Here is a 144179-nt window from a genome sequence, read left to right as displayed (position 1 = left end):
AATATGCGGGCATGATGCGCAGCCGGTGATACGGTGGATCTCGCCGACGGAGTATCTAGCAACAGCTGTGCAAAGAAGAAACACGCGTTAAAACATTCAGCCGTTACACGGAATTAGTTGCTTAACGTGAGATGTGGAAAGCGAGCTTCTACCTCGTCCATGAGATTTTATAAGTTTGGAATAAAATTATGGAATTAACATTTGTAAATCGATCGGTCATAGCCTGAATTACTTAAGAATATTAGTTCATTGAAATTGTTCTCTTATATTTAGTACACTAATCACTTTCACCAACTGATTCTGTATGTAACCTTTTGTAACTCTTATAATATTGTACATTTTTTAAAGCTATTCTATATTTTTCCTTGCCTTTCAGTGACAAATACAACAAAACAAACTACAGCAAAACATTCTTCTCAACAACAAAAAACTACACATTTCTAAGCAACTGTTTTCATGAAGTATCTCAAATACAGCACACATTGAAACCATTCTCTCTTATATCTGTACATACCCGATATAAATTCTATGACAAAGAAAGTACTCTACTTTATTGTTCTTTAAGATTATCAGAAACTCTATCATTCAATCGTTTGTTTTAAAAAAAAATTCCAGGCAACCACAGAGAGACAAAATAACACCTAACATTTTGCCTTTTAACTAGTGACGAATAGGTCTCTGATTTACTAATATGTGGGCGATATCAGAATTCAATGCATCACTATTTCGTTTTATACAGCATGGCTGCATGTTTTCCATATCCTAAACAAATGGTTAAGGAAGGCATCACAAAACAGTCTTAATCTGAAAAGTGAAACAAACACGAATGAGAGGGCTGGTCCCAGAAGTAATTAACATCATAGAGGGTCAGTTGGGGCAATGCAAATTATATAAATAGATGACTGTCACCTTGGATAATACCAACAGTGTTCGCGGTTTTCGGTTGCTTGTGGGTAAGACATATCAAGCAGCCATTTTCACTGGCCACGGCGCAAAGCATGTTTCAAACTGACGTTCACAAAGACTACTGTGCACAGGGAAGCAGGAATAAGGGGGAGAGAACAGCGACAAAAGACATAACGGTGCCCAAGCCTGAACTGGGAAGCAAGAGCCAGAATATGCTGCATAAAACTTGCCCTGTTTTGATAAGTAGTTATCTACAATTTATTAAACGTTGCTGAGCTACTTCACCAAACCTCAACATTTTGCCTGTATCATTAAGCTCGGAAATGAACACAACTGGAAGTTACGTTTACCAACTTCTTTTAACATAAAAATTTGAGCACTTGCAACTTCTGAAACCCTCATATCAGCCACGAACTTATCGAATCTTCGGGGTTCCACCAATTGCTGGGATAGTATGTTCTCTACACGAACGACATTTTGAGCGAACAAATTTCTCTTCAGGTCAGCCTGACATTGGAGAATGTGCACTTTCAATTCTTATCGTTCTAAATCCCCTGACGATTGGAAAGATACTCTCCGAGCCCTCCCCGTCAAATTCCTTGAATTCCTACATGCTTCAAGGTGATTATGGCTCAATCTCCCATACTGTAGCTAGTATATATCTCGAAACGGCACTCTTATCCCTCGTAAGACTACTCTGCATTTCAGCAATACACAAATGCACCAACATTTATTGGCATTAAGTGACAAAACCGTAAAATGCATCCGATGTCTAATCAATAAGATGCAGAGTTGTCGGAAGACGTCTCCAATTTAGCCTCAAACCCTTCTGGAATAGAGTTCAAACTTACGTTTATCTTTCGCCTCCCTTCCTACCGGCCTGCTGACTTTATTGTTTTTGTGCACAAGGAAAGCTTCCTCCATTTGTACCGAAGCATACTACAATCAATTTGATTTATATCATCTTCTGCGTTTCTGCTGAAGTGAACAATCTTACATCTTCCAATTTTAGTCTCCTTCTGTCAATTATCGCCCGCTAGCTTAAATTATTAATATTAATTTGCAGATCATGTGTACCCTTCTCTTAACATGTTTCCAAATCTACCTTCGTACCATGAACACATTTGGCCGCAGTTCCGTCGGTCAATTCACCAGTCACGAGAACTGAGGCCGACAGTGACACTGTGGTTAGCACCTCTGCTGCATGTATCCACGGACCTGAATTCCGGCCGTAGCAGACTGTCTGCCTGCGGTTTTTAGTTCTCCCTGTGTCTGCGTAGTTTTCTACCACAGTTCAACGATGTGCAGATTAGGTGGATGGGCCATGCTAAATTTACTGTCCCAAACGTTGGGTGAGGTTACGGGTATCGGACAGTGGAGTGGACCTAGGGACAGGGAGGCAGACTCTATGTGATGAATGGTCTTCATCTGCACTGTATGGATTGTATGATTGCATGACATAGATCGTAGGTTGTTTAGATGGAAATGCTGATTCATTACGTTTTGTCATTCTTGAAATGACCAATTTATATCGATTCTCTATGTCGTGTTAGTTGGACACTATGTTTGCCAACAAATCACTGCAAATTGATTTATCCACAATAGAATACAGTTCTCAGTCTCCCTGTCATTCTCTCAGGAATTTAACATTTCGATAACGAACATCGAAGACTTCTTAACTTTGATATTTATTATTAACCCGATAAAACGTGCAGTAATTTGGATATTCTGAATTATCCCCCTCTGTACTCGAACAGGCGCCGGAATGTGCGAGTCGGGGGTTTCACTGTAACTTCATTTCAGTGTTGATGTAAGCCGACTTGTGACGAAAAAGATTATTTAAAAGTGCTTAACCATGTTGAATTTTGGAATGTTGTTTCACAGAAGTAGAAACAGAACGCGGGGCTCCATATGGGTACTGTTAATTCAACAGCAGGTCGGAGTTTGCGATTCCTGCAACGGCGAACTCACTTCTTGCTTCCCGAAAGCCTGCCCACCATCAACAAGTCATACGTGAGGAGTATGATGAAACACGCTCCACTTGCCTGGACAGGTGCATTTCGATTAACCAAGAAGCTCAACAATAATTAATTGTTAGTGCGTCCTTTCTAACTAATTTAAGTGAGTTTCTTGAAAAGGTAACGAAATATATTGATGAGAGTAGATCAGTTGATGAGGTTTACATAGACTTCAGGAAGAAAGTCTCTCACAGAAGGCTGTTCCAAAAGTTAGAGCCCATTAGATCCAAGGGACGTTGGCAATTGGGTCTAAAATCGTCTTGTCAATATGAGGTAAAGGTTGCATGGTTTGGTTTTTCATTAGAAGCCTGTGACAAGCGGTATTCCACAGGTATAAATGTTGGGACCCTATCTGTATGTTATGTACATTAACGACTGGGATGTGAATGCAGATGGTGCAATTAGTAAGTTTGCAGATGCCACAAAATTGCTTCGTGTTGATAGTCAGGAGGATAGACTTAGTCTTCAGACAAATGTTTATCAGTTGGCAAATTGGACAGAGAAATGGCAGATGGAATTTATTCCTGATAAGTGTGAGGTTATGTATTTTCGGAGTGCGAAGAAGAAGAGTAGGATATACGCAATGAATGGTATGTCGCTTGGGAGTATGGAAGAACAAAGGGACTTTAGTTTTCAAGTCCATTAATCTCTGAAACCAAAAGAGAAAATGCTGGAAAATCTCAACAGGTCTGGCAGCATCTGCAGAGAGAGAAAAGAGCTGACGTTTCGAGTCCAGATGACCCTTCATCAAAACTGATAGATCTCTGAATGTGGCTGCACAGGTAGATAGTGTGTTGAAAAGGAATGCTTGGCATTACCCGGGGCGTAGAAGATAAGAACAAAGATGTCTTATGAAACAACTTTATGAAACATTTGTTAGGCCACGTAAGTAATATTCAGTACAGTTATGATCACCATCGGAAGAATATGATTGTAGTGCATGGCATGCAGTACAACGTCCTTCACCGGGTTTCACTAGAGTGTTGCCTGGGAAGAAAAGCTGCATCTATAAGTAGTAATTGGATAGGTGAGTTTTGTTTTCGTTTGAGCAGAGGAGGCTGAGGGGGTATCTGATAGAGACACTATGAGGTATAGATATGGCAGATCGTGAGAATATTTTCCTTATTGCAGAGGTGACATGTTCAAGGACCGAGAGCATTGGTTTAAGGTGAGTAGTATATGGTTTAGAAGGGCCCCGAGGGAACATTGTTTCACCCAGAGGGTGGTGGAGATTGTGGGACGAGGTGCCTGCGAGGGTGGTGCAGGCAGTTACTCTCGCAACATTTATGAAGTATCTTGACGAGCCCTTGAATCACCAAGGCAGACTACGCTATGGACTAAGTCCTGATAAGTGGAATTAGTATAGATTGGCGTTTAATGGTCGGCAAAGACATGATGGGCCAAGATGTTGGTTTCTGTGATGTATTACTCTATGACTGTGACTCTATAACATTCAAGGATAATGCACCCTGTTTGATTGGCACCCGTTTCCCGAACGTTCAGCCACTCCACCACGAACACACGCATGTACCGTCCACAATATGCACTTCAGAAAGTCATGGAGGCTCCTTCGGTGGCACCTTCCCAACATTGACCGCTGTAGATGGACAACAACGCCAGGTGCATTAGCAAAATACTTTCTGGAAGTTCTCCTCGAACTTTCTTACCATTGTTATTTGAAACAAACTCGTTTTTTCGTCACAGTCATTGGATCAGCACCCTGACAGGCCTTCTCTCTATCAGAACCGTAGATAAGCCCATCACAAAGAGATTCAAGTGGACCAAAGAGGCTGCTCACCAGCAAGGAAAATTGGTGTAAATCTTAGTCTAGCCAATGACGTAACAATGAATGGGAATACACCCTGAGCTCATCCTTTAGCAAATGGTTTGCCTACCATGTTTTGCTTCTTTGCTGTTGTTTGCTTGAATAATCAGGTCCCTCACGTGCACACCTTGCATCCATAGCTCTGCAATGACTATATTGTTACAGTTGTTGCTATGAACAAAACAGGAGAAGGAGTCTTCTGAAAACTAGAACACTTATGTTCGACGGCAACAACAAATGAGTCTTATTCTTTTCAGCTAAATTCGAACGAATTTTGATCCTTGCATGTTTTCAGAGGAGATTTACCAGAATTCTTCCAATGAGGCAAGGGCTTTAGCTACAAGATGAGGTTGGCGAAATTTGGATTTCATTGGTTTCAAGGCGATGGAGTAGAGTTGTGATCCAGGTGACCGGGAATATTACTGTTTTGGAAGAGGCAGATAATCCCAATTTGTTTTCCCGTATTGTTGCTCGACGTCCAGTCTTGAGGCTTAAGGATTTTGGTAATAAGAAGACGTGAGGAAGAATTTTGTTTTACACACATTGTTCAAGATCTGTCCCCATGCGAGTGTCGAGAGCACACAATTGCTGGCTTCAAAATAGAATTGGATGTTCACTTGACAGATGAGCGGGATGCATGTTTGATTGGATTACTGCACAGATATCCTGCAAGGAAGAATAGGCTGCACGACCCTTTTCTATGCGGTGAATGCATATATGGTTCTAAATACATCGAGTTTAAAATATTCCGAAAAATCATGCAATTTACATTTAATTCTGTAATTTTTCGGCTTTGTTGGCTTTGTTCTTATTTTCCCCGTTCGCATATATTTTGGCAGTCTGTTCCTTTTAATGCCATCACGTTATTAGTGTCCTACCATACTGGTTGGGTCACCTCTCGAAGTGAGTTCCAACTCACAGCGCTTCGTCCTCGAACAAGTCGGGAAGGTGGTAGATCCAATTGCACACCATCCGGAAAGGGAATCAAACTCTGTCCTATTGATACTGTTCGGATCCACTGTGGCCGTGGGGATAGCGTGACTCCTATTCAGTCATTGTTCTGCGGCAGCATACACCTTTTCAGGCTTGTCTCGGCCTTGGGCTATGGATAGTAATACTCCACGTCTGAAATAAAACAAAGAACAAAGAACAAAGAAATGTACAGCACAGGAACAGGCCCTTCGGCCCTCCAAGCCCGTGCCGACCATGCTGCCCGACTAAACTACAATCTTCTACACTTCCTGGGTCCGTATCTCTCTATTCCCATCCTATTTATGTATTTGTCAAGATGCGCCTTAAATGTCACTATCGTCCCTGCTTCCACCACCTCCTCCGGTAGCGAGTTCCAGGCACCCACTACACTCTGCGTAAAAAACTTTCCTAGTACATCTACTCTAAACCTTGCCCCTCTCACCTTAAACCTATGGCCCCTCGTAATTGACCCCTCTACCCTGGGGAAAAGCCTCTGACTATCCACTCTGTCTATGCCCCTCATAATTTTGTAGACCTCTATCAGATCACCCCTCAACCTCCTTCGTTCCAGTGAGAACAAACCGAGTTTATTCAACCGCTCCTCAAAGCTAATGCCCTCCTAAATCCTTCATACCATTCGGCTGAATAGCTCTTACCACTTCCCACTGACTTTTTTTGCAAAGATATGTACATTGACAGCTAACCGGTTTTCCGGCGTGCTATCAAGTACAGAAGTGGGGTCGGAAAATATTGCTCAGAGGCAGGGACGATACCCTTTGCACCTCAAAACCTCGTCTGTTTTATTAAATCTGAACAATGCTCAGATTTCCAATCTTCCAAATTTCCAGTGCTCAACTGACGTAGAAGACTACTATCCTACGTTCCATTTACCCGTCACCCGTCGTCAAACAATACCAGAAGGCAGTTCAGCATTGGTCAATTGAAGACGGTAGCAATGTCCAGCTCATTGGGACTAGAGTTATATTGTTACTGGCACCTGCATCATTATCCATTTCTTACGGGAGCAATAATTGAGCCACACGTTCAACTCTATAACGCAACGCCATTACCGATTGGAGATGTGGACCTGCACTGGTGAAAAACATGAATATTAATTTGTACTTGCGCTTTGTAATTTCTCCCCTATCTGCTCATAGAACAGTAGTCCTTCGTCCTGTCAATGTCGTTAGCACCTTCGCCGACGATCGGTGGATAACTTCCTTGCACGTTAATTCGCTCCCTAGCAAAAATAACTTAATATTGGCATCGCATAAACAACTTTCATTCGAGATTCACTTGTCCGCCAGCAGCAGGACTTTCCGTCCCAGCACCGGCCAATGGCGTTTCCCATTGTGGCCACCCCATGCCTTCAGGAAATCCACGGGCTTGACTGCACTTCTGGCGACGCGGATGATCCCGCCGACGGAAATGCCCGTGATTGCTCTGCCTCAACCGTCTTACCTGACTTCTTTTAGAACAAACTTCCTTCTAAGTGCTTACCACTGAAATGCTAACTCGACTCCGCGGTCCGTTTGTTCTTCTACGAGGGGTCCATGCTCTTCTTCCCGTAAACAGCATCACGTTCGAAGTTGTTGAACAAATCAACTGGGTAAATTGCCTCTAGTCATATCTTTTGGACTGCCGAAACTGTTTCTTCCGCAGGCACATACTCTGCCCATGCACGTGGTTCAAATTCGAAATGCCAAGCCTGGAACATGTGCCCACCTAAAGTTTCGCTTCCCCGGAGCGTCATGGTGTTTGAAGCTCCGATTAGAGATCTCATCTCTGAGGCGATGTTCCACAAGCAGAATGCACCGACTGCAGCTATGGTTGCTACAGATCACACAGTTCTTTTCTGTCTTCCAAAGTTTGCAGGAGCAATACATCCCTGCTCTGCCATTTTCAATATTTGATTTATTGAAGAAGTTGTATTTATATATGCCAATGTCTTATGCTAGTCATATTTAAAAAGTGGAGTAGGTATAACTGTACTGCAAGACGCCCGCTGGCGGCAATGGTATGAATGGTCGCACATTCGGTAGCTCCCGATCGTGCTGGACATTTTGGACTTTTTCCCCAGCTAACGGCGAGGCTGAGCGATTGTAAAAAGTGCAGGATAGGTGGAAGGAGTGAATGTCCCACCGGTTTATGAATTCGTGGACCAGTATTGGTCGAAAAAGGAGGGAACGATATTCGAAAGCTGGTTTGGCGCCTGCGACATAGGGGAAGATGGCAAAGGGTGAAGGTCCGATCCTGCCCGGCCAGTGGCCGACGGAGCACCTGGTGGGCTTCCTCCATGGGTAATGAGCCCAGCAGAGGAAGCAGAACTTGGAGGACATGGCCAGAGTGGTGGACGCGATAAAGGCGGGTATCGACCGCAGGGAGAAAAGGTTAGCGGCCCAGGGCCAGGCCAGCCAGCAGATGGAGGAGGCGGTGGGGGAAAACGAAGAGCAAATTACCTCGATGGCACCGGAGATGGGGTTGATGCCGTATCAACAGTGTTGGCTGCAGGAAGAAGTGGAGGACCTGGAGAATCGGTCACGCAGGCATAACCTAAGGATTGCTGACCTGCAAGAGGGCAGTGAGGGAGCGGATGCTGGCGCATATGTGGAATGGATGTTTGAGAAGCTGCTGGGAGAAGGGGCATTTGCTCTTCCCCTGGAAGTGGACTGGGCGCACAGGACGCGAATGAGGAAGCCCACAGGGGAATGAGCCACCGAGGGCGAAGGTGATGTGCCTGCATGGGTTCTTGGATAAATTACGTATTTTGAGGTAGGGCAGGCAGACGAGGCTGCACCTGGGAAGGTATTGAGCTGCATGTTGGTCCTGACCTCGGTGCGGAGCTGGCCAAAAGGAGTTTGAGCTTCAACAAGCTGATGAAGGCCTCCATTAAGAAGAGGATGAAGTTTGGCATGCTACATCCAGCGAGTCTGTGGGTGACATGCCAGGTTCGGAAACTCTACTTTGGGACGCCAGAGGAGGCGATGGACTTTGTCAGAGACAATTAACTGACAGGAGAAGGAAGGCATTGAACTCTTGAGGAGATGTTCCAGTTCTGGATTTTCGTGGTTGGTGTTGATCACTTTTGCACTGTGGTTGGGCCGGTGGTTGTTTTATTGTGGTTTTTCATTTTCTTGATGGGAGATGCTCATTTCTGGTTGTTTGGTGGGAATTTTTAAGTTTGCACTGGGAGGATGGTTCAGTGGGGGAGGGGGGGAGGAGTGAAAACAGTGGGGAGTAGGATGCCTTGGGCGTGGGCTGTCAGGCTAGCTGGGCGGGATATCACCGAAGATCAGTTGTGGGCGAGCAGGTGGTTAGTGATTAGATGCTCGTTGGAGTTGCCATTCTGTGGTGGGGGAGAGGGGAAGACTGCTGACAGGGGAGGGGTTTTTAAAAGGTGATGTGGGGAGGGTCGATGACAGTGGGCACACGAAGGCGGGCATGAGGAGGTGCGGGAAGCGGGCTGAAGGCTGGCCTAGGAGGTGTTATTGTTCATTGACAGGGGTGTATGTGTGAGGGTGGGGGGGGGGGGGGGAAAGGGGGGGTTCACCCCGACCAGGCTCATCACATGGAACATGAGAGGGTTGAATTGGCTGGTGAAGAGGGCCCCCGTGATCGTGCATTTAAGAAGCTTAAAGGCTTAAGTGGCAATGATACAGGAGACACACCTGCGGGTGAGAGATCAGACATGGCTGTGGAAATGGTGGGTAGGGCAGGTATTCCATTCGGCGCTAGATTCCGAAACAAGGGGAGTGGCGATTTTGATCAACAAGCGGTCGGCGTTTGAAATAGGACGTATAGTGGCGATCTCGGGGGTAGATATGTTATGGTGAGGGGAAAGTTGGAGGGGATGCCGGTTGTATTTTTCATGCTCTGAACTAGGATGATGTAGAGTTCATGAGGCGAATACTGGGGAAGATCCATAATCTGGACTCGCATCGGCTGATTCTGAGGGGTAGCGGGTTTAATAGAGTTACAGATCAAGGCAGGATCGGTCGATCACGAGGTCGGGGAGGGTGTCGGCGGCAGCGAAGGAGCTAAACGGGTTTATGGAAAAAATCGGGGGTCGGTGGATATACGGAGGTTTGGGTGGCCGAGAGAGAAAGGGCACCCATTCTTCCCCCATGTGCACAAAGTGTACTCCCGAATTGACTTCTTTAGTATGGTTAGGATATTGCTGGTGGGGATGGTGGACGTTGAGTGCTCGACTATTGTGGTGTCTGTTCGTGCCCCGCACTGGGTCGACGTGCGGGTGAGTAACGAGGGGATGGGCAGCCCCGCAATGGAGATTAGATATTGGGCTATTGGTGGAAGAAGAGGTATGTGAGCTGGTGAGGGAGGCCATTCGGAGGTATGTGGGGTTGACGGTACGCGGGGGATTTCGACAGCTACGGTATGAGTTTATTTCGATATGGGCAGGCAGGGAGAAGGCGGAATGGGTAGAGGTGGATAGGTCAGTGCAGGATATTGTCCAGATGGACCGCAGGAATTCGGAAGCCACAGAGGCGGGGCTGTTGAAGGAGCGACATAAGCTGCAGATGGTGTTTGGGTTGCTATCTACGGGGAAGGCGGTGGGGCAGCTGAGAAGTGCGATGTACGAATATGGGGAGAAGGCAAGCAGGACTCTGGCACACCAGCTGAGGAAGCGGGAGGTGGCGAGGGTGATTGTAAAAGTAAAGGAAAAAGTGGGGAATACGGTATTGGACCCGGTGGGGGTGAATGGGGTGTTGAGGGACTTTTGTAGAAGGTTGTACGAGTCAGAACCCCCAGCCAGGATCGAGGGGATGAGGCGGTTTGTAGATGGATTAGCTTCCGAGGTTGGCAGAAGAGCTGGTGGAGGGGCTAGGGGCCCTAATTGGTCTGGTTGAAGTGATGGAGGGGTTGGAGACGATGGAGTCGGGCAAGGCATCGGGGCCTGGTATCCAGTGGAATTTTAAAAAATGTTCACGGGTGTGCTGGCGTCCCTGTTGGTAAGGACATTTAATGGGGCTTGGGGAGAGGCGTGCTGCCCCACGACTTCTCGATGTTACTCATCCTGAAAATGGAAAAAGGATCCGGAACAACGTGGGTCAGACAGGCCAATCTCTCTCCTAAATCTAGATTGACAGCTATTGGCCAAGATCCTGGTCTCGGGAATAGAGGGTGATAGGGGAGAATCAGACAGAGTTTGTGAAACGGATACATTTGGCCAAGCATATTGCAAGGCTGTTAAATGTGTTTATGATGCCCTCCGAGGGACTAGCGGTTGGTCACCATGGATGCGGAGAACGCCTTTCATCTGATGGAGTAGGACTACGTATGGGGGGTGGTTTGTATTTGGGCAGGTTTTTGCGGACTGGGTCTGGTTGCTATACCAGGCACCCGTGGCGAGTGTGAAGATGAACCGAGTGAGCTCGGATTATTTTAGGCTGCACCGGGTGACGACGCTTTGCGGGGGGAGTCCACTCTCCCCAATGCTGTTTGCCTTGGATATAGAGCCAATGGCGATGGAGCTGGGAGCATCGAAGGACTAGCAGGCCTTAGTATTGGGGAGGGTGGAGCAGAGAATTGTTATACGCGGACGACATGCTTTTGTATTTTTCTGACATGCTGGGAACAGCGGGGGGGGGGGGGGGGGGGTGGTTGGAGGGATTATGGGGATCACATAGGAATTCGGCCAGTTTTTGGGGTATAAATTGAATATGGATAAATGGGAGGTCCTTCGCATTCAAGCAAGGGGACAGTGGAGGAGATCGGGATGATGGTGTTCAAGGTGGTGGGAGGGAGTTTTCAGTATCTGGCCATCCAGGTGACGTGGGAGTGAGAGCAGCTGCACAAGCTGAATCTGACTCAGTTGGAAGAGCAGATTAAGGGGGACTTCAGAAGGTTGGATATATTTCCGTTGTCACTGGCGGGGAGGATGCAGATGGTGAAGTTGACGGTTCTCCCAAGATTTTTGTTTATATTTCTGAGCCTTGCTATTTTTTATCACCAAGACTTTCTTCAAGTGGGTGAATGCGGTGATTTATGAGTTTGCGTGGGCGGCTGAAACCCCCTGGGTAAAGAAGGTTCTGCTGGAGCGGGGGTCGAGGGTGGGGCGAGGGGTGCGGTGTTGGTCCTAAAGAATTTTAGAAGCTACTATTGGGCGGCGAACATAGCAATCGTAAGAAGTGGGTAGTAGGAGAGGGGTCGGTGTGGGAACGGGTAGACGCGGCCTCATCTAGGGGCACAAGTTTAGGGATTGGATTGAATTTGGATTGGATTTGTTTCTTTTCACGTGTGCCGAAGTACAGTGAAAAGTATTTTTCTGCGAGCAGCTGATACAGATCATTAAATACATGAAAATAAAATAGGATCAAAAGAAAATACATAAAAGGGCAACACAAGATACATAATGTAAAACCGGCATCGGGTGAAGCATACAGGACTGTAGTATTAATCAGGTCAGTTCATAAGTGGGTGGTTTAGGAGTGTGGTAACAGCGGGGAAGAAGCAGTTTTAGAACCTGTTTGTGCATGTTTTCAGACTCATGTTTCTGCTGCCCGATGGAAGAAGTTGGAAGAGTGAGTAAGCCGAGTGAGAGGGGTCTTTCATTATACTTCCCGCTTTCGCAGGCCGCCGGAGGTGTAGATGGACCCAATGGATCCAAGGCAGGTTCGGCTGACGGACTGGGCGGTGTTCACGATGCTCTAAAATTTCAATGGTCCTGGGCCGAGCAGTTGCCACACCAATCTGTGATGCAGCCAGATAGGATGTTTTCTATTGCGCATCTGTAAAACTTGGTAAGATTTAGTGTGGAGATGCCTAAGGATCCAGTGCGGACCTGTCGCTTTCCGAGGGTTCAACTTCAGGAAGGCCGTTCCGAATTTCGAAGCTTATACGGTGGGTATGGGTGTGTTACGGTCTGCAGAAGCATTCGACAGCGGATCAATGGTTTCCTGCTCGACCCGACGACAGAAGACACTGCGTTCATCGGGGAGGGGTGCGTTGCTGCTTGAGATACTGCTCCTCTTCCCTTTGTAGCCAGTTATGTTGCTTAGTCATTGCCACAACCGCCGAGAGTCTGTAACGCTAGTCTGTGACTCTAGCTTAGTCTGTTATTCTCTCTTGCCACCCCGGATGGCTTTGTGGAGGTTGTAGCTGGATTTATTGGATAGGTCTGGGTCGCCTGACTCGAATACCTCAGACCTGTCCTTCAATAGGGAGTCAATCTCGTGATTGAGCCATGGTTTCTGCTTCGGCAATGTATGTATTGCATTCTTTGGCAGTCAGTCGTCCACACGTTTGCTGATGAAGTCTGTGATGGTGGTGGCATTCTCACTTACGTTGGTCGCTGAGTTCTTAAATATGTACCAGTCCACTGTCTCCAAACAATCACGTAGGACTAGTCCTGTTTCCTCGGACCAGCACTGCAGGGCAGGGCAGCACGCTAGCATTGTGGATAGCACAATTGCTTCACAGCTCCAGGGTCCCTAATTCGATTCCCGGCTTGGGTCACTGTCTGTGCGGAGTCTGCACATCCTCCCCGTGTGTGCGTGGGTTTCCTCCGGGTGCTCCGGTTTCCTCCCACAGTCCAAAGATGTGCATGTTAGGTGGATTGGCCATGATAAATTGCCCTTAGTGTTCAAAATTGCCCTTAGTGTTGGGTGGGGTTACTGGGTTATGGGATTAGGGTGGAAGTGTTGACCTTGGGTAGGGTGCTCTTTCCAAGAGCCAGTTCAGACTCGATGGGCCGAATCGCCTCCTTCTGTACTGTAAATTCTATGATAATTCTATGACCTTCTGATCTGGATTCTCCCGCTTGCTTTTCTACTTGTAAGCCGGGAGAAGGAGCACCACCTCATGGTCTGATTTTCCAAAGTGCTGTCGGGTGATGGAACGGTAGGCGGCCTTGATTTTTCAGTAGCAGTGGTCAACAGTGTTGTCGCCCCTGGTTGGACAGGAGATGTGCTGGTGGACATTTGGCAGCTCACTCTTGAGCTTGGCCTTGTTGAAGACCACAGCCATGATGAACAGGCCGATGTTCTGTTTCGTTGTTTTTCATAACTGTGTACAGTTCGTCCAGCGCCTTCTTCACCTCTGCATGGGCTGGGATGCAGACCACTGTGATAATGGCTGAAGTGAACTAACGTGGAACATAGTATGGGTGGTACTTCATGGTCAGGTACTCCAGGTCCATGGAGCAGTCGGTCGCCAGGGTCGCCCCATCCATGAACCAGGAGGAGTTGATAAGCAGGCAAACCCTTACACCCTCCGCTTTGCCTTATGATGCGGTGTGGTCTGCCCGATGAATTGTGATGCCTTCAGGTTGTATGGTACAGTCCGGTGAGGCGGGGGTGAACCATGACTCTCAAACAAAGCACACAGCAGTCTCATAATTCCCTTTAAGTGCAACGTCTGGCGTTAACTTCATCCAGCTTGTTTTCAATTGCTTGGATATTTGTCTGGAATATGCAGGGAGAGAAGTCTTGAAACTGCGTTGCTTCAGTCTCACCTGCAGACCGCTGCATTGCCCTCATTTCCTCGGTCAGCGACTGCAGCTGAATAACCCCGAGATCCAATGGGAGAAGTCTGACGTTGTGGAAGGTAGGTGATTGCGGCTGGCGTTGGGCAGACTGCTGGGGGGCGTCAGGGCGCTAGTTGCATTTACGGGATCGCGTCTGGCAGGGTCCCGGTCGCTGGTTAAGGTAGTGGGGTTACCGCGGGGACATGTTTGCGATTCGGCCGGGTCCCGAAGTTCTACGAGTATGGGAATACTTTGCAATGTGTTTGTGTCCTTGCGCGGAGTCTCCGCCATTTTGGGGGTCTTGGGTTGCAGGCAGGGCTTCCTGAGGCAGGTTGGGCTCAATTCCGTCTTCTGTTCCCTCCTTGTGCGTTACTGGGGTCGGACTTTGGAGCAGGCCCGGTCGGGCCTCCACGTGAATTCTTATTTCCTCCATCCTCAGGTAGGTCAGGTCGCTGGGCGGGCCTCTCGGCTCGGTCCGCTGGGAGGGCCTCTCCCGGTCCAGTCGGGCCGGGTCTCGTGGTCGGGGGTAGGGTTGTGTGCTCCGGCGACTGGATCGGGCGGTCCGGGATCTTGGGTCGGTAGTTAGGCTGGGTCGGGTACTCCGACGTCTGGGTCGGGTCCAAATTAAGGTCGCGGCCGCACTTCCGGTTTGGGCCTCATCAGCTTACAGGTCGGGTCGAGCCGTCTGGAGTGCAGCCAGGTCAGGTCGAGTCGGATCAAAACGTGTCCTCCACTGTCCTCGGAGGATCTTCAAACCTGCAAGGGAAGATACAAGAGAAAGGTTAGTAATAATGTTCGTCTTAGAATTAAATTTTAAAAGATGAGTATGATAGGGGCAGCACGGTGGCATACTGGTTAGCATTGCTGCCTCACGGTGTTCAGCTTCCAGGTTTGATCCCGTCTCCTGGGTCACTGTCCTTGTGGAGTTTGCACCATTCTCCCCGTGCTTGCGAAGGTTTGGGCCCCATAACCCAAAGATATGCAAGGTAGGTGGATTGGCCACGCTAAATTGCACCTGAATTTGGAAAAAATGGCTATTCTCAATTTTAGAAAAAAGATTAGTCCGATTATAAGAGATGTAAAAAGATGATCTGTTTGGGAGAACTCGCAGAGAATCGCCGCTCTCCGACGCCATTTGGCATCATTCACAAATGCGTGGCCTCCTTCCGCTTCCCCCAACTTTATTGATTGCTGGCTACCAACACGTCTTGAAACAGGTTGGTGGACGGCTTCTAAGATCTGTGAAAGCCTTCGTTTGACCCACAGGTGCCAAACGTAATTTGCTCTAGCTTAAGAAATTACCCAGATCAGACAGGCAGACTGCAGCATTGGGGAATGTGACAAAACGCCAGCCGTTTCTGGTGGGCGATCAGGAAGGCAAAGGCCAGTGTGTCAGTCCCCCTGCCTTTGAAGAGATCTGGCAGCATTGACAGCTCCACCTCACTCACACAACCCGAGACATGGCCTCAAACGGGGAAGTCTAGTGCTCACCAAGTCTGGGACCAGATTACGACATGTGGGTGTGGTTGTTCGGGACTTCCTGGCACCATTCATATTGATCCTCTAGATCTGGGAAGAACCTGCCCATGCGGGCTCTGGATAGCCATGTCCTGTTCACCATGCATAACTTGGTCCTGCGCAGATGGAGATGAACATTGTCCTGTGTAGTGCCTCCATTCAGGCTCCTTCCCCTTATCTGTATCTAATTCTTCCTCCCACTTTTTCTTTGACTCATCCAGGGGTAAGAATACATCTTATGTTTTTTTATTTATTAAGAGACAATTTAGCATGGGTAATCCACCTAACCTAAATATCTTTTTGGGATGTGTGGATGAGACCCATACAGACTCGTGAAGAATGTGCAAACTCTACGTGGACTGTGGCCTGGCTCCGGGGTGGAACACGGTTGCTTTGTGCCGTGAGAGTGGAACTCTTTTAGAATTTGTCCACGCATATCCACGCAGTTCCCCTCCCCCATCTCACCCGCCTTCATTGTCCACACATGTCCACGCAGTTCCCCTCGCCTATCTCATCCGCATTCAGTCGGCTTTCGAGCAGTGACTGTCCTGGTATCTGGGGATACATTATGGCCTCCTTGTGGAGTACATTTCTGCCTTACATATGCCTTAGTTCGTTCTCTCAAGAGCTGGAAGTACTCCAGGAGTCCCTACCATCCGTGTATCTGACCATAACCGTCAGTGTTCCCTCATCTTTTCTCCACCACTTAAAGAAGGTGTCCATTATTGCGAGAGTGAACCTCTGATTATTGCAGATGGTGGACGTTTCGGTAAGTCTGAAGTTCTGTCTGATTTGATTACGTGTTCGGAGCGTGACTATTACTACTGGGCTTTTCGAGTATCTGGCTGGGGAGAGGGAGGTGGGGGAGGGGGCGGTTGGGACTACGGTTGAGGACATAGAACATAGAACATAGAAAATACAGCACAGAACAGGCCCTTCGGCCCACGATGTTGTGCCGAAACTTTGTCCTAGATTACTCCTAGATTATCATTGAATTTACAGTGCAGAAGGAGGCCATTCGGCCCCTCGAGTCTGCACTGGCTCTTGGAAAGAGCACCCTACCCAAACTCAACACCTCCACCCAACACCAAGGGCAATTTTGGACATTAAGGGCAATTTATCATTGGCCAATTTACCTAACCTACACATTTTTGGACTGTGGGAGGAAACCGGAGCACCCGGAGGAAACCCACGCAGACACGGGGAAGACGTGCAGACTCCGCACAGACAGTGACCCAAGCAGGAATCAAACATGGGACCCTGGAGCTGTGAAGCAATTGTGCTATCCACAATGCTACCGTTCTGCCCTTAAGAACAAATAAATCTACACTATCTCATTTTACCGTAATCCATGTACCTATCCAAAAACTGCTTGAAGGTCCCTAATGTTTCCGACTCAACTACTTCCACAGGCAGTGCATTCCATGCCCCCACTACTCTCTGTGTAAAGAACCTACCTCTGATATCCCTCCTATATCTTCCACCTTTCACCTTAAATTTATGTCCCCTTGTAATGGTTTGTTCCACCTGGGGAAAAAGTCTCTGACTGTCTACTCTATCTATTCCCCTGATCATCTTATAAACCTCTATCAAGTCGCCCCTCATCCTTCTCCGTTCTAATGAGAAAAGGCCTAGCACCCTCAACCTTTCCTCGAAAGACCTACTGTCCATTCCAGGCAACATTCTGGTAAATCTTCTTTGCACCTTTTCCAAAGCTTCCACATCCTTCCTAAAATGAGGCGACCAGAACTGTACATGGTACTCCAAATGTGGCCTTACCAAAGTTTTGTACAGCTGCATCATCACCTCACGGCTCTTAAATTCAATCCCTCTGTTAATGAACGCCAGCACACCATAGGCCTTCTTCACAGCTCTATCCACTTGAGTGGCAACTTTCAAAGATGTATGAACATAGACCCCAAGATCTCTCTGCTCCTCCACATTGCCAAGAACTCTACCATTAACCCTGTATTCCGCATTCATATTTATCCTTCCAAAATGGACAAACTCACACTTTTCAGGGTTAAACTCCATCTGCCACTTCTCAGCCCAGCTCTGCATCCTATCTATGTCTCTTTGCAGCCGACAACAGCCCTCCTTACTATCCACAGCTCCACCAATCTTCGTATCATCTGCAAATTTACTGACCCACCCTTCAACTCCCTCATCCAAGTCATTAATGAAAATCACAAACAGCAGAGGACCCAGAACTGATCCCTGCGGTATGCCACTGGTAACTGGGATCCAGGCTGAAGATTTGCCATCCACCACCACTCTCTGACTTCTATCGGTTAGCCAGTTCGTTATCCAACTGGACAAATTTCCCACTATCCCATGCCTCCTTACTTTCTGCATAAGCCTACCATGGGGAACTTTATCAAATGCATTACTAAAATCCATGTACACTACATTCACTGCTTTACCTTCATCCACATGCTTGGTCACCTCCTCAAAGAATTCAATAAGACTTGTAAGGCAAGACCTACCCCTCACAAATCCGTGCTGACTATCCCTAATCAAGCAGTGTCTTTCCAGATGCTCAGAAATCCTATCCTTCAGTACACTTTCCATTACTTTGCCTACCACCGAAGTAAGACTAACTGGCCTGTAATTCCCAGGGTTATCCCTAGTCCCTTTTTTGAACAGGGGCACGACATTCGCCACTCTCCAATCCCCTGGTACCACCCCTGTTGACAGTGAGGACGAAAAGATCATTGCCAACGGCTCTGCAATTTCATCTCTTGCTTCCCATAGAATCCTTGGATATAGCCCGTCAGGCCCGGGGGACTTGTCTATCCTCAAGTTTTTCAAAATGCCCAACACATCTTCCTTCCTAAAAAGTACTTCCTCGAGCTTACCAATCTGTTTCACACTGTCCTCTCCAACAATATCGCCCCTCTCATTTGTAAATACAGAAGAAAAGTACTCGTGCAAGACCTCTCCTCTCTCTTCAGACTCAATACACAATCTCCCGCTACTGTTCTTGATCGGACCTACCCTCGCTCTAGTCATTCTCATATTTCTCACATATGTGCAAAAGGCCTTGGGGTTTTCCTTGATCCTACCCGCCAAAAATGGTGCTCGTAGAGGTGCCCCTGTACAGGAGCTCTCCTCCATCCTCGCCCATTCTGCACCCTGTTCTTTGACACATCCCCGTACTCTTTCTGTGATGAGACTGGTGGTTCGGGAGGGCCAGGCCTCCTACATTTTTCCTCCTTTGTAGGACATTCTTGATAAATCTCGGGTTCTTTCATCCAAAGAGCTGTCATGATTAGCTCATCCACTGTGTTGAAAAAAGGCCTTCTGGATGTAGAACAAGAGGGATGGGAATCGGACGAGGAATCTGGGCAGCACGATCCTCTTGATCGTCTGCTCTCGCCATGCAAGAGAGAATGGGAGTGAGCCCCACCTCTGCATGCCCCGTGTTTCTTCCTCCACCAGATGCGTCAGCTTCCACTTGTGAATCCGTGTGCAGTCGTGGGCTATTTGGATCCCCTAGTGACGAAATTTGGTCTGGGCTAGGTTCGAACGGTACTAAGCCCCCACCCCCCACCTGTGCTCTTCTCCCGTGGGCGCACAGGGACGATTTTGCTCTTAATGATGATGAGGTTGTAACCTGAGAAGGTTCCAAACTCCTACAGAAATTTCATTATTCGTTCCATGTTTTCCAGGATGTTAGAGATGTAAAGGAGCAGGTTACCTGGATAGAGTGACGTTCTATGTTCTCTCTCCCCTTTGGATATTGCCCCACCCCGTCACCGCTCTGAGGGCGATCGCCAGTGCCTCTATTTCCAGGGCAAACAGCAGTAGCGGGCTGCCTCCGTCCGTGCCCCATGACCCTGTTCAACTGGAAGTATTCAGAGCTGGTGGTCATTGTTCGTAGTCTCGCCATAGGTGGTGAAAACTGACCCAAACCCAAACCGCTCCAGCCCCGCTATAAGGTATCCCCATTCGACCTTGTCAAAGGCATTTTCTCTATTCAGGGAGACGATCAATTCTGGTGTTCTCTCACTTGATCTAGTCATGATCATGTTCAGCAGGTGCCTTATGTCTGCTCTTAGCTGCGTGCCCTTGAGAACGCCCGTCTGATCTTCGCAACACATTCAGGCAAAGCAGTTTTACAGTCACTTTGACAGGGCCTTCGCCAGGAGCTTTGCATTACTTCTAAGGGCTGCGATGAGACTGTACAGGGAGAAGGAGGAGAACTCTTTCCCCCTTGTTTGCGTGAACGTCCAGGGGTCCACTGCCGCCCATCTGTTCCATGAAAGCATTCAACCCTCTCGCCACATTTGAAAGTTTCCCCGATTTGAGGTTGGACCTGTCAGTCCATTTGTCCTGCTCGCAGTAAAGGTGTTCACCCCCCACCCCATAACGTGTCGGTGTGAGTCGATGCCGGGAATTTCTGCCATTGTTTCCTTTATCAATTTAGCGCCATTTCAGTTGGGAGCATACACGTTTACAGGACATCTAGTGGCCTTTCCAGGACACCACTAACGTGACATGCAATCCCCATGGGCGCGTAACCATCTTTTGCATCGTGAAAGCCGTCCTCTTGTTGAGCCATATGGCCAACCCCTAGCCCTCGTCCCATAACAATATTGGAAAGTATATCTTACGCAGTTCTTTCTTAATGTCTCTGTCAGGTGCATCTCTTGGAGGAACGTAACATTGGTCCTGAGACTTTTTAGGTGGGCGAAGATTCTGGATATTTCAAATGGGTCGTTAACTCCCCTGACGTTCCAGCTGGCTAGCCTCATCGGGGGTTTTTACCCTCCCCGCCAGTGGAGTCTACCATACTTCCCTTCTGGATGTGTCACAGCACTCCGGGTTCTCCTTTGTTCGGGGACCTTCCAAGATGGCCGTTGTCGCCATACTCACCATGTGAATCTGCTGCTGTACTTCGGGGTTTCCTTTTGTCCAAGGGCCTGGCAAGATGGCCTAAGGTGCCATATTCAGGAATTCCTCTTTGTTTGGGGGGCATTGAAGACGGTCGTTCTTTGTATTTTTATTTCTGCTTTCGCCAGGCATGATTTGCTCGATCATTGGGCTGTCGATTGGTAGTCCTGCACGTGTCGCGGCGACCCAGCCTATTTGGCTGTGACCAGCTCTATCTCATTCGGCGTGTTCATCATCATCCGTTCTTCCTTTCCAGACTCTTGGTGATCCTGCCGCCTTTTCGGCCTTAAGAATCATTTGCGGGAACGTCTCGGTAGCTGTGGCGATCCGGAGGAGGACGGAATGGGAGAAGGTGGGGTTTAGAGGTTTAATGCCCCATATGGGCTAAAAGTGCCACATTTTCTCCCAGAGAGCCTCCTTTCCTGCTCATCCCCCTCACCGGAAGTAACGCTCTCCGCATATTAAGGCCACATTCCATTCTATTCGGGGACATCCTATCGGACTGAATGATACACTGTCTGCAAGACACTCCAATTTCAAATCGTGAAAAAAAAATCACAAATCCAACTACACTGGGGCACTACTTTAACCCGATGAAGAGTGAAATAAGATTTACAGTAAAATGCTGTTAAATTCTAAATCTGTACCTGACTGCGTTTTCAAATCATATATTAGCCTTAGCAATGCAGTCCTTCGAATTCGAATTTTAAAGAATGGATCGTTTTCTTTACTTAGTATCGAACTGCAATTAATTACGAATTGCTAAGAGGGTGGGGAAATTAAATGTGTTTGGATTACTTTATTTCCACTGGCCTCTTTTTAATTCTTGGTGATAGACTTCGCAAAATTGCAAAGAGCTGTAAAAGTAGCGTTGCTGAATTGCTGCAGTGGATCTTGCCTATCGGAGACGCTGCTTTCTATGTGTGTTAATGGTGGGGCTTCTGAATGTTAAAGTTAGCGGCAGAAGCTCCGTTAGGGCGGCATGGTAGCACGGTCTCTAGCACTGTTGTGTCACAGCACCAGGGGCCCAGGTTCGATTACCTGCTTGAGTCACTCACTGTCTGTACGGAGTTTGCACGTTCTCCCAGTGTCTGCGTGAATGTCCTCTGTGCGTTCCCATTTCCTCCCACAAGTCCTCAAAGACATGCTGATTAGGTGAACTGGACATTCTGAATTCTCCCTCAAATATCAGAACAGGCGGCAGGGTGTGGCAACAGGGGGATTTTCACAATGACTTCATTACAGTGTTCATATTAGCCTGAGAACAGAGGGATTTCTAACCCGTAAAGGTTTCCTCCGGGCTCTGTCATTTTATTCCCTCAAACATGTAGCCAATTGTATCAATTAGTTTCCCCCACAGTCCCGTCTAAAACATTCTTCTCTGGAGTGTAGTTCTCTTCCTTCTTGTGAACTGGTTTGACTGTTATTTATTTTTTCCATCTGAAAAATCAAATGAACAGGTCAAGGATGGAGAGGGCCCTATTCTTTCATTTGTACTTTCTATTTTCGTTTGGATTCCCCAGAAGTGCCCTCTCCAGGACTTCCGGATTTCTTTTGCCACCATTTCTTTCCTTTTTTTTGTGGTTTATTTTCCTTATCCTTTATGTCCTTCATACAATTAAAGCCTGTTAAGCCTCCTCCTTCTGCCATTGCACCCCAGTGTGAGATTCGAAGCATCTCAAACTCCTCCTCTTTTGCGCACACAGTGATCCAATCATTGAAACCTTACGCTGATACATTCCTGATATTGCTACTGCATTTACTTTAATTACTTTATTTTGATTACTGCCGAATTGTTATGCAGGTAAGTTCCAAACATAACATTGTAACTTCATCATCTGTCCAATCAATGCTGCTCACGGGTTTTAACTCACTGGCTTCCCAGCAATTGGGTCATGTGTTTCAATTGTGATACAATTTGTTTTGCTCCAGACACCATGCTTCTCTAAGTCTGTTTACCCAGATTCTGAACAATCTTGTCTTTACATTTTACAGCTTCACTGATTATTTTTCCTGCAGTTTTAGTTGGTAGCCTCACCCAAACTTCCTCTGTGTTATCAATTGTTTTACTATCTTAATTTTACCTGCATCTATTTTCCTTAAATCTTGTCCTGCCATCATATTCTCATTTCCTGATAGTGCTTCTTCAATGTATTTAACATTCTAAACATCATAATCTTTTTTGCTAGTGATCTTTTTGCACCCGGCGGGCACTCGGACCCTGCGGAGCTATGCACTGTAAATTTCAACACATCAGTTTCAAAGTGATTTCCTGCAAGCAGCTGGCTGCTGCCCAGGACAAACTCCTCATCTGTTTATTCTGAGACCAATTTAGCTCTGAACATACGGACTTACCGCCTCAGAATACTGATCACAATTCTACCTGCATTTATAACTTCCAATTTATGTGAAACTCGGTTTTACAAAATACAACATTTTTTAAAAATACAAACACCAAAGGAAATTCACAACTCCCTATTAAATATACACACACTCATTCATCCACTCTGATCTTGGATCTCTACTTTGTAGGGTTTCAGAAATCCTCATTAAACACACACACATTTATCCACTGAGATCTTGGACCTCTATTCAGTAGGGTTACTCTTAACAAAAATCGAGACCCCTCCATGCTGATAAAGTTTCATTTATGCAGGAGTTCTTTGCCTCTGTTAATCTTTTCCACTCTGTTTCATTTCTTCAACTGTCTTGACCGTGTTTCAGAGCAAGAGGATTATTCTAATTGCCATTTCTCGGAATTCTAAGTTCTGTTCCTGGTTGTCCCTTTCAGTTGCAATCTGAAATTAAGGATACACACCCTTTCTAGGCCCCATCCAAGGCTAACTAAGGCAAGATCTTCCTGTTTTAGTTAAGGGTCGATTGGTTATTGGTCTCTAAAGATTCTAGGCGTCCCCTAATTCTCTAGGCTTTCTCCTCACAATCTGCCTTACTCTAAGGATGAATTATTTTTGGCCTCTTTTTTTTTACCAGTAATGGATGCAAGATGTTTAGTGTTGTCACCAAATGTCTTGCAGACTTTTTCTCAGGGTAAGCATCTTCTAGTCTGCTGATTTTCACACCCAACCTGAGTTTTATGTCCCTTCGATCCACAGGATATCCTTGCAAAAGTCAATCACACATGACTTTCCAGACCAAACTCGGCAGGTTAAGTCTGACTCACACATAGACGAGAAACTTCTAATATTCCAACCGTTTCTTGGGAACTAGAAACTTCTAATATTCTAGCCCCCACTCGAGCCCCATTCTGCTCAGCTAGAAACTTCTAATATTTTAGCCTCACTTTACCTAGAAACTTCTAATATTCCAGGTCTCCACGCTGGATGCCATGGAGAAAGCAAAACAACTGGCTGGGCGTAATTAACACGGTGTTAACACATAGGGTGCCATGTAGAAAATAAAGCAACCCGCTAGGCGTAATTAACAGGGTTTTAATTAAAAAGTTGGGCGCCATATTTTTGAAAACTCACCACTATTCTTAGAAGTCCCCCTGTATCAAAAAGGGCCGACATTGTAAATGTTGATCAGGGATTCTCACTCCCCGACTCCGATGCACGCTTCAGTGGGTGTTATTCAGGTCAAACTATGTTTTCAAGTTATCCCCTGGTATAACCCATACCTTTACGGAAGATTTCATCTACTTACCACTTAGTAGCCTCGATCCTGGGTCACGTATTGCTAAGTAAGTAAAGTAGACTTTGGAATAACCACTATTTCAGATTAAATTAAGATATTTTATTAATATATTTTTTCTTTTAAAAGTTGCAATTACTGTCTTTACAGAAAGGTAACAAGATCTTGCTTCTGGATCCTTCTGGTTGGTTGAAGGGACCTTCAGGCCCACCTTGACAATCAATCTTCTTTTTAAAGTCTGGTCTTCTTTAGATGTATTCGCTGATGAGCTCGGTTGCTGTGTCCTCTCTTTCCCATGTACCGAGCTGTGAGAGTTGATTCTGCTGGCTGACTCTGAGCTGACTCTGCCTACTCTTTAAATTCTAATCTTCCTTAGATGTATTAGCTATTTTAGCTCGGCTGCTTTGTCCTGTCCCTTTCCCATGGCCGAACTGACTGTAAACTGACTCTGAGCTGCTTCTCCGCCTTACTCTGAGTTCTTGTTCTCGTTCTCGTAGTTCCTGACCTGGTCTCTGGGGTTATATGTTTTTCTAACTGTTATCTAGTTTTTATGACTTTATTGTAAAGTAACTTATTTCACTTTGATTGTAAAAAGCATCTTTGATCTAAACCTTCTAATCCAACTAAGTATTCATTTTGACATGGCTTCATCTCATAGATCTGATTACATTGTTTCCTTTGTGATGTTCAAAATGCTTTGACTTCAAGAGGTGTTACTTTTATCCCTGTCTTTTCCATAGTTTTATTTTCCAATTGTGTCCTCAGCTCATAATTTTGACTTTGATTTTGGCTTTGAATTATGTTTCTCGGAGACTGATAGTCTCCAGTTTTCTTTAATTTACGTGGCATTAGCAAATTTGAACACCTAGAATTGTCCTAAATTGAACTGAACCTTAACTTTTCCTTTCCAGCTGCTCACTAAGATAGTTACTTTCAATGAAGGTGTGGGCCATTGTTTTTGGCTTCAAACAAAAATCCTGTTTATCTTGTTTGCTAAGCCTGCTTGACCAAGGATACTGCATTTTACAATCCTACTCTTTGCAGCTGCTGTTAACTCTTTGTGGGATCGTTCCCTGTATCCTCTCATGTTTTTCTCAGACCAGATATTGCCAGACTTCTATGTTTGAAATGACTCATCTTTCCATATTTTCAAGAACAGTTGTTGGAAGAGGGACAGGATTGGCAACTAAACATCCCAGGATTTAGATGTTTTAGGGAGTAAAGAGGGCGGTGCACAACGGGTTGGGGGAGTTGCATTATTGCTTAAGGAGAATATTGCAGCTGTGCTGAGGGAGGACACCTTAGAAGGCTCAGGCAGCTTAGCAATATAGGGAGAGCTCAGGAATAGGAAGGGTGATGTCACAATGTTAGGGATTTACTCGAAACCTCGAACAGCCAGCGGGAGATTGAGGAGCAGATAGGCAGAGAGATCTTGGAAAGATGCATGAACAATGGGGCTGTTCTGGTGGGTAATTTTAATTTGCCCTACATTGTCTGGAGCACACTTCCTGTTAAAGGAATAGATGGAGCAGAATTTGCAAGGAGCGTCCAGCAGGATTTCTTGAGACAATATTTTAATATCTCAACTCGGGAAGGGGCCACAGTAGACCTGATGCTGGGGAATGAGCCCGGCCAGGTGGTCGAAGTTTCAGTAGGAGATCATTTCGGGAACAGTAATCATAATTCTGTATGTCTTAAGTTGCTTATAGATAGGCACAAGAGTGGTCCTCGGGTGAAGGTGTTAGACTGTGGGAAATCTAATTACAACAGCATTAGGCAGGATCTGGAGAGTGTCGACTAGGCGAGGCTGTTTGGGGAAAAATCAACAGCTGGCATGTGGGGGGGATTTCAAACATCAGTTGATCAGATTAAGGACCGGCATGTACCTGTGAGGACGAAAGATATGGGCGGCAATTATAGGACATCCTGGATAACGAGGGATGTTGTGAACCTTGTCAAAAATATAAAGGAAGCATTTGTAACACCTGAAGGCCTTAGGACAGATTACGTCCTTGAAGAATATGAAAAAACTAAGAAGAAGCTTAAGGTAGGAGTTAGGAGGACTAAAAGGGATAATGAAATGTCGTTCGCAAACAGGATTAAGGAAAATCCTAAGGCGTTTTATAAAGAGGTGGTATTGGACATTTTAAAAAGCATTTAAAAAGACATGTCCCGGGGGTCTGATGGGATCTACTCCAGAATATTGAGGAAGGCAAGGGGGTAGTTGCTGGGGCCTTGACAGTAATCTTTTTCTCCTCGTTGGCCACAGTTGAAGTTGAAGAGGGTAGGAAATGTTGTTTCAATGTTTAAGAAGGGGAGCAGGGATATTCGAGGAAATGTTTGGCCCATGAGCCATCCGTCAGTGGTAGGGAAATTATTGGAAAATATTATTAGAGACAGGATTTACTCACATTAGGAAACAATTGTATTTATTAGAGATGGACAGCATGGTTTTCTGAAGGGGACGTCGTGCCTCACTAATTTGATTGAGTTTTTCGAGGAAGTGGCAAAGACGGTAGATGAGGGAAAGGTAGTTGTATACATGGCCTTCAGTAAAGCCTTTGACAAGGTACCTCATGGTAGACTGGTACAAAAGGTGAAGTCACATGGGATCAGACGAGAGCTGCCAAGTTGGATACAGAACTGTCTTGGGCACAGAAGACAGAGGGTAGCAGTAAAAGGGTTTTTTCTGAATGGAATGCTATGACTCGCGGTGTTCCACAAGGATCAGCCCTGGAAACTTTGTTGTTCGTAGTGTATATACCTGATTTGGAAGAAAATGTAGCTGGTCTGATTGATAAATTAACAGATGGCACAAATTTGTGGAGTTGCGGATACTAAAGAGGATTCTCAGAGGCCAAAGCAAGATATATGGTCTTATAAACTGGTTGGACCCTGGGCGGAGAAATGGCAGATAGAGTTTAATGCGGAGAGGAGTGAGGTTATGCACGTTGGAAGGTTCAATGAATGTGAATGTCGGAGTTACAGAGTAAATGGTTGAACTTTTGCGAGTATTGACAGGCAGGTATATTTGTCATCCATGTCCACCGATCACGAAACTGGCAATGCATGTGGTTAACGTGGCCATGAAGGCATACGGCATGCTGGCCTTCATCGATCCGGGCAGTGAATAAAAAAATTGTCAAGTCATGTTGCAGCTGTACAAGAACTTAGTTAGGCCTCATTTGGAATACTGCATACAATTTTAGTCGCCACACTACGAAAAGGATGTGGATGCTTTGGCGAGGGTACAGAAGCGGTTTACTAGGATGTTGCCTGGTAGAGAGGGCATTAGATATGAAGAGAGGTTAGATAAACTCAGTCTGTTTTCAGTGCAACGATGGAGGTTCAGAGGTGACTTGATAGAGGTCTGCAAGATTATAAGTGGCATGGACAGAGTGGATAGTCAGATATTCTTTCTTCGAGTAGCAGAGTCACATATGAGGGGACAGAGGTTTAAAGTGCGTGGGGAAAAATTGGGAACAGATGTCCGAGGCAAGCTTGTTACACAGAGGGTGGTAAATATATAGAACCATCTGCCTGGGGAGGTGGTGGAAGCAGGTACGATAGCGGCATTTAAGGGGCATTTAGACAAATATATGAATAAGGTCGAAATGAAAGGATTCGGACTCCGTATGTGCACCTGGTATCAGTTCAGGCAGGGATCATAGGCGGCGCAGGGTTGCAGTGCTGAAAGGCATGTTCCTGTGCTTTATTGTATTTTTGGACTGCGTGGGCAAGTGAATGTGGGGAGTTGATGGGGTTCCTTGGACATACAGTTTGTGTATTTTTCTGTTCTTGGGTATGGTGATTGTTTCATATTTTGAATGTCAGTGGGGGATTATTATGTTGTGGGGTGTTGTTGCTGATAGTATGGTTTGGGGGAAAATATAGTTTCCGTTTGGAATATGATGTATGATGTTTGACAGGGTTTTGTTCTACTTTGTTTTTCAGGTCTAAACAGTATGTTTCTTTTCCCAGGGTGGGGATCGCCTTGCGAGCCGAAAAGTTTGATACTAATGGGCGCAAAGTGGTTGGCATAGCTGCAACTTATTATATTAGTTTGTTTGGAATCATGTTTTCGGTTCGGTTTGTTTGGGGTTACTGTTATTGAGGGGTGCTTCGTTCGTTTCGTAGCAATTGCAATGTCAATAGTGTGTGTTATTGTTTCAGGGCAAGGAGTTTGGGAGTGGGCTGCGCGCGGGGCGGGGGGGGGGGGGGGCGGTGGAGAGTTAGTTTGCTCATGGCGACTATAGATTTCTCTACATTTTGTCTTGCTGGTAGGTTTAGCGAGATTGTCTTTGAACCCAATGATCATGTCCACGCTGAGGATCTGGCAGTAAGGCAGACAAAATTATTAATTTATTTTCATCTCGTTCTTCGCCCCTGCCTGTGATAATCATTTACTTGTGCCAGCGAATTTAGAGACAATGGAATTTAGATTCGATATTTAGACTTTGACATGGAAAAGGTCTAGAACGATTTGGGGACTTGTCCGTGGAGGGATGGATGGACAGTTTTGAAGACACGCTGTTAAGTTTCAACTCCCGGTGATTTTTTTATTTTGTTATTCCCAGATTCTTGACTTTTTGCGGAAACTCTTCCCTTCTTTACCCTTGACACCATTGTCCGCCTTGTTGAAGAGTGTTTTACATTTGGCCTGGTCTGTTAGGGAGAGGGGGGCGTGGGTGGGGCAGGCGGTATCTTGGGTATCTGTGGCCAGAACCTATCAGCGGAGTCGGCCATGATGGACGAGGCGAAGGCAAAGTATGAGGGTGAATTAGGTCCATTTTGGAGAAGGGTGTGTAGAGTGAGCTTCTTCACAGGGTAAATTCGACGTTCACTTGTGCTTGGCTCAGTGTCATCCAGTTCAATGTGATGCATCGGGCTTATCTGACCAAAGCGAGGGTCATTGGATTTTTTTAGGGGATGTATGATAGGTGGGAGCACATTTATGTTCTGGTTACGTCGCAAGTTGTTATGTTTTTGAGTCTCCTTCTGAAACAACATGTCAGAGATTCCGAAAATCGAACTGGAGCCCTTACATTGTTACCCATGTTTGGGGTATCGAGCTCACCGCTGTTACAGATGGGTGCGAAGGCGGATCTACTCGCATTTGCCTATTTAATAGCCAAGAGACGAGTTGTTTCGCTGGAGATATCAAACAATAGAATCTCTAGAATACAGAAGAAGGGAATTCGGCTCATCGAGCCTGCACCGGACTTTGGAAAGAACAGATTACTTAAGCCACGCTTCCGTCCTTACCCCGTAAGCAAGCAACACCATCTAACCTTTTGGACACGAAGGGTAATTTCCAATGGCCAATCCAGTAACCCGCTCATCTTAGGACTGTGGAGGAAACCGGATAACTGGAGGAGACGTATGCAGACACGGGGAGAAAGTGTAAACTCCATACAAATAATCATTCGAGTCCGGGATTGAATTTGGGTCCCTGGAGCTGTGAGGCAGCAGTGCTAACCACTGTGCCACCGTGATTCCGCCTCGTTCGGTGACGTCATCGAATTTTGGAGAAGGTAAAGTACAGGATGATGGGTTGGTAGTGACGTTTTATCTGATGTGGCAGCCATTTTTTTCCCTATTTGAAAGAATTAACCATTTTTGGGGGGTAGCACAGCTAGTTTATTGTTGGCGGTAAGGTTAGGGTTTGACAGGTTATTAACTGTTGATTGTGTTCCTTTTATATTTTTATATTGCAATTTGTACCATCCGTTTTATTTTCTATTGTTAGAAATGGAAACGATTTCAGTGAAACTATTTTGTAAAGTGTAATGCTCATCGCCTTTCGACATTTCCAATGACAAATTTGCCTGATGATGGCACAGCTTCGATGTTTTTCATGCGTGTAAGTACAATTCCAAGAATTTGTCCTCTCACTCTTCCCACCTTTATTTTTCATGTTCGGCTGCAATCCAAGCTACTGACTTTGCCACCAGACTTGATTTTTTTCATGGTAATCGTTGGGTGAGAGGGCTTTCTATTGAGCTATCTAAATCTTCAAGACGTACATATCAAGGTAGATGTCCTCGTGTGGATTCCTGTTTAATTTGTGTCTGTAGAGGATTTGTGTTTTCCGTCTTCATGCACCGAATCAATCACCGCTTCCAGCACCTTGAATGTTTGAACTTACTCCGTTGGCTTCTAACTGTCTATGATTACTGCCTGCTGATGTTAACAGCACGGTGCTTCCAATATTTAGTTAATTTGTGACGAAATTCGATTCCAAGAGTTAGTCTTCACACATCATTTACACCCCAGACAGGCGCACCAAAATCAATTTTAATGTTCTAGCCATGAAAACTAGCTCCTCACTATTGCTATATTTATCCGATTATAAATATGGCGGTTAATATGGTCGCCTTCCTTAATCCTAATTATGCGTATAACTTTAGAGTCGCCAGGTATCTCTCCATACCCCCACAAGCTTCAACCCGAATACCGATCAAATGCCAATACACCAGTTAGCTAGTTGAAAGTCAATACTATATATTTACACACACAATAAGATCTACTCATGCAGAACAGTACTACAAACTAAACTATCTCTAACGCTAATATCTATACTTAACTTCGGGTGCCCACTTAGTCAGAGCAACAATGGCCGTTGTTCGGATCTGAGGCTGTTGGGTTCGAAGAGAAACAGGAGAACATCTAAGGTCTGGTAGCGAGCATTGACCTTGAACTTACTTGCTTCGGGTGATGCTGGTGGATGGGTCTCTCCGCTCTGTGCCTGCTTGTTGTCTAGCATGGTGAACATTTCCCTACATTCTCTGTGAGCGTCCATTTTGTATTCCGGAAGTGGCCATCCCAGATGGCTACATCTCGATGGATATTTGATTTCTAGCTTTATATTTGGGCTAATTCAGGACCGAATGACCATAAATAATTAAATTAACCTGCAACTCTTCAAACTGAAGCTGTGATTTCTGAATTTCGAGAACTTTGGAGTAGTTGGTCACTATTTCTTCTATTATTTTCCATTGACTCCCATGCAATAATTCGGTTATAATAAAAACCCGTCATTGCAATTTGTTAGACTTTAAGGTCGTAATCTTGCTTGACTTTCCTATTTCTGCTGCTGCGTTCGCATTGGTTAATTTCAGCAAATCGTTCAGTATTAATATATGTCGAATATTTATCACTCTTGTGATCATTGCTACAAAATAGTTAAGCGACATTTGGTTCAGTTTTATTTTCATAGTTTCATTTACATCATACAATGTACATACTTTAAAGTAATATTATTATGCTTCCTTTGATCTTCTTTATTCCAGAAAACTATCAGTCATTTTGGTGTTCATCTTTTTCTTTCATAAGTTTGTTTCCATTTTTTCCCCATTCCTGCAGTATTTTATATTTACTTTGCTGTTTTTAATATATGGCAATCATATGGCTCGAAACATTTTTTTGCATATTTGCATAATCTGTTTCAAAGCTATGATGTTGTTCTCAAACTTGATTTTCGCTCCATGACTTGGTGACTTCCAGTGGTAATGCAAAGGGAAGGATCAAGCTCTATCACCAAATTTAATCCATTCATTGACGATACATAATTTTGTCAGAGCTCTTTCCGTAATTAAATGTTCACTATTACATATGGCATAAGTTGAGTTTGCTTCTTTGCTTCATTGCACATTGTGCCCATATATTTATTTCATTATTAAGGAACATACATAGCCCAGTGCCGTATGAATCAGTCCGCATGACATCGAATTTGGATGCATAAATGGGCATTGTTAGTTCAAAACATGTAAGCAGTGTTTTGGTACATAATGCATTACCTACAATGCAGGTTCAATTACTGCTCAAAACAAGTTACGTTTCCGCATTGGCTGGACGTATGTACTCACAGTGACACATTGGGAAGGATTCTCCGTTTCTAAGACTACGGGTGGGATTCTCCGTTACCTGACATCGATATCGTAATCACCGTTCGGGCGGAGAATCCCTTTCGATGCCGAAATAGGGGGCGGCGCCTTTTTTCGCATGCTCCGCCCCCTCCAAAACGGCGTCATCGGGAATTCTGATGCAGACCTTTGGGATGGCCTCAGAACGTCACCTGAAGGCCACCCTTTGATTGGCCGACTCCCGACGGCGCAGACGAGTGTGCTCTGATTTTTCAACTCACGTCGAGGGTTGAACCATTCCGCTGGCGGGTGGGGGCTTCAACCGGGGTTCGGGGGACTGGTGGGGGTTGTCCGGAGGTGGTGAGGGGGCTTCAGGGGGGCACTATTTGTCAGGCTAGGTCCGCATGCGGCCGGCGCCATGTTGTACGGTGCAACCGTTGCGCGTTGTTGCCGTGGGCATGCACGGCCACGGACCTGGCAATTCTCTGCTAGCCCTCCACTGGGTGGAACATTGGCACGAGGGCGGCACCGATTTTTCATTGTTAAACTAGACACTCCCTCTAGACATAGCCTCAAAATCGGAGAATCCAACCCTAATTATTGATGCTGACGGGAATTCATGGACATTCATGACAGCAAAGCTAGCGCCGCACCTGGACCGATTCAGCAAATGTTGAGTAGCAAGCATTGGCATCACGTGGAAGACAATCGGTTCCAAAGAAAAACTGTGCAGTATTCGTCTAGTCCATGATTGACAGTCCGGAGCCTGACAAGCTGAAGCCTCCTATCCAAACTTCACTCGACTCACACACCCATCCCAGCTAACAAGATGACACTGGTTATGCTGGAGCACGGCCATACTGATGATGGGTCGTCTCGAGCCAGAGCGCATCTCGGGGGATGAATTTCGGGGACACCTTGTGACCATGTCCCATATTCACAGTGGGCTGACAGCGGCGTGGGTAGCTGCATAACTACCTTGCCGGCTGTGGCAATTATATTCTGTGCCCATCCAGCCCGAGCCCAGCCAACCTTCTGGCCACTCCGCGCAACTTCACCGCACTGACAGAAGCCCATCCCCCCACTGCCCAGCGGCACAACCGTTAGCAAACTATAGCGTTGTTGACACTTTCCGTACATTCTCTCTCCCCCTCAGCAGACACGGTGCTGCTTCACGAATTTTAAAAAGCACATGGAGAGGTAGACGGGACTTGAATATTACAGCTATTACTAAAACATGGCAAATGGAGAGGCAGGAGTGGCAGATCAATATTCCGCAGTGCAGATGGTATTGGAAAGCTAGACCAGGAGGTAGGAGAGGGAGTTCTGTTTTGATTAGGGGCAACATCACGGCAATACAGAGAGAGGATATAACCAAGGGTTTGCCCCCTGGGTCGATATGGGTAGAACTGAGGAATACGAAGGGTGATATCACTTTCAAAGGACGGCACTATAGGCCTCCAAATAGTCAGCGAGAAATCGTGAAGCAAACATGTAAGGAGATTACAGATGGCTGCTGGAAAAATAGGGTGGTAATAGTAGCGGACTTTAACTTTCCCAACATTAACTAGGTCAGCCTTAGCACTAGGCGTTTGATGGAGACACATTTGTTGAGTTATTCAGGAAGGATCCCTCATTCAATACTGGATGGACCGACGAGAGAGGGGCAAAACATGACCTCTTCTTGCGGAATAGGGAAGGGCAGGCGACGGAGTGTTGATGAGGGATCGCTTTGGGACCAGTGACCACAGTTCCATTAGTTTAAAGATAGCTATGTAGAATGGTAGTTCTGGCCCAAAAGTTAAAATTCTAAATTGTGGCAAGGCCAATTTCGATTGTAATAGGCGGGAAGTTTCAAAAGTTGATTGGGGGAGCCTGTTTACAGGCAAGGGGACAGATGGTGAGTGGGAGTCTTTCAAAAGGGCGTTAACTGGAGTGCAGGGTGAGCACATTCCTCCGAGAGTGAAAGCTGAGGCTGGTCGAATTCGGGGACATGGTTGACTCGGGATATTGAGGCCATGGCCAAAACAAGAAAGAGGGGCGGCACGGTGACACGGTGGTTAGCACTGCTACCTCACGGCGCTATGGAGCCGAGTTCGTAGGTGGATTGTCCACGCCAAATTGCTCCTTAATTGGGACATAAAATAATTGGGTACTCCAAATTTATTTTAAAAAGGAAGACGGAGGCATATGACATGTATAGGCAGCTGGGATGAAGTGGATCCCTTGAAGAGTATAGGGTTTGTCGCAGTATAGGTAAGAGAGAAATCAGAAGGGCAAAAAGGCACATGAGATTGTCTTGGCTAATAGGCAATGGAAAATTCAAAGCGCTTATACAGATACATAAAGGGCAAAAGAGTGCCAAGGGATATGATTGGGCTTGTTAAGGATAAACATGGGCTCTCTGTGCGGATTCACAAGAGATGGGGGAGGTCCTAAATGAATATTACTCCTCAGCATTTACTGTTTAGAAAGGCACGAATGTTCGGGAAATTGGGGAAATAAAGTGCTGTCTTGAGGAGTGTATATGTTATAGAGAAGAAGGTGCTGGAAGTATTCAAGCGCATCAAGATAGATAGATCCCTGGTACCTGATAAAATGTATCTCAGGACATTGTGGGAGACTAGGGCGGAGATTGCCAGTCCTCTAGTTGAGATATTTGAATCATCAATAGCCACAGGAGAGGTGACTAAATATTGGAGTGTAGGAAGTGTTTTGCCCTTGTATAAGAAGTACATTAGGGATAAGCGTCGGAAGCCTGGGTACCGCAGGCCTTATTTCTGTAGTGTATAAGTTATTAGAAGGTATACTGGGGGACAGGATCTACAGGCATTTAGACAGGAAAGGACTAATTGGGGAAAGTCAGCATGGCTTTGTAAAGGGAAAATCATGTCTCGCGAATTTGATTAAGTTTTCTGAAGGGGTAACCAAAAAGGTAAATGAGGGCAGTGTGGTCGTCGTTGTCTAGAAGTAAAAGGGTGGTGGTGGAGCGTGTTTTTTCAAACTAGAGGGTTGTGACCAACGGTGATCGGTGCTGTGTCCACTATTATTTTTTATATGCACATAAATTTAAAACAAAGACATTTATTTTTACAATAAATTTAGAGCATCCAATTTATTTCTTCCAATTAAGGGGAAATTTAGCGTGGCAAATCCAGCTTGCTTGCACATCTTTGGGCTGTGGGCGCGAAACCCAGGCAAACACGGGGAGAATGTGCAAATTCCACACGGACAGTGAACCAGAGCCGGGATCGAACCTGAGACCTCGGTGCAGTGAGGCAGCACTACTATTGTACATATATAAATGATTAGAATGAGAATATAGGAAGAATGGATAGTGAGCTTGCAGCTGACACCAAGATTGGTGGTACAGTGGATAGTGAAAAAGGTTATATAAGATTGCAACATGACCAATTTGCCCAGTCGGCCGATGAGTGGCACATGGAGTTTCATTTGGTTAAATTTGAGGTGATGCATTTTGGAAGATCACATCTGGGCAGGACCTACTCAGCAAGGGAGTTGGGGAGAGTTACACAACAAAGCGAGCTTGGAATATTGGTTCATAGCTCCTTTAATGTGGAATCGCAGGTGGACTGGGCAGTGAAGAAGACACTCAGCATGCTAGGTTTTATCGGTCAGAATATTGAATACAGTAGTCTTGCTGAAGTTGTACAAGATTGGTACGACCAGTGATGGAATACTGTGTTCATTTCTGGTCACCCTATTATAGGAAGTATATTTTTAAACTAGGAAGAGTGCAGAAGGGATTTACATGGATGCTACCAGGGCATGATTATTTGAGTTATAAGGAGAGGCTGGATAGGCTGGGACTTTTCTTCCTGGAGCGTAGGAGGCTGAGGGGTCATCTTATAGTGGTCTACAAATCAATGAGGGTCATGGGTAAGTTAGCTGAGCTTTCATCTTTGCCCAAAGGTAGAGGAGTCTCGAACTTCTGTGCATAGATTTATGCTGAGAGGAGAGAGATACAAAAGGGACAATGGGGGCAACATCTTCACAAAGTGGGTGGTGAGCATCTGGAATGGGCTGCCAGAGGCAGTGGTAGATTCGAGTACAATTTTATCCTTTAGAAAGCAGCTAGACAGTTACATGGGCCAGGTGGGTATATATGGATGTGAGCCAAATGCAGGAAAGTGGGACTAGCTTAGTGATAGAAACTGGGCGGCATGAACAAGCTGGACTGAAAGGCCTACTTCCATGCTGTAAATAGCTATGACTCTATGACTATATGACAATTGAACCTCGCAGTCAGCCAATCGGAGGCGGAGCATCGCGCAGGCTGTGGAGAATACCGAGTTGGCATGGCTAATGACATGTAAATGGTATTTATTGTCCGTGCGTTCCGGACCACTTTGACACCGCTGTAGAGGTAACAGAGAATTGCGATTTGGCGTCATATCGGCGTTACCATGATTTTATAAATGGATCCTGTTCTCCGTCCAATCACCTTTTGCGATTTCGGCATGAGCCAATGGAGAATCTCACCCGTTATATTTAGAGTTTCGAGGTTGACCATGGACAGATTAATTTATAATTCAATACATTTAGACGTGAAGTATGCAACGAATCTTGAAGTTCAGTGCATTACATTCACCAGCTTTTGTATGAGGAGATACGCATAGAACTTAATATTAAACTAAACATAACCTTTCTCTTGCCTGATTATTTCGACGGTAAATAAAATCACAAATGTTTGATTGTTGGCCCCCTTAATCTTGCTGCCCACACTTCAAGTCAAGACTTGTAACATTAGCCTGGGAGAGGTCTAGGTTGCTGAAAACTTGTAAAATTAAAAGAAAAATCCATAATTGTTAAACGTGCTTTTGAGCTCATTTCAAATGTTTCGTCAATTACGTTGTTGTCAATTCGTCTGCAGCAAGATTAAATATTTTTTACAAAGTGTTTTCTGAAGCATTAATTGAAAACCAGGAGAGTTAGCTGTCTGAATCAGAATGAATTGTGTTACACGATTTTTGAAACAAAAAAAGTTGAACTTTTTGATTCTGCTTTTTTTCTTCAGACATTGATAAAATTCTGCAAAGACTGGGAATGGCACGTAAGTGAAATTGTAAAGTGGCCAAATTATGTTTTGAACTTGTGCAAATATTTCACGATATTCACACGATAGTAACCCGCTAGGTAGCTTTGAACACACTGCAACCTCATATATTTGTGATAAATCTGTGATCGTCAGTCAAGCTTCAAAATCAGCTCAACATCATTATTTTGCACTCGCTCAAATGTTTTTATTTGTAGTTATTTTCAGGATGTATAATGCGCAGTTATGATTGACGTCAATGCTATTTTGTCAATTGATCGTCTACATTGCACTTAAAGGCATGTACATTTCGTCCATTGCATGTTTTACCGTGATGTAATTTGGCTTAATTATCGACTATTCATTTTATGCCCCTGCAACAGCTGGCACCAAAGGTACAATTTCAGCGGTTTAGCCGACATTTTTAAATTAATAAACATATTCAAAATATCGAACATTTATTAATACTATATGAAAGATTAATCATGGTTTCGTAACAATAAGCTTGTGTTTTTAACTTTATATTTATCAACTTTATTAGTTCTGAAAGAGATATCGTAGTACAAAAATTACAGTATTTAATTGTGATGTGGAGATGCCGGCGTTGAACTGGGGTGAGCACAGTACGAAGTCTTACAACACCAGGTTAAAGTCCAACAGGTTTGTTTCGATGTCACTAGCTTTCGGAGCTCTGCTCCTTCCTCAGGATTCACCTGAGGAAGGATTCACCTGAGGAAGGAGCAGCGCTCCGAAAGCTAGTGACATCGAAACAAACCTGTTGGACTTTAACCTGGTGTTGTAAGACTTCGTACAGTATTTAATTGGTACAGGCGCAGAATAGCATAAATAAACATTACAAATTTCAGATCACAATTCTTCATAATACGACTTTGTTAACTTCGTCAACTTTGCTTAACCACAGTATGCAGTATTAGATCAGAGAAAATAGTAGCTCCTCCTGAGACATGATCGCCTTAGATGATACTTCGGTGTGGCTCACACCATACATTATCTGAGTTAAAACAGAATTCTGTCTAACCTGACAATTAAGCGTAATGGACTCCAGAACAATATTTAAAACAATGAGTGTCGCACCCTTTCCATACTCTTTCAATAAATGTCAATCCAATTGAGTACAGAACCATTATTCTCAGAGGTTGTTATTCTGCCTCATGAGAAAATTGGCTGCAACATTGTATTACATTAATCTTGCTCTTTCATGGGATGTGAAACATGATACGCACTTGAAGTGCATTAACTTGTAATGAATATTAACATTTATTATTGTTATTATTATTCATGCAATTCAAACTATCACCGAAATAACCGATGACGAGCAATGTAAGAAAATGAGTCGTAATCGTTTTAATGTTCATTGGTGAATGTTCCCAATAAGATATTTTTACGGGTGCTTGCGGAAAATGCTCTCACATCAGAATGATTGCAGAGCAGGAAATGGAGACTGAGTGGATAACTTTTCGGGAATCAAACACTGACTGGGTGGGCCCACGTATTTCTAACTGTGCTCTGATAACTCCTATGAGGGCTCAATGACTTCCTGTGCATGGCTTCTGAAATTGTGGCTGAACATTTATAAAACAAATTAAACATTATTCGGAAACAAATCACTGAATGAAATAGTAACTGAAGAAACGAGGAGACTAATTCGCAAATCGAAATATCCGTCCACTGCACGGGAAAATAATCATTCGCCACTGCTAGTTTTTTTTCCAGATGTAATCATTTGCTTTCAGTTCAAATCTGAGTGTGAAATCGTCTCAACCAACCATTCGTTCAGCGCAGAGCAAATCAATCATTGTTCACACAACTTTCCTTCAGTCCTATATATAACCACTCGAAATGTATGCCAACGGTTCTTGACCTCAATGCTAATGGGAAACATATCAGTAAATGTTCTATGTCCATATCACTTACGACTACGAACCCTATACCAACGCTTCCTTCAACCTTCTGTTGAAGGTTCGATCGCAGACTCGACTTCTGTTATTTCTTCAAGCAACCACAGTGTAAATGCGCAAGCTGAAAATTAGCGGTTACTCACTGAGCGCAGCTAGTTACAAATGCGAGACTCGGGATTCGGTGAGTGAGAATATTCACTGCTGTTAGAGAGGACGTTTTGTTCATGCAAATGAATTGACCGAATTTAAAAGGGCATGGCGAGCAGTAGCGCTTCTTAAAAGAGACAGCCAACTCAGTGTCTGGGTCAATCGGGTTCCGAGAACAACACACGTCAGAATGTGACGTCACAGGAAACAGAGCATGGATGATTTGGCGAGTATTTCAGTTATCGATCTTTGCAACGTTGGGTAACTTCAAAATAATTGTAAATGTTTTTGTTAATATTAAAAAGTTTTAGGGAGTACCTGTGAATGAATCCATAGATCTGAGCGGTAAAGTCCAGATTCCAGTCCCGCTAAAAGACTTGATGGCCGCGGAATGTACATTCATAATCTGGCCAAACAGTTTTATTCCCTGTCTGTAAATGTTGACATGACACCTCATAGCAAGCGGTAAGAGCGGGAGTATTTCCCATCAGACATACTGCAGCAAGCATCGATAAATCACGGCAGTGTTTTACTGGGCAAGATCATGGGACAATCAATTGGAATTCGAGTGTGATAAATGCCCATTGCACTTACTGGGCGAATAATGGTTTTAGAAAAGGTTGAAAAGCTCATTAGTAACAATAGCGTCGACGTTTATAGTTTCCAGGCGTATGTCAAGTTCAGCTAATTTATGACCAGGCAGTCAGCCTTGGGGAATGTCCAAACTGTAATATTTGGAAAGTGATAAATGATTTCCGTGGCCGAAACATTCACCATTTGCAGAAATTCCAGCTTCGTGCTTTCTGGAGTCACTGTGGCGCATTTGCAAGGTATAGAACTAAAGATGAAACAATTGGGGACTGATCACAACGCGGTTCATGCAGCATGGATACAAGTCGAATTGGTCACCATCAGGCTGTGTAGGCAACTTTTCAGGTTGTGGAGGAATCTTCCGAGCCAACTCATTCACCAACTCATTTTGGATGCTGGTGAGCGTCATGAGGGCAGCACAATAGCACAGTGGTTAGCACTGTTACTTCACAGCGCCATGGTCCGGTTCGATTCCCGGCTTGGGTTACTGTCTGTGCGGAGTCTGCACGTTCTTCCCGAGTCGGCGGGGGTTTTCTCCATGTGATACGGTTTCCTCCCACAAGTTCCCAAAGGCATGCTGTTAGGTGAGTTGGACATGCTGAATTCTCTCCCTGTGCACCTGAACAGGCGCCGGGATGTGGCAACTAGAGTCTTTTCACAATAACTTAATTGAAGTGTGAATGTAGGCCTAGTTGTGACAATATTGATTATTAATATGGCGACACTGAGGACTATAGCCTGAGCTAGATTTTTTGTATCGACCAATGGTTCAACTTTAGACTGGGAAGGAAAAAGAGTGGCAGAGCAACGGGAGGAGGTAATTAGTTTTTGTAGACTTTCCTGCCGCCGTAGACTTTAACCCAGTGCGGTTCATCGTCTCCTATGTGTTGCGGTAGGACATACAGGACATCCTCAGTCGGAATGGTTAAGAACAGGGTTTCCGAAACACATCCATCTGGAAGTAGAAAGAATGATGAGTAGGGCAGAATGATGGTGTAGTGGTTGCCAGTGATGCCTCATGGTGCCCAGCATCCGGGTTCAAATTAGGCCCCAATTGAAAAAAAAACGAAGACCTTAAATCGCATGACTTCAATGGCTTTAATATGATGATTCCTCCCAATCTCATTTCCGAGAAGTACACAATGAAGGATAATAGCGTAGTAACAGCACGGGGGTGGGGTGGGGATGGGGGTGGGTATGGGGGTGGGTGGGGGTGGGGGTGGGGGGGGGGGTAACTGTTGGAAGGATGAGGTGGCGGGAAGCTTTAAATTTCTGAAGAATGGAACTTGTTCTTGCAAAGTGAACGGATTATACGTGTGGAACCAAGAACAATATACGGGCTCTAGATTTGTTCGTCTGGTAGTCAGTTTAGGAGAGGGAAGGGGGGGGATTTAAAACGAGCTTGCAGAAAATGGTTTTAACGAATTACATTAGTGGAAGTGATGCGTGCCATAAGATTCAGTTGCAGTTTAACTTTGATCTGAGTAAACACGTATCTTCTTCTGATGTTCATGACATGACACATCCAACGTCATTTTGGCCAGACTTCAATTAATTTCCAGTCAGCCAGTATTCATGCAGCAGTGTGGTGGCGGCGTTGAGCAGCTTTCAAGAGACAGGGCAGAGGCAGTACTGAAGTAAAGAGCTAGACAGTTCCCTCATGCTGGCATTACAGTGCATAAGCGTGTCAGTTATGTGGTTGAGAAGTGCGATGCGTGGAATACCATGGGGCTATTTCAGTCAGGAAATGCCAGTGACCGGTGTGTGGGCAGGATGAATAGCGAGCGAAGGAGAGTGAAGCACAAACCGAAAACAAACAAATAAATCTTATAAGTCGGACCTCAGAATATTACAATGGGCAACTATGGGAATTATTGAATAATAAATTGCGAAACATGCAACATTCTCACAAGGTGCGGCAAGTTAGCTGCAAGTTAAGTGTCAGCCATGGATCTGGGTTTCTGCAACTCGCCGACACAATCTCCGATAGGAGAACGACTATTTTGGACTCAAATGAGGAGGGCTTCCTGCAGTCGAAGAGAGGTGAATCTTTGTTATTATCGGCACCAGACGGTTATGGAGACTCAGTAATGGCTTCTGTTTCATATAGAGTTCTGTAATTTTCTAGCAAGTAAGGATATCAAGGAAAATGGAGGGTATTGTGGTAAAACAGTTAATGGGTAGACGTTCTACCACGACCTAATGGAAGGGCGGAGCAGTTTAGTGATGCTCAATGTCCTTCTCCTACTCTTGTTCGTGTTCCAATGTTCTTCTGTCCCTTATCCATGCAAACAGTATTGGATCTTTGCATCCAGTATGAAGCCTTGTGCTTCTACCTGAAGTGTGTCGATCAGAATTGGACACAATGGGCAGGATTCTCCATCCCAGCAGCCTGCCATTTGGGTGGGAGATGTTCTCCATTGTGGGCACCCCCACGCTGTCTGGAAATCCACAACCGTGAGTGCGCTGTGGGAAAAGCGGAGGATCTCGCCGATGGATAATCCCGGCGACGGATAATCCCACCCAATATTTCAGCTCGCACTGAAGCGTAGATGCATGTAGCACCATCGGGCTTGTCCTGAATGACACAAGAAGAATAAGATTCTGTATTAATTCTGAAGCACTTTCTCAATTGCTCCAGAATGCCACCAAAACACACACAAACACCCTCTCCTCCGCAACGTGTAGACATGCATTCTCGGATCTCTCTGCTTCTTGCAACACGATACAATTATGTCTATACAGAAGGACATAAGAATTAGAAGCAAGAGTAGGCCATCTGGTCCCTCGAGCCTGCTCCGCTATTCAATGAGATAATGGCTGATCATTTGTGGACTCAGCTCCACTTTCCGGCCCGAACACTATAACCCCCTAATCCCTTTATTCTTTAAAAAACGATCTATTTTTATCTTAAAAACATCTAATGAAGGACACAACTGCTTCACTGGGCAAGGAATTCCATAAATTCACAACCCTTTGGGTGTAGAAGTTCCTCCTAAACTCAGTGCTAAATCTACTTCGCCTTATTTTGAGGCGTTGCGCCCTAGTTCTGCATTCACCCGTCAGTGGAAACAACCTGCCCGCATCTATCCTATCTATTCCCTTCATAATTTTATATGTTTCTATTAGAGCCCCCCTCATCCTTCAAAATTCCAACGAGTACAGTCCCGGTCTACTCAACCTCTCCTGGTACTCAAACCCCTTCAGCTGTGGGATTAACCTAGTGAATCTTCTCTGCACACCCTTCAGCGGCACTACGTCCTTTCTCAGGTACTGAGACCAAAATTGAACACAATACCCCAGGTGTGGCCTCACTAACACCCTATACAATTGCAGTATAACCTCCCTAGTGTTAAACTCCATCCCTCCAGCAATGAAGGACAACATTCAGTTTTATCTTCTTAATCACCTGTTGCACCTGTAAGCCAACTTTTTGCGACTCATGCACTAGCAGACCCAGGTCTCTCTGCAGAGCAGCATGTTTTAATATTTTATCATTTAAATAATAATCCCTTTTGCTGTTATTCCTACCAAAATGGATAACCTCACATTTGTCAACATCAGATTCCATCTGCGAGACCCTAGCCCATTCATTTACCTATCCAAATCCTTCTGCAGGCTTCCAGTATCCTCTGCACTTTTTTGCTTTACCACTCATCTTAGTGTCGTCTGCAAACTTGGACACATTGCCCTTGGTCCCCAACTCCAAATCATCTATGTAAATTGTGAACAATTGTGCGCCCAACACTGATCCCTGAGGGACACCTCTAGCTGCTGATTGGAAACCAGAGAAACACTCATCAATCCCCATTCTTTGCTTTCTATTAATTAACCAATCCTCTATCCATGCTACTACTTTACCCTTAATGCCATGCATCTTTATCTTATGCAGCAACCTTTTGTGTGGCACCTTGTCAAGGCTTTCTGGAAATCCAGATATACCACATCCATTGACTGCCCGCTATCTACCGCACTGGTAATAGCCTCAAAAAATTCCACTAAATTAGTTAGTCACGACATGCCCTTTATGAAACCATGCTGCGACTGCCCAATGGGACAATTTCCATCCAGATGCCTCGCTAGTTTTTCCTTGATGATAGATTCCAGCATCTTCCCTACTACCGAAGTTAAGCTCACTGGCCTCTGATGACCCGCTTTCTGCCTACCTCCTTTTTAAAACAGTGGTGTCACGTTGGCTAATTTCCAATCCAGTCGGGACCACCCCAGAGTCTAGTGAATTTTGGTAAATTATCACCAGTGCATTTGCAATTTCCATAGTCATCTCGTTTACCACTCTCGGATGCATTCCATTAGGGCCAGGAGACTTGTCCATCTTTATCCCCATTAGCTTGCCCATCACTACCTCCTTAGTGATAACAATCATATCAAGGTCCTCACCTGTCATAGCCTCATTTCGATCAGTCACTGGCATATTATTTGTGTCTTCCACTGTGAAGACCGACCCAAAAAGCCTGTTCAGTTCCTCAGCCATTTCCTCATCTCCCATTATTAAATCTCCCTTTTCATCCTCTAAAGGACAAATATTTACCTTAGCCATTCGTTTTTGATGTATATATTTGTACAAACCGTTACTGTCTGTTTTTATATTCTGAGCAAGTTTACTCTCATAATCTATCTTACTCTTCTTTATAGCTTTTTTAGTAGCTTTCTGTTGCCCCAAAAGATTTCCCAGTCCTCTAGCCTCCCACTAATCTTTGCCACTTTATATGCTATACGTTATCGTGTCTCTCCTCTCCTTTCCCACAAAAAGTATGACTCTGCATTTCTTAAGTAAGTAGATACCACTCCGTGTCCACCAAATCACCAGTGTGGTAACGAGTATTTGAAGTCTCTCATGTGCTTCCCCATCGTGGTTGAACACTGCTGTGCCAATAGATGTTGCAATGTAATTAAGCATCTGATCGGTTAAATAATAGACATAGCGATATTTTCGATTATAGGGAACACTTTGAAATGCACTGCGAATTTCATTTTAAATGCACCTTATTTAGTTACGATTTGCCACAATATAATTTTATAAAGTTTTCCTTCATCTGGGTAGTGCATGGTTTATTGAGTGTATCCACTGCAGCCAGTTGTCGAATCAAATGTCATTTTATGAAGACTTTCTGCTTTAAGAAGCAGTGAAGCCATTGCAATCTGGGTCACGGGAGTTTAAACGCATTATGAAATTCCCGAAGTTTTAGAAAGTGCTTTAATTAATTTGTTCAAATGTGTAGCATTCCTTAATTCCGTATTTAAAGAAGCATGACAATATATTACGTATGGTTAATTGCAGGACCCGACAGAGGCACACGTACGTAATTAAGTAAACAGGGTAAAATTGAAACTATTTAGAACCCAGGATTAATTTATTGTTTTTTTGTAATTTCATTGTCACAAATGTATGTGCATTAAATTCAACAAATTATATGATAAGTGTGCATTTTTCCTTTCAGTTTAAACTACTTACTCGAAACACTCTAATTACCGGAATTATAAATATAAAGCTCAGGAATATGTAGTTGGAACCTGCTGCTAATTTGCACGAAGTTAATAACGTTCGGCTACGTATTACAACCAATATTTGTCTTCCCATTCCTTTTCTACGACGGCAGTAAACGTTAGCTTGCTAGCGTCTCGTAAATCTTTTTTACTCTTCATATATATGTTTGATTTAATATTGCCAAAAAAAACAACGGGAAAGGGACGTCCCTAGTACGCATTACCTATCACGAATTCTCCAAACTAGTCGGTTTGCGAAGCCAAGCAGAATCGACTACAACATATCCAAGATTTCTTGAATGGAGGGTCCTCCATTCGTGTCATCCAAGGAATCAGTGGAGAACACATACCGTTCGCCACTGCCTGGCCGACAGCCATCATCGCTCCAACAAACTGTATTTCGCTTCAGGCAGATTTTGCGCCCCTTAATCAGGACAAGTGAGCTTCGTCCGGTATCATCGCAGTTCCGGTGGGGCATAATACCGCAGCAATGCTTATTCTGTCTTGCGCTGGACCTTGTGCCTAGCGCTACATAGAATCTATCTCTCCCTTTCATTCAGCAGAGCCCTGCGCCATGTTGTGTTTTGCTTGCCCCAATAATGTTTTCAGACTGGTGTCCATCTTAGATTACCTTACTGGCAGTGTAGTCGCTGCTGATATGGATCAAGTCCTACAATCCCCCTTCTCCAGCTCTGCTAATTGGAGGTATTCTACTTTTTTCGACGCTCATGACTTGTGGTTTCTGAATGTTGACAGTCAAACCAATCTGATTTGCATTGAAGATCAACAAGTCTAAATTTTCCTGGAGCTGTGTGTTTCTCGAAAATGTAGCAAACAGCTGATTGTAAAAGCCGAGGTCGGACCGAAATTCATTTAATTTCTCTGGGGCGGTTCGATGTTGCTTGATACACGATTAAGGCGACGTTGGCGAAACGTCGTAGAGGTCAGAGGATAAAAATTGCTGCACTCCGGAGTTCACTTCAAACTATTCAGACACTGTATTCCTTACGGTGAAACTGGATTTATAGCACCCATAGACCTTCCCAATATGATTGACAATCATGGGCTCTGCTTATTTTTCACAAGCTCTCACGGTGAACACTTTCTTGACGTCTCTGAAGTTGATGTGGAAGGGTGAATTGCTTTCGTGGCATTGCTCTGTGATGTCTATGCATCCTCTACCTTGTGAAACCCAACTTGATCTTCTTCAAGCGAGTTGCCAATGGTGTCGCCAATATCTGAGGAGTATTCTTCAGGTGATTTTGCTGGGGATATAAAGTTGGTTTATTCCTCGCCAGTTGTTAGATCTGATTTCAACACTTTGGCCTGCAAAGTCAACACTTTGGCGCTGCACAATGTTCTATTTTTTCGGACAGCTATGTGTCAATACAAACAATTTCATCAGAAGGAGTTGGATTATTTTAATTATCAAGCTCAGGACGATTACGAACCTCTTCAAAATGTAAACCATAATTGCAACTTATTTCGGCTTTGTATTTATCAGACCTCTGTGATTATCCTCGTCACGCATGGTGGGATTCGAGGTTTCTTTTGACAGAGCTGTTTAGTGGTCTTTTATACTGTGTTCAACTCTCTTTCTGCAGTCTATTATTCCTCACTCCAATCACTCAGTAAAGTGTCTCTTAATTTTTCAAGCTCTCCTTTTCACTCATTTTTCATTCGTCTGACATTTTTGGCCAGCTCAGTCAGCGCGGGTGACTTTGCGTTCGGCATCATTTCCAGCATTCTTTTTCATCCATCGAACATCTTCGATGTCTCTGTTGTTAACCACTTATTGTCCTCCTTTTGACTGAATCCAATTAGCTTCTTAGCTACTTCACTACAGGCATCTTGGGTGTCAACATACTTCTTTTCAACTGCCTTGATCGGTTACAACTGCATTGAACAGTGTGGTCAAACAATTCCTGAGCTCTACAATAACACCTTTCTTTACATGAAATCTAGGACCAGTAATGACGAAGATTGTCGGCGGCGGTGTTTTGGTCGTGCAGCCCGCAATATCAGTTTGACCTCAGCTATCACCAGAGTCCACTATTGACATCTCCAGAACAATAGCCTCTGACAGTCGCTCTTTGGGGAAGGGCCATGCAAAGTTAGAACGAAACTGTTGATGGAGATAGCGCCTCCTCTTCCCAGCTCTCTTCCCGACGATTAAGACCTGGAAGGGCTAATATTCGGACGGTGTCACTGATGCCATTCCGCCAGCCATTACGTTGAGACTGGATGGAAAATAATAATTGTTGTCGAAAATTGGCGACTTAAGCACATATAAGATCATAAGATATATCAGCAGCCCGAGGTCATTTGGTACATCGCGACTGCTCCACCAGTCGATGAGATCATGACACATCTGATATGATGGCCGAAACTATGAAAAAGCCATGGCAGAGGAAGGGAGGTAGAGGGCACAGTGTTCACCTGTGCCAGCACAACGTTTTGAAGCATTCGAGGCAGGCGGGGTCACAACAGAAAGGCATTCGAGTAATATCTTTGATCGGCCCTACATGTGTTACTCTGTGGTAAGGGAATATTAAGTAATAGGTAACAATACATCACTACCATGTACTAAAAATAAAATTATACATTTACCAATTTATTCGTTCCCCTAATCAGGTGTACGGATCCTCAACTACGGTCTTAAAAAAACACATTTTGAGCGACGTTGGCGTCGCTGGCCAGTCCAGCATCAATAATGTCCCTTCCAAGTTCCCGTTCAGAAAGTGGTGGTGAGCTGTGTTGCGCAACCGCTGCAGTATCTGAGACGTAAAGACATCCAGAGTGCTATTGGGCTGTGAGTTCCTGGATTTTGGCAAAGCAACAGTGAAGGAACGGCGATATATTTCCAATTCAGGATGATAAGTGGGTTGAATTGAAACTTCCAGGTGGTGGTCTTCCCAGGTATCTGTTGCGGTTGACCGTCTAAGTGGTACTTTTCCTGCGTTCGAACATGCTGTCCAAGGTGCATTGGAGTGCTCATTGAATTTACAGTGCAGAAGGAGGCCATTCGGCCCATGAGGTCTACACCGGCTCTTGGAAAGAGCACCCTACCCAACCGCACACCTCCTCCCTATTCCCATAACCCAGTAACCCCACCCAACAAAGGGCAATTTTGGACACTAAGGGCAATTTAGCATTGCCAATCCCACTAAACTGCACATCTTTGGACTGTGGGAGGAACCCGGAGCACCCGGAGGAAACCCACGCACACACGGTGAGAACGTGCAGATTCTGCACAGACAAGCCGGGAATCGAACCTGGCACCCTGGAGCTGTGAAGCAATTGTGCGAATCACTATGCTCCCCTGCTGCCCAAGTGCAACGTCTAGGTGGTACACCAAAGCAGATGATTCTGGAAAATCTCAGCAGGTCTGACAGCATTTTCGTTTCCAGTCTGGACGACTCCTTGTCAGAGCGAGCGAGACCTGGAAAGAATACGAGATTTAGAGAGTTTTGGAGGTAGACAGCCTCGAACAAGGAACAAATCGGCAGGGGTAGGGGGGGGAGTGATGGTCGTAATGAAAAATAAGGTGGAAAGGGGGATGGAAATGAATTAATGACTCGAGCAGAAGCAGGAAACAGACCTCCTTGTCCTCTCTTTTCAACCCACCAACCATAGGGTTCAAAAGATCATCATCAGCAAGTTCCACCAACTCCAGCATGCTGCCACCACAAACACATCTTCCCCTCACACTCCTTGTCGAAAAATCCACGTCGACTGTTCCTCCCCAATACCATTGCCTACTTTGCCATCACCCCCAAAATCTTTTCCATTCTACATGGGGGTCCATTCTACATTGGTGAGACTAAATCCAGAGTGGGTGACCGTTTTGCAGAATAGCTTTGATTCGTGTGGAAGCATGGCCGAGATGTTCCAGTCTCTTGCCATTTCAATCTCCTGCTCTCTTGTCTACATGTCCGTCCTTGGTATAATGCAATGTTTCACTGAAGTCCAATGCATACCAGAGGAACAGCATCTCATCTTCCAATTAGGCATGTTATAATACTTTACATTGAGTTCATCAAATTCAGATTATGAACTGCCGTCAGCTTCACCCCATTTTAAATTATATTAACTTATTTTCATTTTTCCATTGATTATTTTTTCCATCCCCTTGAAATCTTGTTTTTCCAAACCACAATCTACCCTCTCCCCACTCCACCCTAGGAGGTCCATCTATTCCCTGTTCCACGTTCTACTTTGCCACACTGCTTTGCTTTGTTCTGCCATTAACTCGTTCATATCACTTAATGTGCCACTATCAACAGACGTCTTAGACATGATCACCACCAATTGCAATCCCTTTTTCTTTTTCTCGACATCATTGCCAATCTCTCCCTACCCCGCATCTATCGCTGGCCACCTATGACGATATTAGGCTGTTGTTTTTATAGTCTGTGAGGCTGTTCTCCCAATGTTGGCACGCGCCCCAGAGAAAGAATTTGAAGAGTCGACAGGCCTTGGGTTCTGGTAGTGACGTCCTGCCCCAGGTCGATGTCAGATGGTCCGTCCAGTTTCATTCATTTTTGTTTCCTGGGAAGCCAACACTGCTTATTGGCTTGCTAGGCCATTTCAGAGTCAGCCACTTTGCTGTGCGCGTGATGGAATATGTAGGCGAGGCCAGGGAAATGCAGCAGATTTCCTTCTCTAAAGTGCATACAGAAGTCTGAGTAAATCAATGCCTTACCTTTACTTGACTGGAGTTCACATGTTGAACTTACTCGGACACGTAATGGGCAATAAGTAACATTATTTAGTGTTGGCAGGTAAGTTCCAACTGTTTTTAAATTTTAATTCGTGGGAATACTTTTTATCGATGAATATCAAAATATGCCAGCGCACAATAGATGATATCGATACTGCAACTTCTGAAAAAGATGCCGAGAACAGAAACATATAACCCCATGCTCTATTAGTTCAAATAGTTCCTGAAAATATGCAACTCGGCGAGCTCACAAAACTTTCGAAACGATTACTCTCTGATGAAGTACTCATATTTCAATGGCATCCTCCTTCAGGATACCTCAATTTCGAAGGAGAGAAATAGTCGGATTTTCCTTTCCCTAAAAAATGAATTGTATGTATTAATTCACTGTAAAATGTCTTCAAAAGTGTCTGGGTCGCATTGTGCACTTATTCTAATCATTAAACGCTATTATTTGAATCGCATTAATATTAACCTGTCGCTATTTGGGAGACTTGTTATAATGTTCGGAAATAACCCCGAAAGAAGAAATTGTAGCTGATTTTAACTGAAAATTGGATACGCCTGAAAAAGAAGGCACAGATTCCACATTGTGTTCCGTTATATAGGTTTCTGCCCTCCAAATCTAATCAATGACTAATAGTTACCGAATATGTGCTCATGTCTCATCTGTGTTTCAATTGCATGTGACCGGTTATTACTTGGATTCCTGAATATTTTTCACCGATTTAGAGTGCATGGATAGGAAATTGAGTAGATTAAAACAGCGGAACGCCGAAGGAATAAGCGTAACTATGTATTTTCTTGCAATATTTTAAAATACAAGAATGTACTGGAATTTCACAAAGATGTGCCTTAACTGTGCTGGAATGCTTCTAATTTCTTTTCAGAAACTGACCAAGGTGATGTTGACAAATCAATACTGAATGCTTCCTTTAATATCAACGTTCGTTATTGAGGTTTTGATAAAATATCAACATTCTGTTGCCGCGCAATATATCTCTGCTCTTGGAATAAATCTATCTGAGTCATCTGAGGGGCTGAGCTTTGGCACACATTTTCGAACTGCTGCTTCAGAGCGGCCGGGACCCGGTTAAATTTCGGCCTTGGGCGACTGTCTGTTTTGAGTTTGCACTGTCTCCCTGCATCTGCATGGGTTTCTTCCGGGCGCAACGGAACTCACTGCCGCAGAAGGCTGTAGAGGTGAAGCCACTGAGTGTCTTAAAAACAGAAATAAATAGGTTATTGATTAATGGGGGGGACGGCATGAAAATTGGGAATATATCAACCGTGATTGATTGGCGGAGTAGACAGATGGGCCGAATAGCCTGATTCTGTTCCTATGCCTTATCATACAATTTACAGTGCAGAAGGAGGCCATTCGGCCCATCGAGTCTGCATCGGCTCTTGGAAAGAGCACCCTATCCAAGGTCAACACCCCCACCCTATCCCCATAACCCAGTAAACCCCACCCCACACTAAGGGCAACTTTGGACACTAATGGCAATTTATCATGGCCAATCCACCTAACCTGCACTTCTTTGGACTGTGGGAGGAAACCGGGGCACCCGGAGGAAACCCATGCACACACGGGGAGGATGTGCAGACTCCGCACAGACAGTTACCCAAGCCGGAATCGAACCTGGGACCTTGGAGCGGTGAAGCAATTGTGCTATCCACAATGCTACCGTGCTGCCGAAGGCCTGGGTCTAATAAAATCCGTTTTTGTTCCTTATTATGCTCGAGTGCATATTTTATATTCCATTAAAAAACACTTTGGATTTCATAATTTATTTGATTCTAACTCCCTACTCAATTCTCTGTTTGATGAAGACGACGTACCACTTTCATAGGATTGCTTGCTGCATCAGCATAGTTGGCTCCAGTTGCTCATATACGCCCCGTGCACACATGTCCCTTTTGACATAAACATTGCTCAAAGTCTCTCCATTGAAGAAATACTCTATATTGCATCTTTGTTCATTAAAACTGGGCAACGGCACGGTATATCCCATATTCATAGGGAGCCGATTGAACTGGCTGATCCAAACCCCCTTGAGTCACCTTGCACCCGCTGCACAAACCACATACCCCATTCGCTTTGCGTCATCGTAAAATGTGAACACGTTACGTCTGGCCCCTACACACACCGTTAATAACGATTCTGACCAGCTTTCAAGGGATTTACCATTGAAGCCACTCATCCCTTCCGGAAAACCCCCAGGCGGGAGTGCGCTGCCGGACAGAACACCATATCCCAACGACTGGACATTATGTTCCTCTTAGCTGAAACATTCTAATTAACTGTCACATGAGAGTCGCTGCGCAATTTCACTTAACTGAAACATGGAAACATTTTCCAATAAGCAACAAAACATCAGAGTTTTGCACAAATATGCTAGTACGCGGGCAGCATTCACATATCACGTAATCAGATGTAGCAACTCCCAAATTGACGCCAATTTCATCCATGAAACGATTTCGTGAAACTTTAAATATGAATTACGTTGCTTTTTGGCAACGTAGGCAGGCATTAGCTGTTAAGATTAAACACTTCTTTCCCTGATATTCATTAAATCAACCATAGCCTCTCGTCAGTGTCATTGTTGCATCTGAATAACTGGACTTGTCACAGTTATCATTCTGGATATCGAGCAAAGGAGCTGGAAAGTCCCTTGACGGCTCAGTCTTCTTCAGCAGTTTTTTCTGGATAATTAACACGCAGTCGGAAGAAGAACTCAGACAACATTTAAATTGAAAAGGGACTGGACTTAAAAGAAAAGAAAAAGGTAAATGCCTAGAAAAATCGCTATCATGTGGTTTCCCATTCAGAGAACGGACCATATTTCTCTATTTCCTTCATACTTTAATTTCATTGAGGCGAATGTGACCGGACATCCATATTCTCACTCTTGATATCATTCTACTTTTGCTTTCTGGAAATATATAGCCAAATAGAAATTAATCAGCGGCACAAAGTACATATTACTGAAAGAGCGGAGACTGAGGGAAATAATAGATACGCTATCAGCAATTTCCTTTTCTGGCACTTTCTGTCATCCAAAGATAACGGTCTTCAACCATTAATCGCTTCTGCAAAGTTCGTAATTTTGTTCGAGCTATTTTGAGCACTTCTAACATTACACCCCGATTAGCTTTCACATGAACCACAACTAATTGATTTTCCAACTTTGATAATAAATTGAATAAGGATCAACTCATATGTGAATAACAACCTTTGCAAAGAAATGCACACTTGTGGCACACGTTCATAAGTCAGGTCTATTGTCTTTCACACATTAAGGCACTGAAACTAATAGTTTAGGATAAAGGTACAATCATTATCAATTGCTTTGTATGACGATGCCATTGGTTCAGTATCGTTCCGTAAACAATGGGATAATGAATCGTCAAGCCAGTTTAACATTACATTTGATAATATTGTTCTTTGACCCCCCCCCCCCCCCCCCCCATGGCATAGTCTATCATTTGGGTTTTCTGTTCGCTGGTGTTCAGTCTGTGCCATGGCGCGAGGAAACAATAACTCGGGAATTTCCACCAGAATCATATCAATGTTCGACAAGTACAGAAATATTTGCAATAGCTGGTGATCGTTAGTGGTCTATTACGTACATTATGTGGTAGAATGAGTAGTTTATAATATAACTATTGCGATTTAGAGCGAATCGATACACAAATGTAATGAAACGTTTTGATACTTTCATGAAAAATGATATGCTGGAGAATTGTGTAAAGCACATTGTATTAGTCAATTGCTCAAATTTATAATAACCACCATTACTCTTTTTTAAAAAATCTTTGAACAAAAGGAACAATGGGTGATCGTTCAGGTATGTGTTCAGAATAATCAATTATATCCCGAATTCCTCAAGAGTAAAAATGGTACATGTCGGCTGTAATGTATTTTATTTAAATCTGTTCACAATATTCAGTGTTGGATTCTGTGTGGACGCTTATGGTAAATTTCACAGATTTTAAATCTATAAACAATAACATTGTTTCTGTTGTAATTAGCAGAAATTAATGCTTGCGAAGCAAACCCGGGAACAATTCATCTCACTGCGTTATGTAATTCTGTGACTGTCGGCAAGATATCATTACTTGCAGTCGATGCAAAATCAGGGCATGAAACAATCAATTCACCGATAGAATATTTGACTGTTTCCTAGTTGCATGTAACATATTAAAACGAAAATGCCGAGCAACCGCAACTTAAATCGCAGTAAAATGCGTAATTAATAATGTGTTACAATGCGCTTCCCATGCGCATTTGCGAAAAAAGCCAAAGGAGGAGAAATTAGCACAGGTGACCAAAAGCGGCCTCAGGCAAAACGTCTTGAATAAGCTTCTAAAAGACGAAAGGGTGGGAAGGAAAGCAATTGGTTCAGGGAAGGAGCTCTGGTGCAAGGCTTCAATGCGTGTTCCTGTTCTTGAAACATACATTCGGCCCAATTGATCCACAGCGGTTTGTGGTCCACCTCTTCCGTTTTCAACTTTTCCCAACTAAATTTACCTAAGTAATTCTTCTTTTAAAATATTTGCTGACCTTACCTCTGCATATGTGGACATGAATCACCGCAACTCCTCACGTAATAGCGAATTCCATGTTTGCATAAAAATCGTGGCAAGTGCTTCTTTCCTGAATTTCCAGCAGCAGTTCTTGCCAACCATGTTAATTGATAGCCCGAAGTCAATTCCTTTCGCATAAACTCCGACGTGTGCAGCGGCAGATTGCATGGCCAGCGCAATATTTGGGCGAAAGGCAATATGAGAGCACAAGCACCCTCTTAACCCAACTCACACGCAGACACACACATCCCATACACAAACACATTCTCACAGACACGGCACACAGACACAATTGCACACGTAACTCGGTAGAGTAAGAAGTCTTACAACACCAGGTTAGAGTACAACAGGTTTGTTTGGAGTTACTAGCTTTCGTATGCAGCTCGTTCATCAGGTGACTCCAAACAAACCTTTTGGATTTTAACCTCGTGTTGTAAGACTTCCTCCTTTGCCCATCCCAGTACAACGCCCGCATTTCCACAACATAACTTGGTGATATTGATTGAAATGATGCCCATCATTGTATCCTAATGCATTTATATGTTTTAGGAGTTACCATTACTTATAAAAATATGTTGCGCTCTATTAAGTCTGCGCTGAGTTCCAGCAATAACAGCACCCAGAAGAGAAACAAAACAAAGGCGGCTTCAAAATTTCCAATGAGCAGCTTAATGCTAATCACTTTAATCTGTTAGTATCATTATCATTCTTATTTTTGTGGAGGAGTACTCAGTTCGTTTTCCAATTAACGGGGAATGAAGCATGGTCAATTCACCGACCCGGCACACTTGTTCGGGTTGTGGAGTGAGACCCACCCAAATAAGTGTCTCCGGTAATTACACCGAACCCTCATGGACACTAAGGGGCAATTCAGCAGAGCCAATCCATCTGCACATCTATGAATTGTGGGATGAAAGCGAAGCGTCCGAAGGAAACCCACGCAGACACGAGAGAAAGTGCAAGCACTACACAGTCACCCGAGGATGGAATTGAACCCGGAGCCCCGTCGCTAATGAAGCAGCAGTGCTAACCACTGCGCCACCTTGCTCCCACCTCCCTCCTTCTAACGTTTTTATTCTGATCGTAATCCGTATTTAGTAGTAGCCAGAACAGTAGCAATGAAAAATGTACGTTATCTATCAAGGGCCCCTCTGTTGCAAATTTAGCGACACAATACATAAAACAAAACGGGACATTTTCTTTTTTGGATAATGTAAATAGGCAGCCTCTCATTTTCCTTTTTATTGATTCAGCAATGGGACGGTTGCACAGTGGTCAGCACTGATGCCTCACAGTCCCAAGTTCCCGGGTCAATTTCGCCCTCTGGTGACTGTCTGGAGTTTCCACTTTCTCCCGGTATCTACGTGTGTTTCCTTCGTGTGTTCCGGTTTCCTCCCACAGTTCAAAGACGTGCAGGTGGATTGGCCATGCTAAATTGTCCCTCAGTGTCCAAGAAGGTTATGTGGAGTTACGGGGAGACGGTGCATTTATGGGCTGAAGTAAGGTGTTCTTTCCCAGGGCGGTGCAGATTCGATGCGCCGAATGGCCTCCTTCTGCCCTGTAAATTCTATGATTCTATGATGATTCTAGGATTCCGATGTAAATGACAGGATACCTGCTGTAGCACATTATCTACAGGCGTTCTATGTATTCGAAATGATACATTTAATTCTCATTTCGATCTCTGACTTCCGAATATAATTATTTTGCTTTGTGGTATGAGCAGCGATGCAATTGTTTTGGCCTCTAAAGTTGAAACAAGCGTTGTTGAAATATCAGACGGTATGTAGGTGTATTATTAACGTATCCCGCCTTGCAAATACATGTTTCTCGAAAATGATTTATAGCGCTGAACTGCGTCTATATCAATAAGTTGTGCAAGCGCCGAGTTGCAATAAAGAAATAACACAGGCTGCCAAATATAGTGCCGAAACTTACCTGTAGTGACAATCTTTTTCCATTGCTACTCTTTTTTTTCGTTAACCGAAACTGGGGTTGAATACTTTGCATTCTGAACTCCGACACAGTCCTGCTGAAAAATGTACAATGCACATGCTCCTGGCATCCCTTCCTTGCGGTATGGTATCATTAGGAAATGTGAGGAAGCGTTGCGATTTACGGAGTGCTCGAAACAGATATTTATAAAAGTTTTAACCACTTCGACAAGAGCTAAAATAGTCATGCCACGTCAGTGGGCAATATGGGCTGGAGGATATCGGATGATATGTGGTGCATTTGTTGCAGTCGGACGCTCAAGAGATTTTGTGGGTTAGCGGTACTGTTCGGGGTGTTGGGTGGTGTGAGGAGTGGAAGAGCGGGCAGTTGTCGATGAGCCAGGCAGTTCGCGTGATCGTTGTAGTGTTGGGGGTTAGTTGGGTGCCCGTATGGTGGGGAGTTTGTTGATCACCCCCAAGTGCACGTGTTGGGTGTTTATGAGATTAGTGGAGTAATGGCTGGGCGGGAGTAGACGGGTTATCGTAGTAGTTAAGAGGGCGTGAATCAGTTAGGTGATGTGTTTTCGGAGGGTGGAAGTAGTAGGGAGTTCAGGAGCGGGGTAGTCAGATGTTCATGCGTGGTTCCTCGTGCTGTGGGCAACTATATCGTCGGGTGGCGGTGTGGAGGTTAATAGGCTACCCGGGGTGCGGTTGGTGGCGGAAGGATGGGGGTGGGGGGTGGGGGTGGGGGTGGGGGGTTGCGGCAAGGACAGTCTGCTACTTAGTGTAATTCGTAGTGCGGTTACTTCAGGGTATTCGATGGGGAAACCCCTTTACAAGGCGTGGGATTGGGCAGGGACCAGAAGTGTCATCTCTTTAACATATAACTGCCCATGAATTGCCAGTGGAGTTAATCATATTAACATTTCGTAGGTAAACATTTACTAAATGAACCGTATCCATCATAATTATCCTACCTAAATCGAATTTTGGTTGGCTTCAGGAGCAGGGCAATTAAGGAGCAGAGATTGAAAAATCCAGGGAAATTCTCTTTCAGTTAATGCCTGAGGAACTCTTCAAAGCCCTACATCTTTCACGCTACCTCCACACCACATCCACCACTCTCGAGCCCCACATCTTTCTCAGGGACCGATTGGTTTGACCGATAATGTTAAAAACAGTGACGCCAAGGCGCATAGAAAAAAATGTTGGTACATTAGAAATGAGTGAAGAAGCAAAATGTCACGAAAAATTAAAACTAACTTTAGCCATTTGTATTCTTATTCAAAAAATACCAATTTTTCAAACTTAAGACATTCAATAATGTGATAAAATTATTATTGTTAATAATAATTATACAAGTCATATTAAACAAGACAGTATGTTATTATGTCGTAGCTATTACCCTCATCACATTCAAATCACTGGTTAATTCAGATTGAGTTGGTACAACCTTTTGTGTAGTTTGCACCAGCCACAGTGGTAAGAATGATCACAGGAATTAGAAAATGTTAATCACAATTCTAAAGGTAATGTGATCGCGGGGAGAGGCATTTTTTTCTATATAAATGTTCTGCAGACCCTAGCATTTGATAAAGCGTATAAAAACTTCATGCGCATTTTTTAGCTTTATCTAGAGACATGGATTGCAAAAGCATGGAGGTTATGATAAACCTTTATATAATCTGTAGCATTGTGTCCAATCCTGGGATCCATAATTGAGTGAGAATAGAAATTATTTCGAAGGAGTGCAGAACATATTTAAGGATGGTGACAGGTACGAGATGTTTCAGTTCCCAGGATAACTTGTCGATGGTGACTTTCTCGTTATGAAAGCCGTAATTCAGAGGAGATTTGGTAGGCCGACTCAATTTTATGACAAACCAACACAGAATGAATAGAAAAAAAAAAAACGTTACCCTTGGCGCAAAGATTAAGAACTCGGAACAAAAGTGTTGAATAATTGCCAAAAGGTCCAAAAGCAACATAAGAAATTGTCCCGCTTTGGTAAAGGGTCACCTGGACGAAAAACGTTAGATCATAGAATTTATAGTGCAGAAGGAGTCCAATCGGCCCATCGAGTCTGCACCGGCTCTTGGAAAGAGCACCCTTCCCAAGCCCACACCTCCACCCTATCCCCATAACCCAGGTACCCCACCCAACACTAAGGGCAATTTTGTACACTAAGGACAATTTTGCATGGTCAATCCGCCTTAGCTCCTTTCTCTTCCTGCAGATGGTGCCAGACCGGCTGAGATGTTCCAGCATTTTCACAATTGGTTTAAGAAAATTAAAACTGCATGGTTGGCTGAGACATACAATTAATCAGTCATTGCTTTCACAGACGAGCTAAATAAATTTCAACCCGAAGAAAACGACTCCTCGATATATTTCACTTGCACGGTGTCAATCTCGACTCCATGGAACGAACATTTTTTTCTGTGCTAGAACCGTTCAAATATTTTGTGAAGAGGGTAGTACTTCGCCATGTCAATTGGTTTCATTGTTATTTTGCTGGGGAAGCTGGGTTTCAGGTATACGGTTTGTGTTTTCCAAGGCCCGAGGTGAGGCAATGCATTACAGATTGGAACTGCAAAATTGTTCGCATCATTCTAAGCTTGTGAGGAGTTGTGAATATGTTACCAGTGTCTCAGGTTTAATGATAGTAAAAGCTGATATTTCGTCATCAAATTAAACTGCAACATTAAGGACAGTATGTTATTTAATGACAATATGCTTACGTAGTGAATAGTAATCTGCAGAATACATGGATGGTTATATTTTCATCTTAATGGCAGAACTGTCAGGACACGCACAAAATTATTAGGCCAACTATGCACTTGTGAACGTATTTGTTTGTGCACATGTGGTTTGTTACAAACATAAGATGTTTCAATATTTGAATTGAAAGCTCATTGTAGCCGATTTTTGAGGCATGTGTTACCCAAAGCAATAACATAACATCTCATTGCGGGATAAGCAATTTTAAAACAACTGTGAACAATCACTGGCGAGGCTCAGAGCAGCACGTCCCCGCTGTGCACTGAGATTTGAACTGTAAAACTATGTATACCATAAGTCGAAATAAGCGTTATAGGTAATTCCCCTTTAGTCATAGGTCATCAGTCCCTCAAGTACAGAAGAGGTACTTCGGCCCAAGAGCCTGCAGCAACAAATCTACACTAAATCTACACTCATCCCAATTTCCAGCATTTGGCCCATAGCCTTGAATGCTCTGACATTTCAAATGCTCGTCCATGTAAATTTCAAAGGTTGTGTTGTGACACGCCCAGCCACTTTACAGGCAGTACATTACAGAATCCAACAACTCTGCTTGAAAAATAAACTCCTCAAAGATACCCTGCCCCTCACCTTAAAATTCTGCACCCTCATTATTGACCCTTCAATTAGAGTGAACAGTTGTTTTATTATCCAGCCTCTCGATACTAATACTAATCTTTTAAAACTCAAGCAGGTCCCCCCCAGCCTTCTCTGCAAAAACGTTAGCAACCCGAGCTTATCTAGCCACTATTCACATTAAAGAGATGCTGCCTCTCGTAATTTACGGAAATTGCTTAGGTATAAAATAAACTGAATACGAATGTCTTCCCCGGAGTACGATATGGGTACATTCGCATTTTTCTTGTTGCAGAACACAATCTATGGTGTACAATGATATACGAACCCGATTATCCAGACCTACTTTAAAAGAACAACTGAAGGCCTTGATTTAGTTCTTTGACTTTGGATGTTATTAATGATTGTGATAGTTTTGCGTTTCTAATCCAGACGATTGTGAATGTTTCTTTTGGGCAGTATATCTGTCTCTTACCCGCGGAGGCACGGAAGCGCCAAAGGGGGAAAAGTTCATAGTTAATGAAACCGGCAATCCATTATTTTGTCCGCTTCTCGAATGCAACTCACGACCTTTCAGTATTTATAGTGTCCCATTAAAAGTTTTGCCAATATGGTCGCTAGTTCATGTATTTCCAAATGCATCCTGATGACTCTTCATTTTTAGTTTAGCATTAAAATTCTAACTTATTTGATATTATTGATGCTTTTCGTCGTCGCCGGTGAAAGGATTTACCTCTTAATGTAAAAGTTATTGTTTCTTTCCACGGAACTAGACAATGAGAAACTGCGGAAAGCCCTTGATGATGTTGGTGAGGAAATGCTTCGAAAAATAAAGGCTGTATCAGCAAACATAGGATCCCCTAAACAGTCTTTAAGTGTTCTTCAATGGGCTCCAGATAGGAGCAATCAATGTTACTTACTTTCGTATTAATACCTAACCACGGTCTTCGTATTTCATGGCTCTATAAGCAGAATAAGAACGGCAAACCGGATTATCATATTTGATTTAATTGTCGTTGTAGTGAGTGCGTATGTCCACAAAATATCGATTTAAATCATGCACTTTCGAAATACATCTGAAAAAAAGCAAAGAAAAAGCAAAGGTTAAATCTTAAAAGTAACTTGACAATTAGCAGGATCTGCAACATTACTGCTTCGCTTCTACCGTTGCATTATTGCATCTCTTCTTGGTTGCATCAATATGGCCGGTCAACAGCAAAAGAATACAGGGCAAGGAAGCACATATTTCTTTATATATTCCATTGGATGAAGTCCCAGATTAACGTTGATTGGCAAAATAAACAACGGGAACTGATAAAAAAAGGGTCTATGCACAACGTGCTTCTGAAAAGGGGAGACGGCATCTTTACTCGAGATCTTTAAAGTAGAATCGCATAATTACGTGCAGCAAAATAGTTTGCAGTACTTGAAGAAAAATGAATACAGTTTGGCTAAAACAGGTAATCGCCGATGAACCAGCAAGGCACGATGACGATTCCCATTGCTCTTTATATTTTTCCATCTGAATAAAATGATGGTCACCCCGAAAATACCTTGGGGCAGATATGTTTCATTTGCTTCTGTTTTACTTCTAGATGAATGTTTAAATTCGTGGAAGGCAGTTTTTCCACAAATGTTGCGCATCAGATGGTAGTCAAGTGTGACGGGAAAATATATCAGATATTTAGGGGCTGGTTTAGCACAGGGCTAAATCGCTGGCTTTCAAGGCAGGCCAGCAGCACCGTTCAATTCCCGTACCAGCCTCCCTGAACAGGCGCTGGAATGTGGCGATTAAGGGCTTTTCACAGTAACTTCATTTGAAGCTTACTTGTGACAATAAGTGATTTTCATTTTAGTGACATTTAAGGGGCATCTTGACAAATACATGAATAGGATGGGAATAGAGGGTTACGGACCCAGGAAGTGTAGAAGATTGTAATTTAGTTGGGCAGCATGGTCGGCACGGGCTTGGAGGGCCGATGTTCCTGTGCTGTACTTTTCTTTGTTGTTTGTTGTTCTTATTGGCAAGCCACTGTAGCCACTCGTCACTATGAAACCACATGCTGCACCATGGGTGATGTCGTCCATATATTTTGCAGCTGTGCCCTGGTTATCATGCTTGCAAGGCATTCTTGAAGCGGGTAATCTTGCGTCCCACTGGGTTGTGAATGTCGAAATAGAAAAAAGGCCGTTAGAATCATCCTCCCTGTGAACTTTCCTAAACTAGCGAAGCCACCCTTCTGTCATGTGTACGAGCACGCGGGTAATGTGTTCTCCTTGACCTAATTGTCACCTTGTGCTTTTGACCTTCTATGTGATGATGAAGACGAAAATAGTTGAACTTCGTTCCTTTATAGCTGGAAGCTGCTCGAAATTCAGATCCTAATGAACTACGTACTGAAAAAGCATGTTTCATGAACTGGTACCTTGGTCGCTCCAGTTAGTTATGCTGTGCATATTTCTTATGTCAGCCAATTTCACTAAATGTTCTCCCTTCTGCGCATTGCGTTCTTGGTCAAAATCATCTTATCTTATAGGTCGAATAAAGCTAACAACATATGTTAATTATATTCAGGCCCGTGTAAATTAGTGTGTAGAAGATTATAGTTTAGCTGGGCAGCATGGTCGGCACGGGCTTGGAGGGCCGAAGGGCCTGTTCCTGTGCTGTACTTTGCGTTGTTCTTTGTTCTTTGTTCAGACGATGAGTTATTACTCGTAACTATGATTTTCCTGCTGATTATCAGACGGGCCAGCAAATTACAGACAGAGGAGCAATACAGGCGTATTTGCTGGCGACGTCCGTAGCATCTTCAGCGTATAGTAGCTCTCTCAAAGATATTATCGTCTATTTATCTTCACTTTCAGCCTTAACTAATCGTAAGGCCTGTTGTCTAATGTAGTATGGAGGGTAAATCGTTCCGTAACTGCAGGGAAGGCAAATATCATGAGCATGGAAAAGCAAACTGGCAGAAACCTGTGGGCTGGAATGCAGCCACGTTTCAGTCCTTTCGTCGTCCTGCAATGGCGCGGCCGAAGTGGACATCACAATTTTTCAAGTTATGAAAGGACCAGAGCGTCTTCGAAATCTAAGAAGTTCAGGGGAGCCAAGCTGTCCCAAAATTTTGCAGAACCTGACCAGCTGATTTTTTCAAATGATTTAGCGAGATCTGCAAGGGTAAGTTGAAGATCCAATATCCTGTTCCTCACACGTGTCTCGCAGCTGGTTTCGGGAGAAGACCATGCCTTTCCTCCATCTATTAGTTGCTTTTTTCAGCAATTATTATTCGAGATACCAAGATTCTTGGTGTATCTGAAATGAATGTATCCTTTAAAAATTCAAATTAAAGCAATCTGGTTTGAGGGAAATAAACAGATTAACTAAAACTAAAAAAACACACACAAAATAAATTATTAAATGAAAGCTATAATCAATGCATCACTCCAGATACTAAACTAATAACTAGATTTCCTTGCCGATACTGTTTACACTACTGGGAAGAGCATGATGAATAAATTCAGATGAACTAAGTACTCCATGAAGCTTGAGAAACTATTCGAAAGAAGATCTTTGCTTGGAAATTAATCGTCCATCTTCAAAATCCCAAAGTCCGACAGAAATGTTTTGAAATATAGCTTATGTGAAATTTCCATCACGTTCATGAATTCTCTCGAAGACCTTTACGGAATTATCAGGCACAAAGTCAATGAAAAGTGACGGATGATGAAGAGCGACCCTCCCATTGTTGATGTAGATAACTGAGTTCCGTGTCGAATTGAATATAATAACATATTGAGTTGAAAGGGAAGGGTGCCAACCACACTCGCTGTGGGATCACCTGTGACGTTGCAACGTCTATGCACGGACTATTTTGTCAATTCGATTGCTCTACCTTATAGATCCTATCTTATTGGAAGGCATCAAAGTTAACATGACACACATTCGAAACAATGTTACTCCAATGTCCGCCACTGCACTCGAGTATATAGCTGACACGTGTGTGTCCATTCAGTCAGTAACTGTGCCCTTTATCAGTGTCAACTTTTCTAAAGCACATGGAAAAATGGGCATTTCACGAAAATCTATTAACTTGAGTTTTCTTCCAGCCTTCCTCCACGGAATAATGCACGCACACCACTAACCACCCAACCCATCGAACAATATCAGTTGTGGAAATTCAAGAGGAAGTGGGCCATTCTGCTATCGATGAATGTAGACAAAGATCATAAAGCTTGTCATCGGCTACAAAGCGCAAGATCGCAAAGAATACTTGAGTATCACGCCCTCAAGCGAGAGGAAAATTATCGTTTCCCTGGCATCGGCAATCACAGCGCTCGTCTATGTTAGGAAGGTGTTGTAAACGTACAACAAACGATTTAAAGCCCGAGAGAAGGTGCCAAATCAATGACTTGGCAAAATCCTCGGAACATCAGGGGCAACAAGACTGGCAGATGTACTGCGAAGCCAAAATGGACAACATTCTTATGTACAACACACAATTCCCGAAACAACTGTACTACTCGCAACTCTTTTGTGGCACAACATCCCACGAAGAGAATGGAAATGCTTTATGGATATCATGTAAAACTGGTCCAGGAAAGTCGGTTATGAGGAATGATTGAAAAGATGGAACTGTCCATCTCAGAACGAAAAAGGCCAACAGGCGATTTGATATATATTTTCAAAATAACGAGGGCACAGATTGACAAACTTTATTCGCTCATGGAAAAAAAGTTAAGGAGGAGAGGGTATCTATTTAAACGGATTTACAAAATAAGCAAATCCGATGTGAGAGGAAACCTTTCCACATGACGAATAGTTCGTTCTGAAATGCATTGCTTGGAATTGTGGTGGATGCAGTTTCAATTGAAACATTTAAGAGCGCACTGGATGAATATCTGAAAAGAGACAATGTGCAGAGGGAAAGGGAAATGCCGGCCCGACGGCACAACATCATGATGCTCGCCTGGAGTGCCGGTGTAGTTCGGATGGGCCACATGGCCTCCTGTTACGCCATAACCATTCTGAAGATCTGTAATTCACATCAGCAATGAAGAGGCCGGGAATATCCGGCAATTCATCAGAATCCCTGGCCTGTGAACGACCTAAATTCATTTGGATTGACATTGAAAATATCGCAGCACAATATCAGCGAACAAGCAGAGACAACGTTGAATATCCAGAGAGTGGACATGTCGCCAGCAAAAGTTACCTAGGCGACCATTAAGCGCTATCTGTCCCACTAGCAGCAGAGTGTTCATATCGTCGACTGGAATTGCAGCCATTTCAGAATCAGACGAACGTGAATGCAACGTGAATGGATGAATTCATCATCCATAACAATGGTCTGCCGAAGAATTTATTAAGACTTTGTGTGCGTACATCAGGCAGACAAGCTTCATGAACTGGAATTAGATCAGCTATTCCCGTCTTTTTAAAATAATATAATACATTCAAACGAGCAGATAAAATAGGGACGGACTCAGTGAGCTCAATGGAAAATCTAATTGAATGCAATAACAAGGTCAAGGGCTTTATTGTCCCATGTGCTACGAAACCTGACAATTCTTTGGAAGAATCACTGAGCTTGTTTCTAAAGCTTGTGAAAGGAATGTGGGTGAGTTTTTGTACCTGAAAATGTGTCGCTGCAGAGGAATACGGTGCTAACTCAAATATCTTGGGAATATTTTGGAACAGTGTATCCTCGCCACTCCAACTCACGATGTTGTAGACAGCCGAATTAATTTGGCTGCTAGTCACGTGTGCTTTCCAGATAAAATGCAGAGGAAATTTAATCACAACGCGATCTCTGTAAGTCAAATGTAGACTGTTTTACCAATCCTTTAACAGAGAATTTTTCGATTTCAACACGAACAAAGGAATATGTGGGAATGCTTTCGTCAGTGGTGAATTATGTTTTGCAGCACCGACATATTGTCCAAATAGTCGAGTTCTGTTTTTCAATGTAAATAGTTGGGGTGGAAGTTTTGGGAAATGGACCAATAAAGTATACTGGCTCTTTGGAACTTGACTCAGTTGTGAAAAGATATAAAGGAGATCGATGTCCTTCCCTTGTTGCAAGAAAGGCAGGGAGCGTTCGCCTTTTCACGAAAATGAAATCGGATAGCAGAAAGGATTCTGGAACGCAAAATGTATTCAGGAAATCAAGACCATAGATTAGTGATTAATACTTGCCGTCCATCCATCTTGACCGTTTAAGAAGCGTCATCACATTGTATTGCCTGAAATATCATCACATTGTCATTAACTGCATTTTGCATTTTCTTTGCTTTTGTTTTATCAATAGCCTCACTTCAAGAGAAAAATTCAGGTACGACGCAATACATTCTGTGATATATTTGTAATATTATACTGCAGACATGAACTAAGCAGACAATTTCAACTTGCAGTCTAATACCCCCTCTCCGTGTTGCTTCTGTTGTTTTACAATATGATGCTCGGCAGACAATTAGTAAAGGAAATACATCAATTAACTCCTGGTGGCAGTGGTATGCACCTCCTCCTATCCCACACACCCTCCCAGCAACACCAGCAAAAGAAAAAGGTGGTACAGTTGGGTATAAAATAGTGATTAATTGGGTCTTCTGAAGAAGGCATGTCAGTAAATACTGAAATGTCACTCAGCGGACTGCATGTTCTAAGTGTGAGATGTAGGAGATCCATGATGCTTTCAGTATTCCGGTTGACTACGTCAGTAGCAGGTGTAACCAATGGCAGCTCCTCACAGACCGCGTGGTTCGATTGGAGCACCAGTTGGATGCACATCGGAGCATGCAGGTGGCGCAAAGCATCATAGATAGGAGATATGGAGATGTGGTCGCACCCAAGGTGCAGGCGGACGTGTGGGCGACGGCTAGAAAGGGCAGGCAGTCAGTGCAGGAATCCCCTGTGGCTGTCCCCATCTCTAACATCTATAACGTTTTGGATACTGTTGGGAGGAATAGCCTTTTAGGGGCAAACAACAACAGCCAGATCAGTGGCTCCACAACTGGCTATGTTGCTCAGCAAGGTAGGGTAAAGTGCAGCAGCGCGATATTTATAGGGGACTATATATAAGAGGCACAGATAGGCGCTTCTGTGGACGGGAAGGAAACTCTTGGATGGTATGTTTCATCCCTGCTGCCAGTGTCAAGACTGTCACATCCTAAAACATGACATCCTGAAGGCAGGGGATGAGCAGCCAGAGGCCATAGTGCACATAGGCACTGACGACATAGGCAGGAAGAGCGACTAGGTCCAGCGGATGAGTTCCTGGAGTTAGTCAGTGAACTAAAAAGGAGCGCTAGGGTTGAAATCTCAGGATTACTCCCTGTGCCACGTGCCAGTGAGGCTAGAAATGGGAGGATAGTACAGCTAAATACCTGGGTAAGTAGGAGGGAGGGTTTCAGATTTCAGGACCATTGTGAGCTCTCCTGGGGCACGTGGGTCTTGTACAAGAAAGAGGGGCTGCATGTAAACTGGAGGGGCACCAATATCCTGGCTGGGAGTGTTGCTGCAGTCACTCTGGGGAACTTATACTCGTATGGCAGGCGAGGTGGGAACCACAGTGTTAGTTTAGCAAATGTAATAACTGAAGGGGAAACAGAGAACAAAAGTAAGAGAACAACAACTTTACACTGCCTGCTCAAGTGCAATGGTCTGAAGTGTATTTGTTTCAACGCCAGAAGTATAGCAGGTAAGGCAGATAAACTTGGAGCACTGATTAGTACTTGCAACTATAATGTTGTGATTATTACTGAAACGTGGTCAAAAAAATGGGGCAGGATTGGCAGCTAAACCTCTGAGGATATAGATGTTTCAGGAGGGATATGGCGGGTGAAAACCAGATGAGGGATTATTGATTAAGGAAAATACTACTGGCGAGGGCATCTCGGAGTGCAGAATAAATTACTTAATGTGGGTAGAGCTAAGGGACAGCAAGGGTGCAATCAAAATGTTGGGCGTTTCATACATCCGCCCCCAAAACTGCCAGCGAGTGATAGAGGAGCAAATAGGTAAAGAGATTTTGGACAGGTGCAAAAGTAACATGATTGTCGTGGAAAGGATTTTTCTTTCCCTGTACCGACTGGGACTCACTTAATGCTACGGCCTTGGATGGGGCAGAATTGCTAAGGTGTAGCCAGGGAGACTTCTTGAAGCAATATGTAGAGTGTCCATATAGGGAAGGGGCAGTACTAGACCTGGTATTCGGGAATGAGCCAGGACAGATGGTTGAAGTTTCAGTAGGGTAACATTCTGGGAATAGTGACCAGAATTCCGTACGTTTTAGGGTACTTTTGGCTAGCGATGAGGGTAACCCTCGGTTTATGGTGCTAAATTAGGGAAAGGCAGATTATGATAACATTAGACAAGAATTGAAGAATTTGTATTTGGTGCCGCTGTTCGACGTGAAATCAACATCGGACATTGGTGAGTCTTTCAAGTGACAGTTAATTAAGATTCAGGAAACGACACATTCCTGAGAGAACTAATAATAAGTATGAGCCGTTTCGGGAGCGTTGGATAAGGAGGGGTATTGTGAACCTCGTCAAAAAGAAAAAGGTGGACAGTCTAGAAAGGTGAGGTGAGAGTAAACCGTTGAGGAGTATAAATAAATTCGGAATGTGCATTAGGGGGATATTTGGAGGGCTAGGAGGGGCGATGAAAAGTATTTGGCAAGTAGGAATCAAGTGAATGGGAACGTTTTATATTCATATGTAAAAAGCAAGAGGGTGACCAGGGATAGGATTGGACCACTTAACGAAAGTAGGGAAACCTATGTGTTGAGCCAGAGAAAATATTCGAGGTACTCAATGAGTGCTTTGCACCAGGGTTTACGAAAGAAAAATACATTGGGGAAGATAATTCTTGGGTAGAGTGTGTGGATGGTCTGGGTCATGTTGACATCAAAACAGAGGAGATATTGGATGTTTTCAAATACATTATGGTAGGTATGTCTCCTTGGCCGGATGCGAGTTACCATAGAATATTGAGTGAAGCAAGGGAGGAAATTGCTGGGACCTTAAGAAACTACTTTGTATCCTCATTGGCTACAGGTGGGATCCCAGAGGACTGGAGAGTAGTTAAAGTGGTACCACTGTTTAAGAAAGGTAGCAGGGCTAATCCAGTAAACTATAGGCTGGTGATCCTCATGTCGGTAGTTGGCAAATTATTGGACAGAATTCTTCGGGACAGGATTTATACCATTTGGAAACAAAAGGACTCATTAACGATGGATAGCATGGTTCTGTGAAAGGGAGATATTTCTTCACGTACTTGGTCGAGTTTTTTCAGGTGGTGACAGAGATGTTTGATGATGGGAGGCTGGTGGATGTTGTTTTCATGGACTTCATTAAAGACTTTGACAAGGTACCTCAAGGCTTTAGCTACGTATCGAGTAAAAACATCGAGCTGTGGAATTCATGGACATTTTAGCCAATAGTTTCTTGGAACCAAATGTTCTGGTGCCAACCAACGAACATACTACATTACACCTGGCATTACAGACCGAGGCACGATTAATTAATGAGTTCACATTGAAGGTGCCCCAAGGTAGCATCGATCTTAATATGACAGATGTTTGCATTCAGGCTGCGGGACAGAAGATTGGATCTAAATCTATAATTTTTAACATGAAGAAGGGCATATGTGATGGCATGATATTATAGCTGAAGTGAGATGATGCAGGTTGAGGATGAGCTCAACATTGATGCACTGTGTTATATTGAAGGAGGGATTTAAAAATACAAGCAACCGATACTTTCCATGGATAAATAAAGAAAGTGCAACTAGCGTAACTAACGTTTGTGATTATCTAAAACAGGCAAATATGTTTTAAACTTTAAAAAATATATAACATAGAGCAAAGTTGTGTCGCTTGTCAGCAGATTGAACAGAATGTTGAAACAGCACAGCAAAGAAGTACGAGAAGATTAATATGGAGGGCAACATTGCCTTTTGGGAGAAACGTAAAACGAAATATGAATATAGATAGCACACTTTACCTACGGCACGTTTTTGAAGAAAAATGTTAATGGCATGAGTTTCGGTCTGATAGAAAAGGAGTCTGTGGAATTTGTAATGGCAAAGAGTGAGATGGCATATGTGTTCCATAGATCTTTTGTATCGACCTGCACTCCAGAGGATCAAAGTAAAATTTTAGTTATGGCAATGAATCGGGAAATGCAAATCAGGGGACAACTCAAGAACATTAAAACTACAGGAAAGCCGTACTAAGCAAACTGATGAAACAATGCACTGACAAGCCTTCGGACTAGGTTACACTAAAAGTCAGAACAGAAGTAGCACGAGATGCATTAATGCGTTTGTTGAATTTCCCCAAAATATCTAGACGAACAGATGTTTCAATTGGACTGTCACTATGGAATGCCAGTCCTTTACTTAAAAATGGAGGGTGACAGAAATAGTAAACTATAGAGAAGTTAGCTTGACACCATCCTCCAGCGTAACAAGGATTGTGGAGATAAAGCTGAAAGCATATTTGAGGTCAAATGAATCATGATCTAACTGAATACTGGAATAGACTCAGTGGGCCAAATGCGCAACTTCTCCTCATTTGTCTTATGGTCTTAAATATTAGAAGGTAGGCAGCACGGTGGGACAGTGGTTAGCACTGCAGCCTCACGGCGCCGAGGTACCAGGTTCGATCCAGACTCTGGACCACTGTCCGTGTGGAGTTTGCACATTCTCGCCGTGTTTGCATGCGTTTTGCCCCCGCCCACAACCAAAGATGCGCAGGGTAGGTGAATTGGCCACGCCAAATTGCCCCTTAATTGGAAAAAAATAATTGGGTACTCTGAATTAAAAAAATAAAATATCAGAAGGTACTATTCAAGCTGTCATGGCTGGACACACAGGCAGATTTATCGTGAATTCACGAAGGGGATATCATGTTCAACCATGTTTCTGCTCTTTGAAGAAATAGCATGTTCCATGGATAAGGGGGGACCAGTCAATTTACAGCACACAGATTTAGAGGAGACATTTGTTTAGGTTCCGTATCACAGGTTAATGCTTAGATTAAATATGATAATACAGAGGGAACATATTGGCTTGAATAAAAGATGGATCGCTCACAAGAGTTTAGGCATAAATGTGTTCTTACCGCCACACAGAAATGCATGCTGTGGATTTACTGATGTCACACAGGTATGTAGGAAAGTCGGTTGCGAGGGGAAAATAAGGAAGTTACTAAGGGCTAAAGATAGGTCGAGCGAGTGGATCAAGACCTGCCAAATAATATAAAATGTTGGAACATGAGAAAATGTCCATTTTGACTTTGTTGAGACTAGGATTGTATTGAACACTTTATATTTTTCATCCGTGAGATGTGCCAGCATGTGCTACCCATACCTAATTGTTCTTGAAACAATTGGCTTGCTAGGCCATTTACGAGTTAATCATAATGCTGTGACTGTAGTAGGGCATCCTTGAGAATAGGTGAGGGCATCAGATTTAGTAGCTGAAGGACACGAGTGAGCCTGATGGGTTGTTTCGGCAATCGATTGCTGGTCATTGCTAGATGACTACTTTAAGTATTAATGCACCTATTAAATCGAAATTTCGAAGCAGCTCTGTTACGACTCTAACCTGTGTTCAGATACCGTTACCCTGCTACCTTGGATAACTCGTCCAGTTGTAAGAGGAAGCGGCGATTTAATTGATAAATATACGCTTTGGGGAATTACAGGTGCAGATTGCATTGTGGAAACGGTAGCAGAGATCTGCTCAAGGAAGGGCACGACTGGGCTTTCAATATACTTGGGGACAAGGTTAACGGAGCGTATACGAAAGGAAGCAAAAAGAAGATGGTGGTGATATTGGACAATAGGAGCGTTGCAATGCCGGAGAAAAAAGGATGCCCCAGAGGTTTCAAGCACAGAATCTATTTGGCTAGAGCAAAGGAAAAAAATTCAAGTGCATTACTCACTGTATTCTATATATCACAAACTGTTGAAAAGGATGGAAAAGAAGACATTTGTAGCTCAATTATAGAAAGATGCAGATATTATAGTGCAAGGACGTCTTTATCCGAATGTGGACATGCACACACGCACACCCATTTGCGGAGGAATAATTTCCAGATTGCATTCGGGGAAATTTTCTGCAGCACCGTGTATCCTGCCACGCATGCAATGATGCAATGTGGACGTGGATCTTGGAAATGAGGTGGGCGAAGAAGATCAAGTGTCAGGGGGGTGGGGCATATTTTGGAGACAATTATCAATTTGTCAGAAGTTTATTGATGATGAAAGATAAAGATAAAAGTAATCAAGAGTAAACAATTATTAATCAGAGAAGAACAGACTTTAATAGGCCAGTTAGACTGGAAGGAATGACAGGCCGGAAGAACTGTAAATACTGGCTCCGTTCAAAAACTAAATGGCCCTCTAACATTTAAGCATACCCCGTTAAATGGAAAATTAGGGCAAACAAACCCAGAGCTCCATGAATCGTCCTTTTTTTATTAATATAAATATAGAGTACCCAATTCATTTTTCCAATTAAGGGGCAATTTAGAGTAGCCAATCCACCTACCTCACATCTTTGCGTTGTGGGGGCGAAACCCACGCAAACAAAATGAGAATGTGCAAACTCCACAAGGACAGAAACTCAGAGTCGGGATCGAATTTGGGATCTCGCCGCCGTGAGACAACAGTGCTAACCACTGCACCACCGTGCTTCCCAGCTCCATGCATGGTAACTGTGATGAAATCGAAGTTAATGAAGAAAATGTGCGAATGGCGTGTATCAGATGGCAATAACGTTAGTAACCAATGCAAATGGGGAAGGTTCAGAGCGGAGATGAAATAGCAATTCGGAGAAGTGAGCAGGAATTATGAGCAAAGATTCCCCGCCAACAGGAAGGGGACTCAAAGTATTTTATCTGCATATAAATAGTAACAGGGTGTTAAGACATTTGTAGAGTCGGTTATGAACCTATAAGTAACTTTGCCCAAAGAGGGTAGGTGCATGGATGAGGCATTAATTGAATACTTAGTATGCTGCTTTACCAATGAGGTGGATGCTATCAAGGACGTAGTGACAGATAAGCAAACTACGTCCCGAGAATGGTTAATTGCAAAGGAGGAGGTGTTGTGTAGAATACTGGTACTTAAAGTTTACAAGGCACCACGACCGGCTGATATGCATCCATATACATTGAAGAAAGTGAAAATGGAAATTGTCGTGCCTATGACCATATTTTTCCCATGTTTCTACTTGATTCAGGAGAGGTGCCAGAGTACTTCACGATAGCAAATTTTACGGCCTTGTTCATGAAGTGTTGCACGGAGGCGTGTCAGTTTAATATCAGTGGTGAGCAAGATTCCAGAAGCTATTTTTAGGGATAGGGTTTGTATTCATATGCGAAATCTTGGGTTTGTTTGGAATAGCCACTATGGATTTCTTTCGAAAGGAGAAATCGTGTTTAAATAACTTGCTGGTTGTTTTTGAAAAGTGACTTAAAAGGTCGGAAAGGAAAATACAGTTCATGTGATGTACACGACGTTCGAAAGACATTGGATACATGTGTACTCAAAATACTTGTGGTAAGAGTTACAGGCGATAGAACAAACGGACAGTGCTGAAGTGGATACAAAATTGGCTTGCATAATAGGAAGCAGGGCTATGCTGAACATATATGAGACAATATTTGGAGCTCAGCTGGAATATACTGTTCAGTTCTGGGCGCCACGCTAGGGGCGAAAAGAACACACTGGGGAGAGAACAGATGATATTTCCAATAATGTTTACAGGGACGAGCAGCTTACGTTAAGAGCATAGAATGGACTGGTTGTGACTATTCTCCTTTGAGAAAAGAAGGCTAAGAGAAGAATTGATAGATATGTGCTCAATATGAACGGCTGGCCAGAGTAGATAATGGTAAAACCTTGACGCTCATAAAATGATGAATAATGAGAGAGCGCAGATTTAAAGTGATTTACAACAGTAGTAAACATGATGTGAGAGAAATTTAAAAACGCTTTCATACTACGTATGGTTAGAGTCTGGAATGTATATACAAAAGTGTCGCTGAAGCAAATTCAATGGAGACATTCATAAGCTGATCAGTTCAATAGCAACAATGTGCAGGGGTACGGGGAAAATGCAGGGGAATGTCAGTAATTTATGCTATTTTTTTGAGAGCCGATGGACAGAATAGGGCAAATGGCCTCCTTCTGCGTTGTAAAAATTCAGTTATCCTGTGATAAGATTCTGAGGTGTTCTGGCAGGGTGGATGTGGAAATCATGCTTATTCTATTTGCAGAACCTGACGCAAGGGGGTCACCGCTAAACTCATGGGAGCGCTTATTTGAGCCAGAGATGTGTTTTCTTTCGCTTACAATCTTTGAAATTTTAGAACACTCTTCCTAAAATTGCGATGAATATATTGGATCCTTGGATATATTTCAAGGAAGAAGTAGATCGATTCCTGATAAACAAAGTTGTGAAAGATGATAGGGTTAGGCTGGGATGTGTAGTTGAGATTATCTTCGGATCAATCATAATCTTCTGAAGCCATGTTCTCGCAGTCGAGTGGCCTGTTCTTGCTTCTAAACCGCAAGATCATATTGTACTGTTCCTATGCTCCTTGGTATCGTATATTTATTGAACATTGATGCAGGCTGGGAGACTTATTTCTTTAAGAATGTACACATAGCAAAATTATAGCAGTAGCAACCACAGCAAGTGAAGTGTCGATTTGAATCCCGTGAAACCTTTCGTGTTACGACAGCACAGATTACAACTTAATTTGTTTTTTCCAATGACGTAAAAAAATAAGCGAAAAGTAAGAACGGCCGCAGCTCGGTCGATATTGTTATGGTCAATTGCCTTTCATGAATTTCAACCGGCATGTTTCCCTCCAGATCATTCTTTTGAAGCCTGTTGTAGTTTCTGGATTCACGTTCAAATGATTGTTTTCCGGGGTCAGTTAGCTGGTGTATCCCAGTTATAGTTAAGTAAAAAATAAGTGAAATGGAAGAGTGAAGAATGGAAGTGAAATGGGCATCACGGTAGCATAGTTGTTCGATTCCCGGCTTGGGTCACTGTCTGTGCCGTGTCTGCACGTTCTCCCTGTGTGTGCATGAGTTTCCTCCAGGTGCTCCGGTTTCATCCCACAGTCCAAAGATGTGCAGGTTAGGTAGATTGGCCATGCTATATTGCCCTTAGTGTCCAAAAGTGCCCATAGTGTTTGGTCGGATTATTGGGTTATGGGGATAGGGTGGAGCTTGGGTAGGGTGTTCTTTCCAAGAGCCGGTACAGGCTCGATGATCCGAATGGCCTCCTTCTGCACTGTAAATTCTACTAATGAGGAAGCAGGAAATATGAACTGAATACAGAAAATGCTGAGAAGACTCAGCAGGTCAAAAAGCATCTACGGAATGAGGAAAATAGACTGTTATCTATTTCCATCCCAATTTCCCTGTAAAGGGTTTGTTTGTTTTTTACTGTGACCAAATACATTTCCCTCCATTTAGTTAAGCAATCCTTCAACTTCGACATTCTGCTTTAATATGCATCTTGCTCCTCTGCATTATTCCTCCAAGCTTCACAATAAATTATCACTCTTACCAAATTGGTCTACCATTGACACACGTTTCACCTGTGCCAAATTTCCCACCTCATTCCGGACGTCAGGTTCTGCAACGCCTCTCTCCTCGACGCAGTCACCTATTACTTAAATTGAAGGCATGTCTCAGGATAACATTTCAGAATTTCTTTGCGTTTTTACCCTTCTTTTTGACATGACAATAACGGATGCGTAAGCAACGGACATTACAAACCAGTGCAGTTTTTCAAATCTCTTTCATTTTCCTGCAGCATTGTTCCACTACATCGGAGACCGATGTAGCACATCAAGCCCTTCCATCACGTCTTTCCCGCTTCCTAACTTTCAACTGTGATGTTTTGCTTGCCTTTTCATTAAGATTTCATTTTCTGGAAGCCATTTTTAACTATTTAGAAGCACAAAACGGCAAAATCCACGGGAATACAAGCCCCAACTACGATAACAAACCACAAAACATCATCCTCCCCTTTGAAACCAACCATTCGCCCGCCTACCACTCCGACAACCGCCAGCGTTTTCCCACCTTTCGGCTCCTAATCAGAGACCACAAACCAAAACAAACAAAACCCCAAACCACCCCACTCCACCGACGACTTCATCCTCCTTAAAGAAGTCAATAAACGGTTCCACCAGAAGAGACACACCCCTCCGCCCCCCGAATAAAGAAATTAATCTTTTCTAGCTGCAGAAATTCAGTCAAGTCACTCAGCCATACAGCGGCCATCGGTGGCTCGCAGTCCTGACATTAGAACAAAATCCGTATCCGGGCTATCAGGAATGCAAAGGCCTAAACATCGGCCTCTCTCTTAACTGCCCCCCCCCCGATCATCCTACATTCCAAATGTCGCAACCTCCGGACTCGGAGCTATTTCCGCCCAAATGCCTTTTCCATATTCTCCAAAACGCCCTTCCAGAATTCTTTCAATATCGGGAAAACCCAGAACATATCGTGGCTGGGTGGTTTGCTAGAGTTGCTCGAGGTGACTTAAACTAGTATGGCGGGGGTTGGGAACCAGAATGTTAGTTTAGAAGGTGTTATAACTGTGGGCAGCACGATAGCATAGTGGTTAGCACAATTGCTTCACAGTTCCATGTTCCCAGGTTCGATTGCCGGCTTGAGTCACTGTCTGTGCGCAGTCTGCCCGTTCTCCCCGTGTGTGCATGGGCTTCCTCCGGGTGCTCCCATTTTCTCCCACAGTCCAAAGATGTGCAGGTTAGGTGCATTGGCAATGTTAAATTGCCCTTAGTTTCCAAAATTGTCCTACGTTGGGTGGGGTTACTGGGTTATGGGGATAGGGAGTAGGTGTGCGGTTGGGTAGGGTGCTCTTTTCAAGAGCTTGTGCAGACTCTATGGGACGAATGGCCTCATTCAGTGCTGCAAATTCTATGATCTAAGATCTATACCTGAAGGGGAAATAGAGAACCGAAATAGGAGAACAACATCGCCCTCAGGCAGAGCAAAAAAGGTGACAAGTGTGAGAAGGAAGGTGGTCATTGCAGGACTAAGGGTGTTGTACCTAAATGTGCGCAGTATACTGAACACGGTCAATGAGCTTGTTACGCACATTGAAATTGGCTGGTACAATGTTGTGAGTATTATGGATGCGTGGCTGCAAGGGGGCCAGGGCTGGAATCGAAATATCCAAGGATATGTGGCCTATCGAAAGGACAGGCAGATGGACAAAGTGGGCGGGGTTGCATTGTTATTAAGGAATGGTTGAATTGATAGCAAGGAGGATATAGGATCAGACGGCATTGAATCCCTGTGCGTACAGTGAGGAATCGCAAAGGTAAAAAGACCATGATGGGAGTTTTGTACAGGCCCCCTAGCAGTGGTCAGGAGGTAGGCAGAAAATAAGTCAGGAGAGGAAATGGCATGTAAAAAAAGGCAATATTACAATAATCATGGGGGCTTCAATATGCCGGTGGACTGGGAAAATCTGGTTGGTAGTGGATCCCAAGAAAATGAATTTGTGGAATGTCTCAGAGATGTATTTTTGGAGCAGCCTGTGATAGAGACTATTAGGGAATAGGCAATTCTGGATTTGGTGATGTGTAATGAGGCACACTTGATTGGGAACTAAGGTGAAGGAATCCTTCGGGAGCAGTGACCACAATGTGATAGAATGTACCCTGCACTTTGAGAGGGAGAGTCTGCAATCAGATGTAACGGTTTTACAATTAAATACGGGTAACTACAATGACATGAGGGAGGAGTTGGCCAGAGATGATTGGAAAGAGCCGAGCAGGAAGACAGGGGAACAGCATTGGCAGGTTATTTTGAGGGTTATTTTATCAAGCAGTGGATGGCAGCCGGGGACTTGTGGTGTGCCTCTGGGGCCGGTGCTGAGACCACAACCATTCTCAATATACATTAATGACCTGTGAGAACGAACTGAAGGTACTGCTGCTAAGTTTGCAGATGATGCAAAGGTCTGTAGAGGGACAGATAGTATTGAGGAAGCAGGCGGGCTGCAGAAGGACTTGGACAGGCTAGGAGAGTGTGCAAAGAAGAGGCAGATGGAATGCAATATCGAAAAGAGTGAGTTTATGCACTTTGGAAGTGGAAATGGAGGTACAGACTATTTTCTAAATGGGGAAATTCTAAGATAATCAGAATACTAATCAGAATTTAATTCCTAACGTCCATCTCCCCCCCCCCCCCCCCCTCCCCCGATCTCTGAAAACTCCCATCACACTTCCCTGTATTAAATCCACGATTCCCCCGAATCGTGATTTCCCTTGACGCCGCCCACACCCTAAAGTTCAGGAGCAACTGATTCCAGATCTTCAACGTTGCCAACCTCCACCACCGGACAACCGGAATATTTCCCTGAGGCCATCGGGAGTGGCGCTGCTGCCAACGCCCGCAACCCCGACCCCCTGCACAGGTTATCTTTCATTCAAACCTACTGGGAGTCCCCCCCCTCCAACCCAGCAATACCGGGTGCTTCACCCCCTCTCTCCCGCAGGATCCCTTTCCACACATCCGAACTTCTCAACGTGATGGCCAAAGTCTCAATCGCCAGTGCATAAAAAATGGGGGGACAAAGAACAGCCCTGCCTCGTCCGTCCGTGCAGACCAAATACATCAAATGTATCCTATTTGTGCGGACATTCGCCCTCCGCTCCCTGTATATTAATCATACCCACTCAACAAATCGCGGCCCTATCCCAAATCGCTTCAAAAACACCATCGAATACCCCTACTCTACCTGGTCAAACAACGTTTCGGCATCCAACGGCACCACCACCTCTGTCTCCCTCTCCTCCGCCGGTGCCATAACTACGTTCAATACACTCCTAATGTTCGAAGATAGCTGCATCCCTGTCGCAAATCCTCTCTGATGTCCCCCTATCACCTTCGGGAGACACTCCTCCAATGTACCCGCCAACACCTTCGCCAATACCTTTGAATCCACATTCAAGTGTGACATGGCCCGATACGGCCCACACATTCTCGGATTGTTATCCTTCTTGAGCAACAAGGAGATCGATGCGTGCCCCAAAGTCCGTGGCAACGCCCTCTTCCCTTTCGCCTCCTCAATCATCCCCACCATCAGCGGCGCCAATAAATCCCTAAACTTCGTCTGGTACTCTACTGGAAACCCATCCGGCCCTGATACCTTCCCCAACTCTATCCTCCCAAACACCTGCTTTATCTCGAACACCCCTATCACCACCTCCCACAATGTGGCCCAGTCCTCCTCCCCAATATCGGATATTCCAAGCCGTCCAGGAATTCCTCAACGCCCGATCCTCCACCGCTAGTTCCGACTGGTACAAGCTCTCATAAAACTCATCAAACGCCCTATTAATCTGGTCCACATTCACCACCAAGTTCCCTGCCCTTCCCCACATCTGAAGAATTTCTCTCGCTGCTGCCTCCCTCCGAACTTGGCCGGCCAGCATGCACCCCACCTTTTCTCCATACTCGTAGACTGATCTCCTCGCCTTCCTCAATTACCGCAACATCTTCCTTGTGTAAGCCAATCAAAGGTCGCGTGCAACTCGTTCGTCTTTTCCAACAGTGCTGGATCCACATCCACTGGATACTTCCTGTATACCTCCAACATCTCGTCTCTTAACGTTTGCCACTCCACCCTCCCCTCCGTATCCACTTTTGCCTTTAACTGTTTCACCTCCCACCTCACTGCCGCCTTCAAAGTTTCACATACAATCGCCTGCGAACCATCCCCTGCATAGTTAAACCTCACGTATTCCTTAACTACTTTCCAAATCTTATCACAAAACCCTCGGCAGCAACAACCCCACATCTAACTTCCCACCGGCCTCTGCACTGCCCCCTTCTCCCATACCATGTCTACCCCATGTTGTGCATGATAAGATCTCGCAATTCCCTAAGATTTCGACCCCTTTGACCCCGGGCAACAGTTCCTTCCCCACCACAACAAAATCTATCCGTGAATAAACCTTATGAACCAATGAGAAAACTAATACTCCCGCTCCCCGTGTGCAAACATCTTCTCAGGTCCTCTCCTCCTATTTCCACCATTAGTCCGGCCAGAGCATTCTCCCCCCCCCCCTCCCACTACCCCCACCACCCTCTCCACCCCTTACCACCCCCCGACAGGGCAAGCGACCACGGCCGTGCTCTGTCCAATCCTGGTTCCTACACCAAGTTCCAGTCTCCACCCACTATCAATTCATGTGAATCCAAGTCGGGGATGGCCCCACACACCTTCTTTACAAACCCTATATCATCCCAGCTGCGACCATATACGCTTACCAACGCCACCAACGTCCCCTCCAATGCCCTTGTCACTATCGCATACCTATCTCCCTGATCCGCTACACTTTCACCATTTGGAACCGCATTCTTTTACTAACCAAGATTGTGACACCCCCCCCCCCCCCTCGCCTCCCCCGCGCGCTCCGCCATCAAATCCCGAATGATACAGCTGAGTAACCCAGCCCTTGCTAAGGGTCACCTGATCATTCACCCTAAAGTGTGTCTGCTGCAGCATCGCCACATCACCCTTCAAACTTTTCAGGTGCGCATGCACCTTCGACCTCTTCACTGGGCCTCCCAACCCCCTCACGTTCCACGTCACTATCATAATAGGAGGTATCTCCCCTCTCACTATCGACTTTTATCATAACCCCGGGCAGTGCTCACTGAGCCTAACTCGCCCCTATACATTGTAAAAATCGAATCCAATCCCCGCACCCAGAATCCCCCTACACTTCCTCTTGAAAAGCCTCACTGTTATCGATCCCCTCCCCCCTTTTCACACCTAAGCCCATAGAAACCTGCTCCGCAGGCTGCGATGTCCACAGTCCCTCTCCCCACCACACATCCGTTCACGTGCCGACTTACATTTGCAACTATGGGGGCCGCTGGCCAGGCCTTTCCTCCCCTCACCTCCCGCCCAGACCAAGGAAAAGTAATAAAACATACTCATCTCCGGAAAAACGTCGCGACAAAGAACAACAAAAAAAACCTTAATCTCTATTACAGCATGAAGTAAGAAACTTGAGGCAAAACTGCATACATACACATATCTGCCACAGTCCACAACGCTTCTTGTCCCATTCTTCACTTCTGCCCCATGTCTTCTGCCTTCACAAACGCTTCCGCTCCCTACATCACCTCAAAATAGAAGTGTCCGGCATTGTAGGTCAACCTCAGATTCGCTGGATAGACCACTCCAGACCGTACCCCACTGTTTGACAATGCCGTCTTGACTCGGCCGAAAGCCACGCGCCTACTTGCCAGTTACACCATCAAGTCCTGGTCAATGCGAACACCAACACCAGCCCACTGTAATTTCCGCTTCTGCTGTGCCCAGTTCAAGACTTTTCTCCTTCGTGTGGTATCTATGAAAACAGATGAGCACTGCTCTTGGCAGCTTGTTAAACTTCGGCTTAGGCCTCAGCGACTGGTGAGCTCGGTCCAGATCATACCAAGATTGTTCCTCTCCCTCCTCCATCAGTTCCGTCAACATCTTGGCAAATCACTCTGTCTGCATCGGGCACTGTACCCACGGGCAGGCCCACAATCCTCACATTGTGCCTGCTCGAGCGGTTATCCGCGGCCTCCAACTTCGCTCTCAACCCTTTGTTGGCCCCGACCATCCTCTGCAGCTCAATCCCCATCGGTGTGAGCAGATCACTGCGATGTGACATGGCCTCCTCCACTCCCTTTATCTTCTCGCCCTGTTCCATCACTTCGGCCGATGTCTTCACCACAGCCACCCACACCGGGGCAATAGCTTCGCCCGCCAACGCCATCAATGCCACCTCCATTTCCTTTATCAGCACCTAAATAGGTTTCGCAAACTGCTTCTCAGCTCCATGGAGATCACCTCAGTCATCTTGTCTGTCGTAAGCAGTGTCGCCCCACCCAGCGACCCAGTCGGCGCCATCTTGCCAGCTCCCAGGCTGGCCCTCTCACTCGACGGTGAACCCTCACTTCCTCCCTTCTTTACGGCTGTTTCCTTTGACTCTTTGACATTCTTGGCCTTCGTTTAAACATCCTACACCCAACGATTCATACATTCCCGCAGGACGGAGATTAAAACGTCTACAAACACGCCTCCAGCAAGAACCACCCAAGGTGTGAATTCCCCTCTACATGCCGCCAGCAGGAGTACCCACATCTTCATGTATAACCTGCCCCACCCTGCCCTTCCTGAACCTCGTCGGGTCACCCAACTTTATTTGCATCTCTTGCGAAAACACAATATCCACCTTCAAAATCCTTACATGCGTGAAAATGCATGACCTTTGGAGCAGGCTGGTCAACCCCCAGACGTTCCACGTAATCAGACAGATCGGGGAGGGCTGGCTGCACCCTCCCCTCCTCGCTGTTCAACCGTAATCCCTTTCCAACGAGCTCCCCCAAATCCACTCGGCTCTCACCCTCGCACACCCCATGCTATCTGCCGCCATCTCCTCCTTCCTAACTCCTTATTGTCAACTCCACCAACGTCAGCTTCTCTTCCCTCCTCCACCAACCCAGGAACAATAAAAGAACGACCATTCTACCCTACTCCCTCCACAGCTCGAACACCCACTTCTCTCCCGTTAAATAGCCCACCAGCTGGCATGATGGCCCCCTTTCGAGGGCACAGCCCACTTCCTCTTCCACCACACACCACACCTCCACGAAACGCATACTGAACAGCAAAGTGTCAACAAGGAGACACCCACCCACTCCGTAACAGTGACCTCAAATATACCCATCCACCCACCCTAGAAGTGCACGTTCCCCACCTTCGCGTCTCCATGGTCCAATGTCACAAACCTCCCAGTTCATGGCATCTTCTGAATAATCTTGCGTTCTCTGGCGTGTCGCAATAGAACTCCTGATCCTGAGGCTGGCATACAATCGGTTGGGGAACAACACTCAAAACTTCACCCCTTTCTTGGGGAGGGCAGTCTTGATCTGGATATACCTGGCTTTCCTCTTGGCTCACTGTGCTCCCAAGTTAAAGTAAATGTTCTGCTCGTTGCATTCCCACTTTCTTGTCTGCTTCATCAACCTCATATATTTTCTTGGCCAAGAAATGTTGCAGCCATGCCGCCATTGCCCTCGGAACCTCCACCTCGTTCGACCGCCAGCGCAGTGAGCGCCCGATGCTCATCTGGGAACGTTGGGGGGGGGGGGGGGGGGGGGAGGGGGGCGGTCAAGGACCCCCTCCCACAACAACATCTCGAACATATTTGCCTCATATTTTGTGGCCTGCTCTCCCTCGATCCCTTCAGGCAGCCCCTTAATCGTTGGGTCCGCCTCCCTGACCGATTCTCGAGGACCTCCACCTTCTCTCTCAATATATTTTGGCTATCCAGCAAAACCGCCATCTCTACCTCTATCGATACGTGCTGGGGCGCCTGGCCCTGCACCTCCAATCTCTACTCAACTCTCTAGATCGCCGTCCTCAATGGCTCCACCACCTTCGCCAGGTCCTCTGAGGCATTCAGTCTCTGCAACCTGAACTTTGCATTCAAAACTCCACCAGTTTCTCGGTAGAAATTGGGCGGGCAATGCTGCACAATACCCCCCGCCATGCTTTCTTGTATCGCAGCTTGAATGCCCTCTAACTCAAGCTGCTGTGGACTGCTCGTCACACATCTGGTCAACTAAGACATAAACCAGACTTACCGGCTGAGAAACACGAACTCTCGGTGCTCATGCACCCTTCATCAACTACCAGCTCTTAATTCCGGTGAAAAAGGCCATCGGATTTTACTTCTAGCGGGCGCCACTAAATGTGCAACCACTCACTCCATGGCCACCAGCGGAAGTCCTTTTCTTGTCTCATTCACGACAGCTTAACTTTCCAACATTAAATATTAGACCAATTCAAAGTTACAGCACATCATTTTCTTACTCTTCTACATTGTTACCAATACGTTCTGTCGTTGAAATTTAAGCACCTTGATCTCCAGAATTTTAAAATACATTTTGTCAATGCGCAATATATTTTTCCACCAAACATTATTTCTGCTGGAGCTTATCAACTGTGCTCCCCTAAATCTAGGGAATTTACTGAGATGCCTGAGAAACATTGACTTGCATCTTCTATGTCACACACTTCATTCACTGGTTCCATTTATTCATTACAGTTTTTTAGCAATGTGTTTTCTCTCCTTTCATTTTTTCCACCCTTTTCTGCTGATATCGTTTATACCATCCACAACAAAACTAAACATAATCCCCTTTGAAAAATCTGTCCCGGTGCTGTACACGTGTAAGAAGTAATATATGGAAAAACCCTACCAAATGCGGGTATCCCCTCATAATCCGAAGCCCTCTGTCCTACCTTCGGATTCTAGTCACTCATTAACCATTACCCTCTTCACAATTGTCCGCTTTGGAACCACATAGCACAAGAATTAACGTCATGCTTTCAAAATACGAAATCTTACTTCTTAGCCCCCTTCGTCGTTCCCAGAATGTGCTACGCCGAAAGTCTATTCTTATTCTTCTCTTCCAGTATTACAAACTCGTTATCAAATGGCTGACACGAGCCCACTCGCTTGACCAAATTTCAGCACGTTATCTGTGATATCCTGACCTCAGCACCAGGAACAGAACATACAACATCACATTTCACAATATATACAACGACATCTCTGTCAGAGCCGTTTGGAAGGACGTTTTTCAATACAAACCTAGTTATCCACAGTGCAATGAAGTTTGTATGTAGCGGGTGATGTGGTTTGCAAACCATGCTTAGAAAATCGATTCCCTCATGCAATACTCAAATGTTTATGATATAATTCTGGTAAATCAAACCTAAACGATTCGTTTTTCATTTCTAGATTTGGAAAGACTTATTGCAGAGAGCAGTGAGTATGATTTGTGTATTCTTCCAGAGGATGTGAACGTAATATTATAGTCCATCATGTGAAATCCCCCGAATTGCCCGTAATAAGGTCGGGCTGAGCTTCCTTCTCAAAACGCTGTAGATCGTCTGTTTAGATACCTCCGGTCACAGTTCAGGAGCGGATTTCAAACAGGAATGACCCATCAACTGCCGAGAAAGTGGGATATTCGTTTTAGGACTTGAGTTGGAATTTGCATATTGGGGTGTCTCATGCAACTGCTGCCATTGTCCTTCCAAGTGGTCGTGGTCTCAAGTTAGAACAGTGAAGTGCAGTTAAACACTAATTGCAACTTTGACTAGCTTTTCCATTGAGTTTAGTTATAAAATTTAACAAGAATATTTCCTCATTCGTACTTTCATAACCTCACACTCTGACTCTAAATGCACTCAGTCACGAGTTGGCTAACTTCGTTCTTGCATACATCAATAAGGATGGGGATCATAATGATCAGCCAGCGTATGTCCATGTGTCGGCTACTGTGCATTTAAAGGTATTAATGGTCGCAGATTCGGATGGTGCTATTGCCGAAGCACTTGTGACTTGCTGAATTTAGTTCTGTATAGCGCGCACGCCACTTCCACTGCTACACAGCTCGCGGAGAGGTTCAACGTTTAAGATGGTACGTGGGGTGTAAATAAAGTGGGTTATTTTGTCCCGCACTGTGTTTGTGTTCTTACATCTGGTGATGTCGATATCGAGACAAATTGAGAAGAATCCATTGCTTTTGGAGCTTGCAGGTGGACAACTTTTGAGTTACACTTCATAGAATCGAAGCCTCTGATCAACTCGTGCATCAACAACATTTACCTGTCCCTGTTTGTTAAGTTTACCATCAGCCATCGCAGCAATGTTGATGATAGTTAGAGTTTCAGCGCTTGAAATGTCATTGTCCTTCATGTGACTCGATTACCTCTTGATTAAGATGGTGCTTGTGACTTAAGTGCACGAATATTAATTTATACCTTTGATACACAGCCTAACTGCAATTCATGTTCTGTTGCTAATCGGCACAGGTATATTATTACCAGAAGAATAAGGAATGTGCTGCGGGCATCTCGAATTCTGACCCGAAGAAAGGAAGGCATTGATAAATCAGCTGAATACAATATAATGGGACTGAAATGATTGATCTCCAACAACCTCAAACATCTGTCTCCCTGCAGAATATGATTGCAGCCAGCATTGATTTTGCGTACTGAGTTTCTTGTTTCTGGCAGGGTTTTTAAATGCCACAGTCAAAAAACTGCATTTACATCACTGAAACAACTCTCACATCACATCCTTTTCTTTTAGTTTGCCGATGTTTCTGGCAAAGCTGCAGGAAGATTAGAAGTTCAGTGAATACGGTGGAAGACAACATACACTAATGATCTGGAAGAAGGATATTTCTGTCTACCTGCTAATTTAAAACATTGCCGCTGACACCATCTATCACTCGGCTGAAGACCGAATAATGACGGTTGGCACTCTCGGGACCAGTTTTACCGCGGTGTGAACTGTGACGTTCCTCTACCTTCACATTTTGTCTTTCCCCAGCATTTTCCTAAACGTGTCTTGCTGTTTCTCCGCAGACTCTCTGGTTAGCGTGAATAACTTATTTCAAAGGAATCGATCGGGATCTCGATAAACGTAACATTTTGTTTGCAAACATGTTTTCTTTCAACAATAGATGTGGCTAAAGGATTTGTATCATGTCGATGGAAAATTCGCCATAGAACATGCCATGACAATTCAATAATGTACATTTAGCTCTGCTGGTCGCGTCAGCGGAGCAACCACTGTCTCAAGAAGCAAGTGAGCTAGGACCCATACACGCTGATGTATTCCATTTGGATATTATCTCATGTTAGGAGATGCCCGATGATCGCCTTATGCAGCAGATGTGGAAGCTGTTGAGCTTCCTTTATTGATTACATCAGGTCCCAGTATTGTGATAGTAGGGGCACAGATAGTGGGGCGAAACCTGCCAGAGTAAGATTGTCTTGTTACCTTATATATTCGTGTAATTTTCAACATATCATGATAACTGTTAGTGCTGAAGCTGTACTGGAATAAATTGACCCTGTGCACAATCCTCAGTAATAATGCAGGATTATTTCCAGTGCTCATAGCCATTGCAACGTCATCCGTTTCCGAGAGGCAAAAATAGACATCAGGAATCACTGGAGGCAGTAAGGGTCACAGAGGATTGGAAAGTGGCTAATGTACCACAATTTTTTAAGCAGGGAGGGAGGCAGAAGACGGCAAATTGCAGGCCGGTTAGCCTGACTTCGGTCATTGGTAAGATTTTAGAGTCTGTTATTAAATATGAGATCGCAAAGTACTTGGAAGTGCATGGTAAAATAGGACGGAGTCAGCACGGCTTTGGCAAAGGGAGGTCGTGTCTGACAAATCTGTTAAAGTTCTTTGAGGACGTAACAAGGAAGTTAGACAAAGGAGAAGCAGTGGACGTGGTTTATTTAGATTTCCAGAAGGCCTTTGACAAGGTGCCGCATAGGAGACTGTTAAATACGTTAAAAGCCCATGATGTTAAGCGTAAGGTCCTGGCATGGATAGAGGATTGGCAGAAGGCAGAGACTAGGGATAAATAGGTCGTTTTCAGGAAGGCAGCCGGTGACTGGTTGTGTACCTCAGGGGTCTGTGCTGGGACCACAACTTTTCACAACATACATTAATGATCTGGAAGAAGGAACTGAAGGCACTTTTGCTAAGTTTGCAGTTGATACAAAGATCTGTGGAGGGACAGGCAGTATTGAGGAAGCAAGGGGACTGCAGAAGGATTTTGACAAGCTAGGAGAGTGGGTAATGAAGTGGCAAATTAAATACAATGTGGAAAATGTCAGGTTATGCACATTGGATGGCGGAACGTAGGCATAGACTATTTTGAAAATGGGGAAATGCTGAGGAAATCAGTAGCACAAAGGGATTTGGGAGTCCTTGCTCACGATTCCCTTAAGGTTAACGTGCAGGTTCAGTCGGCAGTTAAGAAGGCAAATGCAATGTTAGCATTCATGTCAAGAGGGCTAGAACACATGACCAGGGAGGTCCATCCGAGGCTATATAACGCTCTGGTCAGACCCCATTCGGAGAACTGTGAGCAGTTTTGGGCCCCGTATCTAAGGAAGGATGTGCTGGCCTTGGAAAGGGTCCATAGGGGTTTCACAAGAATGAACCCTGGAATGAAGAACTTGTCGTGTATGGAACGGTTGAGGACTCTGGGTCTGTACTCGTTGACGTTTAGAAGGATGAGGCGGGATCTTATTGAAGCTTACAGGACATCTGTACAGGAGACCTGAATAGAATGGCCGTGGAGAGGATGTGTCCACTTGTAGCAGAAACTAGAGCTAGAGGTCACCATCTCAGATTAAGGGGACGATCCTTTAAAACAGAGATGAGGAGGAATTGCTTCAGCCAGAGGGTGGGGAATCTGTGCAACTCTTTGACGCAGAAGGCTGTAGAGGCCAAATCACAGAGTGTCTTTAAGACAGAGATAGATAGGTTCTTGATTAATAACGGGATTAGGAGTTATGGCGGTAAGGCAGGAGAATTGGGATGAGAAAATATCAGCCATGATTGAATGGCGGATCAGACTCGATGGGCTGAGTGGCCTAATTCTGACCCTATGTCTGATGGTCCTATGTTCCGCCAATTCAGCATCGGCACCAGCGAAGCAACAGTCTGCAACTGTTCCGTTGCATCTGTCCAGTGGAGGAACTTATTTTAAAAAATGTATTTTATTACAAATCTGTATCAAAACAGGTTACAGCAAATAATCACCCTGGAAACCATACTTCACAGAAACCAACATTCCAGTCTGTAAAAGATTTTCCCCTTGGCGAAGGCCATGACATTGACCGCCCTCCTCTCCATAACGCCCGGATTCTCTGAAACCCCAAGTATCGCCAGCCAATGGTCCGTGTCCACCTCCTCCTCCACTATCCTGGCTAAGATCGCAAACACTCCCGCCCTGATCCTTCCCAATTTTTCACAACCCTAACACGTGCTCATGTGATTCTCTGTCCCTCGCCCACACCTCTGACACCCATCTGCCAACCCAAAAGAACACACTCATTCTCGCCTGAATTCTATGCACCCTGTGCACAACCTTGAACTGTATCATGCTCATCCTTGCACAGAAGGAGGTCCCGTTTACCTTATGAAATGCCTCATTCCAAAATCCCCAATTGATCTCCCCTCGCAAATCTGGTTCCCAATTTTTCCTTGAACTTAACCACCCGCTCGCCTGCCTGCTCGCCCCAAGTGAATCAATCTGATTGAGGACTAGCGTCTGTAGTGATTGAGATCTCAGGCGTTGACCAACATGAATCACTTGAAAAATTGGTAACACGAATACTCTTCCGCAAAAGTGACGAACATCTGCCATCACAAAACTCTGTTCGAATTTGGCAAAATTTTGTCACTGCACTGGATTGCAAGTTATTTCTGAGCAGGAGCTGATTGTATTGGGATAAAGAAATTCCTGAGGGTGCAGACCCTCGCAGATGAAAGGAGCCAGTTATGATTGATGGGTTCTTGCGGATGATGGTAATTTGGTGGTTAATTAAACGCATCAGACACAGGAACGTGCATCACATAATAAGTCTTCTGTAATTCTTGCTCTACAAAGCCAGACCGATCTACGTATACCGCTCTTCCATCCGGATGTATTCCTGCGTCTGTACCTTGACCTTTCATCTTTGCAACACAATGTCCATTTGTCACTTTGATGCTTCTATGTTGTGATGGGTGGCCAACGTACTTCCACAACATGGTGAAATGGTTCACTGCACGAATATTGCTGGTAGATGACGGTCACATATCCGCTTTCTATCACATGAGGACACTGGGAGTGTAATGCTGGTCGTTTCAGGTCATGAATTGCGGGGCCCCATTTCGAGTCTATTCTCTACTTAACCAAGGACAGTCGGGGTGGCATGCGGTGCAGTGGTTAGAATTGGGACTGCGGCGCTTAGGACCCGGGTTCGAATCCCGGCCCTGTGTCAGTGTCAGTGTGCACATTCTTCCCATGCCTGCGTGGTTTTCACCCCCTCAAACCAAAGATGTGCTGGTTAAGTGGATTGGCCATGCTAAATTGCCCCTTCATTGGAAAAAGAAAAAGAAAAGTAATCGACTCCTGTAAAAAAAAAAAAGCAGGGACAGTCATTTCCCACGCAAACCTTAATGCACGCCTTGAGACGTGTGGTGGGCTGAAAATGTATCTCACAGCCAGCACTGATCCAAGGCAATGCACGTCTCTACGGTCTCCCGCATCTCCTAAGTCATGCCCCGCTATCCTGCCTGATTGTCAAGTGTAGAATTTTGAACTTCCCTCTGCCGAACAGCGCCTTCTTGCGATTTATTTTCAACAACTCTTAAGAAACCAGCGGTACGACAAGAAATTCCTTAGAATCTCCTTAACTTTCAGTGAGGAGGACCAACAGATCCACCTGTTTTATAACAAGCGCAGTTTTTTCAGGGATTGAGCCATGCGCTGATCGATGATGGAGGCAACATCCTGGAAACGCAGGGTCAAACATATCCAGGCATATTCCAAAAATGTGAAAGCGATTTGTGCTGTTTTCCTTTTTCCCAGGAATAACGGGAAGCAATTCGAAATGTTTGGGATAACAAACATCTGAGCACCGATTTGCGTAGCAGCTATTCAGCTGCCGCAAACCTATGTGATGCTTTGACGACTCACCCTTTATATGGGTGCAATATGAAGCATTCAATGTTTCTGATGCGTGTCCGAAATGTGAACCACGAATAATAATGAATATCCATGTGGCATAGTTTGGATTTCAAACACCTTTTTAGGCTTCAGTGATACTAAATAATGCCAATAATGCAAATAGAGGACCCACATGCTTTATGGTTAGTTGCAAGCAACTCAATTCATATGATCGCTTTCGACTTGCTGTCTTCACATTCGTGCTGCAGCCAGTTGAGAGTCAGCACAGAAACCATCAAATAGTCTAGCGTTTGTTTGGAAATAGCGTTTCCGAGCTTATTGTTTAAATACTTACTGAAAAATCACAGAATCACAGAATAATACAGCGCAGATGAGACCATTCCGCCATTGCGTCGACACTGACGGATGAAAGACACCTGATGTTCCTACCTAATCTCAGTTGCAAGCACTCGGCCCATAGCCTTGAATGTTATCATATATCTAATGTTGTCATACAACAAGACGATTAATAGATTTTCCTTTTCAAATGCCTTGAAAAACAGGGCAAGGTAATCATAAATTGCAAATGTTTGTCGGGCTTTACCCTAGGTACAAAGTCTATTCGGGACAATCTGCGTCCGAAGACGCAGATGGTTAAAATAAATCCGAAGTGAAGACAAATGCCCAATATATCTTCTTGTTTGTTTGCTTAAATATATGGCAATTCGAAATAACTTGTTTCGATTTTGTGTGATTTTCTTCCAGTGAAACAGATGCTGGCAAAAGATATCGGTAAATTTGTCAACTACGCTGTACATAAATTTACCAATGCTTAATATATTTACCTTATCTTCGGTATCATACAAAATAGATGAGATATATACAACTGAAGTGCTGCAAATATGTAAGCATCCCTGGTGCGAAAGTCAGAGCTAATGTTTCTTTTCTGTTATTACTTGAGATACCTATCATTTGCATAATTTTGCTCATAAGTAAATTTATTGTCTCATGTAGTTCCAAATTTAACGCAACAAATTATGCGAACACCTTATCATTAATGTTACGCAGAAAAACTTCCATGTCGACGTGCAATGGCTCAAAAGACAAAAATATGTGCCAAGCAACATAAGTTTCACCATAAATACATCAGAATAAGAGAAATTATTTAATTCGCCTACTAGAATTTCAATACTCGACTGTGTATTGGAATTTCATGTGGGGTCCTCAGTTTTTATATCCGGAAGAACATCCATTCTCGAAGCACATCCGCAGTTGGAGATTTTGGCTCGGATTTTCTGTTCGTATCATTAGAATTGATCGAAAGGAAAAACCGTGATAATCGCTGTATGACATTTCAAAACTGTGGCCAATGGATAATTTCCAATTTGCACAACATAATCCGCATTAAAGTATGCACACAAAACGCAATTGCACTGAGCTGGCATTTGTGAACATCAGTTAAATGTTTTTAAATTGGCCATTCTTCATCTGGTTGATTCTAACTGCTAAATATGTACGGAAAGGAAAGCAACATAAAATGGATTTCCACTGCTGCCTCACAGGTCCCAGGTTCGATCCCGACTCTGGGTCACTGTTCGTGTGGAGTTGGCATAATCTTCCCGTGTTTGCATGGTTTCGTCCCACAAAGATTTGGAGGATTGGCCACGTTAAATTGCACTTTAATTGGAAAAAACTAATTGTGTACTCTATATTTATTAAAAAAAGAAAAGATAGATAAATGGAGTTTCGTAGGAGAACGACGTTAACGGAAAGAAAATTGTTACGATTGTCTGAAAACATGGAATGTGATCACATTTTGAAGAATAATTTGTCTACAGCAAAGCTTAAGGTACAGTATTGAATGACCGAACACGCTGAGTACTCCATACAAATCTGTGTATGCATTCGAATCTGACATGACAACTGACAATTTGCTGTGAACAAACCCGCACCCCCGACCCCACAAACCACGCCTTCATATCAACAGCTACACTAAAGTAAATCCTGCCAATCATTTTCTGAATCGTACCCTATCAGTCTGCTATGTGAGAACTTATCGAAAACCTTCAGAAAGTCAAAAGAAACCACATCCATGGTTCTCCCGAGTCATCTCTGCCAGTTACATCTTCAAATAATTTTAGTAGATATGTCAATGATGATTTTCCTTTCGGTAAATCCATGCTGGCTTTGTCCGGGTACACCACTTTTTTGACCAAATGTTGTGCTGCTAAATTCCTGATAATGGAGTTCAGCAACTTCCCACGACCGACGTTAGGTTTAGTGGTATATAGTTCCCTGCATTCTCTCTTCCTTCCCTTTTGAATAGCGCGGTTACATTTGCTACCCAGTGATCTGTAGGATCCATTCCAGAGTCAAATTAGTTTTGGGAAATGAGCACCACTGGATCTATATCTTTCTTTGGCCACTTCCTTCAGCACTCTGAGATGAAGATTACCACGTCTTGGAGATTTGTCCACCTTAAATCCCATTGGTTTTACCATGACTTTACAAATATTAATTTTCTCCAGTTCCTGACTAAAACCTGTGTTTCTCAGAACATCCTGTACATTATTCATGCCTACCTTTATGAAGACATAAGCAAAGTACGAATTTAGTTCCTTATCTATTTCTTTGTTCCATGTTATCAATCCCCCCCTTTCTGACTGTAAATGGCCCATATATGTTTTTATCAATCCTTTTGTCTTTTCATACAAATGGAAGCATTTACTGTCAGTATTTCTGTTTCCCGCTAATTTCCGTTCAAATTATGTTTCTCTCTTCCACATGAATCTCTTGATCGCCTTTGCTGAATTTTCAACTGGGTGTATTGCTTTTTCAAGCTAATTTGTATGCCTCTTCTTTGAATATAATACTATCCCCAGTTGCGATTAGAAGCCATCGTTTGGCTACAGTTTTCTTTCTACTCGCGCGCCAAATAGTAGTGAACAACTTTTCGTTTTACTGATTAGTTCCTCGAGTCCCTGCCATTGCCTGTCTGCCGTCTTTATTCAGTATTGTTTCCCACTCCGTCATAGCCACCTTATGCCTCGTACCATCATCGATACCTTTGTTAAGGTTCAGGAACCTGCTCTCAGATTGAACTACTTCACTATTCGCCTAATAAAGAATTTTAAAATAGTATGGTTACTCATCCCCAAAGGTTATTTCACAAGTAGATTGCCAACTAATCCTTTCTCACTGCAGAGCACCTAGTCCAAGATGGCCTGTTTCCTTGTTGGTTCCTCAACATACTGATGCAGAAAACCATCCCGTATACACACCACAAATTCATACTCTATTGTACTGTGACTAATTTGAGTCAATTCCTCTGAATGCAAATTAAAGCAACCCCGAAAGAAGTTTACCCCATGCATCTCTGATTTCCTGTCTAATGTTATTTCCAGCATTACCACTGCAGTTTGGTTACCTGAATACCACCCTCCGAATGTCTTTTGCCCCTTGAGAAAATAACAATGAACAGTACAGCACAGGAACAGGCCCTTTGGCCTTCCAATCCTGTACTGGTCCTTATACGACCCTTGGCCAAAACCCTCAGCACTTCCTTGTGCCTTATGCCTATATAGCTATCCGATCCATACATTTGTCGAGATGTCTTTGAACGCCGTTAATGTATCTGCTTCCACAGCCATCCCTGGCAGCAGTTCCAGACGCTCACCGCCCATTGTATAAAAAAAAACTGCCTCGTATATCTCCTCTAAACTTTTGACATTAAACCTCTCGCCCAGGTGACTGGCCCCTCCACCCTGGGAAAGCGTGCCTGCCCATACACTTTATCCATGCCCTTCATTATCCTGTAGACTTCAATCAGGTCACCCCTCAACCTCCGTCGTTCTAATGAAAATAGTTCGAGTCTAATCAGCCTCTCTGCATAGTTTGCACAATCTAGACCAGGCAACATCCTGCTAAACTTCCTCTGCACGCTCTACAAAACCTCCATATCCTTGTGGTAGTGTGACGACTAAAATTCTGCACAATATTGGTAGTACGGCATCACAACTGCAGCATGACTTATCAGTGTTTATATCGAAGACCGTCCAATGAAGGCAAGGATTCCACATGCTTTATTTACTACGTTGTCCACTTGTGTTGCCACTGTCAAAGATCTGTGAACGTGCACGCCCAGTTCGCTCTGATTTTCTATATTCTGAGGAGTTTTGCTATTTACGGGCTATTTCCCTCAATGGGAGATTTACCAAACTTCATTCGACATTTGTCCAGATTGTACTCCATTTGCCATTTCTCTGCCCAGGACCCCCCACTATCTATGTCCTGCTCTATCCTCTGATATTCCTCAACAGTGTGCCAAACCACCAACTTTGTGTCATCGGCAAACCTACGAAACAGACCAGCTACATATTCCACCAAATCGTTTATGAACACCACAAACCACAGAGGCCCCAGAACAGATCCCTGTGGAACACTACTAGTCACATGCTCCCATGCAAAAACACTATTCTACTGATAGCCTTTTCCTTATGTGACCGAGTCAATACTGTATCAATCTTGCCTCCTATCCTCTGATCCTGTGTGACTTCACGTTTTGTACCAGTTTGCCATGAGGAACCTTGTCAAAGGCTTTACTGAAGTCCATGCAAACAACATGCTTCCCATGTCAATCCTGTTTGTCACCTCTTCAAAAAACTCGATCAAGTTAGTGAGGCACGACCCCCTCTTCACAAAACCATGCTGTCTATCGCAAATGAGCCCATTTGTTTCCAAATGGGTATAAATCATGTTCCCGATAATTCTCTCGAATAATTTACCGACTACCGACGTGAGGCTCACCGGTCTATAATTTCCCGGATATCCGTGCTACGTTTCTTAAACAGCGGTGCCACATTACCTGTTCACCAGGCCTCTGGGATCTCACCAGTAGCCAATGATGATACAAAGATGTCAATAAAGTCCAGAAACATTCTCCTCAGTATTTTGCGGTAAATCCCATTCGGCAAAGGAGACTTATCTACCTGAATAACTTTTAAAACACACAATACCTGCTACTTGTCCATGTTAACATGGCCCAGACTATCCACACACGCTACCCAAGAATTATCTTCCACAAATTCATTTTATTTGGTGAACGGTGATGCAAACTACTCATTTCGAACGTTGCCAATTTCTCGAGCTCAGCCCATAGATTCCCTCACGGTCCTTAAGTGGTCGAATCCTTTCACTGACCCGCCTCTTGCTTTTTACATATGCATATACAGCTTTGGGATTCACCATAATCCTATTTGCCAAGAACCTTTCATGACCCCTCCTAGCCCTCCTAATTTCCCGCTTAAGTACCTTCCTACTTTCTTTACACACTTCAAGGGTTTCGAATTTCCTCACACTTTTAGACCGTACAAAGGCCTCTTTTTTCTTTTTAACGAGATTCACAATATCCCTCGTTATCCAAGGGTTTATCTTTCATTGTTTCAGGATCACGACATTCCTGAATCCTATACAACTGTTACCTGAAAGACTCCTAAATGTCCAATGTTGACTGACCATTGAACAGCCAAACACCATTCAAATTCTTCAATTAATGTCTAAGATTATGGTAATTTGCCTTTCTCCAGTTTAGCACTTCAACGCCAGGGTTACCCTCGTCCTTATCGAAAAGTACCCTGAGACTTACGGAATTCTGCTTACATTTCGCCAAATATTCTCCTACTGAAACCTCAACCGCATGACCAGGACATATCTCAATATAAGATCCAGTACTGCCCCTTCCCGAGTTGAGCAATCTACATGTTGCATCAAGAAGCCGTCTTGGATACACATTACACACTCTGCACCATCGAATCCTTGCACTATTTGAGTCCCAGTCAATATAGGGGAAATTAAAATCCTCTACCACAACAATCCTGTTACTTTTGCACCTACGCAATATCTCGCCACCATCTGCTTCACTGTCTCTCGCTGTCAGTTGTCGAGGCTGTAATGAACCCTCAACATTGTGATTGTCCACTTCCTGATCCTGAGCTCTACCCAGATTGCCTCATTATGCAAGCCGTCCGAGGTGTCCTCCGGAAGTACCGCTATAATATTTCCCTTACCGAGTACTGCTTCTCCCCCACCACTTTACATCCCACTCTATTTCTCCTGAAGCATCAATATCCTCCAACGTTCTGTTGACAACCCTGCCTTTCCTTTAACGACGTTTCTGTAATAACTACAACATCATACTACCAAGTACTGGTCAGTGCTCTAAGTTAATCTGCCTTACCTGCTACATTTCTGGCGTTGGAACAATAACACTGGAAACCAGTGCGTTTGATCATACAAGGTGATGTTCTCTTATTTGTATTCCCTCTTTCCTCGTCTGTTATTACACCTTATACAAGCTACCATTCTGGTTAGCACTCCCTGCCATACTAGTTTAAATCCTGCCGAGCGCCTCTAGCAAACGTCCCAGCCAGGATACTGGTGCCCCTCCAGTTTATATGCAAGCCGTCCTTCTTGTACAGGTCCCATCTGGAGCTGGAGCTGGATGAACTTCGGATCATTCGGGAGGCAGAGGTGGTCATAGATAGAAGCTTCATGGATGTAGTTACTCCGAAGAATAAAGATAGATGGGTGACGGTGAGAGGGGCTGGGTGGAAGCAGTCAGTACAGGGATCCCCTTTGGTCGTTCCCCTTAGTAACACATATACCGCTTTGGGTATTGTTGGGGGAGACAACTTACCAGCGGTAAGCCATGGGGTGCAGGTCTCTGGCATAGGGACTGTCCCTGTTGCTGAGAAGGGAAGGGGGGGGGGAGGAGTAGAGCATTCGTCATTGGAGACTCCATAGCTAGGGGGAGAGATAGGAGATACTGTGGGAACGAGAGAGACGCGCAGTTGGTGTGTTGCCTCCCAGGTGCCAGGTGGCAGAAAGGACGTTTTATGAGGACTCGTCGACTGAGGTAGTATGAGCTGAGGTTAGAAACAGGAAAAGAGAGGTCACCCTGTTAGGGGTTTTCTTTAGGCCTCCTAAAAGTTCCAGATATGTAGAGGAAAGGATTGCAAAGATGATTCTGGATAGGAGCGAAAGCAACAGGGTAGTTGTTATGGGGGAGTTTAACTTTCCAAATATTGACTGGAAACGCTATACTTCGAGTACTTGAGATGGGTCTGTTTTGTCCAATGTGTGCAGGAGGGTTTCCTGACACAGTAATATGATAGGCCAACGAGAGGCGAGGCCGTATTGGGTTTGGTACTGGGTAATGAACCAGGACAGGTGTTAGATTTGGAAGTAGGTGAGCACTTTGGTGATAGTGACCACAATTCGATTACGTTTACTTTCGTGATGGAAAGGGATAGGTATATACCGCAGGGCAAGAGCTATATCTGGGGGAAAGGCAATTATGATACGATGAGGCAAGACATAGGATGCATTGGATGGAGAGGAAAACTGCAGGGGATGGGCACAATGGAAATGTGGAGCTTGTTCAAGGAACAGCTACTGCGTGTCCTTGATAAGTATGTACCTGTCAGGCAGGGAGGAAGTGGTCGAGCAAGGGAACCATGGTTTACTAAGGCAGTCGAAACACTTGTCAAGAGGAAGAAGGAGGCTTATGTAAAGATGAGACATGAAGGTTCAGATAGGGCGCTCGAGAGTTACAAGTTAGCTAGGACGGACCTAAAGAGAGAGCTAAGAAGAGCCAGGAGGGGACATGAGAAGTCTTTGGCAGGTAGGATCAAGGATAACCCTAAAGCTTTCTATAGATATGTCAGGAATGAAAGAATGACTCGGGTAAGAGTAGGGCCAGTCAAGGACAGTAATGGGACGTTGTGCTTGGAGTCCAAGGAGATAGGAGAGGTGCTAAATGAATATTTTTCATCAGTGTTCACACTGGAAAAAGACAATGTTGTCGAGGAGAATACTGAGATTCAGGCTACGAGACTAGAAGGACTTGAGGTGCACAAGGAGGAGGTTTAACAATTCTGGAAAGTGTGAAAAGAGATAAGTCCCCTGGGCCGGATGGGATTTATCCTAGGATTCTCTGGGAATCGAGGGAGGAGATTGCTGAGCCTTTGGCTTTGATCTTTAAGTCATCTTTGTCTACAGGAATAGTGCCAAAAGACTGGAGGATAGCAAATGTTGTCCCCTTGGTCAAGAAGGGGAGTAGAGACAACCCCGGTAACGATGGACCAGTGAGCCTTACTTCTGTTGTGGGCAAAATCTTGAAAAGGTTTATAAGAGATAGGGTGTATAATCATCTGGAAAGGAATAATTTGATTAGAGATAGTCAACACAGTTTTGTGAAGGGTAGGTCGTGCCTCACAAACATTATTGAGTTCTTTGAGAAGGTGACCAAACAGGTGGTTGAGGGTAAAGCAGTTGGTATGGTGTATATGCATTTCAGTAAAGCGTTTGATAAGGTTCCCCACGGTAGGCTACTGCAGAAAATACGGAAGCATGGGATTCAGGGAGATTTAGCAGTTTTGATCAGAAATTGGCTGGCCGGAAGAAGACAAAGGGTGGTGGTTGATGGGAAGTGTTCAGACTGGAGTCCAGTTACCAGTGGTGTACCACAAGGATCTGTTTTGGGGCCACTGCTGTTTGTCATTTTTATAAATGACCTGGAGGAGGGCGTAGAGGGATGGGTGAGTAAATTTTCAGATGACTCTAAAGTCGGTGGAGTTGTGGACAGTGCGGAAGGATGTTACAAGTTACAGAGGGACATAGATAAGCTGCAGCGCTGGGCTGAGAGGTGGCAAATGGAGTTTAATGCAGAAAAATGTAAGGTGATTCATTTTGGAAGGAATAACAGGAAGACAGGGGCTAATGGTAAGATTCTTGCCAGTGTGGATGAGCAGAGAGATCTCGGTGTCCATGTACATAGATCCATGAAAGTTGCCACCCAGGCTGAGAGGGTTGTTAAGAAGGCATACGGTGTGTTAGCTTTTATTGGTAGAGGGATTGAGTTTCGGAGCCATGAAGTCATGTTGCAGCTGTACAAAACTCTGGTGCGGCCACATTTGGAGTATTGCGTGCAATTCTTGTCGCCACATTATAGGAAGGATGTGGAAGCATTGGAAAGGGTGCAGAGGAGATTTACCAGAATGTTGCGTATGGAGGGACGATCTTATGAGGAAAGGCTGAGGGACATGAGGGACTTCGTTAGAGAGAAGAAGGTTAAGAGGTGACTTAATTGAGGCATACAAGATAATTAGGGTATTGGATAGAGTGGACAGTGAGAGCCTTTTTCCTCGGATGGTGATGTCTAGCACGAGGGGACATAGCTTTAAATTGAGGGGAGATAGATATAAGACAGATGTCAGACGCAGGTCCTTTACTCAGAGAGTAGTAAGGGCGTGAAATGCCCTGCCTGCAACAGTAGTGGACTCGCCAACACTAAGGGCATTCAAATGTTCATTGGATAGACATATGGACGATAAGGGAATAGTGTAGGTGGGCTTTAGAGTGGTTTCACAGGTCGGCACAATATCGAGGGCCGAAGGGCCTGTACTGCGCTGTGATGTTCTATGTTCTATTTGCTCCAGAAGTGATACCAATGGTCCAGACGTCTGCAACCCTCCCTCCTAGACCATGAGTTTAGCGACGTTTTAACATGCACTATCCTCCTATTTCTAGCCTCATTGGTACGTGGCACAGGGAATGATCCTGAGTGTACAACCCGAGAGGTGCTGTATTTTAGCTTTCCACGTAACCCCGTGAACTCCTTCTCGAGGACAACATCGCCCTTACTGCTAAATCGTTCGTACCTATGTGTACTACGGCCTCTAAATGTTCGCCCTCACACTTCAGGATGTCCTGTGTTGGTGCAGAGATGTCCTTCACTCTGGCAGAAGGGAGGCAATATACCATTCGGGAGTCTATTTCACGTCCACAGAAGCGTCTATCTCTATCGCTTACTAGAGAGCCCGCTTTCTCTATCGCTCTCCGCACTTCGCCCTCCCTTGCTGGGCAACAGCGGCAGTTGTTGCACCACTCTTCTGGCTGCTGTTGATTTCCCCTGATAGGCTATCCCCCAACAGTATCAGAAACGGTATACTTGTTAGAGAATGGGACAGCCTCAGGGGATTCCTGCACCGACTACCTGTCCTCCCCAGTTGTGACCCATCTGTCTGCCTGAACATTGTGTGTGAGCACGCGTCTATGACTCCTACCTCTGACGCTTTACGTCACCTGCATACTTTTAAGTGCAGCCAACTGCTGCTCCAACCGAAGTACGCGGTATGTGAGCAGCTGCCCTTGGTTATACTTCCTGGAGACGCAGTCGACCGGAATGCAGGCAGCATCATAGATCTCCCTCATCTCACATTTCGAAAACTGGACCCCGCTGAGTGGCACTTGAGCACTCGTTGATTAATTTTAAATAAAAATTTAAATTGTTATTAGATTGAGCTACAGTTACCTGTATCGTCCCTGGCGCTAGATTTTTACCGTTTAATTAAATGCTCAATGCTAATCTCTGTCCTAAGGTTTAGTTACTCCTCCACATAGTTAATGAATTAGTTTGATTTTTAAAAAATGTTCTTTTTCTAATTTTTTGTGGAGAGCAGTATCGGGATGTGGGTTGGGGTTGTTAATGTGCAGGTGGGTGTTGGGTTGGAGCCAGTTCAACATTGTTTTCAGTTAACACTGCATCAGTAAACAGATTAGTAAATGATAACACTAATATATTACATCTGCATACCAAAATACAAGTACAGATTCCCTACCAGTCAATATGGTGACGCCACTTCTCAGTGTTCTCTCACCCCCCCTCACCCCCCCCCACCCCCCCCCCCCCCCACCCAATTTACAAATACAGGGAGAGACACAGGCACAAAGTTCCACTTGCCTTCCCAGACTGCATACCATGTTTCTCTCGCTCAGCCCCGATCATGATATGAATGAAGCCTGTCTTAACTGCAACTCACCAATGCGCTCTCTCCCTTGTAGTCACCTGCAGCAGGGCAAGGCCAGTCACTGGAAATGGGAGTGTAACAAGTTAAGGGATAGAAATCAGCACCTACCACCCAGCCCCGAATTCTCACCTAGCTTCAAACTCCCAGCTCCCAAACGCAGTCTTCGATGTGTCTCACTCTGGCTGTGTCTTCTATGCCTCACTGGGAGTGCTCACTGATGTTTCCTAACTGGAACCAGACAGATTCCACATCGTCTCCACTAATATATTCCGTCAATATTGTACCAATATCTTCTTTAATGAAGAGTGCAACTCCACCACCTTCCTGTCTGACCTTCATAAAACCTGAATAGCCCTCAATGTTTAATTCTGATTCTTGGTCACCTTGAAGCTATGTCTCTGTAATCCCACCTGTATCATATCCCTTTATACTAATCTGCGCAACTAACTTTTCCATTTTCTTTCGAATTCTGTGTGTACTCAGGTACAAAACTTAACGCTGGGAGTTTTAACATTCCTTGTCCCGTCCCTACTAGTTTTTACAGTTTCATTATCGGATAAAGGGCCTTGATTTCTCTGCCTATCACTTTGGTATGCTCCTTTCGTATTTTCCTATTGTTCTATATTACCCCTGCTCTGAATCCTGACATAGGTTCCCATCCCTCAACATACTTGTTTTAACCTCTCTCAAACGGTCTGGCAATGCAACCACCCCGGTCCTGTCCTGTGTAACCCTTCCAATTTGTACAAGTCCCATCTCCTCCAGAATTGGTCCCGTGCCTCAGGAATCTGAAGCCCTTCCCCTCACACCATCTATTGAGCCACCTTTTCATGCGATACATCCCACTATTTCTAATCTGACGAACGCGTAGCACTGGTAGTAATCCTGAGATCACCATCTTTGAATTCCTACTTCTCAACGTTTATCCTAACTTCCTATATTCTGCTTGCAGGGCCTCATTCCGTTTTAATCTATGTCATTGGTACCGAAGTTACCACGCGACCACTGGCTGTTCACCCACCTACTCCAGAATGCACTGGAAGCGCTCCAAGACATCTTGACCCGAGCATCTGAGGATAACATACCAGTTTTGTAGGGGAATGACACAGAAAGTTCCTGCACTTCTTGTCTCGTTCTCTTGATTAGCCTTGTGGTCACCCATCCCCATTCCCATCCTGCCTTTATGTTATCCAGTAATAAACTTCAGTTAAAATGCAATAACGTTCTGTCCTTTTCTGTCCCTTCAGAAATTGAAATTTTAAAATTAAAGATCGCTAATGGTGGTAAGCCAATTCATCAGTGAAGATATATTATTAAAATATGAATATTGCACATTTCCGATTAATTAAACGTTATGGGCGAACCTTTCGAATCACACCAACATCAGACTGTTGCGTAGGAGTTCGCAAGATTGATGTATTTTGATCAGTTCCGAGTTTTTTGCTCTGATCCAATGAGTACGTGTTGTGGAGAGCAGTATCGGGATGTGGGTTGGGGTTGTTAATGTGCAGGTGGGTGTTGGGTTGGAGCCAGTTCAACATTGTTTTCAGTTAACACTGCATCAGTAAACAGATTAGTAAATGGTAACACTAATATATTATATCTGCATACCAAAATACAAGTACAGTAAGTCCACCAGTAAAATACACAGGCATTAACCCTGCAGCAAATGCTGGCAGACTAAACCTCTGTGAACCTTTCGCGATGATGCATAACAAAGGCATTTTCCATGCTCATCCAGCTAAGATGAGAAAAAGGTCAGTCATTGGATTCATTCATGCTTTTGCCTGGCAATCACTATATAGGTTTGCCGTTAGTTTCCACTGTATGACTGGTAAGAAAACTCTTCCGTTCTTTACCAGATGCTATCAGCCGCACTGGGCGGATTTAAAGGCTGATAATTACTCTTGTGTCACATTTTCTGGGTTCTGAGGAATACAGAGGAACAGAGAGACCTTGGGATTCATGTCCACCGATCTCTGAAAGTTGCCACTCAAGTGGATAGAGCCGTGAAGAAGGCCTATAGTGTGTTAGCGTTTATTAACAGGGCCTTGAGTTTAAGAGCCGTTGGGTTATGCTGCAACTGGACAGGACCCTGGTGAGACCACATTTGGAGTATGTTGTGCAGTTCTGGTCACCTCCACATAGGAGAGATGTGGAAGCATTGGAAAGGGTGCAAAGGAGATTTGCCAGGATGCTGCCTGGTTTGGAGGGTGGATCTTAAGGTTGAGGGAGCTCGGACTTTTCTCTTTGGAGCGGAGGAGGATGAGAAGCGATTTAATAGAGGTTTATAAGATGATGAGGGGGATAGACAGAGTGGCCGTTCAGAGACTATTTCCTCGGGTGGATGTAGATGTTACAAGGGGGCATAACTACAAGGTTCGGGGTGGTAGATATAGGAGGGATGTCCGAGGTAGGTTCCTTACTCAGAGAGTGGTTCGGGTGTGGAATGGACTGCCTGCTGTGATAGTGGAGACGGACACTTTGGCAACTTTCAAGCGGTTCTTGGATAGGCACATGGAGCACACCAGGATGACAGGGAGTGAGATAGCTTGATCTTGGCTTCGGACTAAGCTCGGCACAACATCGAGGGGCGAAGGGCCTGTTCTGTGCTGTACTGTTCTATGTTCTATTTTTAGGGCAGGTGGCTGTCAATTTCTGGAGTGCAACTTGAGCCTGAACCTCTGGACCAAAGTCATGGACGCTTCCACCACGTCACAATAATTTCTAGCAACATGGTCATTGGATTGCTTCAATAGGTAATTGATGGGCAGTTTAGTTGCCTATCACAACCGCTCAAGTAAGTTATCTGCGCATTTCGCAGTAATCTCAACTGAGCAATATGATTGTGCCAAGAAAATTGGCAACGATTAATATAAAAGTGATATGCTGCGGTAAAGTTACAAGCAACCAACTTAACTGACAACACCATGTGAAGCATTATTATCTTCAGTAAAATAGACACACAGCATATGCAATTGAGCTACCAGGGTCGTCCTTGGGGTAGGCTTACCACAGGACTAATAAGCACACTTGATGGCACTGTCACGGTCTAGACCTGGTGCATAATATTGAAAATTGCTGAACGACAAACCTACAAAATGGTTCTGTCAACCATCTGTTGCCTTGCAAAATTTTCAATTTAACGATGGCCAAGGACACAATGAGTCTCTTCCAGCTAACCACGGACAACAGAAAACGCTTCTCGCCCTTTTGGCTAAGATCAAGTGTATGTAGATTGAGCCTTTGGTTCAGATCTCGTATGTCTCTCTTGTGGGGACCATGCATTGGATTCAATTTGAATTAGTTTTTTGGAGCAGGCGAGGAGCTGGATTAGGGGTTCGCCCCTGACCCACAATCTGAGCCCTGGCTTTGTAACTCCGAAAAGGTTAAAAAAAAACTTACACAAGCCGAAATTTCCCCAAATAGAGCTAATAGACAACACGTTACAGGCCGAACATCAGGGCTTCAACAAAGACAGTCGCAGTTGTTAATCTGATGCCGGTGGCTTCAAAATCAAAAGGAGTGAGGGAGTGGAGTGCGGTACGGTGGCCGAATGGTTAGCACTGCTGCCTAACAGCCCCAGGGACCCAGGATCCATTCCAACCTTGGACGATGGGCTTCCACAGGGTGATCCGGTTACATCTCATAGTCCAAGGTGTTGTCCCTCGGTGTGATTAAAAAGATAGCGCGGGGGATTGGGCCTAGGTTAGGGTGCACTTCTAGAGGGTCAGTGTAGACTAGATGGGCCGAGTAGTCTCCTTATGCACTTTGGGCATTCTATTCTATGAGTCCAGATCCTGATTATGCACTTTTTCCAGCTTTGCAGATCCACATCTCGGGTCCAAGAAGACGAGATGTCACATTCACTGACTGTCCCAAAGCCCAGCACTGTGATAGCGCCCATTGGAATCCCGGTAGTTCCAGTTTGACGAGTAAAGTAGACAGACCTCAAAGCGAGAGCATTCGCTGTCTGCCATCCAGCAGATGGAGACATAAAGGCCTGGAACATTGACCCAACTGCTGAAATCTCTGAAATGATGCCACAAAACTAATTCCTTCTTGACGTGCCCTTTTCTGTCATGCAGTTATCACTCCTGAAAGACAAAGCATTCGAAAATACGCCAACCATGCATCGCCCGCAACATTCCAGTCAACTCATAATTCTGGATTCTAGACATATATAAAACCAATTTGCATTTAAATTATTGTCGTTTCCGAAACAATCTTCCTTTTTCCTTGTCGGTGTGAGTGTCAAAGACGGTGGCTGTTGCGACAGAACTCTCCCGCGCCTGTGTAGATATAGACCAGTCATTTTATTTTATCTTACATCGACTTTGCTATGCAAGTCACCAATCGAGGATTGGAACATTTCCAAATGTAGGCCTGGCGAAATATGAGACATTTATTCGGGAGAAATTAGAACATGAAATTAAAAACTTTTTCTATTTACGGACGGGTACAGAGGGGAAAAATTACGACAATGGTAATTGTCATCCCCTCCCGTCTGTGACCGCATGTTCTGAATGTCTTTACGCGGAGCACGTGTTGCTGATGAGAAGTTGAAATATATTTACCAAATATGTGAACTTGCCAGGTGACGTGATCAGGGCTGCAACATAATCCTCTTTTTTCAGTTAGGGCGCTAAACCCTTGGAAGTGATGCTGGGATTATTAGTGATCGTTCAAAATGCTCATGTCAGTTTAGGATTAAAACAAACTAATCGTTATTTTGTACAAAATGCCTTGTGATCTTACATTGAACCGTCCAGTATCTTGCATTGATGTTTTGAAACATGAATTAATGTAGAAGGGATATTTTCATAGTCACGGCCAGCTTTTTCAGTTCTCTACCAGTATGCAGGTTGAAGAACTGGAACTTCCTAACACCGCTCTGGAGGACGCGGGCGAATCAACTTATACCGAATACCGAACGCATTGTGCAAATCTGCTCCACACTGATCCGACAGACAACTGACACCCACACCAATAATAATGGTTATGTGACGTTTGTCTGCATTTTGCTTTTGGAGCAATGAAATAATAATGCTAGTTCCAACTTTCTTTCCATCACGTGGCTGACCAACAAACTGTTCCGCTGTTACTTCGTGGCATTGACATATATCGACAAGGTTTAAAGGCAACTGTTCGGCTGTCAGTTCCTGGAGCGAGACGTGTGTCCAAACCTTCAGGCTACAATAAAAAGAAACCATATTTGCACCACAAAAGCTTGCACAGGATCGCTGTAACGCACAGTTTGTTTTGTCGAAACTGATAAGGAAGACTGAAACCACAATTTCTTATAAACAACCTTCCTTTGATTAAAAGCTAGATTTATGTTTCCCCTGTCACGAGTTTGGAAATACATTAGTTGTAAAATATACTTCGCAAATTACGATTTCAATTTTTCTCTCATGTTGAAACTATTTTACTTTTTGCGGGGAAATAGCAAAACTGAGATGCTGGAAACAAGTTGTGATTAGTTATCAATGTAACGTACATTTCACAGACGGCAGGCCAAGCTCAGGGAAGATGCAATAATATATAGCATTCCATTGTGGATTTAATTACCATAAACGCCCCAACAACTGTACATAGAAGTTAAACTGGAAAACGAATCTAAGGTTTCCTCTTGTTATTTCCTTTGAAATGCTTGACACTGTCATATTCGTTTATCCTTTCACGTCATGGTTTGACATAACACAAGGGGTTCAACAAGGAGAGTGGCAGTTTTTTTTAACTTGATACCCGTGGCAGCAAAGAAAAAAGGAGCGGTGGGCGGTACAGTTGCACAGTGGTTAGCACTTCTGCCTCACTGTGCCAGGGTCCCCGTTTCGATTCGAGCCTTGGGTGAATGTCTGCGTGGGTTTTATGCGGGTGCTCCGGTTTCCCCACAAAGTCAAAAGGTGTCCACGTCAGGTGGATTGGTATTTTAAATTGTCCCTCGGCGGGTTTACAAAGGTAGGGTGGGCGATTGGGCCTAGGCTAAGGTGCTCTTCCAGAAGGACAGTCCTAATTCCGATTAAGCACTTTTTCCAGCCTAGTAAATACACATCGTGGGTCCATGAAGACGATTGTCACCTTAACTGCTTGTCCCCAAATCAGCGCTGTGGTAATGTCCATTGTAATCACGACATGTCCAATTTGACGAGTGAAGTGGACAGACTTGCAGGCTAGAGCCTGCGCTGTCCACAAAGCAGATGATGGCGACATAAAGACCTGGAACATTCATCACCCTGTCAACTCCTGAATCCTCGGAAATTGTGCCCTCAAACTAATTCCTTCTCTATGTGCCTCCTCCTGTCGTGCAGTCTTCACTCTGAAAGACCAAGCATTCGAAAATCCGCCAAACATTCATCTGCAGGAACATTACAATTAACTAATAATTCTGGATTGCAGACACATATGAAATCAATTTGTATTTAAATTATTGTTGTATCCTTAATTCTCTTTTATTTCCTTGTCGGTGTGTCTCTTAAAGGGGGTGGATGTTGCGAATCACCTCTCGAGCGCCCGTGTAAATTTAGGACAGTTGTTTTATTTTAATCATAGAATGTACAGTGCAGAAGTAGGCCATTCGGCCCATTACGTCTGCACCGGTTCTTGGAAAGAGCACACTATCCAAGCTCACACCTCCACCGTATCCCCATAACCCAATAACCCCAACCAACACGAAGGGCAATTTTGGACACTAAGGGCAATTTAGCACGGACAATCCACCTAACCTGCACATCTTTGGACTTGGGAGGAAACAGGAGGACCCGGAGGAAGCCCAAGCAGACACGGGGAGAACGTGCAGACTTCGCACAGAAGTGGCCCAGCCGGGAATCGAACCTGGGACCCTGGAGCTGTGAAGTAATTGTGATAACCACAATGCTACCGTACTGCCTCTTCTTATTACCTCGACTTTGCTACGCAAGTCCAAGTCATCAGTAGAGGATAGGAACATTTTCCAATTGTAAGGCTGGCGAAAAATAAGACATTGATTCGGGAGAAATTAGAACATAATATGAAAAATCCCTTTCTGTTTGCGGACGGGTAGGGAAGAAAATCAGGACAGTTATATTTGCCATTCCCTCGTGTCTGTGACCGCATGTTCTGAATGCCTGTATGCGAAGACGTGCTGCTGATGAGAAGCTGAAATATATTTGCCAAATAAGTCATAGAGCATAGAACATGACAGCGCAGTACAGGCCCTTCGGCCCTCGACGTTGCGCCGACCTGTGAAACCACTCTAAAGCCCATCTACACTACTCCCGTATCGTCCATCTGCTAGGTGACGCGATGAGCACTGGAACATTATCCTCCTTTTCTCAGTTAGGTCGATACACCCTTGGAAGTGATGCTCGGGTCTCAGCATGAGTGATCGTAAAAATGCTCCTGTCACAGTTTCGGATTAAAACAATCAAATCGTTATTTTTCTTTCAAAATATGTTTTCATTTTATCTTCAACCGTCCAGTATCCTGCATTGGAGGATTGAAACATAAATTAATGTACAAGGGATATTTTCATAGACAGGCCAACTTTTTCAGTTCTCTCCTGAAGACAGGTTCAAGAACTGAGACTTCCTAACCCCGCTACAGAGGTCGTGTGAGAAACTTCAGAGTGAACGTACACCGATTGCAGTGTGCTCAGAGCAAATCTGCTCCACGTAGATAGGGCTGAAAACTGACACCCACACCAATCATCATGACTTTGTGATGTTTGTATGCATTTTGTTTTGGGAGCAATGGCAGTTAATATTGTTCGTTCGAACTTTTTTTCCATCACGCCGCTGACCAATAAACTCTCCCGCTATTACATCCCGGAATTGGCATATTTTGGAAGGATATGAAGGCAACAGTGTGGCTATCAGTTCCTGAAGCAAGACGTTTATCTGAACCGTTAGGCTCCAATGCAAAGACACAACGTTTTCACCGCAAGAGTTTGCACAGGACCGCTGTAACACATAGTTTTCTTTTTGCCAACAATGATAGGGAAGACCGAAACCATGGCTTACGATAAATAACGTTCCTTTGATTAAAAGGTTGATTTATTTTTCTCGTGTGTCACGAACTTCGAAATGCATTTGTTCCAAAATATACTTAGGAAATTCGATTCCAATTTTTCTATCAGGTTGAAACTGTTGTCTTTTGTGCAGAGAAATGGGGAAACTGAAATGGCAGCAAATGATTTGCGATTAGTTATTAATGTAACGTATATTTCACAGACGGCAGACCAAGCTCGGGTAAGATGTCATAACGTATAACACTCCGTTGTGGATTTAATTGCCATAAACGTCCTAACAATTGTACATTGACGTTCGAATAGAATTCGTAGCTACCATTTCCTAATTTTTCCTTTGAAATCCTTGACACTAACTTATTCGTCTCTCCATAAGCCTCATGGCCTGAACGTATTTAATGTATAAGTGTCCCAGACACCCATTACAAAAAATGTTTGGACTACAACAACATCTCCCACCACTCTAGAACAATTCTGGGTTGGACAAATAACCCAAGTTTCTCTGACATTTCTATTACCAACACCTCTTTTTTGAATGCGTTGTCCTCGACACCTCAGGCTCAACCCCTTGAAAAGGTCTGATAATCTTCTGTGTGTGTTTCTTACCAAAGTTGAAAGTAATCTTTAAGTTAATACTGCCGCTTTCAATCCATTCCCGAATCCAACATTCGAAATATCTGGAAGAGAACTTCTGCCCTTGCCTAAAACTCCACGTGTCTACACTTCATACTTTGTTTTTCTTCATACGTTTGCTGTGTTTATCCCGTGAATATGACCCAAAATAGCTCCCTCAACAATTTTCTCTCAAATACTTTCTGAACCATATTCCAATTCTCGGCTCCAATAGCTAATATTGCTAATAGTCATCTCCTCAGGTAATGACATTCAAAGCTACCAGTGTGTCATGAGTAACAATCTCCTCAGAAATGCTTTTTGAAGTTTCACCACATTGAAACATCTTTTCTCCTTATTCTCGAACGGTTGTCAGTCGTTCTTACTTTTAACACAACATACTTTTTCTTAAAGGCCGAACTTTAATACCGACAGAGGCATGCTGTACTCCCATTCAACGCTTGGCGTCTGTACACCTGCGTTTCTTGTTGTATTTGTTCATTAAATTCCAACTGTAAGAAGCCATTAACAGAGGTGTTAATTATTTTCTCATTCAGCGACTGGGTCACTCAAACAAAGAGATCCCCCTGCGCATGCAGTTCGTTTAGAATCACATCCTTTGTCCTTTATTTTGTATGAATTCATATTTTTCTGCAATATTTTTTATTTGCCAGCTGTTGGCCAATTGTCCAGTCAATCAAGAACTACTCGATGTCTACGGCCACCCGTCTGACAATTCGCAATGTTTTGAATGTTTGTGTCATCTGGAAATGTTGATTTTGTATCTTGCCACTCTTGCACATCAAGATTTCTCAAGAAAAGCAATTATCCTGTTTGCTTTCCCTGTACAACCGATTACTTCCACCTGTCCCCAAAAACAGACCTTGTACAATACTCTCTTTTCTTTGTAAACAGTGAAGTATTAATCCGTTTTGCACTTTTTGTTAATTAATTCTAACTTTGTTCATTTTTTACGTGACACTTTATCAAACTTATTTTGGAAAGTATTGATACCACGATAACTTATTGACTTTTAATATTAATGACTGTCTCCGCACTAGTACGCGGGTCTTCATTCCCCACATTACTTTTATTTCGTGGTTTAAGAAAGCTCCAGAAGAAACAGAGGTAGTTTTCCCCATTTTCTTTATATTTTGAAAGAAAATTAAATTAACCTGCATTTACTGCCTTTAGAAACATATTTCCGATTAAATCGACTGCATCATTTTCATGTCTAGTAGGGAAAATTGAGTTGCTAGAGATTCCTAAGCGATCCTCAGTTGTAAACGTCATGGTCTGCCTGGAGACGCATTTAATTTGACACACTCAGGGCAAATATATCCTTCGTAGAAGTGATTTATGAAACAAGCTGTTTAACGGTAGTCGGTAGATAATTCATATTGATGAACCAGCAGAGAAAACATATCTGAATGGTAAATTCTTGGGAGACACACATATGAGTTGAGAGGTGACGGATTTTAAAAACACGCAAATTGTCAAAGACCTGAAAGAAGAAACCGGTACAATGAGGGATCAATTGCACTGTAATTTTCTGACTCTTGTCCCAGAACATTTCAAGACGATACGGACGAAGACGGGTCTGACAGAAATGAATGTATTATAATAGTTTATGAAACTGACGGAATGCCGCAGTCTGGAAGTTAGTCAAACCGTTAGTGAATTCTTTTTTTTTACTATTAACGACTATTATTATCGTATATAAAATTATTTACAGTAGCATTGAAGACGCCGATAAAAAGATAAATATGTGACTATTGTTACTGTATTAATTTTTGTACATGTTGTTTTATCTTCCTGTGCCTTTTCTTGTATTGAACTAAAGGAGCTGACAATGCCGGTAATGTTACTTATTGAAATATTAACATGTTGACAGTTCTTATTACCTCCTCTTGACGCTAGCTCTCTATAGTTTAACAAAATGCAGAAAATAATGTTTTTTCCGTGTTCATTCTAGCATAGATGTTATCTTAAGCACACCCAAATACGCACACACACATATATATATATATATATCTAATATATATAATGTACATAATATATGCGCAAAGTACATTTTGTTCATCATAGATCTCTACATAGTAGCCAAGTTTCAAAAATGCCTTAACTTTCCTGAATTAATTGCAGAAAGAAAATGTATTCCACAAATATTAGCCTGCATTTCTTACAAAATAAATTAATTGACAGCTGCGACGAATAGTTCAGATTGGTGTGGCTTAACTGCATCATTCAGTAGACACTATTCTCTGTAGACGACACAAGTGAGGGAAAGCCATTTTGAATAATTTATCACGCCATTACCATAAGGTCTGAATTACAATTTAACTTTAAAACTCAATGTAAAGTATGGTTAGTGATTGTGTGAATATTCTCGTTACATCATTTTTGCTTATGCTCGAGTGAAGCAATGTAAACGATTCAGTGCGCTTGTCAAGGACCTTGTCTGTCAATATTATTGATTCATTACTAGATTCCATGTACACCTTCAAAAAGATTCAAATGTTTGCCACATTCACATTTTTCCTCCATGTTCTGGCGAACAGGAACGTAGATCAAAAATAACCAACCCCGAATATGTAATTTCAATTGAACATAATTTCTTATTTAACATCTGGCACAGTCAAATATTAATTTTTAAGATACGTTTTGTAATTTCTTCTTTCAGAATTAGATCGCTTGAAAAAAGACCTGCAAAAAGCTGGTACGGAGATAAGTAAAACCACAAAAATATCCATATGTATAAGATATTGAATATAATAAATATGCCTACAAGCAGGAGCACAAGGGCAATAGCAAACTAAATTGACAACATGCCAGATAGGATTGTGTCGGAAAGGACAAAAACATTCTGATCAAAATAGTCGCCTTGAATAAGCTATTGCATGGAGGTAAACAATCTACAGTCTTTTCTGTTTAGAATGTGTATTCCAGAATTCATGTTAAGCTTCTGATAGCTAGCTTGTGAAGTTCACTATTATTCAGGGTTTCAGATTAATTCGGAAAAGGAAACATCTGAACTGTAAATTCTATGTCTACGTATATGTCCATGGTTAGCTGTTATCTCCGTTACGCATTGACATCTTAGTTAATTGTTTTGCGGCCTTTCTGTATGGAATAATCTAATGATTAAGGACACAGCGCCACTTGCAGAAGCTGAAGAGGCCCTGAAGGATATATGTCATTTAAAATTTATAAACTGAAAATGTGGATTGAGTATGATGCAGTATGATAGCCAGAAGGAATGAATTCGATGAAAAAAAAACATATTTCAGGAAATGGGGCTACACGGGAAAATGTAGATAACTGTCTACTTTTGAGGATTTTTGACGGAAGACGACGGATGTGATGTCAAAGGCACAAGGCAAGTAGAGTCAGTCAAAAGTACTTTCGTGAAGATGAAATATCTGCGAAGAAAGTAAAGCTCAAGCTTCTAACTCAAGAAGAATCTCAGAAGAGTCAACATCATACCTACTTTCATATCTGATTCAGAAGCCTGGAAAACAATTAAAGAGCGCTGGAAGAAAATTGAAACTAATTAAATATTCTAATATCTATGCTTAAAATTCCATATGCAGTACAATAAGGTGAATGATGAGATACTTGAAATGTTGAGGTCAAAATCAAAGACCGAGGAGTGAAATAGAAAAATAAAATGTGCAGTCAGCAGAAAGAAAGGATGTTGCCTTGTAAACTTGGGATGGAGTCAGAGACTATGCATAGAAGATAAAATGAATTTGTGAGGGTAGCACTGCAGACCTCCTTGTGGGAAGCAAACTTACATATTGAAACTTATTTTATGCAATTAAAAGTTTCCAATGCTTACCTTTAAAATAGCTTTTAAAACACGCTATTGACAAACATTATTGTAAAACAAATTAAAGAAGAACATTATTTTTATATCCTACATACAAAAATATATTGCAAGGGGCAGCACGGTAGCACAGTGGTTAGCGCAGTTTCTTCATAGCCCCAGGGTGAATTCCCGGCTTGGGTCACTGTGGAGTCTGCACGTTCTCCCTGCGTCTGCGTGGGTTTCCTCCGGGTGATCCTGTTTACTCTCACAGTCCAAACATGTGCAGGTTAGGTGGATTGGCCATGCTAAGTTGCCCTTTGTGTCCAAAAATGTTAGGTGGGTTACGGGGATAGGGTGGAATCGAGGGCTTGAGTAGGCTGCTCTTTCCAAAGTTTGTTGCAGACTGGATGGGGCGAATGGCCCCCTTCTGCACTGTAAATTCTATGATTCCATGATTCATCTCTCGCCGGATTCCGAAAACGTTTTTGATAAAGTCACTAATTACTGCCCTGAAACAATCAGTGAGTTTCTATTTTCATTAACCCATTTGGTCTTGCTTCACCTATATCCATTCATGAATATTTCTTTCACGCTGGTAATCAAAGTCCTTAACTTTGATACAGTTACACTTTTTGTAGAGTGTGAGTTTATCCACAAGAAACGTTTTGTCCTGCAACTTTGAATGGACAAATTGCTTTCATAGAATTATAGAACTAGTCGGGCCATCAGGTCTGCACCGGCCCTTACAAAGGGCGCCCAACTCACGCCCACGTATCTACCCTTTCCCCGTATCCCAGTAACCCCCACTTAACCTTTCTGGACTCTAAGGGCAATTTAGCATGGCCAATCCACCTAACCCACATATTTTTGGACTGTGGGAGGAAACCGGAGCACCCGGAGGAACCCCACATGGACAAGGCGAGACCGTGCAGACTCCTCACAGACAGTGACCAGCCGGGACTCGAACATGGGACCCTGGCGCTGTGAAGAAACTGTGCGAACCATTATGCTACAGTGCTGTCCTTTCAGTAAACAGCTCTGATCGCATTTGTCCGAACATATTTGACACGTAGTATCTCGCACCAGTGATTCACGAACAGTCAATATTCCAGCAGATGTTTATACCCAGGTTCTGTTTTTAAGTATCTTGCCTTCTCAGGCACAAGTGCAACATTTCCCAATCGACGGCCCAAAAATAATATGAAAGCATCAACTTTCGAATGGCATGAGCAAGATCAGTTAAAATAATTAAATTAACATTTCTTGGGCTCCCAAAATGTAAATGCATACAAGAATTTCTCCACGATTGGTGTATTTTAATGTTTAATTTGTTCTTAACACACTCCTGATATTAGGAGATTTCAGCCGTTGCAGTCTAGCATTGGAATTGTAAGACCATTTCAAGTGACCAGGAAAGATTCCCAATGGTTTGTCACTTCGTTTGGTGTAAAGCAGTTGTCCTGTGATGAACTCATCAAATAATTCCAATTGGAGCAACAGTCCCCGAAGAAGATTGCTGATTCAAGTTTACGACAAATGTATTATCCTTCATGTCAAACAAAATCCATTGGAAACGCCCCTGGAACCCGAGCGTAATATTTTGCTTTAATATTATGCATCACACGTTTCTCAAATTCCAAAGTAACCTCCCATTTGAATTCACGAACGTTTGTCGTGCACATGCGTGAACTTTTCACTTTTTTTGTACAAAAACATAGACTTTTTTTCGCAAATACATTCTCCCTTTGGCAAGCATAATACGATTATAAAGCGTAATACTGTTGGTGCACATGTCAAATCCTGAACACATCTGTTACACGCTTCCCGCATGCAGTATGCGTTTCTTTTAGTTATTTCAGAAACACTTCACTTTAATTAAATTTAACATAAAACACACGCACGATATGTCCATTGAGCTCTACTCTCATGAATATGTGGATGCTGTGATGATAAGTAGATTGCCATCTGTATTGTCATCTGTATTTAAATAATGATATATGGATAACTGTTGTACTTCCATCATCGGACCAGCGATGATGCAGGATGAGCGAGAATTCTGGCAGATGATCCGGTCGCACCACGCGTTCCAGGAGAAGGTGTTAGTACGAAGGTTGTCGCAGTTGTATATTGGAGTAGATCTGTAGTAGCTTGGTGTAAGTTCGTGTTCGACAATTATTTCAAACTGCATTAATCTTAGACATTTTAGTAATTCGTTAGTATAGCGTTATTAGTACATTCCTTTGTTTATAAAGCAAAGTCTAATGTTCGTTGTTCACACTACAATATCAAGATTGAACATCAGCCCAATCAAAGAACATTCATGGTACCTGGGAGTGGATGTCGATAGAGAGCAGTTCGGGAAAGTTAGGTACGTCAAGAAGGCAAAACAGAACTTGGAGAAAATCGGCTGTAAAGTGAACTAGTACCAGGATCGTTCAAGCGAGATGGAACAATTTAAGAGTCCCAACCAACTGCTCACGTCTGTTAATGCAGGCGCGAACTGGCGTGCTTTCAGACAACAGTTCATTTTTTATGTGCAGGCTCTTTGCCTCCAAGAAGGTTCAGACGAGAGAAACATTCTGCCCATAATGACAGTAGCCAGCGCCCAAGCAATTGATTTGTACAATACCTTTCAATTCGCCTCGGAGGGAGCCAAGTAGCGATTCTTAAAGATAACTATTGTTGTCCTTAAAAAACAAAATAAAACATTCGAGCGCGACATGTTCAGGATGAGACCGCAAAAATAGGGCGAAACATTTCACTGTTTTGTCACGGATCTTCATCTCAAAGTGCAATCCTGCAGTTTTGCAGACCTCGATGAGTCATTGATAAAAGACCAAATCTTTTACAGTTTATAATGTGTTAAATCACACGAGCGATTGATGAAGGAAAGCGATCTCAAATTAGCAAATGCCATTAAAATCTGCAAGGGCATTGAGACAGCACAAAAGCAGATCACTGTGATCCAGACCCGATAAAGTGGTGGGGAAATAAAGCAGGCGCGAACGACGTCACCTTTGCTGTCTCACAGTAAAATTAGAAATGTGGTCCAAGTGTCGGACATTTTTTTAAAAATTCAGAGCTCGCCATTTTGTACCAGTTGTGCGGCAGGACGCAAGGACCGAGAACATGCGCTGCATTCATCAAAACCTATGCCTGGTGTGCCAAAAAAAATCACTTTGCGCAGCAATGCCTGTTCAATGAAAAAAGACAGCAACCAAAGAGCGTTAATCTAATAGCCAGGGTTAAAAAAAATGATTAATCAATTATCCAAAGTGCAGTATTGAGCAGGCAACATGAAATTAATGATGAACCAATTGGCTTTGAAGGATTTGTCTTGGTGAGCATAATTGATGAAAATGCTGGACGATAAAGAGCACTAGATATTCAGTGGAAACAGTGTATGAGTGGACTACGCCGTTGAAAACGAACGAGACCAGTGTAAAAGTAAAGTTAGAAACAGGTGTTCAACGAAACTTAATTAACAAAGCCGATTTGTTGAAAATAAAAACGAAAATCCTGTGGGTGACAAATACTGGGAAACATATTACGACTGTAGGTGCTTGTAATCTACAGGTGGAAGTTAAGAGGAAAAAATATTTAATCAAGTTCATAAAAGTTCAATCATTATTGTGCCTGCGAACCGTTTCAACTTGTAAAGAATGTATACAGTGCGGTGCAAAAATCACACTGAGGAAAGAATAAGTAGATTTCCTCAATTATTCCAGGGAATCTGAATGTTGCCATTCCGATACAGAATCAGGTTCAAAGATAACCCAAGTCCAGTCATTCACCCACCTAGAAGAGTGCCTGAGACACTTTGGGAACGTCTAAAGACCGAGCTTCATAAAAGGCAGAGGTTAGACATCATAAAGAAGTTGGAAGAACAAACGGACTTGGTTAGCTCGATGGTGCATGTGAAAAAACGGATGGAGAGTTGCACAATTGCATGGATCCCAATGATCTTAACGAAAACATAAAACGGGAGGACTACCACATCCCCAAATAGAGGAGGTAACCTGTGAGTTGAAAAATGCCACAATCTTTAGAAAACTTGATGCTTCCAGTGGATTCTGGTGGCTAAGATTGGACATGGACCGCACACGTTTGGTACCTGAAATACACCGTTCGGGCCGTATTGGTTTTAGGGGCACAGGGCTAAATAGCTGGCTTTTAAAGCAGCCCAAGGCAGGCCAGCAGCACGGTTGAATTCCCGTACCAGCCTCCCCGAACAGGCGCCGGAATGTGGCGACTATGGGTTTTTCACAGTAACTTAATTTCAAGCCTACTTGTGACAAAAAGCGAATTTTCATTTCATTCATTTTCATTTCATTTCAAGAATGCCGTTTGGCATCGGCTCTGCATCCGAGATTTTCCACAGAACGATGGAACAGATCGTCAAAATCCTTCCTGGAGTTTATGCCGATTTCATAGTCATCTGGGCATCAAACATGGCTCAACACAACGAAAGACTACGACAAGCCATACACTTGATTGAGCAGTATGGGCTCAAGCTCCACAAATACAAGTGTCACTTCGAGATCAAAGAGATCACCTTTTTAGGAGACAAATAATCAGCACAAATGTACAATCGGATTCTGAGAAGTAAATGTCATTGTCAGCATGACTCGGCTGCATGACAGGAAAGCGGTACTGCATATACTTGGGATATTTAATATTGTGGGAAAATTCATCCCCACTTCGCCTCAAAAACAGTGCACGTCAGGAATTTAATAAGGAAGACTTCCATTTGAATGGACTGACAGTTATAAGACAGAGCGGTCCAACCTGAAAAATCCATTGACCACACCAATGTTAGCATTTTTTGAACAATTAAGGAAAAGAAAGATATCGACTGATGTAGGCCAGATGGAGCAGATTTCCTGCAAGAAATAGCTGACAAGATATGGCAAGCGGTAGCATAAGCATCCAGGGCAATGAGAGAAACCTAGAAACGGTACGGCCAATTCGAGAAAAAATGTCTCGACGAGTGGTGGGAATTGAAAAATGCCATATTACGTTTAAGGTCTGCCAACGTTCACTGTGGAGACCACTATGTGTCCTTTATTCGAAAGACCGTCAGTCAGATGTCACCTCGAATCCAGTCGTAATCATGAAACTGCAGAGGAACGACTTCAATCTACTGTATTTGCCGACAGAGTGGTTGTGAATACCCTTTCCAGAGCAACCGACAATATTGAGCGGACAGACATCTCTGAAATATGACATAGACAGGTCGATCTGGTGATGGAAAACCTGCATGTATTGGATCACAAGTCCAAATTGATCAAGGCTGAGACAGAGAAAGATGAAACCTTGCAGAAGGTAGTCCAGCAAATGAAACAAATACGGCTTACAGACTCATACCCCAAGTTTTGGAACGTAAGGCAGTAACTGAGCTACACCAATGGCTGAAAATAATTCATAATAAGCCGGCAGTGCAAAAACCGTTGCCCCAAAAGCAGGAGCAAACCACTCCAGCAGAATATTGGATGGTTTTGCACTAACTGGTACAGTCTGGGTTTAGACACCTCAAGGAAGATCCATGACTGCCAAAGTCATAAGACAGGCAGTTGCCAACTCCTTTGTCATTCTCATGGATCAAGGCTCAATATTGATATAACTCCCTATACATTCAAATAAGCGGGATGGTAATGTTCATCAATTAAGTCTATCAGGTTTTCGCAGTGCGTTGATAAAGCTCAAGGAGAATCAACACTTTATTCTTCAATCAAGACTGGATGATGGAATTGCTCCTCCTCGCACGCCTGAGACTACATAGACGGCTGTAGAAGTGCCGAACATTGAAGCAACCAATGATCAATTTAGCCGGCAGGAAAATATCCAGACTACCTCCTCTTCATGTCAAGTACTAGCACGGTCCACCAGAGTTCGAAGACAATCTGATAGATTTATGATCATTACCATTGAATGTATAGAGAGTTATATTAACATTGTTAGTGAAAATGTAAATACTTTCAAGCTACAACTGTATTTAAAAAAGAGAAAAACACACTTCCAAAGTAAAGTTGATGTGATGATAAGCAGATTTCCTTCTGCTTTATCATCTATATGTAATTAATATTATATGTACAACTGTGGTAGTTCCAGCATCTGATCAGCAGGTGGCAACGAGTGTGCATACACGTGACCCGGACGCCCCATGTGTTCAAGGAGAAGGTGGGAGGAAGGAGTTTGTAGCAGCCGCATATTATACCAGCTCTGTAGTATCTTAGTGTAAGTCAGTGTTTGACCATTATTCCCAACTGCATTAATTTTAGACATTTTCGTTATTCGTCGTGTCATGCTAGTAATAAATAACTTTGTTTATAAAACAAAGGCAAGTGTTCTTTGTTCACACTACAATATGAAGACACGACATTAGTCAAATAAAATAACATTACAGACTGAAGTGTTAATTGTTCTGCCAGGATTACTTTTCATCCACGGTAGAGTACACGCTTAACTCTGTTCTGCCGACTCAGTCTTCGAAGAGTGAAGAAAGTCGATTGTAGCTCACCTTAGAAATCACATCCACAGGGACCAGTTCCGTCGAAATTTAACTTGCAACTATGTAATAAGGATTGTACTTGTACCTGAAACTTCAAAACACACTTAAATATTCCTTTCAATTATCAATTTCCTTTGCTTTGCTTTTGCGAGTAGTTCCCTCTTTAAATAGCAGCTATTAAAACTCATAGCGATTCTACATCTGGAGATTAGTCTGTAGTACTCCATTAATTCTGCAACCGTTTCGAACTGCAGCCGTTACTTGCACTTCGATGAGTTTCGGGAAGAGTATAATAAACTGTACCGCACAGTTCGATCCTCTACGTTCTATGTGTTTGGTTTCTATTTAGTTTAAAAATGACTCTCAGACTTACTAATGGGACGGCTTCCACATTATTCTTTACTGAGCCTTTTCTGCAAAGCAGCATTCTTATACATCGTCGTAAATATTTAACTATGATCATGGTCTGTGCTGCATTGGCAGCGATACTATCTGGCGGTCATTTTTATTTTCTTATAAATTTAGAGTACCCAATTCATTTTTTTCAATTAAGGGACAATTTAACATGACCACTCCACCTACCCTGCACATCTTTGGGTTGTGGGGGCGAAACCCACGCAAACAGGGGGAGAATGTGCAAACTCCACACGGAAAGTGACCCAGAGCCGGGATCGAACCTGGGACCTTGGCGCCGTGAGGCAGCATGCTAACCATTGTGCCACCATGCTCGATCTTGCGGTCATGAGCTTCTGATTCAAATCCCATAGCGGGACATGCTGCTCTCAGAGGGCGACCTCTTGGTATAATTTAACGGTATAATAATGAACCCACTAATCCTTCCGCCAGCTCCTCACTCTTCACGAAAATGGAACGAAATGTGTGAATATGCTCTTAAATGAACAACAGTGTTTATTTTTCGTTAGTTGTTGTTAAATGACATACATTAGTTACATTCCCCCATCCACTGACCCCTTACAGATTTGCATTCTCATTTTACATATATGCTCTTGAATACATAGTCACATACATAGAAAATAGAAGCAGGAGGATCCATTCAACCTCATGAGCGCCGTCTAGTATCGAATGTGATACTCTTGTACTGTGCGCTCTAATTATTCAACCTACCACTATTAGCCGCTGATCTGTTCTAAACAAGGGAATTAATTGAGTTCCTTGAATAACATGTTGGAGAACCACTACCGAAATACTACTGACGATAACAGTTGCAGGTTCATAGCTAGATATTTTGTTCGAGTAGCATATTCCCAGATATAATCTGTCCCTTCGATAGTCTCATACGATGCTTTGGAGCTATCTAAATATTTTGGGGCACGACTTCCGCTCTTTGCCTACATGTAAAGTATCCTAATGCGCTATATAAAATAACTAATTGTAACCCTCGAAAGGGCAGGGAAATTATCGCCCATGGAAAACGTAATTTGCTATTCTTGTCATCGACAAATTGAGCGGGACCAAGACGTCCATTGATATTATTTGAATTGAATTAATTTCATGCAACAACCCTCTCAGATCATTTTTAATTTGCAGTTATTTTTGTAATCATATTCTTTCGTGCTCTGTCCATTTATCTCATGCCCTGTTTACCAGTACACGATTCACCACTCTTCCCTGACGCGGTCCCTATTCAATCGGTTTCTAAATGGCTAATTAGCGAAAAGCCACACCGACGCTATTTATTATAAATCTCCAATGGTAACCCACGATTTCAGTTCTAGAGACAGTTGCCATGTTGCCAGTAACATCACGCCGTTCAGAATTTTCCAAAAAGTCAGCTCATTGTTTGTCTTGTGATGTTTCAGTGCTAACGCAGCAACATTTCACACTGATCAGTTTAGATGTGTATGAAGATCAGTTCCTCTGAACAATTTCTTTCACTCACGAGTGATGTTTTGCAACTAGTAATTTTGTAATGAGTGAAGAGGGATGAACGACATTGAAGTGAACGTGAGGAAACGTAAACAGATATACGTAAATAAAGGGATGGACATCCCTGGCCTAGTCAGAGTGTAAAATTAGTTCAAAATGAATGACAGTAGAGATGCAGTGTCAGAGATTTAGGGAACTCTTCCATAACTTAGGGGCTGTTTAGCACAGGGCTAAATCGCTGTCTTTGAAAGCAGACGAAGGCAGACCAGCAACACGGTTCAATTCCCGTAACAGCGCCCCCGAACAGGCGGCGGAATGTGGCGACTAGGGGCTTTGCACTGTAACTTCATTGAGGCCTACTTGTGACAATAAGCGATTTTCATTTCATTTCAACTCTCACTGAACATAAGCTGTATTGCGAAAGAAAGACTGTGTGAAGGATTCGGCATTCACGGCTACCAGTGGATTTAAGGATGGCAGCAAATTAAATGAAAATTCGGTGTTACTCTGCAACGATTATTCGACTGCGGAATTTTAATGACATTTTGAAAACAGGCAACGAAGGACTCCAAGAAAACAAAGAGGGATATTTTAAGATTCACCAGCAATCAATCTATTAACGGACAGTAAAGTCTCCTGCAAGTGTATCTCGAAACAAACTCTGAAAGAGTGGCTAAAATGACTGTTGGTCATTTTGAAATGTAAAAAGGGGAATGGTGAAGACAGAAATGGTAGAACGTTCAAACACGGGTTTCACCATTCTTTACAGGAGAGGAGACACAAATGTCCTACGGTTGAAGAAAATTAAGACAAACGAGTAGAAAAGAACTTATGCTGTCACGATTACCCGAGATATAATACTGGGAAAATTAACGGGAGTTAATCTATCCCAGTGCCTTTAAAATTGTGACTGCAAATTTAGTCGTTTGCATTCCTTAAAAAAAACCTATTAGATTCTTAGTAGTTCTTGCTGCATTAAAGAAACGCAGATCCAATGTCTTTCTTCAAAAAGAAGTAACACTATTATCAGAAAACCTAGTGCAGTTAGCCGAGTAACTTTCATTTGGAATATAGTAGTAAGACGCTAGTTGGAGTAATTTTAGAATGTCAGAACGAAAACAGTGAGAAAATAAAGCTTTACAAAGCCAACGCCGGTTTGTTAAATGTATTGTAGTTTTCTTGTGACGTAACACATCGAGTCATAAATGTTTACAGCATGGAAACAGGCCCTTCGGTCAAGCTTGTCCATGCCGACCAGTTTCTATCACTAAGTTAGTTCCACTTGCCCGCATTTGGCCCATACCCCTTTCTACTCACCCTGCCCATGTAACTGTCTAACTGTTTTTTAAAGGGAAAAATTGTAAGTGCCTCGACCACTGCCTCTGGCAGCTCGTTCCAGATTCTCAGCACCCTCTGTGTGAATAGAATTCCCCTCTGGTCTCTTGTGTATCTTTCTCCTCTCACCTTAAAGCTATACCCTCTAGTTCAAGCGTCTTCTAACTTTGGGAAAAAATGTTGACAATCTACCTTGCCTATGTTCCTCATTATTTTATAGACCTCTATAAGATCACCCCTAACCCTTCTACGCCCGAGGAAAGTGGTACCAGCCTATCCAGCCTCTCCTTATAACGCAGCCCATCAAGTCGTGGTAGCATTCTCGTAAATCTCTTCTGCACTCTTTCTAGTTTAACTGTAGCCTTCCTATAATATGTTGACCAGAACTGAGCACAGTATTCCATGTATGGTTTTACCAATGCCTTGTACAACTTCAACAAGATGTCACAACAGGGCACCACGGTAGCGGAGTGGTTAGCACTGCGGTATCACGGCGCAATGGTCCCAGGTTCGATCCCGGCTCTGGGTCACTGTCCGTGTGGAGTTTGTACATTCTCCCCGTGTTTGCGTGGGTTTCACCCCACAACCCAAAGATGTACAGGGTAGGTGGATTGGCCGTGCTAAATTGCCCCTTAATTGGAAAAAATGAATTGGACACTCTAAACTTTTAAAAAATAAAATAAACATGACGTCCCAACTCTTGTATTCAATATTCTGACCAATAAAACCTAGCATGCTGAATGCCTTCTTCACCACGCTGTCCACCTGCGACTCCATCTTCAACCTGTACCCCGATATCTCTTTGTTCTGTAACTCTCCTCAACTCCCTGCCGTTGACTGAGTAGGCCCTGCCCTGATTTGATCGACCAAATGCATCATCTCACATTTATGCAAATTAAACTCCATCTGGCCCAATTGGTCAAGATCCTGTTGCAATCTTTTATAACCTTCTTCACTATCCATTATGTCACCAATCTTGGTGTCATCTGCAAAGGTACTAACCATGCCTCCTAAATTTTCATTCAAATCATTAATATATAGAACAAATAACAGTGCATCCAGCACCGAGACGCGAGGCACACCGCTGGTCACAGGCCTCCAGTTTGAGAAACAACCCTCCACAATCGTCAAGCCAATTTTTTATCCAATTGGCTACTTCACCCTGGATTCTGTGACATTTAAACTGTTGCAATAACCTACCATGCGGTGCCTTGTCAAAGGCTTTGCTAAGGTCCATGTAGACAACTCGTTCGGAGAACAGAAACATTCCAGTGGAAATAGTGTATTTGCATTTCCAACAGGCATATGTACAGCTATTCCATAAAACGATTACCAGGTCAGATAAGAATGTATGAATAACTGACATTGTAGATGCTTCGACACCCAACAAGAAGCAAAGTATCTTGATGAAAGAGTGACTTCGACATTGGCAAATACACATTGGAAGTCCGGAGTTATCGATTCTGCAGTCTCATGACTTTCCGATCAAGATTACTATGTTGCGCGAACGAACCCATTGTTTCTTAGCCGATATTTGTGGCGATATAAAGCCCACATGAAATCAAGTTATGAGGAAAGTAGCAAATAAATATATCAAGTTAGATTACGTGATTTGGCAAAGAAAAAATGGAAGTTGGAACACAGTGATGGAATGTCTGATGTTGTCCGCCTTGGCAGAATGAATAGTAAGGCAAAGCAGAGAGTTAAGTGGGCATCGAAGACCGACTGCTACGGATTGTTTCTCCTTTTACACTGATCACAAAGAGTAAGAAACCTGATACATCAACTAATCGTGTAGACAAATGGAACGGTGTTCGTTTTTGCAATAGGAATTAAGTTGAAAAGGATGGACGTATGTCTAAATTCCATGGCTATGTTTTGCTATTATTGTGAATTTACTTCCCCAAATTGAATAGCTCTGTCTGCCGCTGAGCTATTGTCGTTTTTTTTTCCTCGATCACACTTGCTGCCGTTGCTTATGTAGACTGCAAGACCCTCATAACTGTTGCACATATGAAATTGCTGAGGCTTCACCTTTGCGACATTTGGAATGCCAATAACTGCCTCTGTTGTTAGGCGCTCCCATCTGGGACCACGGAGCAAACATGTGATGTTGCAACCGCATCTGTGGCTGCTTTCTGACATTTGATTACATGAATCATATATTTGGTCGCATTGTTATTACTTGCCGTGTTAAAAGATGTGAAGAAACACAAACACATTCTTTCCAAGTTGGGAACTCCAATTCACGACGAAGCATGGCAAATGGTCACACAGGCTCATTTCGTTCCTAGGGTGGAGAAATAACCTTGAGCACCTGTGTCGAAGCAATTGAGAGCAAACGATGGGAAAGCTGTCCAGGAATAATAACCCTGACGAGGCCCCGGGGGAATACACTGATCCATCACCTGTGGGACTCGGAGAATTCGAGATTCCCGGCTAATAGGCGTAGGCCCGTCCAGCTATTAACTTATTCGTTAAACCCGGCCCGAGCTGGAAGCGACTGCGGAAGCTAGCAGAGCATTGTAAGTTTGGTCCATCCACCAAGGAACCGCTTGGTGAGCGGGATAAACAACGTGGAACCAAGGTGAAGTTATTGGCAGAGCCAGCCTTGGACCTAAAAGGATCCATTGGGCTCGACCAACCATGTGAGAATGCTGAATGGGGTCCTAGAACTCCACCGCTCTGTTCATTGCAGAGTCCATAGAATTGGTCTGCCCCATATAGAAATGCGGAACCCTCTAGGTACAATATTTATGTCACCCAATCGCCACCGAAGCACCAAACAAGTCACAGCATCATGACCGGAACCCATGGTGAAGGTCCACGACTGATCATTGAGACTTCTGCCCCACAAGATGACACGAACTACGGGTGGATTTTCTGCACTTGCGTTCACAGAATGCACAGCAGCCAACGCCATCAGAATGGACATAAAACGCACCCGCCTATTTATATGACATAATCGCTTGGTGTCACGACCAGACACGTTGCCCAGACTGAGCATAATGTCCTACTATAGCGTCATTGCATCACAATTAGAATTAGAGACTCCAAGGTAACTGTCATCCCCTGGTCAAGAAGATTGACACATGGACAGCCATCTCCATTGTCGGTCAATATATATTCTGTCCGCTCCACATGGGCATCGTACACTTGGGCGTCTGAGAACCAAGGCCCGGCTCGCAATGTACACCAAAGGGTAAATGAACATCATAGGTAGCACCAGTACTCCCGTCAGCCACAGACAACAGACAGTTTATCTTCAACTGGTAGCGGCACAAGCGCCGGTACACAACCTGTTTTTTCCACGATTCGCAAGAGACACTTATGTTCGACTGGCAGCACATCTTCCAGATGGGCCCTGACAGTCTGAATGAGGTCTCCAGGAGTTACTCGGAGATTTTACCGTAGGGTGTAGGAACCAACAAAGGGGCCAGGGCGAAAATATACATGACCTGGAATCCCAACCGAATATTTTTATGGCACGACGCGTTCCTTATGCCCTACTTATGAAGGTGGAGACCGCACTGTGATGTTTGGAAATTTTGGTTATTATACACTCGATCTGATTCACGGATTTGGCAGTGCTAATGTTACCAGCCGATCTTTATCGTGACTACGACTTGATAACAGGTCCTCTCGTCTGGTCCGATATCCCGTGCAATGTGTTTATGACCTGGCAGGAAGCTAGCTGGGCACCAGTCTTTACAAGCCTGGTCATCAGCCATGTCTGTCTCCACCTGGAGCTGGAAGTCGCAGCGAGGAAGTACTTTGCCATCACTTGCGTGCAGGATGTTGCACGAAAGCACTCAGCTGAACTCTGGTGTCTCATCCGCATGTGCTGTTTTCCAGCGAACATTGCGTGTCACAATCGAGCGACGGTCCAGAGTAGCGGTATACCTGGAAGATGTGCTAATTTTTGATGCCACCCAGAAGGAGTATTTGGACAACCTGGAAGAGGACCTCCAGCGGTTCTCTAAACCTGTCATCTGCCTGAAGGGAGGGAAGTGTGTTCCAGGCAAATGCAATTTCATTCCGGGGATATTATGTGGATAACGATGGTTTGCACCGGGTAGAGGTAAAGTTCCAAACCATACAGGGAGCCTCAACTGCTCAAAACACGGCAGAATTGAAGGCCTTTTTAGGACTCATTAACTACTATGAGAAAATTTCCCCCAACATGGTACCTCAGCAGACATTGCTCAAAGAGAAACAAAATTGCGAACGGACAGCATCAGCGGGCAAACATTGGCCAGTGTAAAAATGTACTGTCCACTCAGCTGTGGTCACACTACTCCCTTCTATGCGACGTCCCCTCACAGGCGACACCTCTCCGTATGGCATTGGAGCAGTGTTGTCAACCGGTGGGAGAATGGCAGTCGACGTTCGGTAGCATATGTAGGCCAGAACACTGCCCGATGCAGAGCGCTGGTATTACCAAATAAAGAAAGAAAGATCGTTCGTGATATACATGAGGAAACGTTTGACCAGTACGTCCACAGGCGCAGTTTTATTAACACGGTCTATAAGAGCCGACTGGGCCCCTTCAAGGAGAACTAGTGGAATCCCCTGATGGACTCCGCCCAGATACAACCATAGGTGTTGCTATCAGTGGCTTAGATATATACTAGGGAGCACAGATAGCAAACAGGAGCGCATTCAGCCGACTGCCCCTGCCTGTAGGGCCCGTTTCTCCACAAGTAATGGGCGAAGTGGTGTTGAATTTGGTCTACATTTCCACTTTGTTTGTGACTAACATTCAGATACGCACGTTGACGCAGAGAAAACACATGCCGGGGAAATCCACATCCTCCGGGAAGGCTGTTTGCAAGTAACCCATCTGAGGAATTCAAATCTTAGCTCATGAGGGGACGGGGGAGGGGTGGATGGGGTGGTGGGGGGTGGAGGGGGGGGGGGTGCGCACCTGGTCATCCAACTGCCGGTTCATGTCCTATCCTGCAGGCTCTACATAGTGGACACCCTGGAATTTTGGATGCAGATAATCGTCAGAATTTATGTGTAGTGATCTGGATTCGAGGGCGTTGTTCCGAGCATGTTAAATCCGTGCTAAGCATGCCAGAAGCATCAGACACTCCCTCCAACGGCCTCTGACCATCCACTGAAATGGCCAGGAGAGCACTGGGAGCGTTTGCACACAAAGTTTGCACACATTGCTGACCTTTCATGGGGCTCGAGGTTTCTGGTCCTCTTATAATTAGGTCCACGAAATGGATCGACATACACGGGATGTCTACGACTATCTCAAGGGCCATCTTGGAGAAACAACTCCAATCGTTGGCACCACGAGATACCAGAAGTGTTTGTGACAGGCACCTGGCACCATTCACCAGTGTAAATATCTAATTATTCACATGTGCCAATGGGCAAAGCCGAGACTGCTCCATACCATGCGTCCTCAAATTGTTTGGAGGATTAGGCTGTTCTCAGGTTCACACATCCACGTGGAAGCAGCATGTGGGCTCCACCGAAACAGCACTGTCGCAGTTATTGCTCCAGGACCGGATTCTGCTCTACGTCTGACCATTGCAACGCCGGAAGCGTGCCTGATGGGCCGACATTTCCCAACTCGTGCGAGGTTAACCTTCCTATATTGTGGAGGGAAAGTATAGACGAAGGAAGACCTCCAAGAAATAGCAACACCTGACGCTTGATAGATATCTCAATTCAGGAGACGCGATCCGCGCCCGAAATGTCGGGTCCCAGGGGTCGTGATGGGAAAAGCGTGTAGATTGTGTACAAAGTTAGAACCAGGTTACGTCTGTACAGAAGTGTGTGGACCACCTCCGGGGGGCGGGGGGGGGGTGGGGGACCCAGCTTGGAGGAAGCTACATCGGACAAATCAGTGCCTCCACCATCCATCGTGCCGTCCTACAGTCATGACGCACTGCCACCGAACCTACCCGCTTGCAAGCAGACGCCCACCCAGCTGGGGCTCATTACTTAATTTTAATCACCGTCTGGGACTGGGCGATGCACTTCAATTGTCAGGTCCTTACCTTTTGTGTTGTATGCCACCTTGGTGGTCCTTTCGTTTAACTTTAATGAAACTCCAGTTAAGTGATCTTCTCCGGTTTCTTGGATATTTATAACAGGTGACGCAAACAGAAGCACCATGCCCCAACGACCAGCATTTGATAGTAAGAAGGTGATCCCAAGTTCCAAACCAGGTGTGGGATACGTGGAGTTTCAAGAAATAAAGCTCAAGTGAGGCCATAACACCGGGTTCAAAAGTGGATCCCGTTAAGTAAACCTTGAAAAGGGAGCAGAGAAATAGTTTCCGAGTTGAAGAAAGAAGAACATTGGACATTCCTGACGCAAAAGAAGCCCTGAAGATCGGAGAAAGCAGCCAACTTTCCATGCTGCAGGCCGTAGGATAAACGCAGCCCTGTGAAGCTCCCGTATTCTTCGGGGCATAGTCGTAGGTCCAGCCCATACCCGTGCTTGGAAACTCCATGTTTGACTGTACTAGGAAACACAGGAAAATGGAATCTCGGAAGTTGGGAAGTAAAGCCAGTGAACTGGGCCATATCAGAAACGACCTGAGTGGCAGCGACTTTGGAAATAATTCCAATGTCGAAGCTCTAAATGTGAAGTTTGAAAAATTCGTGAGAAAGTACAGTTTCTGTGAGTTTGGCGAGCTCGAAATGTGCCAAACGTCTTGCAAGATTATAAGTAATAAATGGCACCTGCTGTGAATAGATTTGTGATTTCTTCTGTCGCTTAGTGGGTCAGGGAGTGAAGAAATGTAAGCCCTCTGAGCATTAACGAAAATAAGCCTATTTGGACAGTTCGAACTGAATCATCAGTGATATCATTCAGTGCATAAATTGTTTTGCAGGAATGCTAAGTTTCGGGAACTAATATTGTCGTGGAAATCATAATAACGACAAATTCCTCGAGGTTCGATTGAAGGAAATTTATTTATACAAATATATTTGCGGTGAGAGAGTGTAACAGCTGCAAAAGCCAGTGCACTGCACTCTGAGATTCGATTGAAGAATTCATATTTTTATAGTCTCAAATAACAGCTTGAAGTAAACAGGCATGTTTATATTAAATAGACCTAGGAAAGTACGTAAGATGAAATACGTAGTACGTATTTTCTTGCCCTTGGCTAAAAACAACTCGAGTACACATTTTGTTATCTTTCGGAGGACAATGTGTTTTCATCATAAGGCCGAGACCAGAATATTAAACAGTATTTTGTTTATGTTACCTGACCTACATAGTTTAGTCCAAAAGTAGTGTTGAACTTTAGTCAAGCATTTCCCAGCATGCTTCTAAGTTGGTTTCTGTTAATATGCCTTTCACAAATCCCTCCTTGTTGATCTTTTGATCAACACCTTTTAGCAACTGATCATGTCCTCCATAGAGAAGGGTGGTTTGTAATGTAAGGAGAACGGACGTATGTCAGTTCCCTGCGTGTTATGAGCCTGGTAGCAAGGAGGCAAGGCGGCCAGGGCTGTTCTCCCGTGTTAGAACAATAAAAATAGCTTGCTCAACATTAAAACAGTAAACATAGGACAATCAAGATTACAATGTCGATTATAATCCAGAACACAAGCCTCTGTCCTGACGGTCCTTACCACCCAAAGCCAAAGTCCCATCCCTCATTTATATGTAATCTTGTCACCTCTCTACCAATGTGATCCACCAGATTATCAATTTCTTCTGAGTCATCGGGGGTGTACGTGCAACAGACACTTGCAATCATGGCACTAATGCCTCCCTTTTCAGCTAACAATAATTCAAGAGCCATTCTATTCAGCAGGGCAACCATTCTTATTGCAACCATGTCAGGTTCTATCTGGTTGACAGCTTCTGCAGTGTCATTAACTACCTGCTCAAGGTGTCTCGTAGTTCGTATGCATTAGTGGCTATTTCTAATGATGGTGTCATTATTCCTAGCATTTGTGCCCATGTCATAATACTTTGTGTCGTCCTATGATGGGGATGGTCCTGCAATTGCTCAATGTGATGCACATAAGTGACTATGTATCCCAAACAGCAGGACCTGCCCAATTTTCTGGTATGGCCACAGATAAAATACGCGCCGTTAAATGCGGTCAGGTTTACTTTACTATCAGTCATCATTAGTCTAATTGATCCCCTCCCCAGGACACTCCACTCGTTTGATTTTCACCTCTGACTAATCAAAGATGAATAATCCTTTAGCTGTAAGGTGGAACATAGGGGTTTGCCAATTCAAGGTCTGATCAGACTGACTCGTGCCTACTGAGTGGGTCCCATATGTTTTATGATTCTTAAAGCAAATACTTCCTTTTGGGACTCCAGTATAATTGGGAAGCATCAACCAGGGCGGTTGACGTGTTACATTAAACCTAGGCCCCGCCATTCCTCAAACCTATGCATATCGTTTCCAGCTAATCTCTAATCTAACATATTCTGTGAATCTTCACCACGTCCTGTACTATTTTGTCTTAGTGCCCATTCTGTTATCTCTTTATTGGTGAATGGGATAGGTCGGACTGGGAAGGCCGTCCCCCACGCATCTGGGAATTTGTGTACAGACCCAACAACTGAATTTATTTATCCTCTCTGCTTATGAGTGAGACATGTATATTAAGTTGTTAGTATGCAGTTTATCTTCTACATGGTGTTGGATTAAGGTGATAATACAGAAGAATAGTTGCGCCGTCATTCTCTCCAGGTCATTGTTTCACTAGTATTCTCAAAGTTCCGTATGATGTAGTTTACACGAGTTGCGTGGAACCCATCTGGCTTTTATTTTACTTTAACGGCTGTTTGGGCTGTTAGCAGGACTTGGTAGGGTCCATTCCACCAAAGAGAAAAATAATCTGTTTAGTGCTTTCACATATACTTGATCTCCAGATTTAAAGGGTCTGAATTTCCTTCTTTTGGATGCATCTGAGCCTGCCGCACATTTTCATGTTTTCTTTTCAGCGGTTTCATACATGGCCTGGGCATCTTTTAGTGATGCCACATCTGCCCACATTAAGGCTAAAGCCGCTGGACTCATTGGGGTTTAGTTCCAGTTGTTATGGGACGTTCCATTAATATCTCATACAGGGTTAAACCCGTATTACGATTTCTCTGATTTTGCAAGGCATACATTACTATGGGTATGGCATCTGGCCACAGCAGCCCATTTTGTTGACAGACTTTTGGAACTGCTGTCTTAATTGTTCCATCCGCCCTTTCCACCATTCCTGACTATTGTGGCTTTATGGTATATGCAATTTCCAGTCAAATCCCATGGCTTCTGTCAGGGCTTTGGTGAATTTGCTAGTGAAATGAGTTCCCCTGTCACTGTTAATACCCATTGGTATCCCAAACCTAGGCATTATTTCATTTAACAGAATAGTTACCACTGTTCCAGCATCATCTCTTTTGGTTGGAAAAGCCTCGAAAACATGTCCTCTATCACAGATTATTCCTTTGACAATTCACACATGTGCGGGCTACTTTTTCAATTGTTACCGTAATACCTCGAACATACCATTGTTGACATATGGCATGATTCATTCTTCCTTTGCCCACATGAGCCTTCCCATGGGCAAGGCGCCATAGAAACAAAAACAGACTTCTGGGGCAGACTGCGTGTGTATCTGGGTGGATCCAGATTTGATGATTGTCTTGATAGCAACCCACTTTTAGCCAAGAGCGATGTTCCTGTAGCGAGGCTTGCTCCTGTGCCTGTTATAACATTGCTTCTGTTATGGTGGACGGAAGTTCAACTGCAGCGGCTTGTAGTTGTGGCTGCTGTTTGAGAGCCATTTCCTTTGCTACTTTATCAGCAAATCTATTGCCGCATGAAGTTGGCACCGGAAGCAGAAAAAGAGATAGAGGGAGTGATCAATGCACTATTGCAGCAAGGGGTGCTGAAGAGAACACAAAGCCCTTGTAACACCCATATAATCTACATTCAGAAAGCAGGAAATCGAATGAAATAAAAATCGTTTATTGTCACAAGCAGGCTTCAAATGAACTTATTGTGAAAAGCCCCCATTTATGCCGGGTGGGACTGCAGTCCCATCCTTCAAAGCTGGCCAAGATGCACCATAAGAGTATTTCAGAAGCAGCAAAACATCCACTGGGAGGGGGCCATAAATAGCACACATTTAAGTCAATTTCCAACGATTGATTTTATAGGCATTAGCTATTCTTCGAGACGTTTTTGTCAATTCATAAAAGGCCAACTGTCTGCTGAAATGCACAATGTTTCCTGCAGAACCTAAGCGACGGAGAACTTGGAATGATGCCATTTATATATTTTCACACAATCTAAACACTTATTCATATTCAATTACTTTTATTCGTAAAGGCACTTTCTTTCTTTTAAGCAGATCGTAATTTCCAATGTTTCAGTTCATTAGAGAAACCTCAAGAAAAATGACTTAATTATAATCTCTGACTCACAATAACAGACGATAAAAAATACAACCCACTTAGCACTTCATGCTTTGACTAAAATTAGTTGGTTATATAAAACACACAGATTCTCACAGTTCACAAATATCACAGGTAACCGTTAGCCTTATCTCACACACAAATATGAATTCCCTTTTTCTGCAGGAACCCATCTGTTACGCTTTACCTGAACCTTCAATTAACTTTTACTCCCCTGCTTTTGTTCCCGAGAGGGTGGCAGCTTCATTCGATTCCTTTGCGGGACATATAGGCTTTCCTCCCTCATTCCATTGCTTTACGATTGTTTCCTTTCATTTTCTTACTCATTTTGACTCCGTTTTCTGTCTTCTTCAAGGAGTTCACCTTCTTTCTCGCTCTGGATGTTTTTACCGAGGCTTCAGGTCGACCTGTGAGGGGACGTCAAATTTTTTGGTCATCGTTCCTTCTGCAAAATACTTTAGAACGTATGTCTACCAAGAACAACGACACGGAAATCATTTACAAATATTACAGGGAGCGCGCACCGGTGTTTATCCTTTCATGAATGTTGAAGTATTTTTTTTAAATTTGCAGCTGTCATTACTTTTTTAAATTAAGATAACTCTCCTAGCATGCGTCACTGGCCAGTAATTAAGGCTGCGGAGCAGCTGACCCCCCTTTCAGCTGGGGTCGTGCTGTGGCTCTCTCCCTTTCAACTGAGAGAGTCCTGTTTAGAGAATCGTTTTGGGGTTCACGTCTCGTTAAATTAGGGAAACTGCAACGAATGCGCCAATTTGTCATGAAAATGATAATAAAGACAAATACCCTCGAGGTTCGATTTAAGGAAATATATTAACACAAATATATGTGCCAGCTACAAAAGCCAGTGCACGGCACTTTGACATTCGATTGAATAATGCATATTTTTATAGTCCGAAATAACAGCTTGAAGTAAACAGGCATGTTTATATTAAATAGTCCTAGGAAAATACGTAAGATGAAATGCGTATTATTTCCCATTACCCAAGCAATATATGTGTAAGTACATAAACCAGTGAAGCGCTATCAGGAGCTTGTCACAAAGGTGTTTGAATTAGACTGGCACCGTTGCATACAGTTTTCCCCCAGTGAATTGCTAATTATGCAGGGAATGCCTTTCTGCCAACTCGCATCTCTGCCCGGCATACCATGAACAGAACTCAAGGACGTATGTCCTTGCCCTTGGCTAAAAACAACTCGAGTACACATTTTGTTATCTTTCGGAGGACAATTTGTTTTCATAATAAGGCCGAGACCGGAATATTAGCAGTATTTTGTTTATGTTACCTGACGTCCTTATTTTAGTCCAAAAGCAGAGTTGGACTGTAGTCAAGCATTTCCCAGCATACTTCTAAGTTGGTTTCTCTTAAGTTCCCTTCCACAAATATATTTGCCATGCATTTGGATAACCCATAGGTTTGAAAATAGAACATACAGTGCAGAAGGAGGCCATTCGGCCCATCGAGTCTGCACCGACCCACTTAAGCCGTCACGTCTACCCTATCCCGGCAAACCAACAACCCCTCCGAACCTTTTTGGTCACTAGGGGAAATTTATCATGGCCAATCCACCTAACCTGCACGTCTTTGGACTGTGGGAGGAAACCGGAGCATCCGGAGGAAACCCACGCAGAGCATTTAGAGTTCTGTTCATGGTATGCCGGGGAGAGATGCGAGTTGGCAGAAAGGCATTCCCTGCATAATTAGCAATTCACTGGGGGAAAACTGTATGCAACGGTGCCAGTCTAATTCAAACACCTTTGTGACAAGCTCCTGATAGCGCTTCACTGGTTTATGTACTTACACATATATTGCTTGGGTAATGGGTCAGTGGAAATTCGAATTATCTTCTTTCATTTGCATTCACTTCTTTCTGAAAGTAATGTCAGTTGTAATGTAGTGCTGTACTTATAAGGATTTTATTTTCTGTCCGAGTTCATCAGCAGAGTACTGTGGATTTGAGAATCAAATCTGTTTCTCTCTGAGATCTGGTTTGCCTCGTATTGAAAAATAGAATCGCAACAGTTTGTTTACCAATCAGTTCCATCGCAGCGAAGGACAACGTTGGTCTGCAGTTAATAGTTCCAATAAAATATAGAAAATAAATAAAAGGAGCGTCATGGTGACGCAGTATTTAGCACTGCTGCCTCACAGCGCCGAGGACCCACGTTCGATCCCTTCTCCGATTCACTGCCCGTCTGGAGTTTTCACATTCTCCCCGTGCCTGGCAAGGTAAATGGGGGCACTATATCTGCGTCTGTGTCTCTCTGTGTGTCTCTGAGCAGGAGAAATCCGGAGTGCAGTCTGGGAAGGTAAGTGGTATTTGGTGGTGGATTTGCATTGTTGAATAACGAAGATATTAATACAATATTGAGGGATGAAATTAGTAGCGACGATGTGGAATCTGTCTGATTCGAGTTAGGAAACATCAGTGATCACGCCCAGTGAGACAGAGATGAACATCCAGAGTGAGACACTTCGAACGCTAACTTTGAGAGCTGGGAATTTGACGCTAGGTGTGAATTCGAGGCTGGGTTTTATCCCATGATTTGTTACACTCAAACATCCAGTGAGTGGCCTTGCCCTGCAGCAGGTGTCTACAAGGAAGAGACCTGATTGGTGAGACGCAGGTAAGACAGGGAAGTCCTTCACATCAGAAGCGGAGCAGAGCGGGAGAAATCCGGAGTGCAGTCTGGGAAGGAAATTGGTACTTTGTCTCTGTGTATCTGTCACTCTATGTTTTCAAATTGCGGGGAGAGAAACACTGAGAAGTGACGTCACAGTAAATCTGTGAGCTGATTGGCTGGTAGGGAATCTAGGTTAAATTAGAAAAAAAACATTGAAAAATAAATTAAAACGAATTAGTTTACTAGGTAGCAGAGTAACTAAACCTGAGGGCAGAGATTAGCATTTAGCATTACATTTTACAGTAAAAATCTGGCGCCAAGGTTAACTGTAACCCAATGTAATAACAATTTAAGTTTTCATTTAAAACTAATTAACTCGTGCTTAAATGTAACTCAGCGGGATGCAGATGTGGGAGATCCGTGATCCTTCCAGCATTCAGGTCGATTACATCTGCAAGAACTGAAACCGGTGGCATCTCCTCACAGACTACGTGGTTCGGTTGCAGCAGCAGTTGCGTGCACTTGGAAGCATGCAGGTGGTGCAAAGCGTCATAGATAGAAATTATAGAGAAGTGGCCACATGTAAGGTTCAGACCGACAGGCAGATGGGTGACCGCTAGAAATGGCAGACTTGCAGAGCAGGAATACCCTGTGGCTGTCTCCGTCTCTAACAAGTTGTGAATACTATTGGCGGGATGTGGCCTATCAGGGGAATACAACAGCATCAGAACAGTGGCGTTACAACTGGGTCTATTAGTAAGCAGTGGTGGGCAAAGTGCAGAGGATTATAATAGGGGACTCTATGGTAAGCGGCTCAGATAGGCGATTCTGTGGGCGTGCAACGGACTCAGCATTGTATGTTGCCTCCCTTGGGCAAGGGTCAAGGATGCCTCTGAACGAAAACAGGACATCCTGAAGGGAGATGTTCAACAGCCAGAGGTCGTAGTACACATAGGTACTGACGACATAGGTAGGAAGAGTGATGAGGTCCTGCAGAAGGAGTTGAGAGAGTTAGGCAGCAAGCTAAAAAGCAGTACCTCTAGTCTTGTACTCCCCGGATTAATCACTGTGCCGCGTGTCAGTGAGGCTATACATAGGAGGATAGCGCAGCTAAATACGTCGCTAAACTGGTGTTTTAGAGGGGAGGTTTTTAGATTGCTGGACGACTGGGATCTCTTATGGGGTTGGGGTGACCTAAACAAGAAGAACGGGTGCATCTAAACTGGAGGGGCACCCGTATGTTGGCTGGGAAATTCGATAGAGTCACTCGAGAGGATTTGAACTAGTATGGCAGGAGGTTGCGAACCTGAGCGTTAGCTTAGAAGATGTAATAACTGGAGGGGAAATAGAGAACAAAAATAAGAGAACAACATAACCTTGATTGCTCCAAGGCAGTGGTTTTAAATGTATTTGCTTCAATGTTAGAAGTACAGCAGGTAAGGCAGATGAACTAAGAGTGCTTACTAGTACTTGGAATTATAATGTTATGGCTATCAACGGAAAGTGGTCGAAGGAAGGGCAGGATTGGCAGCTGAACTCTGGAGTATTTAGATGCTTCAGGAGAGATAGAGGGGGTGAAAAAGGGGTGGGGAGTAGCATTACTGGATAAGGAGAATATTATAGCGTTACTGCAGGAGGACACCTCGGAGGATTTGTACAATGAGGCAATCTGGGTAGACCTCAGGATCAGGAAGGGGCAATCACAACGTTGGGCGATTATTACAGGCCCCCCAATTGCCAGTGAGAGATTGGCGACTAGAGAGGCGGAAACATATTGGCTATGTGCGAAAGTAACAGGGTTGTTGTGATAGCGGATCTTAACTTCTCATCTATTGACTGGGACTCACGTATTGCTAGGGATTTGGATGCGGCAGAGTTTGTAAGGTATATCCACGGAGGCTTCTTGTTGCAATATGTAGATAGTCCAACTAGGCAAGAGGCAGTATTTGACCTGGTATTGGCGAATGAGCTTGGACAGTTGGTTGAGGATTCAATAGGGGAACATTTTGGGTGTAATGACGCCAGTATGCATGAGGGTACGTTTGGATATGGATGAGGGTAACCCTCGCGTTAAAGTACTAAACTGGGAAAGGCTACGAGAACATTAGACAGGAATTGAAGAATTTGGATTGGCTGCGGCTGTTGGAGTGCGAATCAATATCGGACATCTGGGAATCTTTCAATCGACAGTTGATTAAGATTCTGAGAAGTGACGTTCCTGAGAGAACTAAGGATAAGTAAGAGAAGTATAGGAAGCCTTGGATAACGAGGGACATTGTGAACATCGTCAAAAAGAAAAAGGAGGCTTCTGTATTGTCTAGAAGGGAGGGGTATTCGAAACCCTTGAGGAGTATTAAGAAAGTAGAAAGGTACGTAAGTGCAAAATTAGGAGAGCTAGGAGGGGTAATTAAAAGTCCTTGGCAAGGAGGATTGAGGTGAATCCTAAAGCTTTAAATCATATGTAAAAAGCAAGCGGGTGTCCAGGGAAAGGAATGGACGACTTAAGGACATTGAGTAGGAATCTACATGTTGAGCAGGAGGAAATGGACGAGATACTAAATGAGTACCTTGTGTCAGTGTTTACCAAAGAAAAGGACTTTGTGGAAGGTTATTCTTGGGTAGTGTGTGGGCAGTCTCGTCATGTTGATATCGAAAAGGAGGTGGTATAAAATATAATAAGGTGGATAGGTCTTTTGGGCCGGATTTTATTCACCCCCAAATCCTGATGGAAGCAAGCAATGAAATTGCTGGGGCCTTAACTGACATGTTTGTACCCTCATTGGCTACAGGTGAGATCCCAGAGGCTGGACAGTAGCTAATGTGGTACCGCTGTTTAAGAAAGGTAGCAGGGATAATCCTGGAAATTACAGGCCGGTGTGTCTCAAGTTGATATTAGGTAAATTATTGGAGAGAATTCTCACGGAAAGAATTTATACCCATTTGGAAACCAATGGCCTCATTAGCGATAGACAGCAATGGTTATATAATAATAATCGCTTATTGTCACAAGTAGGCTTCAATGAAGTTACTGTGAAAAGCCCCTAGTCGCCACATTCCGGTGCTTGTTCGGAGAGGTGTAGAGGGGCTATTGTTGTCCTCTAACCTGATCGAATGTTTTGTGGGGGTGACAAAAGTGATTGATGAGGAGTGGGCGGTTGATCTTGTTTACATGGACTTCAGTAAAGCCTTTGACAAGGTGCCTCATGGCAGACTGGTACAAACGCTGAAGTCACACGGGATCAGAGGTGAGGTGGTAAAATGTATGCAGAACTGACTTGGTCACACAAGGCAAAAGGTAGTAGTCGAAGGCAGCTTTTCTGAATGGAATATTGTGACTAGTGGTGTTCCACAGGGGGTCTGAGCTGGGGCCTCTGATGTTTGTAGTATATACAAAACGATTTGGAGGAAAATGTAGCTGGTATGATTAGTAGGTTCGCGGATGACAGCAAGGTTGGTGGAGTGGCAGATAGTGTTGAGTATTGACAGAGGATACAGCAGGACATAGATAGCATGGCGACTAGGACAGAGAAATGGCAAATGGGGTTTAATCCAGGCAAACGAGAGGTAATGCTGTTTGGTAGGTCTAACATACAGGGAAAATATGCAGTGAATGACAAAATGCGCAGGAAAATAGAATGACAGAGAGACCTGAGCGTGTAGGTCCACAGATCTTTGAAAACGGCAACACAAGTGGACAAGGTAGTCAAGAAAGAATACGAATGCTCGCCTTGATTGGAAAAGGCATGGAGTATGAAACCCGGTAAGTCATGCTGCAGTTGAATATAACCTTAGTAAGTAATTGCGCAAAATTGTGGTCGCCACTCTACCGGAAGGATGCGGAGGCTTTGGAATGGGTGCGGAGGAGGTTTATCAACAGGTTGCCTGATCTGCAGGGTGTTAGCTATGCGGAGAAGCATAATAGACTCGGACTGTTTCCATTAGAACGACGGAGGTTGAGGTAATCCGATAGAGGTCTACAAGACTATGATAGGCATGGATACAGTGTATGAGCAGGCATTATTTCCCAGGGTGCAGGGATCAGTTACCAGGTGGCAGAGGTTTAAGGTCCTTGGGCAAAGTGTAGAGGAGTCGTGCGAGGCAGGTTTTTTACACTAAGGGTGGTGAGTGCCTGGAACACATTGCCAGGGGAGGTTGTGGGATCAGATATATTAATGGCGTTCAAAAGTATCGTGCCAAATACCTGGATAGGAGGGGTACAGAGGGATACGGCAAATGGAAGTGCTGACTGATTTGACCAATATTGGTATCATGAACCGTGAGAGGCTTGGAGGGCCGAAGGGCCTGTTCCTGTGCTGTCTTGTTCTTTGTTGTTTGTTTTTTGTTTTTTTGTTTTCTGTCTGCGTGTGTCTCACCCCACAACCCAAAGATGTGCAGGGTAGGTGGATAGGCCCTTTGTTGAAAAAAAGTAATTGGGTGCTTCAATATTTAAAAAAATAATACGATCGAAAGGGCAGAGTAAAATGATGTTGTCAGATTTAGATTACGATCTTTACATTTTTACTGTTCGAATGTGACCTATCATTAAATGTTTCTTATTGTGCTCATGTTGATTGGAGAATTACTAAATATTATTGCTTTGCATCTTCATCTAACTGATTTTTCTGATACCCTAGCTGGTGACCACTGTGAGACCGGTTGGCTGGAACCAAAGAGTTAACTTTAGATTTGAACAGCCATCTTGTGAAAGAACGGGAACAGTGATTGTATTTGTTTTCGTCCTCAAGCGCAATCGCGGTAGACACCTGAGTAACTCTGATAATTAGACTTAAGAACGGATTTAAAAGCCATTTTGGGAGCGTTATACATGCTGCCATTTTGCGATTCTTATTCATAACACAACTGCCCATGTTTAAATGAAGGTATCAAAATGATGTGAAATCGTTTTCAAGATCCTTGATCGCCGTACAAATGGCGTCAGGCCCATTCCTCGCTTCCTCGGCGGAATGCAGGATGTAGCAACTGCACGGGGATACTTTATCCGTGAAATAGACAGATGGATGAAAATTTTATATCAATCCTGGATTATACTGGCCTGAAAATTTTCTTCGTCAATTATGGATTTCAGCGTCGGAAATTCGGTCGGAAGTTCGGACTCGCGCCTTATCTACGCTGAGCCGCACTCCTTCAAATTGTCAACACTAAATGCACATATTGTCAGTGCTGATCAGTGTTGCGTTCGGCAGCTCTCAATACGTCAGTTGTCCTATAATTTCTCTCGTTTAAATTTGATAAATTCGGCTTTGTTCAGTTACTGTGGTTGTACTAATTAATCCAAGTAGCCAAACTATAACAGTTACTCAGTCCAAATATTGTATTGTGCTCGGTAAAACATTTACCCCAATTTAAAGTAAAAAGTAAACGTCGCCCACAACACTCACTTATGTAATGCCTGCCAACATCATTTATGTGATCTTGATGTCTCCAGCTCCCTCTCTCTTACGACGCACCTCACTATTTAAAAATACTCTTCTCACCAAATCCCGAAGCGTAGTACTCTCTCAAACTGGTCTCCATCCGTTGACACACATCTGCTATATACTGCAGGGCACATCAGCTCACCCCGCTAACCGTGCCTGACGACTCAACTTCTTCGATTTGCTGTTGGCTGGTGCAGGCAGCTTAGTTATGTCTAAGACCGCAGTGAATGCGAACGCTAATATAACCAGCAAACAATAACACAACGAGATTTCTTGAAGGAGATCAACCCTCAAAATAATTACAATTCCCACTCTCACCAAAGAGCGGGTAATGTATTCTGCCGAAGATAGCAATAGCCCATTATAACTGCAGTATAGGATACATGGTCGTAACTTTCTCAAAGTCTCGGTGCAGAGTCAAGCAAATCAATATAATTCTCTAAAGATAATTTGAGGTAAAAATTGTTTCAAAGATACACCAATGTTCAGCACGCATGTACATTGAGAGTACTGTTTTATTTTACTGTGGAACAAACTTGACTCAAACCTCAATATATGTTTTATATTTTACCACAACAGAAGACGAACTGAGAGATAAAGACAGAGGTACTTACAGAAGGCGATACAGCTAAATTGTTCACTTTTTATGCCTACCATTGATTTTGTGTGGAGTAAACGATATTTGCTTTTTTAAAGAATAATCTAATATATGTGTTCACATATATCGCCGTAAATGAAGAAACCAGAAATATTCACAACCTGCATTTGCACGCGATACTTAGGACAAGATCAATATTATTTTAGTTCATTCTGTCCGAACTGAACATCCGCCAATGTATTTCGATCCCAAATATAATTTTAAAATGAGTCGTGCCAGGGGGCAGGATCCTATAGGCATTTCTCAGCGTTTTAATTCCATTCACTTTGTTAGTATATAGATTATTACTTGGGAGGAATTTACCTGGTGACACCATGAATTCCAACGTTTAAGTCTATGCTTGCTTTACGTTGTGCCGGACATTCCTTGCTGACCATAGAAATGTCTCACTTGAGTGGACTGCGAGAGTGATCAGAGCCTTGCCGGAACATTGAAGGCGGCTTTGCTGTGGGCAGATTGGAATATGCGTACCAAAGGTCCAGATCCGACACCGATTTAGACTGCCCTCAAAGTCGTGGCCCTTCTGGGCGAGCTGGGACGGCGGTGGGTATGGGGGGGGGGGCGGTGACGGCAAAAGCTTTTTGGTTGCTGGCAGGCATTTCTTCCAGATCGCGCGCCCAAGCACAGATTGTTCTCCCAAGCTGATGGAAGTTTCCCGGTCACACTTGCCCCGCAAGCAGTACCCTAGGCTTGATATCTGCTTGAAGGCAGTGTGCTTATGAGATTCGTCTGAAGAGCCAGCATGATTGTGTCTCAAGGCAGGGAAGATGACGACGTGCACCCTTGCTCTCGGGATTTCAATATTTCTGAAAGAACCCAACTAATATTCCCCCGATATGTGCTTATCCGTGGTATAACTTTGGACGGCGAATTCTTCCATCTGGTCACAAATTTAATTTTGTTTCAGAACTGCAAAGATTGAAAGACCAACTGAGGGGTGAGTTTGCTGCTCCATATTTGCAATTTATGAATGCTCACAAGGCAAATTAATTTGTTTATATACACCTCATCAATGAAACCTTTTATAGCGTACCATACATTGAAATGGTGGATGCCAAGAGAGAAACGAGTGATATAACTCTGTTGATATGTTGTTCGTTCAAGTAATACCGTGAGATAGAAAAGTACACATTTGAAATCAGTAAGTCTGCGATAGTTTCTGCTTCATATTCAAATATACTTCCATTCGCCCTTTCTTTTAAGGTACCGACTCCACCTATCCCTGCAGCAAGCCATCCCTTCAGAAGGAGGAAATGGTTCTCCGCAGAATTATTCGTTCGCTATATTCACTGATTTTAACATACATGATTATTGATCCAAGTCAATGTAATTTACTACATAGAACATAGAAAATACAGCACAGAACAGGCCCTTCGGCCCACGATGTTGTGCCGAACCTTTGTCCTAGATTAATC

General features: G+C 43.9%; 1 long non-coding RNA gene across 2 annotated transcripts; it reads left to right on the top strand.

Annotated features, from left to right (window-relative positions):
• The first annotated feature begins 52713 nt into the window (after positions 1-52713).
• Positions 52714-109690, top strand: LOC140389399 (uncharacterized). 2 transcript variants are annotated; one of them, XR_011934378.1, is made up of 8 exons: positions 52714-52866; positions 53908-53928; positions 60732-60767; positions 66264-66287; positions 84843-84869; positions 91345-91371; positions 102695-102730; positions 109658-109690. It is a non-coding gene; the product is annotated as an uncharacterized lncRNA (long non-coding RNA). The 2 variants fall into 2 exon arrangements; XR_011934379.1 differs by lacking the exon at positions 60732-60767.
• The last annotated feature ends 34489 nt before the right edge of the window (positions 109691-144179 follow it).

This window comes from Scyliorhinus torazame, chromosome 14, assembly GCF_047496885.1.
Source record: "Scyliorhinus torazame isolate Kashiwa2021f chromosome 14, sScyTor2.1, whole genome shotgun sequence".
NCBI lineage: Eukaryota > Metazoa > Chordata > Chondrichthyes > Carcharhiniformes > Scyliorhinidae > Scyliorhinus > Scyliorhinus torazame.
The sequence above is the reverse complement of the archived record's forward strand: the minus strand, read 5'-3'. Positions and strand labels throughout refer to the sequence as shown.